At 44.9% G+C, this 144,179-nt stretch overlaps 1 long non-coding RNA gene across 1 annotated transcript; it reads right to left on the bottom strand.

Annotated features, from left to right (window-relative positions):
* Positions 1 to 80,708: 80,708 nt before the first annotated feature.
* LOC141264360 (uncharacterized) lies at positions 80,709 to 138,229 on the bottom strand. The gene is made up of 3 exons (XR_012319908.1): positions 138,159 to 138,229; positions 81,937 to 82,189; positions 80,709 to 80,785 (listed from the first exon to the last, which is right to left on the bottom strand). It is a non-coding gene; the product is annotated as an uncharacterized lncRNA (long non-coding RNA).
* Between the last annotated feature and the right edge of the window lie 5,950 nt (positions 138,230 to 144,179).

Below are 144,179 nucleotides of genomic sequence, written 5' to 3'. Positions count from 1 at the left end.
GGAGGCAGAAGCAGTGGAGGAACTTTGACATAAAGAGGATTGACGCACAACTCGTGGGGATGGCAAGACTTGGACAGCAGCCCCTTGTCCTGCTGTCACCATAGTTACCCAGTGCCCAGTCAGCGACATGTAACGCCCCTGTCCATGCCTACTCGTCCAAGTGTCTGTGGTGAAATGCACCCTGTCACACACAGAGTTTCTCAAAGAAGCGGTGATGTTGTGTGCGACATGCTGGTGGAGCGCAGGCACACCTTTCTTTGAGAAGTAGTGCCGACTGGGCATCTGGTACTGGGCACTGCGACGGACATAAGGTCTCGAAAATCCTCTGTGTCCACCAGGCGGAAAGGCAGCATTTCTGTAGCCAAGAACTTGCAGATGGTGAAATTCAACCTCTTAGCTTTCTCATGGCTAGGAGGAAATGGTCTTTTACTTGTCCACATCTGAGGGACCGAGGGCTGGCTATTGTGCTTAGACGGGGTTGATAAGGGTGTCCCCGGCAAACTGCCGGTCTGTGAGGAAGATGCAGGCGGACATGTTAGGTTGCCTTGATCCAAAGGTGGTGCTATCGATGTCGGACAGCGCTCAACACCAGCTGGTGTTACCACCTCCAAAGAAAATGATGACCTGCCAATCACGTTGGCTGTTGCGGGTAAAGAGGTGGCAGGTCTGCGCCCCAAAACAGGTGTGACTGCTGTCCCCCCAGTCACAGAGGATGAAGAGGCCTCGGATGCACAAGATATGGCAGACGGTGGTTGGCCCGGCCGGCTAGGCCGCATTGTAGCACACTGAGCTTCCCACTTCAACTTATGCTTCATGTCCATGTGCCGGTTCATGCATAAAGTACTCAAATTATGTATTTTTTGGCCTCTACTTAGCTTTTGCTGACAAATGTTACAGATAACACGAGTTGGGTCATCTTTATCGATCTGAAAAAATGCCCAGGCTATGCAAGGCTTAGCACCCATGCGACCTGAAGAGCCACCACGACTTGTGGTGAGAGGCAGAGTTGTGTTTGAGGATGCAGTTGTTGACGTGCTTCCAGTACTACGTCTCTGTCCAGGAAGGCGCAACCTGACCTCGTCGTCACTAGCATCTTCCTCCACCTCCTCTGCTGACCTCATCTCTTGGCTGACTGTGGGTTGACAGTAAGTGGGATCTCCAACCTCATCATCATCACCCTGTGCGTTATCACACCCGTCGTCCTCAGAGCCAACCTGTTCCTGCCCTGACAAAAAACTAAAGTTGTCGCTCCAATCAGGTATTTGAGTCTTATCATCGTCTTCCTCATTGTCTCCACCAACAGGAGTTACAGTTTGGGAATGAGGGTCTACATTATGGTCAGAACCTTCTGCGTCTGGTCCTGGATCCGACTCATAAAGATTCTGGGCATCAGTGCAGATCATTTCCTCGTCTGGATTCACAGAAGCGCTGGAGTCGACCTCTGATTCCCAGGCTATAGTATGAGTAAACAGCTCTGCAGACTCAACCATCTGTTCTACCTCATACTCAGACGGGCAGCTGGAGATTTGGGAGCTGTGAGGAAGCAAGTGCGATTGGGGTGACACCTTTGAGGACTGGAGTATTTGTGATGTTGAAGTTGATGTGGAGGAGAGCCCACTTAAAGGAGCACTTGATATCCGTTGAAGCACCTGCTGTTTTTGTGCCTCATCTGGAATTTGTAGCGATTGGCGTGGCCGTAAGAAAGGGATCTTATCACATTGTCCGCTAAAAGAAGTAGACATTTTAGTTTGGCTGGAAGATGGTCTTTCTTCTGCAGATGTTACTGTTGCTTTAACACCTACCCCACGGACACAACCTTTTTTCCCCTTCCCAACACGCCTATTCCCCTTTCCACCAGCAGCAGGCCTTTTTCCACTCATTTTGGTGGTTAACTAATTAACAACTCTGGAGTTGTTTGCACAAAAAAACAATGGATGGGAACCGAGCAGAGCTGAGTGGCCAAACTGTGGTATTAGGCCAAAACTATTGGCTGGGTTAGATGCAGAAAAAAATTATATTCAATTTGCAACCTGATGGAGGTCAGTATAGATGGACTAATAGAGAAAGTCCCACACACTGCTAGAAGGCCAAATATTTTTTCAGAGCTAGATGCAGATAAAAATTATTTTTAATTTGCAACCTGATGGAGGTCAGTATAGATGGACTAATACAACAAGTCCCACACACAGCTAGAAGCCCAATATTTTTTCAGAGGTAGATGCAGAAAAAAATATATTCAGTTTGCAACCTGATGGAGGTCTGTATAGATGGATTAATAGAACAAGTCCCACACACAGCTAGAAGCCCAATATTTTTTCAGAGGTAGATGCAGAAAAAAATATATTCAGTTTGCAACCTGATGGAGGTCAGTATAGATGGACTAATACAACAAGTCCCACACACAGCTAGAAGCCCAATATTTTTTCAGAGGTAGATGCAGAAAAAAATATATTCAGTTTGCAACCTGATGGAGGTCTGTATAGATGGATTAATAGAACAAGTCCCACACACAGCTAGAAGCCCAATATTTTTTCAGAGGTAGATGCAGAAAAAAATATATTCAGTTTGCAACCTGATGGAGGTCAGTATAGATGGACTAATACAACAAGTCCCACACACAGCTAGAAGCCCAATATTTTTTCAGAGGTAGATGCAGAAAAAAATATATTCAGTTTGCAACCTGATGGAGGTCTGTATAGATGGATTAATAGAACAAGTCCCACACACAGCTAAAAGCCCAATATTTTTTCAGAGCTAGATGCAGAAAAAAATTATATTCAATTTGCAACCTGATGGAGGTCAGTATAGATGGACTAATAGAATGATGCTATGCCCAAAAGATTTTACTTCACTAGGTGCAGTAAAAAAATTGGTATTCTATACACAGGTGGTATATCTTGCAACACAGATAGGCTACTCCACTGACTAACACACTCTGCAATAGGCCAAAAAGGATTAGCTTTGCTAGATTCAGCCAAATGCTGTGAAAAAAACTTGCACAGCACTGGCACAGACCTGCCTGGCAAAAACTGATAGGAACTGATGTAACCTAGTCCTGAAAAGGACTCCAATTACAATTAGTCTTTACTCCCACAATCTATCTATTTAAGAGCACAGACCTGCCTGATAAAAGTCGTAGGAAATGCTGTAACCTAGTCCTTAAAAGGACTGCAATCACAACTATTCCCTACTCCCAAGCTATCTGTAGATTTGTGCGAAAATTGGCTTGAAATTAACAAGGTATAGCGCACACAGCAACAGCGGTGCCGTCTAACACGCAGCTGCAGCAATGAGAAAATGGTGGCGACGGGGAAAATGGCTTGGTCTTATAGGGCAAGGACATGTGACATACACTGCCAATGACACATGCCCTTGCTTGAGTGAAAAAATGCACTTCGCTCCGTGTGTGCGCTGCTGATAGGCTGACAGATTGCACCTCCCCACTGTAAATGCGGGAAAGAGAAAAAAAAATGGAAATCTTCATTGTTCCTGCAGAGATCCATCCCCTGCCCCTCCCCCCACCCCGCTGTACACTCAAACTGCGTATTAACATTAATTTTCATCATTACTGAGAAAAAATCCAGTTATGATTTTGGTGCACGAACAGTTATCGAACATAACCTCGAACAGCCGAATTTTTCTCAAATTGTTCGTGTTCGCCGAACGGCTCGAACACCGCCCAAAACAGCTCGAATTTGAGATTGGCGAACAGTTCGAGTAGAACAACGCTCATCTCTAGTATACACTTCCTGATTTTGGCTATTTGCTCTTGTCCTCCTCCTTCACCTCATTCTCCACCAACATATCACCAGGGTGACCGTGGTCCATGATGCAACACCCACATAATTTTTTTAAAGGGTGTTTATGATGCCCATGAAAAAATTTGTTTATACAGTATGTTCATGTATACCCCCCAGCGGTAAATATTTGTCAGCCCATACACTTAGTGCATGGGCATTACAAGTATAGGAGGCCTGCTCCTTTCTAATGGGAACATTTTTTAATGAGGCGCTCCTCCACGTCTCTTCCAAGGGGCATTGAAGTGCCTACAAATTTTTGGCAGCCCTTGCATTCACTGCATAGGCCAACACTATGGGAGACTCTCTCCTTTCTAATGGGAATTTGTTGTTACTATGGCCCTGCTCTGTGTGTCTTTAAATTCTTAGTGGGGTTTTTCCCAAATTTTGGCAGCCCTTGCAGTCACAGCATGGGCATTACCACTATAGGAGACCTGCTCCTTTATAATGGGAACATTTTTTTTTACTGAGACCCTCCTCTATGTCTCTTCAAAGGGGTATTGGGTTGCGTCCAAATTTTTGGCAGCCCTTGCAGTCACTGGATACGCCAAAACAGTATAGGAGACCCACTTGTTAATAATGGGATCAACAAAGCATAGCCGGCTGATGGCTCTCTAACAATAGCTACAGCTGGTCTTTTAAGAATAGTAAGGGCGTCTGATGTCCCTGTAAAAGTAGGCTTTATGACTTTCAGAGTACCTCCATCATAAATAAAAAAGGATGTGTCTGATGATGTGTCACACCCCACATTGCCAGATAAGGTTGTAAAATGTTAAAATGCATTTCCCGGTGAATGCATTTGTCTTAAAATAACGTAAAAAAAACAAAACAATAGGATCTTTCTTTAGTATAAAAAACAGCATCACCAATTTAACCTCAATGTAATCACATTATTCAGCTCATACACCTCCTCCTCCATCTCCGAAATTATCACATCAGTCACAAGCTGACAGCACTGCAGCACTGCCTTGACCAATCGGCAACAGGCTGTGCTGAAGATAACATGCTTAATGCTTAATTGACAAACCGCCCAGCGCTGCAGAGTTGTTGAAAGCTGTAACACAGCAGCCTGATCTGTGGCTCTCACCGCTGAACATACAGCCAGGCATGGTCGTGTGTGACAATGGGCGGAACCTGGTGACGGAGAAATGACAGCCGGAGTAGATACGGTTTCCCTCTATGCCAGCCCTTTCACCGAGCTAAAGAATATGGCTGTGGTGAAATACAACTCCCACTGAGAAGCTGTTTCAGATTGAAAAACATTGTGCCCACCAGAGGATTTGATTTTGAGGGCTAACCTTTCTCAAGAGTCCCATAGCAGCTGCAAAGTTAGCGCTATCATGAACTCTCCTGAGGTAGAAGCCAAGGCACACCAGAGGATTCTCTGGTGGGACCGTCCAACCCTGCCGAGAAGCAGTCCTGGCTAAGAAAAGTGTGTGGGAAGGTTCCCGGACACTCTATGGCTGCTTTTTTACTGAGGAGGAAACACACGCAAACACGGGGAGAACATACAAAGTCCTTGCAGATGTTCTCCTTGCTGGGATTTGAACCCAGGATCCCAGCGCTGTAAGACTTCAGTGCTAACCACTGATCCAATGTGCTGCCGTTCACCCTCTAATATATAACAGGCTGGAGAAACTTGCACCTCCTGCCACTCTATCTTCCGCTCCTTTGTGAGAAAATGTATTTGGGCAGCCACTCAGGCTACAAAATAAAATTCCTGAGAAGGAAATTGGGGATGGCTTCGCTACTGGTACTGGGGGCAGTGGTAATACCATGGCGTCGTACCATAGTTTGCTGGAAATATTCCAGGCTGGTAGGAGGAAAGCAAATTCCGACAGAATAGTACCAGCAGTAATGTTCAGGCCACATTTCAAGTGCAAGCAGCTTTAGAGGACTTCCTGGGAGAAATGACACACAGGGTAGATACGGTTTCCCTCTATGCCAGTCCTTTCACCGAGCTAAATACAACTCTCAGCCAAAAAAGTTGTGGACTGGCTCCGTACCGTCCCTGGCCACATTCACCTGTCCACGTGTTTGTGGTTAGGCAGTCCTTCCCAGTAAGTGCACTGGGAAGGACACGGGTAATGTTGTGGGACTTGTGGAAGGCGGAGGCGATTCCGGGAAATATAGTGGCGGTTGGGGAACCGAGTATGGACACCCGGCCGCCGCTGTCATGAGGTTGTGAAAAGCTTCCGCCTCCACGAGCCTAAAAGGCCACATTTCAAGTGCAAGCAGCTGTCAAAAATTTGGCAGTATAGTATTGCAGCCTGTGGGTGGGTGGGTGGCTGCATGCATACTTGCTCTTGCATTCCAAGGAATGGGGTAGGGACAACTGAACGCTGCAGTGGGACAAGGACGTGGACGGTGATTGTTGCAAGTCTGCAACAACAGGTACATGGCAGGAGGCATCTTCGCATGCGCCAAGAATCATTTATGATGGACACACTTTTAGGCAGTGACCTGGGAGTCAGAGATGCTTCCAGAGGTCTTCCCCATGCTGTTCCCATGTCTTTTCAGCACTGTATGCATGTGTCTGATGATGTGTCACACACCACATGGCCAGATAAGGTTGTAAAATGTTAAAATTACATTTCCTTGTGAATGCATTTGTCTTGGTTGAAAGCAATTCAAAAGTGCAAAAACGCATCAAAAACGCTACGTGTGAACATAGCCCAAGTTGTGGAGGAGTATTTTTGTTTTTGGTTATTTATTTTGCCTTATATACAAGTCATTACCCTGGAAAGGACGTTCCTTAACATATTTCCCAGGAAAATCCATTTTGGTTTTGTTTATGTATGTTTTATTGTGGGTCCGTAAAAGTGGTGTAATACTCTGACCACTTTGCTGACAGCAGTGATCTGGGAGTCAGAGATGCTTCCAGGGGTCTTCCCCATGCTGTTCCCATGTCATTTGAGCACTGTTTCCATTGATTTGGGCAATTTTTAGGCCCTCTGCAGACCGCCGGGGGGAGCCGCCTGAAAAATGCTCGAGTTTCCCATAGACTTACAATGGGCTCGTTGCTCAGGTCGAGCACCCGAGTATTCCAATTTGCTCGACCCGAGCAACGAGTACACGAGCATTTTAGTGCTCGCTCATCATTAATGCTGACTAGTGTTGAGCGATACCTTCCGATATCGGGAAATATCGGATCGGACCGATACCCAAAAAATATCGGAAATAGCCGATTCCGATACCGGAAACCAATGCAAGTCAATGGGACACAAATATCGTAATAAAAATAAACCCTTTATTTCCTTGTACGTTAATTCTACATGAAGGAAAACAACTAAGAATAATGTAGAATGTATTACATGAAAAGCCGGCAATTCATCAGCGGCATACACCGGTACCCGACAATTTAGAACAGAAAGAATAGAACATCACACATAGATTAGATAGATAGAAACATGTCAGTCAGATATATATGAAGTACAGTGACAGTGTTGCTTACTGTACTTGTCATTTAGTGTAAAGGGTTTATTAAAAAAAATAATAGTGTTTTCATGCACCATCTCTTTAAAAAAGCCGGCCAGCAATTCAGCATCGGTACCCGACAATTTATAACAGAAAGAATAGAGAATCACACATAGATTAGATAGATAGAAACATGTCAGTCACATATATAAGAAGTACAGTGATAGTGTTGATTACTGTCCTTGTCATTTAGTGCTAAAATAAAGGATTTATTAAAAAAAAAATTGGCGTGGGGCTCACCTTAATTTTAGTCTCTAGCGGAGGTTAAGCAGACGCCTGGGGAAGATGTTTGAAGCCTGGGAAGAGGGTAATACCCACGGAGCTTCCCAAGCTAGTAATATCAGCCACCAGCTGAATACCTAGCCTTTACTAGCTATTAAAATGGGGGACCCCCCAAAAAAATGACGTGGGGTCCCCCTTATTTTAATAGCTAGCAAAGGCTAGGCAGACAGCTGGGGGCTGATATTAATAGCCCAGGAAGGGGGCCATGAATATTGGCCCCCTCCCAGGCTAGAAACACCAGTCGTCAGCCGCCCCAGAAATGGCGCATCCATAGGATGCGCCAATTCTGGCACTTAGCCACGCTGTTCCCACTGCCCTGTAGCGGTGGCAGTGGGGTAATAGGGCTGGGGTTGATGTCAGCTTATAATTATTATTGTTTTTCTTGAAGCTCATCAAGAGAATGCCAAGAGTGTGCAAAGCAGTCATCAAAGCAAAAGGTGGCTACTTTGAAGAACCTAGAATATAAGACTTATTTTCAGTTGTTTCACACTTTTTTGTTAAGTATATAATTCCATATGTTTTAATTCATAGTTTTGATGCCTTCAGTGTGAATGTACAATTTTCATAGTCATGAAAATACAGAAAAATCATTAAATGAGAAGGTGTGTCCAAACTTTTGGTCAGTACTGTATGTGTAAATCTGCACGGACCAAAAAGATCTAGATAAATTGATGTAATATATAATCCAAAATGAGATTATAACTCCTTTATTTTACTCAAAAAATGGCTGGAGATTAGTATAAAAGGCTATCGGTCATTTTTGACCGAACAGTACAAATGTAAAAAAAAACGTGGAGCAAAAAGTAAACAAAAAAAAATACCCATAGTAAGAACCCCTCAAATGAGGAAAAGTCAATTAACCACAAGTTTCAGAACCGCATAATGAATATTTTAAAAAATATCAAATTTCAAATTCGGTAATTTTTGACCGAACAGAACAGCAGGGTTAAAGAGGTTACAACTATCTGCTTGCTCTACAAGGAGTCAGCTCAGAGTAGTCACAGACCATTCCTGCCGGTGATTCAGCTGCTCCATGTCAACAGAACAGCTCTTCTTCCGAGCTGCTCTGTCGACGGGGTGTGACGGCTGGGGTCATACTGTTGACAGCCGGCTTACTAAAGTTAAGCAGCAGGGAGCTGGCTGACAATGGGCCTGAGATTGAGAGTCACGCCCAGTAAACTGAACAGAGTGGAAAAGAAGGTGCAGTTTTGTTGGATGTGACATCAGCAGAAGCGGCTGAATTGCCGGCAGAAGCAGTCTGGTACAACAGGTAGGTAGTTAGCTAGTACCTGCACATTAAAAAAAAATGACTACAGATATGACCCTGCTATTTGATTGATTTCCCATCTATCTACTGGGCAGTACCCTGTTCTGATGAAGGCCGTATAAGGCCGAAACGTCATTTAATTCTGAAGAATTATGTAATTAAATAAAATCCTTGAATTTTCACTATTTTTGGAGGGCCAGGTTTCTGTAGTCATTTACAATTGGAGTGGAATCCTATCTGAGCACCCAATAGAATAGGAGTGCCACGTAGCCTTTTTTTCATTAAGAAAGAAAGTCCCAGGTAACACCTTTAACCCCTTTAAAGCCCATGACGTACTAATACGCGTCTGTGCCCTGGGCTTTAAGAGCCTGACCCGTATTAGTACGTCATCGGGATCGCGCGCGCACACAGGCTGTGCGGGCGCGATCGCCGCCGGGTGTCAGCTGATTGTCACAGCTGACACCCGGTACTATGTGCAGGGAGCGGTCCCGCACCACTCCCGGCACATTAACCCCCGCAATGCTGCGATCAAAGTCGATCGCAGCATTGCGGTGGTGAGGGGAGGTGATCGGTATACTCACCTCCTCTTCCAGCCTCCAGCGCTGTCTGCCGCGGCTTCCTGGGTGTTGCCATGACGACCCGATGTCGTCATGACAACATCCGGGTCACCAGGCAGCAGGAACATTGTCTGGTCATGCGCAGTGCAGACCAAACAATGTTCTCACTGTGCAGCGCTGACTGCCTGCATGGCACAGGGATGGTGCTCCATCCCTATGCTATGCAGGCGATCAGAATAAAAAAAGTGAAAGTCCCAGAGTGGGACAAAGTAAAAAAGTGTAAAAACTCCCAGAAAGTGAAAAATAAAAAAATTGTAAAAATATTTAAAAAAAAAAAAAATTAAATAATCCACCAAAAATAAAAATATAATGTACCCATCAATAAAAATTATTATGAAAAAAGAAAAAAAAACAATAAAAGTACACATATTTAGTATCGCCGAGTCCGTAACGACTTGGCCTATAAAACTGTTCCACTAGTTAACCCCTTCAGTGAACACGGTAAAAACAAAAAACAAAAAACAATGCTTTATCATCATACTGCCAAACAAAAAATGGAATAACACGCAATCAAAAAGACGAATATAAATAAAAATGGTACCGCTGAAAACGTCATCTTGTCCTGCAAAAAAACAAGCCGCCATACAGCTCCATCATCCTAAAAATCAAAAAGTTATAGCTCTCAGAATAAAGCGATGCAAAAAAATTATTTTTTCTATAAAATATCTTTTATTGTGTAAAAGCGCCAAAACATAGAAAAACGATATAAATGTGGTACCGCTGTAAACGTACTGACCCGAAGAATAAAGCTGCCTCATCACTTTTACCACATGCGGAACAGAATAAAAAAAAAAAAAAAAAAAACAATTCCTGAATTGGTTGTTTTTGTTTATTCTGCCTCCCAAAAATCAGAATAGAAAGTGATCAAAAAATGTCACGTGCCTCAAAATGGCACCAATAAAAACGTCAACTCATCCCGCAAAAAACAAGCCATCACATGACATGACTGCCAAAATATGGAAAAATTATAGCTCTCAAAATATGGCGATGCAAAAACTAGATTTTACAAAAAATGCGTCTTTTAGTGTGTGACAGCTGTCAATCATAAAAACCCCATATGATTCTGGTATCGCTGTAATCGCACCGACCCGAAGAATAAAGTCGTCTAATCACTTATACCGCACGAGGAACGGTGTAAAAAATAAACTCTCGGGTTAGGGTTGTGCTAGGGTTAGGGTTGTGCTAGGGTTAGGGTTGGGCTAGCGTTAGGGCTGGGGTTGGGGTTAGGGTTGTGATGGGGTTGGTATTTTTTTCAAAAGTAAGAAAAAAAATGACGATATGGTGACTAGTGTTGAGAGCAAGTGCTCACTACTTGAGTTTGCATCGGGTGCTCTGATATGCATTGACTATCGTGGCTATTTGAGTGACATGCTCGAGTCTCCACCCCATATGCTTCGCGGCCAAAAAAACTTTGCGGGGATTGCCTGCCATACACGAGCGATCCCCGCATGTCTTTTTTTGGGTGTCTAATAACCGTGAAACATGCGGGGCAGGGACTCGAGCATGTCACTCGAGCACACGCAGTACATGGTGCATACCTGAGTACCCGATGCAAACTCAAGTAGCGAGCACTTGCGCCCAAGACTAATGACAACTTATTTAATATGATGACCTAATGTTATCAAATTCTGTGTCGCACCTCTGGGTTCAAAATGTTCACTATACCCCTTGATAAAATCCTTGAGGGGTCTAGTTTCCAAAATGGGGTCACTTGTGGGTGTTTCCACTGTTTAGGCACACAGGGGCCCTCCAAACGCGACATGGTGTCCGCTAACAAATTGAATAGAAAATCGGCTCAAATTGTTAGCGGACACGGTGTTGCATTTGGAGAGCCCCTGTGTGCCTAAACATTAGAGCTCCCCCACAAGTGACCCCATTTTGGAAACTAGACCCCCAAGGCACCTATCTAGATGCATAGTGAGCACTTGGAACCCCCAGGTGCTTCACAAATTGAGTCGTAAAAATTAAAAAGTGGGAAAAAAAATACTTTTTCATTTTTAAGAATCAATTTGTGAAGCACCTGGGGGTTCCAAGTGCTCACTATGCATCTAGATAGGTGCCTTGGGGGTCTAGTTTCCAAAATGGGGTCACTTGTGGGGGAGCTCCAATGTTTAGACACACAGGGGCTCTCCAAACGCGACATGGTTCCAATTTGTTAGCGGACACCATGTCACGTTTGGAGAGCCCCTGTGTGCCTAAACATTGGAGCTCCCCCACAAGTGACCCCATTTTGGAAACTAAACCCCCCAAGGCACCTATCTAGATGTATAGTGAGCACTTGGAACCCCCAGGTGCTTCGCAAATTAATCCGTAAAAATAAAAAAGTGGTTTTTTTTTCCACTTTTTCATTTTTACGAATCAATTTGTGAAGCACCTGGGGGTTCCAAGTGCTCACTATGCATCTAGATAGGTGCCTTGGGGGGTCTAGTTTCTAAAATGGGCTCACTTGTGGGGGAGCTACAATGTTTAGGCGCACAGGGGCTCTCCAAACGCAACATGGTGTCCGCTAACAATTTGAGCCGATTTTCCAATTTGTTAGCGGACACCATGTCGCGTTTGGAGAGCCCCTGTGTGCCCAAACATTGGAGCTCCCCCACAAGTGACCCTATTTTGGAAACCAGACCCCCCAAGGCACCTATCTAGATGCATAGTGAGCACTTGGAACCCCCAGGTGCTTCACAAATTAATCCGTAAAAATAAAAAAGTGTTTTTTTTTTCCACTTTTTCATTTTTACAAATCAATTTGTGAAGCACCTGGGGGTTCCAAGTGCTCACTATGCATCTAGATAGGTACCTTGGGGGGTCTAGTTTCTAAAATGGGGTCACTTGTGGGGGGTTTCCACTGTTTAGGCACATCAGGGGCTCTCCAAACGCAACATGGCATCCGCTAATTATTCAAGCAAATTTTACAATCGAAAATTCAAATGGCGCTCCTTCCCTTCCGAGCCCTGCCGTGTGCCCAAACAGTGTTTTTTCCCCACATATGGGGTATCTGCGTGCCCAGGGGAAATTGCACAACAAATTTTAGGGTCCATTTTTTCCTGTTACCCCTGCGAAAATAAAAAAAATTGGGTCTAAAGTAACATTTTTGTGAAAAAAGTTAAATGTTCATTTTTTTCTTCCACATTCCAAAAATTCCTGTGAAGCACCTCAAGGGTTAATAAAGTTCTTGAATGTGGTTTTGAGCACCTTGAGGGGTGCAGTTTTTAGAATGGTGTCACTTTTTGATATTTTCTGTCATAAAGACCTCTCAAAGTGACTTCAAATGTGATGTGGTCCCTAGAAAAATGGTTTTGTAAATTTTGTTGGAAAAATGAGAAATCGCTGGTCAACTTTTAACCCTTATAGCTCCATAACAAAAAAAATTTTGGTTCCAAAATTGTGCTGATGTAAAGTAAACATGTGGGAAATGTTATTTATTAACTATTTTGTGTGACATATCTCTCTGATTTAAGGGCATAAAAATTCAAAGTTTGAAAATTGCAAAATTTTCAAAATTTTCACCAAATTTCCATTTTTTTCACAAATAAACGCAAGTGATATCGAAGTAATTTTATCACAATCATGAAGTACAATATGTCACGAAAAACAGTCTCAGAATCAGGGGGATCCGTTGAAGCGTTCCAGAGTAATTACCTCATAAAGTGACAGTGGTCAGAATTGTAAAAATTGGCCTGGTCATTAACGTGCAAACCACCTTGGGTTGTAAAGGGGTTAATGATGCAGAATGTCTACTAACATGATTATTAACTCCCAATAAAGCACTGGAACCTGCCATCTGTCCGCAAACAATGTCCATGTGTCATTGTCTTCCAATATATATACTTTTATATATGTGTGTATTATTTCTGTATATTAAAGCACTATCCTATATATAAGGAAATGAACTATGACCAGTATTCTATGGCTATATGGCTTCCGCAATTAAACAGGAATTAATAATTAAAATCAAATTTAAAACTATTCTACATAAAAAAAAAATTATTTCTACATATAACTATAATTTTACTATTTGCAAAAAAAAGTATCCACTGTATATCATTAGTTTCTCCAGCTTACATTTTGTGTATGTTACCGATGAGCCAACTTCCTAGTGATGTACTGAAGGTCAGGAGAAGTCAATGACAAATCAGCTGTTCACCAATTATTTTACTTCAGATAAAAGAAACAAGAAACATTTCCCACTGACTTGTTGGCTTATACATAGAATTCCATTAATTGCTATTAGTGTTAAATGGATTGAAGCTTTTGGTTTGCTCTGTAGGAAGCCTGTTCCCAAGATGTTACATGATTTTTATTCAATGATATGTTCCATGGTATTGTACTATAGGTTCATGAGTCCCTTTATGAAAGAGCATTCTGAATGGAATATAATTGAATATAAAATGTAAATTCACGGCAGAAAATCTGGCTCATTCCTACCACTATGACACATCTCCCCACCATGACCCGTTTTAATGTTTTCTGTTACTATTCGAACAACGGTATTTTGATTCCATAAGTAATATAATACAAAAGACTTTTGCTTTGGGATGGGGTATATTAAGCATGATGTAGGTCTCGTAATAACAATACATGAAAAGTTGAGCTGTTATGAATTGATTTGGACATCCCATTCCATAGGCCATGACAGTATTCTGTGGTCGCCGGAATGGAAGGGGGAGAACTACATCTTCCCTGACAATGTCCATGGCTCATCTCTTGGTTAGCTAACATGGCACAACTTTACATGGACACTGCAACAATGACGTTGCACCGCGCAGGTAACCGGCGGTACTCACTCATATATTCCAATGGTCACAGACCACTGTCGTGGCTGATGGAATGGGAAGTGTGAATGTATTTACATGAACTCTAATGAAAAACATTCATGAGTGCTTAGGAAAATGAAATGATAAATATTTTGCTAATATCAGAGTATCTATTAACTTAACCCCAAAAATGTAATTAAGAAAACAATAGTTTTTTTAAATGTTACTTTGGCCCGAGTCACTAAAACAAGCCTCTTGCATGTCATACTGGATATAGGGTGCAATGGAGCAAGATACACCACATTCATTAAGAGACATGGATTCATGAACTTGGTGCATCTTTCAGCTACCATGCACGAGCCTAAGAAATGTATTTCATTCTGGGACTGGCGTACATTTCTACAAACACTATACAACAGCACTATGCAAATAATGAATACATGAATTCCAATATTGGTAAAAAAAATATTGCAAGATATTTAGTTTACTGTTTGATCAAAATTGTGTGAGCTGGTCACCAGCGACGAGGTGACCTCATTGGATGGGCACAACTCTAATGACTCACCACTGTATGGTTCTAACCATAGAGATCCATCTCAGCAATAATTAAAACCTGTCTAGTAAAGATGAGTGGATAAGGGTGCATAGCCCGGAGGACAGCCACCATGCACAATTCAAAAATATATGGACAAGGCCAGCACACCTATAGTATGAACCAGGGTTGGCTCCAGGTTTTTCTGGGCCCCGGGCGAAAGAGTCTCAGTGGGCCCCTTTAACACATACCACGATTCATGATGCACAGATACCGCAGAGAAATATATATATAGTATAATGCAAAGATTTCACTTCTTACATTACATGAGCAATATCTTTAGTAAATTCCACAATAGCTCAGAAACCAGCGAATCGCTCCACACAGTATACTGGCCCCCATAAAATGCTCCATACAGAATACTGACCCCCATATAACGCTCCATACGGAATACTGGCCCCCATATAACGCTGCATACGGAATACTGGCCCCCATATGACGCTCCATACAGAATACTGGCCCCCATATAACGCTCCATACAGAATACTGGCCCCCATAAAACGCTCCGTACAGGATACTGGCCCCCATATAACGCTCCATACAGGATACTGGCCCCCATATAATGCTCCATGCAGGCTGTTCCCCCCACATAAAGCCCTATGCAGGCTGTTCCCCCTTATAATGCCCCATGCAGGCTTGTTCCCCCCCTTATAATGCCCCATGCAGGATGTCACCCCCCATATAATGCCCCATGCGGGATGTCACTACTCCCCCCCCATATAATGCCCTATGCAGGATGTTCCTTTCCCCCCCATATAATTCCCCATGCAGGATGTCCCTTCCCCCCATATAATGCCCCATGCAGGATATCACTTCTCCCCCCCATATAATGCCCCATGCCGGATGTCACCCCCTATATAATGCCCCATGCAGGATGTCACTTCTCCCCCCCATATAATGCCCTATGCAGGATGTTCCTTTCCCCCCATATAATGGCCCATGCAGGATGTCACTCCCCCCATATAATGCCCCATGCAGGATATCACTTCTCCCCCCCATATAATGCCCTATGCAGGATGTCCCTTTCCCCCTCATATAACGCCCCATGCAGGATATAACTCCCTCTCTTTAAAATGCCCCATGCAGGATGTCACCCCCCCTCTTTATAATGCCCCATGCAGGATATCACCCCCCCTCTTTAAAATGCCCTATGCAGGATGTCACCCCCCCTCTTTATAATGCCCCATGCAGGATGTCACCCCCCTCTTTATAATACACCATGCAGGATGTCACCCCCCCTCTTTATAATGCTCCATGCAGGATATCACCCCCCTCTCTTTAAAATGCCCCATGCAGGATGTCACCCCCTCTCTTTATAATGCCCCATTCAGGATGTCACCCCCCCTCTTTATAATGCCCCAGGCAGGATGTCACCCCCCATATAATGCCCCATGCAGGATGTCACCCCCCCATATAATGCCCCAATCAGGATGTCACCCCCCCATATAATGCCCCATGCAGGATGTCAACCCCCATCTAATGCCCCATGCCTCCATACATTAAAAAAAAAAAAAATCAAATACTCACCTCACTCCTCCTCACCTGCTGCCGCTGCTCAGGTCCGGTTTCCAGCGTCGCCGGCGTCGTCCCGCTCTACGTTGCCTGTGATGGCTCAGGGGAGGGCGCGGTGGAAAGATGTCACCGCACCCTCTGACCTGAGACGTCACGGGAGCACACAGCAGGAAGACAGCAGATCTGTGGAGGCACGGGGAGAGGTAGGTATCCGGCCGCCGGGGCCCTGAGCAAGCGGGGGAGAAGGGCAGGCACTGGCACCGCTCTCCTCCGCCCACAGCCCAGCGGGGTGCCCGACCGCAAGTGGACCCCCCACCTGCTCAGGGCCCCGGCATTTGCCCGGGTGCGCAGGGTGCTGATGCCGGCCCTGGTATTAACCCTGTCACACCATGGCCATTTTCTGTTTGGCCATTTCATGTTATTTACATGTACTATTACTATTTACTTGCTGTAAGCTCATTTATGTTTTTTTGCATTTTTTTCTCTGGTTTTGTCTGTGAAATGCAGTGTGAACCTGCTCTTACACTTTGCACATATACCAGTTTATAGTCCAGCTCATTATTTGGCTTTGTAATAATCTCTTGTACTTTGTCTCCCCTTTATGAGCTTAGCATTTCATTTGTATAGCTTCTCATGGATGGGTAACTCAGTTGGGCCCTGTCCTGCTCTGCCCTTATTCACATTGAGGTCGTTTGATATATGGCAAGGTTTTAATCCTAGAGTCAGATTAGGACTGTCTCAGTGGGTACACCTCTTCGTCGTGGGAGCCCGCATCAAAGTCAGAGCTGGCATAAGACGTACCAAGGGGTTAAACTAATGCTGTGGCCAATGTACAAACACATATACAAACAGTATGCAACAGTACTCCGCTAATAGTGAATACATGAATTCTACAATGGCTACACATGCATGTAAAAAAAAAAAGTATTCTGTTTTTAGTTTTGATCAAAATTTGCAGAATCAATCTATTTTTTATTTATATTCTATGTGAATATATTTTTGTTAGAACTTACCCCACTTTAGTTGCATAAATTACGAATTTGTCTGCTGAACTCAGTCAAGATCCCTTCCTGCCCTGCTCTAAAATTATATGAAGCCAGGAGGGGGAAAGAGCTCTGCATCTAGCTCCTTCCTTGCCCTCTCCCCTCCCTTCTCCATTGAACTTATCTTCTCATATACTATTTATATATCAGATAAAAATTAAAAGGATGGTTACGCTTTTACAGTTTAAAGTTTAGATGGCAACTAGAGAAAATATTTTCCTTCTTGGGAGTCAAACCCCCACTGATATTAAACGGGTTATTCCCACAATTACTATGCCAGAGTTGGAACACATCAGAGCTATGCTGCAAGTCAGCAGAGAGAAATTACATTCACTGACCATGTTTGACCCGGAACAGTGGAACTACAGCTAGATGGATTGAATGGCAACCGGAGAAGCATCCTTAGGGGAGGTGATATGTGAAGATGTGGCAGATTTAACAATGAGTTATATTGGCACAACTAAACATGTACATTGACATTTTGGGAATGATCCTTAAGGACAGGTCATCAATAGGGATGAGTGTACCAGTGGAGGTTTGGTTTCTGGTACCCGACCGAACTTTAGTTAGCAGAACTTGACCCGAACTTGAACCAGAATCTAAACCCCATTTAAATCAATGGGGACCCAAACATTGTAGCTGGAAAAAAATCTCTCTATCTCTCATGTTTCGCCTCTCTAGCTTCTTCCTTCTTCTCTTAACATCCCAGGAAGAAGCTAGAGAGGCAAAACACGGGTCGGGACAGAGTGACAGATCAGACCTCCTACATTGCACTAGACCCACAGCAAAGAGCTAACCATTTATGTCCAGATAAAAAGTTCTCATACACCCACACGCAACAGGTTAATTGGTTTACTATAGATGGATATAATGTGGTGTGCAAACTGTGGAAGAATGGAATTATATAGGAAAAATTATAATTTTTGGCCCTGGCAATGCACTATGAATGAATACTTATAGTGATTTGCCTGTCTCTGGTTATACAAGTAAAATTATGTATGCAGGATTGGGATGTCCCCCTTGAGGTATCCTTGTTTTAAGTGATTTTTATTGCATATTTTATTAATTTTTCTAAATAAACTTTGGAACTTTTATTCAAGTCATAGATCGCTTCCATTTCTGGGATATCAAGTATCACAGACCTAATAGACTTGCATTTTTGGTCAATATATGATTTGCACCCTGCATCTTTAGTAATTATCCTTCTGTAATAGAAGCATCAGCATTCTCTTTTATCTTCCTGCTTTTGTTTCCTTCCAGCTTTTTTCCCCCTTCCATACCCATAGAGTTTTATAGCAGTAGGTTTAGGTTATGTGCATGTGTTTTTTATTTAGAACCCATCTCAAAAAGCACCAAATAAAATGCCAAAAAGAATGAATATATGCACTGGAATGTGAGAATGACTTACAATGCAGATGCTCCATCTTTTGTCACTTATTTTCATCACTTTAGTCTTCGAAAAGCATGAAGCAGTTAAAAAGAAGTGAACGGTCCATTCTTTAGGTGGCCGCGATGGACGCAGTCACTATTTTATATATGGAATTTTAAAAAAATGCATATTTGAAGGGTGCTTTCTCCCAACAGTAATTTTAAGATCTCTCCACAGGTGTTCAATGGGATTTAGATTCGGACTCATTGCTGGCCACTTCTGAACTCTCCAGCGCTTTGTTTCCATTCATTTCTGGGTGCTTCTTGAAGTATGTTTGGGGTCATTGTCCTGTTGGCCTAGGACGCAAACCCATCTTTCTGACACTGGGCACTACATTGCGACCCACAATCCTTTGGTACTCTTAAGATTTCATGATGCCTTGCACACAATCAAGGCACCCAGTGCCAGAGGCAGGAAAACAACCCCAAAACATCCACCATATTTGGCTGTAGGTACTGTGTTCTTTTCTTTGTAGGTCTCATTCCATTTTCGGTAAACAGTAGAATCATGTGGTTTACCAAGCAGCTCTATTTTGGTCTCATCTGTCCACAAGACTTTCTTCCAGAAAGATTTTGGCTAACTCACATACATTTTGGAAAACTGAAGTCTAGCTTTTTTATGTCTCTGTGACAGCAGTGGGGTCCTCCTGGGTCTAATGTCATAGCATTTCATTTGCATTTCATCTGCAGGACAGATTGAATTCCTTTGGAACTTGATTGGGGTTGTTTATCCACTTTCCGGACTGTCCTGTGTTGCAACCTTTCATCAATTTTTCACTGTCGTCCACATCCAGGGAGATTAGCTACAGTGCCATGAGTTGTAAACCTCTTGATTATGTTGTGCACTGTGGACAAAGGAATATCAAGATCTCTGGAGATGGGCTTATAACCTTGAAATTGTTGGTATTTTTTGACAATTTTGGTTCTCAAGTCCTCAGACATTTCTCTTCTCTTTCTGTTCTCCATGCTTAATGTGGTACACACAGACACAGAATGCAAAGATTGAGTCAACTTCTTTCCTTTTTTCTGGTTTCAAGTGTGATTTTCATATTGCCCATACCTGTTACTTGCCACAGTAAGATGATGCTTCAATCTACTCTGAAATAGAGACTTCCTGCAATGATCAAGTTATTTACAGCAGAGAATGCTTTAAGGAAAAGACAGTAAGTCTGAGATCTGTTTATGCAGAGGCAGGGAAGTATCTTTCTTGAGGAAGGAGTTTCCTAACAGAACACATTCACTCACATCACTGAAAGGCCATTCTAACCCCTCCAACTTAATAACGATCTGATGGTTTATGCTATCCAAGTCATGTATGATCTGTTCATAAAGGTAAAATCGCGATAAGAAATATGACAACAATATCTAATGTTTGAGATCTCCACGGGCAAAGATATCCTGTAAGTTGGGGATCTCATAAAATTCTGAAGGGCTGAGCACATCCCACAAACAGTCCCCATATGAGCTCATCAAGGGTAGGTATGTGGGCATAACCTTTTGGGTTTGGGTCATTGTTCATTCTGGAAGTCATAGTTCGCTGTGAGGGTGTCCAATTTTCCCAATAAGAGCGCTTTCCTCCACTAAGCTCTGAGGCATTTCCGTGACATCAGGTTGAGTAATCCTTTTTCGTTATTCCTTTTTTTTTATGTAATTGTATATATTGTATTGCTTTGTTCCCATTTTGTAACATCTTTGAATATTTTTGATAAACAGTGCCTACCTTTCTGGATTAAATATATAAAATTGTATAGCTCTGTTCCTCTTACTCTGTAAACCGCACCCCTGAAGTCATACGCTACCTATATTGGGTGTCCAATCGGCCTGTATAAACTATTGGTGGTGGCAGCTAGTAGTTCTTTTTGTTGTTGCAGAGCTGGAAGTGACCATACCGGTACACATACACACGTGGTCAAAATTGTTGGTACCCCTCGTTTAATGAAAGAAAACACACAATGGTCACAGAAATAACTTGAATCTGACAAAAGTAATAATAAATTAAAAATCTTTGAAAATGAACAAATGAAAATCAGACATTGCTTTTTAACCCTGCTTCCACATAATTTTTTAACAAATTAAACTCATGAAATAGGCCTGGACAGAAATGATGGTACCCCTGAAAATAATGTGACAAAAAGGACATGTTAAATCAAGTTGTGTCCACTAATTAGCATCACAGGTGTCTACAATCTTGTAATCAGTCAGTGGGCCTGTATATAGGGCTACAGATACTCACTGTGCTATTTGGTGACATGGTGTGTACCACACTCAACATGGACCAGAGGAAGCAAAGGAAAGAGCTGTCTCGGGAGATTAGAAAGAAAATTATAGACAAGCATGTTAAAGGTAAAGGTTATAATACCATCTCCAAGCAGCTTGATGTTCCTGTGACTACAGTTGCACATATTATTCAGAAATTTAAGATCCATGGGACTGTAGCCAACCTCCCTGGACGTGGCCGTGGGAGGAAAATTGATGACAAATCAAAGAGATGGATAATACGAATGGTAACAAAAGAGCCCAGGATATCTTCTAAAGAGATTAAAGGTGAACTTCAAGCTCAAGGAACATCAGTGTCAGATCGCACCATCCGTCGTTGTTTGATCCAAAGTGGACTTCATGGGAGACAACCAAGGAGAACACCATTGTTGAAAAAAAATCATAAAAAAGCCAGACTGGAATTTGCCAAACTACATGTTGACAAGCCACAAAACTTCTGGGAGAATGTCCTATGGACAGATGAGACAAAAATGGAAGTTTTTGGCAAGGCACAGATGGAAAAATGAAGCATATCAAGAAAAGAACACTGTCCCTACTGTGAAACATGGAGGAGGCTCTGTTATGTTCTGGGGCTGCTTTGCTGCATCTGGCACAGGGTGTCTTGAATCTATACAAGGTACAATGAAATCTCAAGACTATCAAGGGATTCTAGAGAGAAATGTGCTGCCCAGTGTCAGAAAGCTTTGTCTCAGTCGCAGGTCATGGGTCTTGCAACAGGATAATGACCCAAAACACACAGCTTAAAACACCCAAGAATGGCTAAGAGGAAAACATTGGACTATTCTGAAGTGGCCTTCTATGAGCCCTGACCTAAATCCTATTGAGCATCTTTGGAAAGAGCTGAAACATGCCATCTGAAAAAGGCAACTGTGGCGCCCCTGAGGGTTCAGTCGCCACAGGGGTACTGCACCTCAGATAGAGGTGTGGTATCTCCTCTTCCAGGTAAGGATGGAACATCACCCAGGACCCCACTTCACACTCAACGGAAGAAGATAGTCCCCATTGCCGCCGGGTACTGTGCGCCTTTCGCAAAAGACTGTCGTTACACACTCAATGTGGCACCCGCCCAAGAAGAACGGACACCATTATGTGCAAAAACAACAGCAACCAAAGACCTCCCATCGTGGGCCTGGCTCCCCAATGGCGCCAAAAGTGCCGACCGCCCCCTCCAGCAGAGATTGTCCGCATAGTATTGTCCGTCAAGACGGATGGGACGTCCCAAGGAGTGCCCGTCAGCCAGCGGCCCTGGAGTCGCCCCGAAAAGAGGAGGAGAAAGAGACCGCACCTTGCAGCAGAGATGGATGCAGCCAAGAGGAAGCTCTCTGTCGCTGGCCCACCAGCTGCTACCTCCCTCAATATGGAGGGAATCCACCTGACCGCGGAGGAGGCCGAGTTCCTCCGCGGTGAAACGCAGGACCTGACCCAGAGGGTCGAAGAGGCCCAACGATTGGCCGCTGCCAAGTGGAGAGAAGACGTGCTGCGGAGGATCAGGGCCGGCCGCCAGAGCTCGCCGCGCCTGACGATTGAGGCCCCAGCCCAGGCGGAGGAAGCCCAGGAGGCCCTGAGCAGCCCAAGTTCAGGTAAGGCTGAAACCCCTATCCCGGGCGCGGGACGCACCGAAGCCCTCCTAGACCTCTTGCCAGCACCCCTATCCCTGGGCGCCATTGTATGGGAGCAACTCCTGGCTCCGGAGGCCCAAGCCACCGCCACACCCGGAGGCCTGCTATGCCTCCTGACCCCCGATCCGGAAACGCCTGCACTTACCTGGGGGTCCACCTGCCCCAACCCGGACTGGTCCGCACCAGTAGAGGGCCCGCAGCAGTCCCCGCTATTGCCGCTCCCCGCACCTCCGGTCACCTGCCCGGCGGCAGAAGAGTATGCCTGGGACAACCAGGGGGGCGACCTGATGGGCTTCCCCCAGGGAGACCCGTTCTGAAGCGTGGAGGCGGGAGGAGTTCTGCCGCAAAGAGCTCCTCCAGCTCAACAAGGAGCGGCGAGGAAGGAGGATCCGCTGCGAGTGCCTGGAGGTGCGCACTAAGGCTGCCAAGTCGCAGGCCCGTCAGACGGAGGGCACCCGTCCAAGCCCCCGGGAAGAAGGCCTTATTGTGTGCTTCCACCAGGAGGCAGGATGGGGCTTCATTCGTAGCCCAGAGTTCAATCGGGACATCTTCGTTAACCGGCGGGACGTCGAGCCGCGACTGGAGCAGGGACACCCTGGCCGGAACCTCTACCCGGGTGATCTTGTATCTTACACCCGCCACCACGGGGAGCGTGGGTGGTATGCCCTGGATGTCCACAGGGTATTCAGAGAGGATGCCCCCACGCACCTACCTACAGAGGACTGGTCAGGCTCTGTTGGCAATAATGAGCCTTTTCCCCGGTGGGGATACCACTTTTAAGCAGCCCCGGAGGATGCACCTTCCTTTGTTTGAACTGTTATTTGTTTTTCAAGTTTTGTCGCACCCGGATCTTTTGAAATAGACATTTGTCCCTTCGGACGCTGAGTAGGAGACAGACTCACTTTGTAAATAGTTTGCACCTATTTAGGTGCCCCCTATTGGTTTTATGCAAAAACCACTTCTACTACTACCTCTGACCTCAGAAGTAAAACCTGTCTGGTGTGGCCCTACTGGAGGTCCAACTCAGGATCTCCATGCCCTGCAGCCACCCCAGGGCCTACGTTGAGGGTTTTGGACAGGTCCCTCATGCTGCTGAACTAACACTTTCTACCGTACTTTTTACAGTATTTTCTACATGCATAATGTCTCTTTAATGTTTTATATATTTATATTTTATATATCTTGCAACGTTAAATTGTCCAAACCTCCCATAAAGGGCAGATTGTTTTATTGTTTACAAAAGCATTTAAATTCTGAATGTCTGTACCAATATTTTACTCTATTGCAGCCAGCGGACATGCTGTGTTTCACCAGGGGGGAATGTGGCGCCCCTGAGGGTTCAGTCGCCACAGGGGTACTGCACCTCAGATAGAGGTGTGGTATCTCCTCTTCCAGGTAAGGATGGAACATCACCCAGGACCCCACTTCACACTCAACACTACACCACTCCTATCCTGTAGGGGGCCTAAATGCACCAGGGTGCTGCCCCGGTCCGGGATAGAGGAGATGGGGGGGAACCAAAGTTAGGGGGAACCTAGTAGTGGGTGAGGGTGGAGGAAACACTTAACAGTGCACTAATAGAATCATATATAACCAACGGCCATCTTAAGTTCAAGGTCTTTTGATTTTGGTCTTCTGTCAGGGTCCAGCAAGAGTCTGTAGCTGGCTGAAGATTCACGGTCCTCATTCTCAGGCCTTGAGGCGAGGAGCAGGTCAGAGTTAACCAGTGTCTCTGCCCAATCAGGGTCCCGTTCTAAGAAGGCCTTGGAGGGGAGCAGAGGAGATAGGCTCCACAGGCAAAAGGATTCCAGGGGGATACGGACGGAGCGGAGTCGCCACCTGTATTCTTCACTCTGGCCAAGCCAGAGGGATTCCTGCTGCAAAAGGGGTGACTGGCCCCCGATATCTGACTGTACTTCACGTCACTGTTGGAAAAGCCCGGCGGCTTAGTGGATCCCAGGGAGGGACACAAGCGGGAGGAGAAGGAGAGAAGAGAGGGAGAAGGAGAGGAGCACACCGACGGGGTCTTGATAGGTGCTCCTGATCTACCTGGGAAGTGCTGAACCCCCTTCCTGGTGGCCGCAGCATGCCACGAGAAGCAGAGAGAAGCTTTACAGCGGCTACTTCACTAAAGTGAGTAAAACCTGGATGACTTCATTTACCGTCTCCCCTTGGTTATTCCCGCGTGGCACTGCCCCCCACCATCCCTCCACTCACTTCATTCTGACACTGCCCTGAGGCCTACTCCGCCTGTGGTGAGTAGTTCCAACCAAGCTGCCAGAACATCAGCCTCAGAGGACTGTTGCAGCGCTGGTGGCCCCTTACCAGAAACCACAGGTGGCGTAGTCGAATAACCACTCATCAACAAGCCCATTATTTTCATGTGACAGCCCTGGGCACGGACCAGGTCACAACCACGACGACATCCCACACCGCCACCCAACATTGGCCCGGCTCCGGGTACCCCACTGCTCAGGGAGGGCATCACACAACCTTCAAACAAGAGACAACTGGAGCAGTTTGCTCATGAGGAGTGGGCCAGAATACCTGTCGAGAGGTGCAGAAGTCTCATTGACAGTTACAGGAATCGTTTGATTGCAGTGATTGCCTCTAAAGGTTGTTCAACAAAATATTAAGAGTACCATCATTTCTGTCCAGGCCTATTTCATGAGTTTATTTTTTTTTTTAAATCCGTGGAAGCAGGGTTGAAAACCAATGTCTGACTTTCATTTGTTCATTTTCATAGATTTTAATTTATTATTACTTTTGTCAGATTCAATTTATTTCTGTGACCATTGTGGGTTTTTCTTTCATTAAACGAGAGGTACCAACAATTCTGACCATGTGTTTATATTCCATGCATTGGAATTGGAGGTGTATTTGCAATATGCTCACTTTGAGTTCGCCATTAACAGGCCTGTGCATCTCTCCGTTGTCATCTGTGACAAAATGGTAACAGTGGTGGGATCTGCGTGACCCCCCCTACCCTCGGCTGTTATCCCTGACAGTGTGTAATTTCAATAATTTTCTGGAATGCAATCATCATTATATAGCACTATGTACTTTCAATTGCTCATTTTGCCCTCCTACCCAACTAATTCTCCTGTTTTCCATTAGGTTTATGACATATAGAAACAGGAAGTCCCGGGCAGGGGAGAGGAGGAGAGAGCAGCTAGGTCAGGAGTTGAAGAGGGGAGTGATTTCTGCAGGGAAAATAAATTTCCTATTTTTACATAAGCAGAGAAAAGATAAGAATTAGCTGAGTAGAAAGGCAATATGAGCAATTGTAAGTACACAGTGCTATATAATATGATGATTGCAAAGTATTAAGAGGATAAAAACATTGATGGGAGTGATTCTTTAAAAGGGGTTACTGGCTACATTGGTGCATCATTACACCAATACTTGCAAACGATACTTCATCCAATGACTTTTTACCCATACCCTATTGCATTCCATTTGTCTGAACAAGGTCATTTTATTGATCTAGGTATCAATTAATAATTTATTGATTATGATAAATAAACTTTAAATATCTTTGTCTTTGTACATACATGGGGTAGATACCAGCTTATCTTGGGTGGGGATTAGCTTAGATAAGAGACTTTGCTTAACAAAGAAATTTGCCGCAGCATGATGGACATGTGGCCTAATGCCTAGAAATTTTATGGTGGCTCTACCTATCTATTTATTATCTGCAGTACTGCATTTGAAAGCACTAAACAACAAAATTTGCAGAGATAAGTTATGAATGAAGAAAGCATTCATGGCAGTCTGACACACAGGGAGCACATAAGGATTGAGAATGTCTACAATCAGAGAAGACGCCATTAATAGGATATACAGTGGTGTTTGATAGTTTGTTAACCATTACCAATTTTCCAAATTTCTGCATTTCTGACCTAAAACGACATTAATTTTTCAGTTTCATTTTGGGCATGAAAAGTATTTACATAGATTTTTGAGGCTAACATGGTACCACAATATAATTTTTTATTGTATGGGCAGCACGGTGGCTCAGTGGTTAGCACTGCAGCCTTGCTGCACTGGGGTCCTGGGTTCAAATCCCACCAAGGACAACATCTGCAAGGAGTTTGCATGTTCTCCCTGTGTTTGCATGGGTTTCCTCCATGTTCTCCAGTTTCATCCCACACTCCAAAGACTTACTGATAGGGAATGTAGATTGTGAGCCCCGATGGGGACAGTGACAATATTGTCTGTGCAGCGCTGTGGAATTAATAAGTGAGTAAAATAAATAAATTGTACCTCATACTATATACAGCAATACAAACAAGCCCTCACACAGCTCATTAAACAGAATAATTTAAAAAAAGTTATGAGTCTTGAGAAATGGCGGCACAAACCTAATTTCTGATTGGTTTCACCGTAATCATACTGACCTGGAGAATCATAGGTAATTTTTACTGCACAATTAACACAGTAAATATAAAACTCACAAAACAATGACAGCATTCCATTTTTACCACAATTTTACCACAGTTAGAATTATTTTTCCATTTTCCCTTTCTCCATATGGTAAAATGAATGGTGTCATTTAAAACTACAACCTGTCCCACAAAAAAACAAGCCCTGATATGTCTGTCAGTGAAAAAATAAAAAAGTTATGGTTATTCGAAAAAGTAGAGGAAAAAATGAAAATGCAAAAATGAAAATTGGTTGCTTTCCTAAGGGGTCAACCATTCTTTTGGAGAATGACTTGTGTGGTTTGGGTCGTTAGCTTGCTAAAGGATCCATGTTCTCTTCAGATTTAGTTCATGGGCAGGTCTTCCTTTAAAATTTACTGGTATTTTTTAGAAATCATTGTTCACTCACTGATGGCAAGCGATCCGGGTCCAGATGCAGCATAACAGTCCCAAAACCTGATGCTACCGCCATCATGTTTCACAGATGGTAAAAGATTTTTTAAGGTGCAATGAAGTGCTTACTTTCTCCAAACATAATGCTTCTCATTTAAGCCAATAAACTCCTTATATCGTTCCACAAATCATTGTTCAAATACCCTTGTGGTTGTCCATGTGATCTTTAGCAAACTGCAGACTGTTAGCAATGTTCTTTTTAGAGAGCAGTAGCTTTCTCCTTGCACTTTTGCAATGTACACCATTGTTGTTCAGTGTCCTCCTGATAATGGACCCATGAAGATTAAAATTAGCTTATCTGAGTGAGGCCTGCAGTAGCTCAGAGATTACCTTTGGTTCCCTTGTAACCTTGTGGACTATTATATACTGTGTGCAGAATTATTAGGCCAATGAGTATTTTGATCACATGATACTTTTTATACATGTTGTCCTACTCCAAGCTGCATAGGCTTGAGAGCCAACTACCAATTAAGTAAATCTGGTGATGTGCATCTCTGTAATGAGGAGGGGTGTTGACTAATGACATCAACACCCTATATAAGGTGTGCTTAATTATTAGGCAACTTCCTTTCCTTTGGCATAATGGGTCAGAAGAGAGATTTGACGGGCTCTGAAAAGTCCAAAATTGTGAGATGTCTTGCAGAGGGATGCAGCAGTCTTGAAATTTCCAAACTTTTGAAGCGTGATCATTGAACAATCAAGCATTTCATGGCAAATAGCCAACAGGGTCGCAAGAGGCGTGTTGGCCAAAAAAGGCGCAAAATAACTGTCCATGAATTGAGGAAAATCAAGCGTGAAGCTGCCAAGATGCCATTCACCACCAGTTTTGCCATATTTCAGAGCTGCAACGTTACTGGAGTATAAAGATAGCACAAAGTGTGCGATACTCAGGGACATGGCCAAGGTAAGGAAGGCTGGAAAACGACCACCTTTGAACAAGAAACATAAGATAAAACGTCGTGAATGGGCCAAGAAATATCTTAAGACTGATTTTTCAAAGGTTTTCATTTTCTGATGAAATGAGAGTGACTCTTGATGGGCCAGATGGATGGGCCAGAGGCTGGATCAGTAAAGGGCAGAGAGCTCCACTCCGACTCAGACGCCAGCAAGGTGGAGGTGGAGTACTGGTATGGGCTGGTATTTTCAAAGATGAATTTGTGGGACCTTTTCGGGTTGAGGATGGAGTGAAGCTCAACTCCCAGACCTACTGCCAGTTTCAGGAAGACAACTTCTTTAAGCAGTGGTACAGGAAGAAGTCGGTATAGAAAAACATGATTTTCATGCAGGACAATGCTCCATCACATGCATCCAATTACTCCACAGTGTGGCTGGCCAGTAAAGGTCTAAAAGAAGAAAAAATAATGATATGGCCCTATTGTTCACCTGATCTGAACCCCATAGAGAACCTGTGGTCCATCATAAAATGTGAGATCTACAGGGAGGGAAAACAGTACACCTCTCGGAACAGTGTCTGGGAGGCTGTGGTGGCTGCTGCACGCAATGTTGATCGAAAACAGATCAAGCAACTGACAGAATCTATGGATGGAAGGCTGTTGAGTGTCATCATAAAGAAAGGTGGCTATATTGATCACTAATTTTTTTGGTTTTTGTTTTTGCATGTCAGAAATGTTTATTTCTAAATGTTGTGCACTGATATTGGTTTACCTGGTGAAAATAAACAAGTGAGATGGGATTATATTTGGTTTTCATTAAGTTGCCTAATAATTCTGCACAGTAATAGTTACCTGCACAAACAGATATCCTCCTAAGATAGCCAAATCTAAAAAAAAACCACTCCAACTTCCAAAAATATTAAGCTTGGATATTTATGAGTCTTTTGGGTTGATTGAGAACATAGTTGTTGATCAATAATAAAAATAATCCTCTAAAATACAACTTGCCTAATAATTCTGCACACAGTGTATGTTATATGCCTTACTCTTGGAGTGATCTTTGTTGGTCGACCACTCCTGGAGAGGGCAATATTGGCCTTGAACTTCCTCCATTTGTACACAATCTATCTGACTATGTATTGGTGTAATCCAAACTCTTGAGAGATGGTCTTGTAACCTATGTTAGTTTGATGAGCATCAACAACTCTCAGACTTTGACTGGTCACCCACTCACACCTGATTGTCATCCCATTGATTGAAAACACCAGACTGTAATTTCGCCTTCAAATTATCTGCAAATCCTAAAGGTTCACATACTTTTACCGCTCATAGACATGAGATATTGGATCATTTTCCTCATTTAAAAAAAATGACATTCATATAGATTTAAATCATTTGTTTGATTTAATTCTCTTTTTCTATTTAGGAAAATCTGTTGTAGTTTTAGGTCAGATTTATGCAGAAATATGCAAATTGCCTCTTCAGAGAAAAAGATGACTTGAACTTTATAGCGCCCCCTATTGGAAGCAGCAATCCTACAAGTCGCAATCAACCCTTTAACGAGTCGGGCAATATGACTTAGGATAAAAGCCAAATTAGAATCTCAATTTGCACACACGGTGTTTCGGGCTGTTGGCCCTCGTCAGTGCAAAGTATGAGAACTGATTTGGCTAGGTGAAAGGCTCTGGACTGAGGTCTAAGTGGTAACGTTTTTTCTTGTGGAGAGTGACATACCGGCTCTGGCATGTCAAGGTAAGGAGGCTTATTCGCCGTGCAATGCTCCTCTAGGAAATTTAGTATTCAAATTGCCGCTTCAGAAAAAAGAGAACTTGAACTCTATAGCGCCACCTATTGGAAGCAGCAATCCTACAAGTCGCAATCAACCCTTTAACGAGTCGTTCAATATGACTTAAGATAAAAGCCAAATCAGGATCTCAATTTGCAGACACACTGTTTCAGCTGTTGGCCCTCGTCAGTGCAAACTATGAGAGCTGATTTGGCTAGATGATGCAGGAATATGGAAACTTGAAAGGTTCACCGCTGTAATTGTTGTGTATTCTAACTGTGACCGTGCAGTCTCCAGTACAGCCTGTAACACAAAACTTATTTTAAATAAGTACTATACATCTTGGGGTAGTGTCTTTTAAGACATTGGTCCTTGATAACTAACATACCATTCCTAAATGGTTCTGTCAAAACTCAGTCCTAAGTTGATCTTTAGATTCTCCTAACTTATAATTGTAGTTTGCTACCTCTCTTAGGTTGCCTATCCCAGGTTTACAGCGTCTTCCTATTATATTTTCCATCAATGATTTTTTTGTGACTATTTTACTCTATTTCCTGAAAATACTATATAATACAGTTGTACTTTGCATCAATTTATATAAAATAATGCAATATGTAAGTGTGTCTCATGTTATGATCTAATAACTGCAGGGTATTTGCAAATCCATTGTGTTCAATGTCCAGCTCACATACAGTCATATGAAAAAGTTTGGGCACCCCTATTAATCTTAAGCTTAATGTTCTATAAAAATTGGTGTTTTTGCAACAGCTATTTCAGTTTGATATATGTAATAACTGTTGGATACAGTAATGTTTCTGCCTTGAAATGAGGTTCATTGTACTAACAGAAAATGTGCAATCTGCATTCAAACAAAATTTGACAGGTGCATAAGTATGGGCACCTCACCAGAAAAGTGACATTAATAGTTAGTAGATCCTCCTTTTGCAAAAATAACAGCCTCTAGTCGCTTCCTGTAGCTTTTAATGAGTTCCTGGATCCTGGATGAAGGTATTTTTGACCATTCCTCTTTACAAAACAATTTCAGTCCAGTTAAGTTTGATGGTCGCCGAGCATGGACAGCCCTCTTCAAATGATCCCACAGATGTTCAATGATATTCAGGTCTGGGGACTGGGATGGCCATTCCAGAACATTGTAGTTGTTCCTCTGCATGAATGCCTGAGTAGATTTGGAGCGGTGTTTTGGATCATTGTCTTGCTCAAAGATCCATCCACTTTGTAACTTCATATTTATCACTGATTCTTGAACACTATTGTCAAGAATCTGCTGATACTGAGTGGAATCCATGAGTCCCTCAACTTTAACAAGATTCCCAGTGCCAGCATTGACCACACAGCCCCAAAGCATGATGGAACCTACACCAAATTTTACTGTGGGTAGCAAGTGTTTTTCTTGGAATGCTGTGTTTTTTTGCCACCATGCATAACGCCTTTTTGTATGACCAAATAACTCAATCTTGATTTCATCAGTCCACAGGACCTTCTTCCAAAAAGAAATTGGCTTCTCCAAATGTGCTTTTGCATACCTCAGCCAACTCTGTTTGTGGCGTGCTTGCAGAAACGGCTTCTTTCGCATCACTCTCCCATACAGCTTCTCCTTGTGCAAAGTGCCTTGTATAGTTGACCGATGCACAGTGACACCATCTGCAGCAAGTTGATGCTGCAGCTCTCTGGAGGTGGTCTGAGGATTGTCCTTGACTGATCTCACCATTCTTCTTCTCTGCCTTTCTGATGTTTTTCTTGGCCTGCCACTTCTGGCCTTAACAAGAACTGTCCCTGTGTTCTTCCATTTCCTTACTATGTTCCTCACAGTGGAAACTGACAGGTTAAATCTCTGAGACAGCTTTTTGTATGCTTCCCCTGAACAACTATGTTGAATAATCTTTGTTTTCAGATCATTTGACAGTTGTTTTGAGGAGCACATGATGCCACTCTTCAGAGGAGATTCAAACAGGAGAACAACTTGCAAGTGGCCACTTTAAGTAGCTTTTCTCATGATTGCATACACCTGGCTATAAAGTTCAAAACTCCATGAGGTTACAAAACCAAAAAAAGTGCTTTAGTAAGTCAGTAAAAAGTAGGTAGGAGTATTTAAAACAAGAAAATGATAAGGGTGCCCATACTTATGCACCTTTCAAATTTTGTTTGAATGCAGATTGCACATTTTCTGTTAGTACAATAAACCTCATTTCAAGGCAGAAACGTTACTGTGTCCAACAGTTATTACATATATCAAACTGAAATAGCTGTTGCAAAAACACCAATTTTTATAAAACATTAAGCTTAAGATTAATAGGGGTGCCCAAACTTTTTCATATGACTGTATCGTTAAAATGCAAAAGAAGATCAATCTTGAAGAATTCCATTTTCCAGTGGCTAGGCTACTGTTGTAGTAACCATGTAATACATAGTAACACATAAACGGTAGCAGCCATTTATCTTACACAAGACTATCACTTAGCAGCTTTTTATCTTTCGGTATAACATAAGCACTTAGATACTCAGCCAGTAAAGTAATGACTCGGCACATTACAGATTTTACAATTAAAAACCAGAATCATATATTTCTTAAAACTTCACATGATAAGGTGCCCTGTGTGTGTGGGAGGGGGTATTCTCTTTCCATTAGCACACATTTGGTATGCTGTGTGATATAATTGACAACAATAGCCTCTGGTAAGTGTAATGCGATAAGCTACACTGTATATCTATAGAGCACATGCCTTATTCATGTACAAGACCGTATTATTACTATCTGAACAATTCTGCACAAATACATGTATCTCATCAATTAGGGTCACAATTAGAGAGAAAATGCCCTTTAAACTTACAGTTTTATCATACAGGTTAGTAGGAGCAATGTTATGGTAGTTTGCATTAAATAAATTTACTATTTCTGTTGTGCCAATATTTCAGCATTAGTTGCTCCAAAATTCTAGACCATTTTAGACCCGTTAATAATTTGCAACAAAAAGAAAAAGATGTTAACATCTTGCTAGACACTTTGTAACAGTGTCTACAAAACATGCCTGAAGCTATAAGGTGCACCAGATTTATATTGGTATGCTACCCCAGATGTGGTAAAAATTAGGATATTGAGTACAAGATAACCGAAATGGAAAAGTCAGCTCACATGCGTCAATCCTGCTTGCTCCAGAAATGTCCTATGCACGGATAAGCTTGGAGTAGCACAAGTCCTATGAACCATTGAGCAGCAAAAAAAAACAACATCCGGATCACATCGCAGGATAAAACTTCTTTTTATTGAAACATCTTAAAACTATGGTAGTAACTACAAGTACAAAAAAAAATAAAAACTGGAAAGGCGTTTCAAACGTATTTTACTCTAAAAACATTTTAGCTTTTCACTCACTGAAGCAAAATGGAATTCGTCAACCTGTATTTCTACACATGCATTCTGAAAATAAACCAGCAGGTGTCACTAAATGGTGAACAGATGCCTATGAATCACAGAGCTGAGTCGTATGTGTGTATATATATATTTATATCATTTGTATAAAATATATACATACCCATACTATATGTACTGTAGTATAGAATTTTTTTATGCTAAATGATAGATTGATAAATTTACAGAAAGTCATTATGATCAATATTGTAGACTCGAAAGGCAACTTAATATCTCAATGCCAGCTAATTTCTCATGAAATCAACAAGCTTTCATTACTATTATAGTAATACAGGACTGCTCTGTTGACATTTCCCCTATATTTAGGAGGTAAAGATAAGGAGTATCTCCCAACATGTAAAGCACCACTCTTGCGGTTTTTTTATTGCAGCACTGGAGCGGTGCTACTAATCTAAATTCCCTGACCCTAGTCTTATGCTTATGAGCCGCCGTCTTCAGCTGTTCCAGCCGCTATAATCCTGCGGTGCCATCTTGTGATCGCAACTTCTGACTGACCGGAAGTCAGATGTAACAATCGGAAGTTCTCAATGCAATTTTATGAGAGCCAGAACGAGGATCTCATGAACTTGCATTGAAAAGTGACCTTCGGCTCGCTCCAGCAAACACTGGAGCGATCTGGCAGGTCACAACCTGCTGGAGACCGATGAGAATTGTGCAGATAAAAGATGAAGACAGCAGCTGGTAAGTATAGTACTAGGTCAGGGATTTTACATTAGCAGCACCACTCCAGTCCTGCAATAAAAAAAACGCTGGAGTGGTGCTTGGAAAGCATCAATGTATGCCATTACATATACTATCTAGACAGTGACATATACCAACCAAATATACCAATTGTTTTTGCAATTTGTAGCAGTTTTTGTAATGTGTAGCTCTGTAGCACACTCTGCTTTTCCATACAATGAGATAAAATTATACCAAATACATATTGGCCTGGTATATACAGAATTATAGTCTTTGTATACACATGTAGAATTGGATGGTTAGTGGTAGTGATTAGTGTTGAGCGATACCTTCCGATATCGGGAAATATCGGATCGGATTGGATCGGACCGATACCGAAAAAGTATCGGATATCGCCGATTCCGATACCGGAAACCAATGCAAGTCAATGGGACAGAAATATCGGAATGAAAATAAACCCTTTCTTTCCTTGTAGGTTAATTCTACATGAAGGAAAACAACTAAGAATAATGTAGAATGTATTGGGGGAGGTGGGGGAGACAATAAAGGCATAGAGGTTTAGCCCAATCAAACGGAATAGCAGGAATTAATATTTTTTTTAAGACGTTCTGAGTTACGGAAATATTGACTATGTTAAGTATTTTTATATTTTGTCAGATATTTATGTTTCACTACTTCCATGCTCTTCACCTTCTTTTTTACTTCTCCCACACTTTCTCCTTCATCATCCTCAGCATCTTTTTCATCCTCTTCTTCTTCACCTTCTTCATCTTCTTCTTCTTCACCTTCTTTGTATTATTCTTTTTTTTTACATTCTTCATATTCTACTTCTTCATCTTCTTCATATTCTTCTTCTTCATCATATTCTTATTTGTGACAGGCATTCCTGTAGTTGTTATCTATAAAAGGTTGGACATTACACCTTTCGTTCTGCCCGTCACAAAAGATTTACAACAGGATTTGTCCGCGTTCAGTTTGGCCTGCAGCAGCAGGTCTTTTTCAGGGGCACCACGAGGAGGAACGGACTCACCCCCATACACTGTTTAGTCATCTTCTGCTTATAATTTAGATATTATCTTTTGCTCTGATTTTTAGTCTTATGCTTAATGTTCTTCCGCTTTTTGTTCTGCAGCTTCTTGTATTTCTGCTTCTTGGTTTTCTGTCTCTTGTTCTTCTGTATCTTGGTGCTTGTCTTCTCTTCTTTGTCCTCTTGGTCAACTTCTTCAGGGTCATCTTCTTGGTCTTCTTCGGGGTGGTCTTCAGGGTCGTCGTCTTTGGGGGTCCTCGTCTTCGGGGTCCTCGTCTTCTTCGGGTTGGTCTTCTGGGTCCTCGTCTTCTGGGTCCTAGTCTTCTTCGGGGTGGTCTTCAGGGTCCTCGTCTTCTTCGGGGTGGTCTTCAGGGTCCTCGTCTTCTTCGGGGTGGTCTTCAGGGTCCTCGTTTTCTTCGGGGTGGTATTCAGGGTCCTCGTCTTCAGGGTCGTTGTCTTCGGGGTCCTCGGCTTCTTAGGGTTGGTCTTCAGGGTCCTCGTCTTCAGGGTCCTCGTCAGGGAGATCCAGAGTGATTACCAAGAACCATTTCAAAAAGCTTGAACTTGGAAATGTAGCAGAAGGTACAAGAAAGCTGAGGAACTACCGAGAACCAGCTGACGGTACTGGAACCTGGATGGGTAGCAGAAGGTACAAGAGCCAATGGAACTGCCGAAGACCAGCTGACGGTACTGGAACTCGGTTACTAAGCAGGAGGTACCTGTGCCAGAAAGCACTACCAAGGACCAGCAGACGTTGGTGGAACTTGGATACCGAGAAGGAGGCACCTAATCCAAAGGCACTGCCGAGAACCAGCTGACGGTACTGGAACCCGGAAGGGTAGCAGAAGGTACCCATGTAAAAAAAGTTCAAGGCCGCGAGCCGGCCGCAGTTACCAAAACCCACAGTCCTACAGGGGGTGCTTGTCCTATTGGCACTATGGAACCAGCCTTCATTGCCTGATCCCGCAGCCCACATAGGAGTCACCTAAACTGCAGGCACCATAAAGTCGGCTAACCCGACCGCAACACGACAGGACAACGCATTGGAGGCAAAGTGACGTTGACACTACCCGGAAACAGCTGGCGTGCTGGAACCAGGCTGGGCAGGAGGGAGTACCCGTGCCAAAGTCACTGCCGAGAACCAGCTGACGGTACTGGAACCCGGATGGGTAGTAGAAGGTACAAGAGCAAATGGAACTACCGAGGACCAGCTGACGGTACTGGAACCCGGATGGGTAGCAGAAGGTACAAGAGCCAATGGAACTGCCGAAGACCAGCTGACGGTACTGGAACTCGGTTACTAAGCAGGAGGTACCTGTGCCAGAAAGCACTACCAAGGACCAGCAGACGTTGGTGGAACTTGGATACCGAGAAGGAGAAACCTAATCCAAAGGCACTGCCGAGAACCAGCTGACGGTACTGGAACCCGGATGGGTAGCAGAAGGTACCCATGTAAAAAAAAGTTCAAGGCCGCGAGCCGGCCGCAGTTACCAAAACCCACAGTCCTACAGGGGGTGCTTGTCCTATAGGCACTATGGAACCAGCCTTCATTGCCAGATCCCGCAGACCACATAGGAGTCACCTAAACTGCTGGCACCATAGAGTCGGCTAACCCGACCGCAACACGACAGGACAACGCATTGGAGGCAAAGTGACGTTGACACTACCCGGAAACAGCTGGCGTGCTGGAACCAGGCTGGGCAGGAGGGAGTACCCGTGCCAAAGTCACTGCCGAGAACCAACTGACGGTACTGGAACCCGGATGGGTAGTAGAAGGTACAAGAGCAAATGGAACTACCGAGGACCAGCTGACGGTACTGGAACCCGGATGGGTAGCAGAAGGTACTAGAGCCAATGGAACTGCCGAAGACCAGCTGACGGTACTGGAACTCGGTTACTAAGCAGGAGGTACCTGTGCCAGAAAGCACTACCAAGGACCAGCAGACGTTGGTGGAACTTGGATACCGAGAAGGAGGCACCTAATCCAAAGGCACTGCTGAGAACCAGCTGACGGTACTGGAACCCGGATGAGTAGCAGAAGGTACCCATGTAAAAAAAAGTTCAAGGCTGCGAGCCAGCCGCAGTTACCAAAACCCACAGTCCTACAGGGGGTGCTTGTCCTATTGGCACTATGGAACCAGCCTTCATTGCCAGATCCCGCAGCCCACATAGGAGTCACCTAAACTGCAGGCACCATAGAGTCGGCTAACCCAACCGCAACACGACAGGACAACGCATTGGAGGCAAAGTGACATTGACACTACCCGGAAACAGCTGGCATGCTGGAACCAGGCTGGGCAGGAGGGAGTACCCGTGCCAAAGTCACTGCCGAGAACCAGCTGACGGTACTGGAACCTGGATGGGTAGTAGAAGGTACAAGAGCAAATTGAACTACCGAGGACCAGCTGACGGTACTGGAACCTGGATGGGTAGCAGAAGGTACAAGAGCCAATGGAACTGCCGAAGACCAGCTGACGGTACTGGAACTCGGTTACTAAGCAGGAGGTACCTGTGCCAGAAAGCACTACCAAGAACCAGCAGACGTTGGTGGAACTTGGATACCGAGAAGGAGGCACCTAATCCAAAGGCACTGCCGAGAACCAGCTGACGGTACTGGAACCCGGACGGGTAGTAGAAGGTACAAGAGCAAATGGAACTACCGAGAACCAGCTGGCGGTGCTGGAACCCAGGGTAAATACTAAAAACAGAGTGGAGCCAGAGGTGTAATTGGAGCAAGTTTTAAATCAGTAGTACAGTGGATGTGGACAAAGCAGGAGAATTTGCCGGACACACAGCAGGGGAACAGCTGACGTTACTGAACCCCAATAACACTGGAGCAAGCGTTGACTGTGCAGACGGCACTTCTGAGCAGCAACTAGCGGTATTGGAGCCCAGGGTAAATACTAAAAACAGAGGAGCCAGAGGTGTATTTGGAGGAGGTTTTAAATCAGTAGTACAGTGGATGTGGACAGAGCAGGAGAAATTGCCGTCCGCACAGCAGGGGAACAGCTGACGTTACTGAACCCCAATGAAACGGCAGCAAGTGTTGACAGTGCAGACGGCACTTCCGAGCACCAACTGGCGGTGTTGGAGCTCAGGGATAATACTGAAAACAGAGGAGCCAGAGGTGTAATTGGAGCAACTTTAAAATCTGTAGTAGTGAGAATGTGGACAGAGCAGGAGAAATTGCCGTCCGCACAGCAGGGGAACAGCTGACGTTACTGAACCCCAATGACATGGCAGCAAGTGTTGACTGTGCAGACGGCACTTCAAAGCGCCAATTGGCGGTGTTGGAGCTCTGGGATAATACTGAAAACAGAGGAGCCAGAGGTGTAATTGGAGCAACTTTAAAATCTGTAGTAGTGAGAATGTGGACAGAGCAGGAGAAATTGCCGTCCGCACAGCCGGGGAACAGCTGACGTTACTGAACCCCAATGACACGGCAGCAAGTGTTGACTGTGCAGATGGCACTTCCGAGCACCAACTGGCGGTGTTGGAGCTCAGGGATAATACTGAAAACAGAGGAGCCAGAGGTGTAATTGGAGCAACTTTAAAATCTGTAGCAGTGAGAATGTGGACAGAGCAGGAGAAATTGCCGTCCGCACAGCAGGGGAACAGCTGACGTTACTGAACCCCAATGACATGGCAGCAAGTGTTGACTGTGCAGACGGCACTTCCGAGCGCCAACTGGCGGTGTTGGAGCTCTGGGATAATACTGAAAACAGAGGAGCCAGAGGTGTAATTGGAGCAACTTTAAAATCTGTAGTAGTGAAAATGTGGACAGAGCAGGAGAAATTGCCGTCCGCACAGCCAGGGAACAGCTGACGTTACTGAACCCCAATGACACGGCAGCAAGTGTTGACTGTGCAGACGGCACTTCTGAGCGCCAACTGGCGGTGTTGGAGCTCAGGGATTACAGTTCAGGTGGTAGAAACATGAACAGAACAGGAGACCTGGATACTTTTGCCAACAATTATTTATTCTGGAAGAGGACTGGCAAATTCATGAGAGATCCAGGCCTTGTTCATTTTGAGAAAAGTACGCCGGTCAACGTTATCGGAGGATAGTCGCATGCGACGGTCTGTTAGTACACCACCTGCGGCACTAAAGACGCGTTCCGATAATACACTAGCAGCAGGGCAAGCTAGCACCTCCAATGCATACTGACTTAGCTCTGGCCATGTATCTAGCTTACAGACCCAAAACTTGAAGGGAGAAGAGCCGTCTGGGAGTACACTAAGAGGGCAAGACATGTAGTCTGTCACCATCTGACGGAAACGTTGCCTCCTGCTGACTGGAGCCGTCTGTGATGGTGTAGACATTTGTGGCGGCGGGGACACAAAACTTTGCCACATTTCGGCCATACTGGTCTTGCCTTGTGCTGAGGCGCTGCTTCTGCTCCCTCTTTGTGCAGAGCTTCCTCCACTGCCTCGACGCACTGAGCTGCTTTGTAAAGCACTAGCAGCACTGCTCTCGGTTGGAATGGAGAACATGATGGAATGCACCAGTGCGTCTTGGTACTCCCGCATTTTATGCTCCCGGTTCAACGGTGTTATGAGGCTTTGTAAGTTGTCCCGGTAGCGAGGATCTAGGAGGGTGGACACCCAATAATCAGCCGTGTTGAGAATGTGGGCGATGCGGCGGTCGTTTCTCAGGCACTGCAGCATGAAATCAACCATGTGCTGCAGACTGCCAACTGGCCAAGAAACGCTGTCCCCTGCTTGAGGCGTGATCTCTGCCTGCTCTGCATCACCCCACCCTCGCTCTAGATACTGACTACTAGAGCATTGTGTACCTCCCTCCTCTGGACAGATGTCTTCCTCATCCATTGACTCCTCCTCATCCTCCTCACAAAGTGTCCCCTGCCTAGGCCTTTGTGAGGAACCACGTTGCGCAGACTGTAGAGAAGCAGATGGCATTTGTGACTCCTCATCCTCCACCTCTTCCAAAACCTCGTCCCTTAGTGCTTGCAGTGTTTTTTCAAGCAGGCAGATAAGGGGGATAGTCATGCTGACTAGTGCATCATCTGCACTCGCCATCCGCGTGGAATAATCGAAGGCACGCAAAACGTGGCAAATGTCCTTCATAGAGGCCCACTCAGTGGTGGTGAAGTGTGAACGGCGCGCACTGCGACTTGTTTGCGCCTGCTGCAGCTGGTACTCCATTACTGCTGCCTGCTGCTCACACAACCTCTCCAACATATGTAACGTTGAATTCCACCTGGTGGGTAGGTCACATATGATGCGATGTTCCGGAAGACGTAATCGGCGCTGCAGAGCTGCAATGCGTGATCTTGCATTGCTGGAACGCCGCAAGTGAGCGCACTCTATGCGGACCTTGTGAAGCAGTGCATCAAGATCCAGATAGTCCCTCAAAAAACTCTGCACGACCAAGTTGAGCACATGTGCCAGACATGGGATGTGAGTGAGCTTGCCTAGGCCCAGAGCTGCCACCAGATTTCGGCCATTGTCACACACTACCATGCCTGGCTGGAGATTCGCTGGCACAAACCACACGTCGCTCTGCTGCTTGATGGCATTCCAGAGCTCCTGCGCTGTGTGGCTTCGATTCCCCAAAGAAATTAATTTTAATACGGCCTGTTGACGTTTGGCCACGGCTGTGCTCATATCGGTCACCATAACAGGTAACCGTTCACGGGTCGATGTGGAGGTAGACCGTGACGGCTCCTGCAGCGCTGATTCAGAGGAACTGGAGTATGAGGAGGAGTCAATGTGTACAGACTGGATTCCTGCAATCCATGGAGTTGGCAGAACACGTACAGCGCCACTCTCAAGATCTGTACCCGGCTCCACAACATTTACCCAATGGGCAGTGAGGGAAAGGTATCGTCCCTGTCCATGCTTACTGGTCCACGCATCGGTGGTCAGGTGGACCTTGCTACTGACGGCGTTTTGTAGCGCATGTTTAATTTTTCCCTCCACATGATGTTGCAGGGCAGGGACGGCTTGCCTGCTGAAATAAAATCGGCTGGGCACGTTGTATTGTGGGACTGCCAATGCCATAAAGTTACGGAATGTGTCAGTCTCCACCAGCCTGAATGATAGCATTTCAAGGGCCAGTAGTTTAGCAATGCCAGCATTCAGAGCCTGTGCTCGGGGGTGGTTTGCCGAGTATGGGCGCCTTTTGTCCCATGCCTGTGCTAACGATGGCTGTAGACTGGCCTGGGAGTGTGAGGATGACTGGGAAAGTGGTGCTGTGGGTGGAATTACACTGTGTCTCTGTACAACAGTGCCAGAGATTCTTCCATGGCGATCCTGTGAGGAAGCCGAACCAGCTGTGTGTGAGCTGGAGGAAGAGGCTACAACACGAGCTGAAGAGGTGGTAGGTGGCGCTGTAGGTTGGCCTAGGTCTTCAGTGTGTTTTTGTAATTCCACCACGTGCTTGGTCCGCACATGTTTCCACATATTTGTGGTATTGAGGTTGCTGACACTTTTCCCTCTTTTCACCTTCTGATTACACAGCTTGCATTTGACAAAGCAAATGTCATCTGCAACTGTGTCAAAAAAGGACCAGGCACTGCAAGTCTTGGGAGCCCCCGCTTTGGATTTTGGAAGTGCCATGCTCCTAATGGGTGTCGAAGTGGAGGCTACAGGCAACCAAGTCTGCCCCCTCCCACTCCCTCCTTTTTGGGCTGTTCGGGGAATCTCTTCCTCAGAGCTGCTCCCACCACCTTCCTGTCCCTCACGCCATGATGGGTCAAGGACCTCATCATCTACACCACCCTCTTCAAACAACTGCTTCTCCTGGGTAGTCTCGACAGCACAGTACGCACCAGAAAGTGGCACCTGAGTCTCATCATCAGATGCGTACTGAGGTGTGCTGCTGACCATAGGCACTGGCCCACCCGCCTCTTCAGATTCAGAGAGACAAAACGGTTGCGCATCACTGCATACTACCTCTTCTTCAAATTCTCGAATTCTGCTTGGCTGGCCCCCTCTTTCCAAGCCAAGAGATTCAGAGAACAGAAGTAGAGATGGCTCCTGTCCAGGGCTCTCTGACTGCCTGGGCAATTTGGCAGGTGGTGAAGAGACAGATGGGTGCTCTTCAGTGCTCAGGACCTGAGAGGATCTGGAACTAATTGAAGTCGATGCGTTAGCTGCCATCCATCCGACAACGGCTTCAATTTGGTCCTCCCGCAGCAGTGGGGTACGGCTAGCTCCTACAAAGCTGCGCATAAAGGACTGTTCCCTGGTAAAACTGGGGGATGCTGAGTCACTGGTGCCCGCAGCAGGCACAGAATCCCCATGTCCTCTCCCTGCAGGCACAGAATCCTCACGTCCTCTCCCTGCAGAAACTCCACGCCCACGCCCACGACCACATGCCTTACTCCATGCCTTCTTCATCTTGGTAGACTGATAAAGATAGGCAGAAAAGTACTAAGGGCTTAGTGTGCTTATTCCTGAACAGCTGGTAACAGGTATAAGAAACACTAATTTTATAAAGTGTGGACTAGACTTTAATATGAGCTAATGTGGCCTACACAACTGTAAAGTGGAGTGTTTGGTGAACTTTATTTAGTTTTTTTTTGTCACAAAAAGACACTGGATGTGCCTAAAGATGTAATAACGATAGTATCACAAACTTTTTGTAGCTATTACAATGTAGGAAGGTAACCTACAATGCAATAGATGAGGCTGCAAAAAATAGGCTAATACTAATCTGGCTGGGGCTGCAGGGCCCAATGCTGCACAAAGGCTCCTCTAACTACTCCTATATAGTGTGTTTGGAACCAATTTAGCTGAATACGGATGGAACCACCACACTAATAGGAGAAATCAGGAAAAATTATGAATTGGCAAAAAAGGACAATGTATGAGGCAGTGACACACACTGAGTGCACTACAACCAGACGTGGTTGAAGCACACACTACAGGGTGAGCTGCACTCACACACCAGACCTTGCAGACAGCGGTGAACAGTACAGATGCAGAGCACTGTGCACTAGCGCTGCAAGACCAAAAAAATTTCTCTATCTACTCCTATATAGTGTGTTTGGAACCAATTTAGCTGAATACGGATGGAACCACCACACTAATAGGAGATATCAGGAAAAATTATGAATTGGCAAAAAAGGACAATGTATGAGGCAGTGACACACACTGAGTGCACTACAACCAGACGTGTTTGAAGCACACACTATAGGGTGAGCTGCACTCACACACCAGACCTTGCAGACAGCGGTGAACAGTACAGATGCAGAGCACTGTGCACTAGCGCTGCAAGACCAAAAAAATTTCTCTATCTACTCCTATATAGTGTGTTTGGAACCAATTTAGCTGAATACGGATGGAACCACAACACTAATAGGAGATATCAGGAAAAATTATGAATTGGCAAAAAAGGACAATGTATGAGGCAGTGACACACACTGAGTGCACTACAACCAGACGTGGTTGAAGCACACACTACAGGGTGAGCTGCACTCACACACCAGACCTTGCAGACAGCGGTGAACAGTACAGATGCAGAGCACTGTGCACTAGCGCAGCAAGACCAAAAAAATTTCTCTATCTACTCCTATATAGTGTGTTTGGAACAAATTTAGCTGAATACGGATGGAACCACCACACTAATAGGAGATATCAGGAAAAATTATGAATTGGCAAAAAAGGACAATGTATGAGGCAGTGACACACACTGAGTGCACTACAACCAGACGTGGCTGAAGCACACACTACAGGGTGAGCTGCACTCACACACAGAGACCTTGCAGAAAGCGGTGAACAGCACAGAGAACTGTGCACTAGCACTGCAAGGCACAGCGATTTATAAAATAGCTTGGGTAAAGCAGAATAGACCAAATAGGTAGCTAAAACTGTCCCTCAGAACAACAGCATCCTATCCCTAACTGAATTCACAGCAGAGTGAGCTCAAAATGGCGGCGGCGGCTTTTATAGTGCATCATGACATCATTTCAGCAGCCAATCACAGCCATGCCATTAGTTAAGATGCCTACATGCCTAACAGGATGTGCCCACACTTCTTAGGATCCTCATTGGCTGAATAAAATGAAAATGGCTCATTGCATTATGGGAACTTCCGATTCCGGTATACGATATTGCAAAAGTATCGGAATTAAGTATCGGCATTCCGATACCGCGAATATCGGCCGATACCCGATATTTCAGTATCGGAATGCTCAACACTAGTAGTGATGCTAATATGAAGGTGTGTCTGAGCGAGAATGATCAATCATCAGTCAGACCTAAAGCTCAAGTGTAGTTTGATTATGGAAAAGGACATTGAATCACAGACAAGTACAGGTCATACTCAAAAGCTCTGCAATGTATCAAAATCAAAACAATTCTTCTAAAAGAGTGGGACAAAATTCCTTCACAATGATGTAAGAGATGCAAGTTATCACACACAAGTAATTGCTGTTATGACACAGCCAGTTATTGGTGGCAATTATTTTTCATATTGATGAGAAAGATTTTGAAAAAATCTTTTTCTTCAATAAACAAAACAATCATTAAAACTTAATTTAGTGTTTATTTGTTTGAAAAACAGGAATTGAAGCTTGAGGGAGGTAGTTTACATATTTCCGGTGCATTCTGGGAAGAGTGAAGAGTTGCCGTGAGCCTGAAGATTTTTGGGTGCAGCTGGATCGAGCTGCTTGAAGGAAAACGTCAAACCGCTTGCTGGTTCAACAACAATTAATTTTGCTCAACATGGAGAAGGAGATTACCCATATGGTGTTCTGTAATGTGTGCTATATATTTACAGACTTGCCAGAGGAAAAGACAAACTTTATGTGCCAGATATGCAAGCTTGTTACTCTGTTAAAGAAGATGCAAAGTCTTCAGGAGAGAATAGCTACACTGAAGCTCATCAAAGAAGATTTCCTTGACATAACAGAAGAATCTCTTCAGAATGTTGTAAAAGAAGAACTTTTCAGTGATCCTGCAGCAGCTAATGACAGAGTAAAAATAACTATTCAGAATGTTCAAAGAGAACTACCTTTCAATGCACCTGCAGAAGAAGAGAAATGGAAGCATGTGACCCAAAGAATCAGGAGGATGTGGAGGCAGTCAGCACCCATGCCACTGAAGAACCGCTACTAGGCTCTCACGCAGGACAACTTCGAAGATGTACATAAAAAAGTGCTTTGCCCACAAAGAGTGCTTCAGTAAGTAATCAGAAGCCTCTTGAAGGGAGAAAAAGAAGTGCTGTGGTGAAGAAGAAAAGGAGAGTGGTAGTCGTGGGGGATTCCATACTGAGAGCAACATAAGCAGCTATCTGCAGACTGGATACCACCTTACAGGTGTCCAAATCAAAGATGTGTCTGATAGGGTATCAAGACTCTTCAGTGCCACAGACGACCACCTATGTCCACTAATACACGTAGGAACAAATGAAACAGAAAAAAAAGCACCTGGAAACTATATGCAGAGACTTTGAAGACCTAGGCTGGAAAGTCAAGGAACTGGAAGCGCAGTTCGTCTTCTCATCTATCTTCCCAGTGGATGGACATGGAACAAGGAGATCGAACAGGATTCTGCAGGTGAACAACTGGCTACATCAATGGTGCCGTCAGTAACATTTTGGGTTTCTTGACCATGGAGTGAATTACCTGTATGATGGACTTCTTGCTAGAGATGGGTTGCAGCTTACGAAAACAGGAAAACACATATTTGGTAGACACCTTGCTGCACTCATCAGGAAAGCTTTAAATTAGAGCAATATGGGATAAGAAATATATGGCCAGGAAAATGTATGCAGCTAACAAATTCTGTTGAGACCTCTGCTATTAGAAGTGGAAATAAAGAACAAAGACAACAAATTCTGAATTAAAATAGAGGAGCAAGAGAAACCAACAAATGCACAGAGCATGGGAAACAAGCAAGGAGAATTGGATCTGCTAACACAGGAAGAGAGAGATGATATCATAGGCATCACTGAAACTTGGTGGGATGATACGCATGATTGGAATACAAGAGGAGAGGAGGTGTTGCACTGCATGTTAGGAAAGTGAATATCTCCACAGAGATCCAAGCTTCAGAGAATGGTAGCTCTGCAGAAACTATTTGGGTAAGAATACAAGAAGAGAAGAACAGAGAGGACACTATTGTAGGTGTTTACTATAGACCACCTGGACAGACTGAAGATATGGATGAACTATTTTTACATCAGATGTCTTTTTCTCAAAAAGTACGACATAGTGACCATGGGGGATTTTAACTATCCAGATATTTGTTGGGAATCTCTCTCATGCAAAAGTAATGGGTGCAGAAAATTCTTATATTATTTGGCTGACAACTTTATCTTTCAAAAGGTAGTAGAGAGAACAATCTATCTGCTATTTTGGACCAAATTCTTACCAACAGGGAGGAAATGGTTGAGTAAGTAAAGATGACTGGGAATTTAGGAGGCTTTGATCATGCTATTCTCAAATTTTGGATTACAAGAGGAGGAAGACCTACGAGGACTCAGACTTTAAGGTTGGACTTCAGAAAGGCAGATTTTAATGGACTCAGAAAGAGGGTAAAAAAGGTCCAATGGCTGGATGTTCTAAATGTCCAAGAAGGATGGGAGATTTTGCTAAATGAAATTCTCACTGCACAATGAGTAACAATCACGAAAAGAAGGAAGAATTGGAAGTATTTAAAGAGACCAGGACAGATGAACACAGGACTTAAACACTTGCTAAAAAGGAAAATAGAAATGTATATCAAATGTAAAGGGGGGGACATATCTAAAGAAGAATATAATGCTGTCTGCAGGGAATGCAGGGTAAGCGTTAGAAGAGCTAAAGCCAGTAATGAAATGAGGCTTGCAAGGGAAACCAACAGCAATGAAAAAGGATCTGAGGGGGTATGTCAAGACAAAGCAAAAGAAAAGTGAAAGATGCTATAGGATTTTATTTTTACAGGATGAAAAGGGTGAAGTGGTCAAAAATGATGTTGAGAAGGCCAAACTTTTAAATTCCTATTTTGCATGTGTATTCTCTAAGAAAGCATATGTAACATAAGCTGATCTTCACTGAGCTATCAAAGGAATAAAATAATCCACACTACCTATAAACAGAGAGATGGTGAGGGAACACTTAGCTAATTTAAATGAATCAGGGGAATGCGGTAGATATAGTATAACTTCAGCAAAGCATTTCATAAAGTATCTCATACTGTCCTTATTGAAAAAAATGACCAAGTATGGTATTGACAAAGCTAGGTGGATTCATAACTGTCTCAGCCATCGTACTCAAAGAGTGGTAATAAATGGTTGCACAGCCAATTGCAAGAGTGTTTCAAGTGGGGTTCCACAAGGCTCTGTCTTGGCCTCAGTGTTGTTCATCATTTTAATAAATTATCTAGATAAGGGAACTGAAGGTAAATTAATCAAATTTTCAGACAATGCAAAGGTAGGAGAGATAGCCCACACTAGAAAAGATAGAGAAAGGATTCAGAATGATCTAGAGAAACTTAAAGAGGTTGTCCACTACTTTTACATTGATGCCCTATCCGACACAAGGCACCCCCACTGATCAGTTACTATTGGTACTTACTTCCAGAGCTTGTCTGTCTACTTATAGTGTCCATAGCTTGTTACTGCACATCTGCCTCCTATTCAATTCAATAGGATGCACATGTACAGTACCCTGTGGTGACCACCACAAGTAGACGGTCAAGCTCTTCAAGTAAGTACTTGCAGCAGGCAGCCGCCAGTGATAACAGCTGATTGGCCGTGTGCCAGGTATCTGACTCTGGCCGATCAGACATTGCTGCCCTTTTCTAAGGATAGGGCATCAATGTAAAAGTAGTGGACAACCTCTTTAAACAATGGGCAGTGGCTAATAGAATAGTATTTAACATGGAGAAATGCAAGACTCTACATCTTGGCAAGAAAACCGAAAACTAGATCTACAGACTGGGAGGAATAGAACTAAGCAACAGCACGTGTGAAAAAGACATGGGTATACAAATAGATCACAGACTACACATGAGTCAACAGTGTGATGCAACAGCAAAAAAGGCAAACACAGTTCTGGGATGTAATAAGAGAAACATGGAGTCTAGATCACGTGAAGCAATTATCATCCTCTACTCCACCTTGGTCAGAACTCATCTGAAATACTGTGTCCAGTTCTGGGCACCACATTTTAGAAACGGCATAAAAAACCTGGAGCAAGTTCAGAGAAGAGCTACCAGGACGGTGAGTGGACTGCAAACTATGTCCTAAGAGGAACAGTTAAAGGATCTGGGAATGTTTCACTTGCAAAAAAGAAGGCTAAGAGGAGACTTAATAGCTGTGTACAAATATCCGACGGGATGTCACAGTGTAGAGGGAACATCCTTATTCTCTCTTGCACATGGAAACAAGAGAAGCAATGGAATGAGACTGAAAGGGAGAAGATACAGATTAGATATTAGAAAAAACTTTGTGACAGTGAGGGTGATCGATGAGTGGAAGAGGCTGCCATGAGAGGTGGGGAGTTCTCCTTCAATGGAAGTCTTCAAGCAAAGACTGGACAGACATATGTCTGAGATAGTTTAATGAATCCTGCATTGAGAAGGGGGTTAGACACAATGACCCTGGAGGTCTCTTCCAGATGTCACATTCTATGATTCTATGATTGTAAGTGTGGTCTATTAAAGGGAACCGGCCATTGGATTCATGCTGCCCAAACCACGGGAAGAGTGAATCAGAGCAAGCAAAGTTTGAAAACTATGTGTCTCTATTGACTAGTCTGAGTATGTTGCCAGCAGTCTTTTCTTCGCCATAATCTCTTTAACTGATAGGTCTCTGCCTATGTACCCACCTAGGGAAAGATCTGTCAGTCATCTAGCGGAGTGTGGTGAGAAGCCGGCTTGGGACCACATACTTATATGTGTAAAATAAAGGTAACTTCACAGAGAGATGGAAGAGTCTGGGAATACAAACTCATGATGACCTTTGATGACACATTCACATAGATTTATAGATCTATGTCTTCTTACATCAGTTAAGGAATGTGATCCTCAGACCTCGTGGGGGCCTCACAAACCTAGCCCAGACCTAAATCAGAGGACAATAAAACGTTTACATTCCTTATCTATGAACTGCTCCAATATTTACTGCCATGACTGTTTTCTTCCTTTCCCATATTGATAGGTCCCGTTGTGTATAAATATGTGACTCTTCAGATTTTGTGTTATAAAATGCCTGATGAAGAGACGTGAGTAGTTTCAAATGCTTGCTATTTGTAACCATCCTTTCAGTCAACCACTGGGGACTCATATTTTAATATTTTTCACATTGAATGAATGAGACACACATTGAATTGAGACACACAGTCCTGACTGGCTTTTTGAATTCTTTTTACGTTTTAATGCTGCATTTAAATTAAAACATAAATGTTTGCAATCACACAGCTAGCATCTGATTCATGGCGCTCATGGCATGGACTAAGCAGCATGAATCAGATGACAGATTCCCTTTAAATCTAGCAGGATGGTCTGAAACAGTAAAATGTGACAAATTATCAAAGAAAAAAAAATAAATTTGTTAAAGGGCACACACTTTTTTAAAGTACAATACACGAATAAACAGTTTGCAATAATATCTATGACTCCTTGTTTTAAAGTTAATATATCATTAGGTTTTTGCTACCCCACCTGAGAACTGCATGATGGAGGGACAGATACCCTGAATCGAGCGATGTGACTGGGCTGCTTGCTGTGGTTTTGATAAAATCATAAGTTTTATCCGCTGCATATCTACCAGTTCTCTGAATGCTGAGCTCTGTAAAACCTGCCCACATCACTGATTGACAGCTTTCTGTGTACACTGTGCATAGGCAGAGCAGAGAGGGAACACTAGGGAATGTTTAATTGAATTGTATATTAGAAAAGAGGTTAGATTATTAAATTTAATAGTTAAACAAATAATATGAAATTCAGTGTTAGTTTCGGACAACCCCTTTAAGATTCAGTTGTGTGCATAGGTTAATTTTCATTATGCTTTATTTTATTTTGCGCTATGGTGCTGTAACTTCCAAAAAGTTCTTGTCTCCACATAAAATAAAATATGGAAAATAGAAAATGTCCAAACTTAAAGCAAACATTATTAAGACAATGCGCACCATTAAATTCTAAATGACTTTGTTGGCTTTTCTTAAATGTAAAACAGTCGTTGCTGTGCTATGAGTAAATTCTGTTTGCCAACGGAAAAAAAAACCTTTGTTTTGTTGGATATTTTTACACTATGTGTGGTCTATGGTTCTGAAGTCTAAGAGGCCTAGTTAGTTTAACGTAAATTTGTAAATGTACCTTACTTGGATTTCATCCAAGGCTATCTAGCAGAGCACACAACACTTTATAAAATGAAAACATATAGTATTCTTATGTTCCCTGGAGCATAAACTATTGACTTAAGGACAAAAAACACATAAAAAATAATTTATTTCACTGTGTGTAGTCTTTGAATTTATAGGGTACTGTATACAATAAGAAATTGACCAGTATCTCCATAATTGTCTGCAATATTTCTCCACTATACCTCACAAGTTCTAGCCTTCAAAAATATTTCAGCACCGACCTCAAGTGACCTATGCTGCACAAAGTTTCTGTAGACAAAACATGAGCTCTCTCTAAGGCAGAAGGCACCAGTATGGGAGCCTTATTGAACCCGTTCTACGCCCGGGTGGCGAGCATTTTAATTGGTATATGGTCTCCCATGCTGGTATGTGCTGCCCCCCTCCTGGTATTTGTGCTGTCCCCATCCTGGTATTTGTGCTGCCCCCATCCTGGTATTTGTGCTCCCCAATCCTGTCCCCCCATGCTGTTATGTGCTGCCCCCATCCTATCCTGGTATGCATTGCACCCCTCATCCCTATCCTGGAATGCATGGCACCCCTCATCCCCATCCTGGTATGCATGGCACCCATCATCCCCATCCTAGTATGCCTGTCACCCCTCATCCCCATCCTGATATGCATGGCACCCCTCATCCCCAATCCTGGTATGCATGGCACCCCTCATTCCAAATCCGGTATACATTGCACCCCTCATCCCAATCCTGGTATGCATGGCACTCCATCTCTCATCCTGGTATGCATGGCCCCCTCATCCCAAATTTGGCATGCATGGCACCCCTCATCCCAATCCTGGTATGTATGGCACCTCTCATCCCCCAATCCTGTTAGGTATGGTGTTCAATCCCTCATCCTGATATGCATGGCACCCCTCATCCCCAATCCTGGTATGCATGGCATCCAACCCCTCATCTTGGTATGCAAGGCTTCCTCATCCCCAAATACTGGTATGCATGGCACCCAATCCCTCATCCTGGTATGCAGGGCTTCTTCATCCCCAATCCTGGTATGCATGGCACCCCATCCCTCATCCTGGTATGTATGGTACCCCTCATCCCTATCCTGGTATGTATGGTACCCCTCATCCTGGTATGCATGGCACCTCATCCCTCAACCTGGTATGCATGGTACCCCACATCCCTATTCTGGTATGCATGGTACTCCTCATCCTGGTATACATGGCACCCCTCATCCCAATTCTGGTATGTATGGCACCCCTCATCCCCAAATCCTGGTATGTATGGCCTCCTCATCCCCCAATCCTGGTATGCATGGCACCCCATCCCTCATCCTGGTATGCATGGTACCCTGCATTCCTATCCTGGTATGCATGTTACCCCTCATCCCTATTCTAGTATGTACAGTATGGTACCCCTCATCCTGGAAGGCATGGCACCCCACATCCCTATTCTGGTATGTATGGTACCCCTCATTCTCATATACATGACACCCCTCATCCCAATTCTGGTATCTATGGCCTCCTCATTCCCCAATCCTGGTATGCATGGCACCCAATCCCTCATCCTGGTATGCATGGCTTCCTCATCCCCAATCCTGGTATGTATGGCCCCCTCATCCCTATCCTGGTATGCATGGCGCTCCTCATCTCCCAATCCTGGCATGCATGGCACCCCATCCCTAATCCTGGTATGCATGGCACCCCATCCCTTATCCTGGTATGCTTGGCACCCCTCATCCCTATTCTTGTATGCATGGTACCCCTCATCCCTATTCTGGTATGGATGGTACCCCTCATCCTGGTATGCATGGCACCCCATCCCTCATCCTGGTTTGAATAGTACCCCGCATTCCTATCCTGGTATGCATGGTACCCCTCATCCATATTCTGGTATGCATGGTACCGCTCATCCCCAATGATGGTATGCATGTCACCCCTCACCCCCCAATCCTGGTATGCAGGGTTCCCTCACCCCCCAATCCTGGTGTGCATGGTCTCCTCACTCTCCAATCCTGGTATGCATGGTCCCCTCTCCCCCCAATCATGGTATGCATGGTACCCCCTCATCCCTATCCTGGCATGCATGGTCCCCTCACCCCCCAATCCTGGTATGTGTGGTACCCCTCATTCTGGTATGCATGCACCCCATTCCTCATCCTGGTATGCATGGTCCCCTCACCTCCCAATCCTGGTATGCATGGTCCCCCCCTCACACCCCAATCCTGGTATGCATGGTCCCCTCATCCCCCAATCCTGGTATGCATGGTACCCCTCATCCCCCAATCCTGGTATACATGGTACCCCTCACCCCCCAATCCTGTTATGAATAGTACCCCTCATCCCTATCCTGGTATGCATGGTTCCCTCACCCCCCCAATTCTGGTATGCATGGCACCTCTCACCCCCCAATCCTGGTATGCATGGCACCCCTCATCACCCAATCCTGGCATATATGGCCCCCTCATCCCCCAATCCTGGTACATATAGCACCCCTCATCCCCCAATCCTGGTATGCATGGTACCCCTCATCCCCCAATCCTGGTATGCATGGCACCCCTCATCCCTCAATCATGGTATGCATGGCACCCCTCATCCCCCAATCCTGGTATATATGGCCCCCTCACTCCCCAATCCTGGTATGTATGGCACCCCTCATCCCTATCATGCTGCACACATACAAAAAAATAAACACTTATACTCGCCTTTCTTCCCTGTGCTCCAGTGTTGCTGCGTCCTGTCCTGCCGGAGGCCGGGGGAGGAGTGTGGCACCGGAGTACGCGCGTGCCCATACCTCGCTGTCCGGTGCCATTTTTCTGAAGTCACACTGCAAATGTGTCTTCAGTAAAATGGCGCCAGATAGCGCTATGCGAATGAGCCAATTCAAACGCCTTCACTCCTGCCCCGGTCTCCGGCAATGAGAGGCGCCGCGGCAACACTCCTACCCGTCAGGTAAGTATGTAAGTATGGCGCCGGAGATCGCGGTATGCGTTCAAAAAAAGACACTGGATTTGAGTTTATATTACGCTGTTATCATTCAGTGGCGTTGAGAAGTCTGGCCCAATCCAGCTAATATTCATTTTTATAAGAGTCAGCCTGTCAGCATTTTCAGTTGACAGGTGGATGCGCTTATCAGTTATAATTCCACCAGCGGCACTAAAAACCGGCTCTGATAAAACGCTAGCGGCAGGGCAGGCCAGGACCTCCAAGGCGTAGAGAGCCAGTTCATTCCACGTGTCCAGCTTGGATACCCAATAATTATAAGACACAGAGGAATCATGGAGGATGTTGGTACGGTCAGCAGAGTACTCCCTCACCATCTTCCCAAACTTTGCACTCCTTGTGAGAGTACCCCGCGCCTCAGGGCCTGTGCGATGGGAGGGGTTAAGAAAATTCTCCCAAAACTTTGACAGTGCTTCCCTGCCTCTGCTAGATTGGAGTTGTGTTTCTCTCGGCTGTACTCCTTGGTTGTCCAACGAACTGTGACGTCTGCCGCCAGCGTTTCCAGATGGAAATTTTTTAATAGTTCTGCAACAAGGGCCTTCTGGTACTGCCCCATTTTTGTAGACCTGTCCGCCTCAGGAATAAGAGATATAAAGTTATCCTTGTAGTGTGGGTCTAGAAGTGTCACCAACCAGTAATGACTGTCACCCAAAATTTTGAGAACGTGAGGGTCACGGGAAAGGCAGCGTAACATAAACTCAGCCATGCGTGCCAGACTGCTAACAGGCAAAACTTCCTTGTCTTCACCAAGAGGACGACTGACCATGCTCTTCTCCTCCTCCTCCTCCTCCCTGTCCTCAGGCCATCCACGCTGAACAGACGGTATGACAGTTGTGCAGGTAGTACCGTCTATAGCGCATGAAACTAGCAGGCTGTTCTTCCTCCTCCTCCTCCTCTTCCTCATTGTCACTCAATCAACGTTGGGATGAGATGAGGCTGGTTTTTTGCTCCATCTCATCGTGCTCCGCCTGCAATGCATCCTCTTTGATTGTGAGCAGAGAGCGTTTCAGAAGACAGAGAAGCGAGATGGTGATGCTAATTATGGCGTCATCGCCGCTCACCATCTTGGTGGAGTCCTCAAAGTTTTGGAGGATGGTACAGATGTCTGAAATCCATGTCCACTCCTGAGGTCTTATGTGTGGAGTCGGAACTGAATACCGATGGGCTTGTTGATGCTGGTACTCAACAATTGCCCTCTTCTGCTCACAAATCCTTCCCAACACCTGCAGTGTAGAGTTCCAACATGTGGGGACATCACACACCAGTCGATGAGCCGGAAGCTGCAAACGCTGCTAAAGCACGGCAAGGGCGGCGGAAGCTGTAGCTGACTTTCTAAAATGGGAACACAGGCAGCGTACTTTGACAAGCAGATGCGGCAGCTCCGGGTAGCTTTTGAGAAACCGCTGAACGATGAGGTTAAGCACATGGGCCAGGCATGGTACGTGAGTGAGCTCGCCTCGCCTCAGAGCCGCCACCAGGTTCCAGCCATTGTCACACACGACCATGCCTGGCTGTAGGTTCAGTGGTGTGAGCCACAGATCTGCTTGCTCTTTCAGAGCTGTCCACAACTCTTCAGCATTGTGCGGTTTGTCACCTAAGCATATTAGTTTCAGCACAGCCTGTTGCCGCTTGGCCAAGGCAGTGCTGTAGTGCTTCCAGCTTGGGACTGATGTGGTCATTTCGGAGATGGAGGCTGAAGAGGAGGAGGAGGCTGAAGAGGATGAGGTGCAGGAGCTGTAGACTGTGGGGGTAACCCTGATTGACCTGGCCCGCAATCCTCAGCGTCGGGAGGATGTGTTCCGTCCCAAGGTCCGACTGGGTCCCGGCTTCCACTATGTTAACCCAGTGTGCCGTCAGCGAGATGTACAGTCCCTGCCCACAAGCACTTGTCCACGTGTCCGTGGTTAGGTGGACTTTCCCTGTAACTGCACTGTTGAGTGCACGGCTAATATTGTGGGACACGTGCTTGTGTAGTGGGGGGACGGCACACCGGGAGAAATATTGGCAGCTGGGGACCGAGTACCGAGGGACGGCCACCGCCATCAGGTTGCGGAAAGCTTCTGTCTCCATGAGCCTAAAAGGCAACATTTCAAGCGCAAGCAGTCGCAAAATGTGGGAATTTAGTAGTGTGGCCTGTGGGGCGTTAGCTGCGTATTTGCGCTTGCGTTACAAGGACTGGGGTATGGACAACTAAACGCTGCACTGGGACAAGGACGTGCTTGCTGATGGTGCTAGTTGAGAGTGTGCAACGACAGGTGCAGGGCGGGAGGCATCTTCGCATGCACTATGGACAGGGGATTGGCTTGCACGCACAGCAGTGGAAGAAGCAGTGGTGTCACCCGTAGACACTGTTCCTGGACCCTGGGGTTCGGCAAGCAAAGTCGGGTGCTTTGCTGCCATGTGCCTGATCATGCTGGTGGTGGTCAGGCTGGTAGTTTTGCTACCTTAGTGATGCTGGCCTGACAGGTGGTGCAAATGACCTTTTTGGGGTTATCGGCAGAGTCTTTAAAAAACAACCAGACTCGGGAAGACCTAACACTTGTACTGGCAATTTCCGTCATGTTGGTGTTAGGGGGAACGGTTGTCCCACACTGCTTATTCCTGCCTGTTGGGGTGCTCTGCCTCCCTCCCCCTGTGTGCTGCTATCCTTGCTCTGCATGTCCTCCAGCCAGGTTGAGTCAGTTATTATATCATCCACCACCTCGTCTTCCACTTCCGCACCCTGGTCCTCCTCCTGACTTTCTGGCAATTGTGTCTCATCATCGCCCACCTCTTGTGACACTTTCCCATCGTCACCTTCGTATGACCGTGGCTGCTCAAATATTTGGGCATCGCTACATGCGATCTCCTCTTGTACCGCTTCAAGTGGACCAGGCGAGAGGCCCGAATCTATAAATGCAAAAGTGAACAGCTCTTCGGAGTGTCCAAGTGAGGGATCAGTTGTATCGGTGCACTCGGCATGATGGGAGGAAGGAGGATCAGGGTGAGGAATGTGCAGTTCAGACTCACGGCTACTGAGACTTGACCACGTGGAAAACAGGGTGATTGTGATGGCTAAGTGACTGGAAGCATTATCTATTATCCAACCATTAACATTTTCACACTGCTCTGTGTTCAATAGTGGTGTTCTGCGGTCCCCTATTAATTGGGACAGGAAGGTCGAGCAAGAAGATGTGGGTGTTTGTTGTGGCACAATTTCAGCTTGCCCACGGCCTCGGCCACTGGCATCACCATCACGTCCAGTTCCCCGTCCCTTGCCACGTGCCTTGCTCATTTTAAATGGAGGACATATCTTCCACACTCACTACAAATGGCTGAATTTGGAGCGAACTTATATGTGATCCGTGTGACAGACAAACCACAGTTTTAAATAGCTGGCCTGTAGGTTACTATTTTGAACAGTGCCGACCACGTGTCAATAAGTTCACTGACACACTACAACAAAATTTAAATGGAGGCCAGAAATGGCAAGATTTTCAGCACAATTATATATGATCCGTGTGACGGACAACCCACAGTTTTAAATAACTGGCCTGTAGGTAACTATTTTTAACAGCAAACTGTTGTCAATAGCTTCACTGACACACTGAAACAAAATTTTAATGGATGCCAGAAATGGCAGAATTTTCAGCGCAATTATATGTGATCCGTGTGATGGACAAACCACAGTTTTAAGTAGCTGGCCTGTAGGTAACTAATTTTAACAGCGCCGACCTCATGTCAATAAGTTCACTGACACACTGCAACAAAATTTCATTGGAGGCCAGAAATGGCAATATTTTCAGCGCAATTATATGTGATCCATGTGACGGACAAACCACAGTTTTAAATAGCTGGATTTTTTATTTTTTTCAATTCTTTATTTTTAATTTTGCAATAAAGAAGAAATACTATGCAACACAGAGACACATATCGGTTCCGTTAGTAAAGAAGACAAAATCACTGCGTTACACAGTCTTAATACAGTAGATTTAACAATTTTCTCTTAACAAGCAGAGAAATAATAAACAGTTCAAAACAATTCAAAACAAAACATTCCCAATTACAGGAGAGTATCAATAAAGCATTAGTTCATTCCTAGAATTTAAGCAATTCTTGAAATATACCGATGTTAAGTATACATTAGAGAAATTTGCCATATCCGTCCCTTATCAAACCAGTGCCCACAGGGCAGCATACCCTCAAGTCTCCTTGCCAAATTTGGCAATATATGTGAAGGGTTACACAACACTTAACGGTGATTTGATACTCAGCTGACCACTGTGGCGCCCCCCAGACACTCAGGGACTAAGATGCGATGCCCCCCGTATATTGAATCCACGGGGCCCAGATCTTCCTAAACTTCTCATGTGTCAGGGAGTCCCAACTCATCAGTTCCTCCAACCTGAAAAGGTCTCTCATTTTACATTTCCATTCATCCAAAGTTGGTGGGGTTCGCTGCTTCCACTTAAAGGCTATCAGTTGTTTCGCAGCCCCTAACATCAGTGGGGCCAACTCATGCTTTTTAGGGTGGAAGTTGTTTGTGGGAAGGGACAAAAGCACCTCTACTGCCGTCAAATCTGAAACAATTACTTTGAGAGAACGCATAACCCCCAAAACCTCAGACCAAAACTGTCGAAGGACCAGGCAGTACCCGAAGACATGGGACAAAGTACCTCGCGACCCCTCACACCTCCAGCATTGAGGAGAGCTAGTTAGCCCCAAATGATAAAGTTTATCTGGTGTGTAGTACCATCGCGAGAGCAATTTGTATGCCATTTCCTGGGACACCACACATCGTGAAAAACCATGTGAATTGAGGCATATCATTTGTTTATCTTTTGGGGAGAGGTGGATATTCAGTTCAGATTCCCAAGAGTGTAAGAATAACGGTGGGGCATTGTCTACCATGTTCGCAAGATTAGAGTAAAGTTTAGAAACAATTTTCAGAACAAGATGATTGACTTTTGTTAGAATCTCAAGCCAAAGCCATTTGGTGTGGGGTTGAGGTAATCCTGTGATCAAGTTCATATAATGGGCAACATGTAGGTGTTGTAGAAAATTGAGAGGGCGTTTCCCCGCCGCCAGTGGCCAACCGTTAACACACAGAATTTTCCCCTGAAGTAAATGTGAAATGGGTTTAAGTGGTAAGGAGGACCATAGATCGTAAGGGTCTGTAAAATCCGGAGAGAAGAGATAGGGGAGAAGTCCTATTGGTATTTTATCTAGAAAATTACAAGTTGGGGCTTGGATTGGAACCAGTGCACGTCTGGTTTGTAGAGTAGCTAGGAGAATATCTCCCAGTCCCTCTTTAGGAAGGGGGCAGTCTGTCCATAAGTATTTCAATGCATGTTTTCCCAGAAGTTGCATTTCAATGTGCGAGTCATGACCCTTTTCCGCCCATCTTATTAATTTTAACCAATTTGCCAGAAGAATGGCTTGATGATAAAAAGCTAGGTTAGGTAAACCCACGCCTTCCCCACATTTTGAGCGCATCAAGAGTTTCAAAGGTAATCTGGCTTTTTTGTATTTCCAAACAAATTTGGCTATTAATTGATTGAGAGAGCGTACGAAAGAAATGGGGAGTTGAATTGAGATCATATTCATCACATAGAAAATCTTGGGGAAAACATAGGATTTAAACACGTTAACTCTACCGAGCCAGGACAGAAGAGGAGTATTATAGGAGCGTAGGAGAGTTTCAGTTTGTCCTATCAGAGGGGAGAAATTATGTTTGAAAAGCGTACTGGGATCATCCGTTATATATATCCCAAGATATTTAAGTTTGTGTTGTTGCCATTTAAAAGGGGCAAGGCTCTTCAAGATTTGTACATCTTTTTCGGTAGCCGATATATTCAGTGCTTCCGATTTATCTAGGTTAATCTTAAAGTTGGAGAGTTCTCCAAATAAGGAGAAAAGCTCCAAAATCTTTGGGACTGCCATTTTTGGGTTGGATAAGAGGAGCAAGAGGTCATCCGCGAAGGCAGCAGCCTTCAACTCTAAATGGTTGATCTTCAAACCCTCAATCCCAGGCTGTTGTCTGATTGCTTGGAAAAATAGCTGGATTTTTAGCGCTGTAATAAGGAAAGGACCTGGCTGTATTCTGCAGTGCCAACAAGCAAATGGCGCAGATAAACGGTGTTCTCTTTTAAGCAAATAATCAGGATTAAGATAAAAAAAAAATATTCCTGGCCCCTGATACCTGGGCCTATTTCTACAAATATCTGTAAAAGCACCAGCAGACAGAACTGGAATGGACCCTCTTGCTATATGCACTGCAGTCTGCTATATACGCTGCCTGCCTAGCACTGATATCTCTGCAGTCCTCAGAAGAACTGTTAGTTGAGATGGATATGTGTCTCTAATATAGTCTGGCATACCTACACTAACTAGAAACAAGCAAAACTCCCTAGCTTAGCAGCACCTCTCCCTACACTGTCTGATTCTGGAGTGACTGTGACGAGCATGGCGGCACCAGGTCTGATATAGACCTGATGACGCTGTGCGGCCAGCCAATCACTGTAATGCCACAACCAACATGGCTGCGGCATTACAGTGTGTGACAGACAATCCATTCATGTTCATTGGCTCTCATGCAGGGAGGGGACCCGAGCTCCCGCCGAGCAACCCGGAAATACTCGCCGAGCTTGTCGAGCACCGTGATGTTCGGGCGAGTACTGAGTAGTGGCGAGCATGTTCGCTCATCACTAGCTATTATGTGTGCCCCCTCCTCCTCCCCACAAGTCATGAAGTGCATTGAATCCTGTCAAGGGTTTTGTGATATGTATTGTATTTGATTAATGAGAAATTAGAGCCCTTATCCAAATTTATGCACATGAAATTATGCACACTTTGATATAAACCCTCTACAGCATTGTAATTAAGTAACCTGCATAAAAAAAGTAAACCTTTTGTTGTCCCTTATTCTTAGGTCGGGGTCAGACGAGCATATGAAAAAATGATCCGATTTTCATCCGGAATACTCTGACAATTGTAATTTATATTGTCATCCATATTCCATTTGTGTCCGTATGTTATGTCTGTGTGCCATCTGTATGACCTGGGTATTTACACATTAACATTTTAAAATGTACATGATCAAATACAGTTTTTAGGTGATTAATGGCAATGTATCACGTATAAATTAGCTGCTATATAGATGATTTGTATTTGATCCAATTTTTTGTGCATCTTTAGACTTATATAGGCGAGTCTCATCTGAGATGTAGAAGAGAATAGTGCATGTTGCAATTTTTTTCTCATGGACACTTGGTCTGTGTGAAAAAATTGCATACAGCAGCCGATTGAATTACATTGGCCAGTGCGCTATCTGATATTTCCTCAGCACATCTTCGAAATACACTCACCTGAACAAGCCCTTAAGCATATTTATTACAGTAGAAGCAGCTACCCTCGGCACGGCGTGACTCTTGACGAGTTTTGACCATCTTGGTCTGGTCGACCTGCATAGGCTCGGGTGAGTGCGCCTGGGGATTCTGGAAGGTAGGAGCAAGGCGAGGAAACCTCCTCTCACGTGTGACCTCTTTGGTATGCTCCTGGAACCGGATGTCAATCCGGGTGGCAAGTGTTATTAAGTCGTCGAGAGTGGTAGGAATGTCCCGACCGGCAAGTTCATCTTTAATCCGGCCAGATAGACCTTCCCAGAAGACGGACACCAGGGCGTCGTTATCCCAGGCAAGCTCAGAAGCCAGGGTACAGAATCGTATGGCATATTGGCCCACGGTGAGACTCCCTTGACGGAGGCGTAGCAGAGATGAGGCGGATGAGGTCTTTTGTCCTGGTTCGTCAAAGACTGGCAGGTTGAACACCAGGGGGTCTCCTCTCTCCCATAGAGGATTTAGCCAAGCCAGCACCTCCCCAGTGAGATGGGACATGATGAAGGCCACTTTGGCTCGGTCGGTGGAAAACTGGTGTGCCAAAAGTTCGAAGTGCAGGGTGCACTGGTTAATGAAGCCCCGTGCCTGACCGGGATCTCCACCAAAACGAGGCGGGGTGGAAAGGCGGGGACCGGGAAGGGATGCCATGGTATTGATGGGCAGCGGCGCTGCCGGAGTAGTAGTTGTGCGAGTGGAAGCAGCTCCCGACGAGGCAGTTAGTGTGTCCAGGTGGGAGTGAACACTACGCAGGTGGCCCAAGATGGAGTCCTGTTGGGACCTCTGACGGGAAAGTTCATGACATAGGTCCGAGAGCGAGGGAGCTTGGGTGCCACCGGGTTCCATGGCCCGAGCAAACTGTAACGGGTCTGGGAGGTGGAACCTCTGAGCTACTATACAAAGGGGCAGTCCTTGTAAGGAAGCGGGTGGCTCCCAGGGAAGACGGGCAGGTAGTCACGGCAAGTGACAGGAACAGTCTCTGGGTAGAGGGGCAGGAGGTCACGGCTAGTGACGGGAACAGTCTCTTGACAGGTGGGTGGTCACGGCAAGTGACAGCAGGGTAAGAGTCTCTAGACAGGCAGGTGGTCACAGCAAGTGACAGCAGGGTAAGAGTCTCTAGACAGGCAGGTGGTCACGGCAAGTGACGGCAGAGCCTCCAGGTAGGCTAGCAGGCGGGTAGCAGGTGAGCGCTCCCAGGTGAGCGGGTAAGAGTCTCTCGGTGGCTGGCAGGTGGTCACGGCAAGTGACGGCAGAGCCTCCAGGTAGGCTAGCTGGCGGGTAGTAGGTGAGCGCTCCCAGGTGAGCGGGTAAGAGTCTCTCGGCTGGCTGGCAGGTGGTCTCAGGCAGGTATCAGGCAGGTATCAGGCAAGTATCAGGCAGGTATCAGGCAGGTGCTTCCTGATCCGCAGGCGGACTGGTCCATAGACAGACTGGCGGAAGCAGGCAGACAGACTGTCGGACCGCAGGAATGCAAGCAGGTAGACAGAGCTGGAAAGCAGACTGGCAACGGGACCTGAGGGCTGAAGCAGAGGTGAAAGGCTTTGCAACAACTTTGCTCGGGCACCTCCATTTTGGAGGAGGTGCCTTATATATGGGAGCTCCACCGGCAATTGGCCGGGGACTCCTTAGGATGGCGCGCGCGGCCCCTTTAAGAGAGAGTGAGCGCGCCCTAAGCACAGTGCCCGGGAAGCGGCGAGCGCTGCCAGCAGCGCGGGAAGAGGACGCCGAGGACGGAGCAGGGAGGTGAGAGGAACGGCGTCTCTGCCTAGCAGGAGGCAGGGACGCCGACGCTACACCCAGACACTCAGCCCCCCTACCGCCCCCCTTTCCTTGACAATACAATAATGTAACTGTTACAACTGGATGGGTGAGGATCGGTCACAGCTTTATTAACTGTTTATACTCATTCCATTAGAAAGGCATTTTATTTCTAAAATAATTCAGCTTGTTGCAGCATGCCCTGTGTCTCCAGTCTCCACAATGACAAGTTGGCCAACAAGTGTAGCTCTCCAACATGTCCTTTCTATTTCCAGGCCACGGAGGATCCTGCGTACTCGTATGCAGGACTCTGACCCCCATCCATCACTCTTAACGCTTGTTCCACTCCATCCTGGAGTCCTGACAGGAATATGTCCAGTCCAATATCCATTAAGTGAACACCGTCGGGCCGTATGAGGCCTGCTTTATCTCCTTCCAGTTGTCTGTGTTGTATCACTACACCGCCTCTGTCTCTTCTAAATTTTGCCATCCGAATATTTATTACCCGCCTTGTCCGTTTGATGGCCATGATGTCTCGCGCACCTTGCCATACTGCTATCGGCACAATCTCTGACCATACTATAGTTAGTTTTGTGAAAAATTCTCTGAAGCGCTCAGTGTCCAGTTTCATTATTGCCATTAGTTATGCGCTCTTGTGATGACCTAGGTCGTTTCCCTCGGCCTGTATAACTAAGATGACCTGACCTCTTGCCTCGCTCCCTACCTTGATTACCTCCATTAGTACCTGTGGCCATAGCAGGCCTCTAATACCTCTCCAGTTGAAATATGTGTTATGAAACTCTAAGTTCCTCCCGCCTGGGCTGACTTTCGCCCTTTTTTCTGCCCAATATATACAGTTATATCAAAAAGTTTGGGCACTCCTATTAATCTTAAGATTAATGTTTTCTTAAAATTGGTGTTTTTGCAACAGCTATTTCAGTTTGATATATGTAATAACTGTTGGGCACAGTAATGTTTCTGCCTTGAAATGAGGTTTATTGTACTAACAGAAAATGTGCAATCTGCGTTCAAACAAAATTTGACAGGTGCATAAGTATGGGCACCCTTATCATTTTCTTGTTTTAAATAAAGCGTTAGCAGCAGCGTTAGACCCCTCAGCATCGTGGCTAGCGCGGACCCATACATTGTGTTTTAGGCACAGGAATGCTAGCCAGCGTAGTAGGCCTAGCACTGGGAGAGACGATGATGCCATCGCTAGGCTGGTGTTTTTTGTTATGAAGCGTATATTTTTGTTAGCCAGGCGCGCGCCCCATATTTCTATTGCTACCACGATTGGGAAGAAAAATTATTTTCTGGGCTAGATGCAGCTAAAAATTATTATTAATTTCAAAGCTGGTGGAGCTTGGTATAGATGGCCTAATACAATGAGTACCACACACTGCTACTATGCCCAAAATTATTTTACAGGCAAGATGCAGCTAAAAATTATTATTAATTTGAAAGCTGGTGGAGCTTAGTATAGATGGCCTAATAGAATGAGTACCACACACTGCTACTATGCCCAAAATTATTTTACAGGCAAGATGCAGCTAAAAATTATTAGTAATTTGAAAGGCGGTGGAGCTTAGTATAGATGGCCTAATAGAATGAGTACCACACACTGCTAATATGCCCAAAATTATTTTACAGGCAAGATGCAGCTAAAAATTATTAGTAATTTGAAAGCTGGTGGAGCTTAGTATAGATGGCCTAATAGAATGAGTACCACACACTGCTACTATGCCCAAAACTATTTTACAGGCAAGTTGCAGCTAAAAATTATTAGTAATTTGAAAGCTGGTGGAGCTTAGTATAGATGGCCTAATAGAATGAGTACCACACACTGCTAATATGCCCAAAATTATTTTCCGGGCAACATGCAGCTAAAAATTATTATTAATTTGAAAGCTGGTGGAGCTTGGTATAGATGGCCTAATAGAATGAGTACCACACACTGCTACTATGCCCAAAATTATTTTACAGGCAAGATGCAGCTAAATATTATTAGTAATTTGAAAGCTGGTGGAGCTTAGTATAGATGGCCTAATACAATGAGTACCACACACTGCTAATATGCCCAAAATTATTTTACAGGCAAGATTCAGCTAAAAATTATTAGTAATTTGAAAGCTGGTGGAGCTTAGTATAGATGGCCTAATAGAATGAGTACCACACACTGCTAATATGCCCAAAATTATTTTACAGGCAAGATGCAGCTAAAAATTATTAATAATTTTGAAGCTGGTGGGGCTTAGTATTGATGGCCTAATAGAATGAGTACCACACACTGCTACTATGCCCAAAATTATTTTACAGGCAAGATGCAGCTAAAAATTGTTAGTAATTTGAAAGCTGGTGGAGCTTAGTATAGATGGCCTAATGGAATGAGTACCACACACCACTGCTAATATGCCCAAAATTATTTTAGAGGCAAGATGCAGCTAAAAATTATTTATTTGAAAGCAGGTGGAGCTTAGTATAGATGGCCTAATAGAATGAGTACCACACACTGCTACTATGCCCAAAATTATTTTACAGGCAAGATGCAGCTAAAAATTGTTAGTAATTTGAAAGCTGGTGGAGATTAGTATAGATGGCCTAATAGAATGAGTTCCACACACTGCTAATATGCCGAAAATTATTTTAGAGGCAAGATACAGCTAAAAATTATTATTAATTTGAAAGCATGTGGAGCTTAGTATAGATGGCCTAATAGAATGAGTACCACACACTGCTACTATGCCCAAAATTATTTTACAGGCAAGATGCAGCTAAAAATTATTAGTAATTTGAAAGCTGGTGGAGCTTAGTATAGATGGCCTAATAGAATGAATACCACACACTGCTAATATGGCCAAAATTATTTTACAGGCAAGATGCAGCTAAAAATTATTAGTAATTTGAAAGCTGGTGGAGCTTAGTAAAGATGGCCTAATAGAATGAGTACCACACACTGCTAATATGCCCAAAATTATTTTAGAGGCAAGGTGCAGCTAAAAATTATTATTAATTTGAAAGCTGGTGGAGCTTAGTATAGATGGCCTAATAGAATGAGTACCACACACTGCTAATATGCCCAAAATTATTTTACAGTCAAGATGCAGCTAAAAATTATTAGTAATTTGAAATCTGGTGGAGCTTAGTATAGATGGCCTAATAGAATGAGTACCACACACTGCTAATATGCCCAAAATTATTTTTCAGGCAAGATGCAGCTAAAAATTATTAGTAATTTGAAAGCTGGTGGAGCTTAGTATAGATGGCCTAATAGAATGAGCACCACACACTGCTAATATGCCCCAAATTATTTTACAGGCAAGATTCAGCTAAAAATTATTAGTAATTTGAAAGCTGGTGGAGCTTAGTATAGATGGCCTAATAGAACCACACTCTGCTAATATGCCCAAAAGGTTTTACTTGGCTAGGTGCAGTAAAAAATTTGTATTACATACACAGGTGGTGTAGCTTGCAACACAGATAGGCTACTCCACTGACTAACACACACTGCTAATTAGTGTTGAGCCACCCCCGTAGTGTTCGGGTTCGGTTCGGTTCGTCGAACACCGGGATGTTCGAGGAACTGTTCGTCGAACTGTTCGTCGAACACCTTAGAACACCGTCGAACACCGTCAAAACCAATGGCAGGCAAACAAAAACACATAGAAACACATAGAAAACACCTTCAAAGGTGTCCAAAAGCTGACAAACTGCTCAGAAGACGCTCTCTTTTAAAAAGCCGGCCGGCAATTCAGCAGCGGCATACACCGGTACCCGACAATTTAGACAAGAAGGAATAGAGCATCACACATAGATTAGATAGATAGAAACATGTCAGTCACACATATAAGAAGCACAGTGACAGTGTTGCTTACTGTACTTGTCATTTAGTGTAAAGGATTTATTAAAAAAAATAATAGTGTTTTCATGCACCGTCTCTTTAAAAAAGCCGGCCGGCAATTCAGCATCTGTACCCGACAATTTATAACAGAAAGAATAGAGTATCACACATAGATAGATATAAACATGCCAATCACATATATAATAAGTACAGTGACAGTGTTGGTTACTGTACTTGTCATTTAGTGTAAAGGATTTATTTAAAAAAATAATAGTGTTTTCATGCACCGTCTTTTTAAAAAAGCCGGCCGGCAATTCAGCATCTGTACCCGACAATTTATAACAGAAAGAATAGAGCATCACACATAGATAAATATAAACATGCCAATCACATATATATTAAGTACAGTGACAGTGTTGGTTACTGTACTTGTCATTTAGTGTAAAGGATTTATTTAAAAAAATAATAGTGTTTTCATGCACCGTCTCTTTAAAAAAGCCGGCCGGCAATTCAGCCTCGGTACCCGACAATTTAGAACAGAAAGATAGAGCATCACACATAGATTAGATAGATAGAAACATGTCAGTCACATATATAAGAAGTACAGTGATCACTGTACTTGTCATTTAGTGTTAAAATAAAGGATTTATTAAAAAAAAAATTGGCGTGGGGTTCCCCGTAATTTTAGTCTCTAGCGGAGGTTAAGCAGACGGCTGGGGCAGATGTTTGAAGCCTGGGAAGGGGGTAATACCCACGGAGCTTCCCAGGCTACTAATATCAGCCCCCAGCTTAATACCTAGCCTTTACTAGCTATTAAAATGGGGGACCCCCCCCAAAAAATGACGTGGGGTCCCCCCTATTTAAATAGCTAGCAAAGACTAAGCAGACAGCTGGGGGCTGATATTAATAGCCCAGGAAGGGTGCCATGAATATTGGCCCCCTCCCAGGCTAGAAACACCAGCCGTCAGCCGCCCCAGAAATGGCGCATCCATAGGATGCGCCAAATCTGGCACTTAGCCTTGCTCTTCCCACTGCCCTGTAGCGGTGGCAGTGGGGTAATAGGGCTGGGGTTGATGTCAGCTTATAATGCCAGCTGACATCAAGCCCAGGTTAGTAATGGAGAGGCGTCTATAAGACACCCCCATTACTAACCCCATAGTCAAAGTTAAAAGAAAACACAAACACCCAGAATAAAGTCCTTTAATTGAAATAAACACACAATTCTTTATTGTTCTAAATTAAACCATACTTACCATCACGCCCATTCCAGCTGAAGCCAACGATCTCCTGCCATAAAAGTAAAATAATAAAGCAACATCATCCTTACCTTTCCATGGTTCCCAGGACGGCTCCAGCTCTGCTACATCGAGATGACAGGCTGGACCGCAGCAGAACGCTGCCATCCAGCCTGTCATCCCGCAGACACTGAGAAGCGCAGGCTTGCTTGCGCTCCTCAGTGTCTGGCTGTGACGGCATAAAGATGGGCCGAGGTCATGTCCAATGAGCTCGGCTCACCTCATGCACGTCACTGACAGCGTGGGAGAATTCTCACGCTGAAGCGCTGAGTGCAGGAGAATTTTCCCACGCTGTCAGTGACGTGCATGAGGCTGATATTTAAATTTGGCGCACAAATCGGTGATTGGTCGCGGGCAGCGTCCGCGACCAATCAGCACAATAGTGTTTAACTTTGGCGGCAAGATCAGTGATTGGTCGCGGTCAAGACGGCGACCAATCACCGATTTGTGCGGCACATTTAAATAGCGGCCGCGACCAATTGGATGTCAGCGCCGCTCCCCGGTCCTCCCTTCACGCCCTAGCCGCATGGATGTCAGCGGCGCTGCCTGTGCGGATACTTCCGCTGCGAGAACCCGGGACATGAGCAGGCGCTCGGAGCAGAAGTATCCCGACCCGCAGCGCCGCTCCCCGGTTCTCCCTTCACACCCTAGCCGCTGATGTCCCCACAGTATCCGCATGGTGTTACAAAGGTCCGGACATTTGTGTTAAAAATCGCTGATTGGTCGCTGGCGCTGCCCGCGACCAATCACCGATTTGGGCGCCAAATTTAAATATCGGCCGCGACCAATCACCCATCTTGGCTCCACATTTAAACACCGCTGTGCTGATTGGTCGCCGACGCTGGGCGCGACCAATCAGCACAGTGGTGTTTAAATGTGGAGCCAAGATCGGTGATTGGTTGCGGCCGATATTTAAATTTGTCGCCCAAATCGGTGATTGGTCGCGGGCAGCGCCAGCGACCAATCAGCGATTTTTAACACAAATGTCCGGATCTTTGTAACACCATGCGGATACTGTGGGGAGATCAGCGGCTAGGGTGTGAAGGGAGGACCGGGGAGCGGAGCTGCGGGTCGGGATACATCTGCTGCGAGCAGTCGCTCATCTCCCGGCTTCTCGCAGCGGAAGTATCCGACCAGGCAGCGGCGCTCCCCGGTCCTCACCAATGCGATTCGCTGATTGGTCGCGCTCTCCGCACGCGACCAATCAGTGATCTTGGCGCTAAAGTTAAACACCGCTCTGCTGATTGGTCGCGGAAACTGCCCGCGACCAATCACCGATTTGGGCGCCACATTTAAATAGCGGCCGCGACCAATCAGTGAGATTGGCACCAAATTTAAACCCCGCTCTGCTAATTGGTCGCGGATGCCCGCCGCGACTAATCAGCATTATTGGCGCCAAATTTAAACACCGCTCTGCTGATTGATCGCGGTCGCCGTCTGCAACCAATCAGCAGTATTGGCGCCAAATTTAAACCCTGCTCGGCTGATTGGTCACGGTTGCCGGCCGTGACCAATCAGCAGTATTGGCACCAAATTTAAACCCCGCTCTGCTGATGGGTCATGATTGCCAGCCGCGACCAATCAGCGATTTTGGAGCCAAATTGAAACACCGCTCTGCTGATTGGTCGCGGCCGGCGATTGCGACCAATCAGCATTATTGGCGCCAAATTTAAACCCCGCTCTGCTGATTGGTCGCGACCGCCGGCCGCGACTAATCAACATTGTTGCCGCCAAATTTAAACACCGCCCTGCTGAATGGTCGCGGTCGTGACCAATCACCGTTATTGTCGCCAAATTTAAACACCGCTTTGCTGATTGGTCGCAACCGCAACCAATCAGCATTATTGGCGCAAAATTTAAACACCGCTTTGCTGATTTGTCGCGACCGCGACCAATCAGCATTATTGGCGCAAAATTTAAACCCCGCTCTGCTGATTAGTCGCAACCGCCGGCCGTGACCAATCAGCGATATAGTCTCCAAATTTCAACACCGCTTTGCTGATTGGTCGCGGTTGCTGGCCGCGACCAGTGAGCGATTTTGGTGCCAAATTTAAACACCGCTCTGCTGATTGCGCCGGGTCAGCCGCATACATATTCTAGAATACCCGATGCGTTAGAATCGGGCCACCATCTAGTTTCATGAAATAATTAAAAAAAAAATTGACGTGGGGCTTCGCACTATATTTGTGTCCAGCCAGGTACAGCAGGCAGGAACGGACTGCCCCCAACCACCAGCTGCCTATTTGTACCTGGTTGGACACAACAATATAAGGAAGCCCTTTTTTTCTTAATTATTTCATGAATTTCATGAAATAATTTAAAAAAAAAAAACGTGGGGCTTCGCCCTATTTTTGTGTCCAGCCAGGTACAACTAGGCAGCTGGGGGCTGGAATCTGCAGCGCAGGGAGGCCCAAGCTTTCTGGGTCCCCCCCGCTGCAAATTGCAGTCCGCAGCCACCCCGGAAAATGGCGCGTTCATAGAAGCGCCATCTTCTGGCGCTGTACCCAACTCATCCAGGGCCCTGGTGCGGTGGCTCACTGGGTAATAAAGGGGTTTGGGCCAGCTTGGCATTATCAGCTGGCCCTAAGCCCGAAATTCATGGGGTCACGCCAATATTAGACATGACCGCCATGAATTTCTAGTAAAGTATTTAAAAAAAACACAACACCCAGAATAAAGTCCTTTAATTGAAATAAACACACAATTCTTTATTGTTCTAAATTAAACCATACTTACCGTCACGCCCATTCCAGCTGAAGCCAATGTCTTCTGCAATAAAAGTAAAATAATAAAGCAACCTCATCCTTACCTTTCCATGGTTCCCATGACAGCTTCAGCTCTGCTACATCGAGATGACAGGCTGGACCGCAGCAGAACGCTGCCATCCAGCCTGTCATCCCGCAGACACTGAGAAGGGCAGGCATGCTTGCGCTCCTCAGTGTCTCGCTGTGACGGCATAAAGATGAGCCGAGGTCATGTCCAATGATCTCAGCTCACCTCATGCACGTCACTGACAGCGTGGGAAAATTCTCCTGCACTCAGCGCTACAGCGTGAGAATTCTCCCACGCTGTCAGTGACGTGCATGAGGTGAGCTGAGTTCATTGGACATGACCTCGTCTCATCTTTATGCCGTCACAGCGAGACACTGAGGAGCGCAAGCATGCCTGCGCTTCTCAGTGTCCGCGGCATGGCAAGCTGGATGGCAGCGTTCTGCTGCGGTCCAGCCTGTCATCTCGATGTAGCAGAGCTGAAGCTGTCGTGGGAACCATGGAAAGGTAAGGATGATGTTGCTTTATTATTTTACTTTTATTGCAGGAGATCGTTGGCTTCAGCTGGAATGGGCGTGGTGGTAAGTATGGTTTAATTTAGAACAATAAAGGAATGTGTGTTTATTTCAATTAAAGGACTTTATTCTGGGTGTTTGTGTTTTCTTTTAACTTTGACTATGGGGTTAGTAATGGGGGTGTCTTATAGACGCCTCTCCATTACTAACCTGGGCTTGATGTCAGCTGGCATTATAAGCTGACATCAACCCCAGCCCTATTACCCCACTGCCACCGCTACAGGGCAGTGGGAAGAGCGAGGCTAAGTGCCAGAATTAGCGCATCCTATGGATGCGCCAGTTCTGGGGCGGCTGGTGTTTCTAGCCTGGGAGGGGGCCAATATTCATGGCACCCTTCCTGGGCTATTAATATCAGCCCCCAGCTGTCTGCCTAGCCTTTGCTAGCTATTAAAATAGGGGGGACCCCACGTCATTTTTTTGGGGGGGGGTCCCCCATTTTAATAGCTAGTAAATGCTAGGTATTCAGCTGGGGGCTGATATTAGTAGCCTGGGAAGCTCCATGGGTATTACCCTCTTACCAGGCTTCAAACATCTGCCCCAGCCGTCTGCTTAACCTCCGCTAGAGCCTAAAATTATGGGGACCCCCACGCCAATTTTTTTTTTAATAAATCCTTTATTTTAACACTAAATGACAAGTACAGTAAGCAACACTGTCACTGTACTTCATATATATGTGACTGACATGTTTCTATCTATCTAATTTATGTGTGATGCTCTATTCCTTCTATTCTAAATTGTCGGGTACCGCTGCTGAATTGCCGGCCGGCTTTTTTAAAGAGACAGTGCATGAAAACACTATTATTTTTTTTAATAAATCCTTTACACTAAATGACAAGTACAGTAAGCAACACTGTCACTGTACTTCTTATATATGTGACTGACATGTTTCTATCTATCTAATCTATGTGTGATGCTCTATTCCTTCTATTCTAAATTGTCGGGTACCGCTGCTGAATTGCCGGCCGGCTTTTTTAAAGAGACGGTGCATGAAAACACTATTATTTTTTTTGATAAATCCTTTACACTAAATGACAAGTACAGTAAGCAACACTGTCACTGTACTTCATATATATGTGACTGACATGTTTCTATCTATCTAATCTATATGTGATGCTCTATTCTTTCTGTTCTAAATTGTCGGGTACCGGTCTATGCCGCTGCTGAATTGCCGCTTTTCATGTTTCACTGTTGGCACTGTTCCCATCAATTTGGGAAATCACTGTAATGCCACAACCACCATGGCTGTGGCATTACAGTGAGTGGCAGGCAATCCCTGCATGATTGGTGCTCAAAATAGAGCCAGACATGCAGGACACGCTTTTGGTGCACGAACAGTTATCGAACATAACCTCGAACAGCCGAATTTTTTGCAAATCGTTCGGGTTCGTCGAACAACTCGAACACCGCCCAAAACAGCTCGAATTTGAGATTGGCGAACAGTTCTAGTCGAACACCGCTCATCTCTACTGCTAATATGCCCAAAAGGTTTTACTTGGCTAGGTGCAGTAAAAAATTTGTATTACATACACAGGTGGTGTAGCTTGCAACACAGATAGGCTACTCCACTGACTAACATACACTGCAAGAGGCCCAAAAGGATTTGCTTAGCTAGATTTAGCCAAATGCTGTGAAAAACACTTGCACAGCACTAAAACAGACCTGCCTGGCAAAAAGTGATAGGAACTAATGTAACCTAGCCCTCAAAAGGGCTGGAATTACAACTAGTCACTACTCCCAACCTATCTGTCTATTTAAGAGCACAGACCTGCCTGCTAAAAGTGTTAGGAACTGCTGTAACCTAGCCCTCAAAAGGGCTGCAATTAGAACTAGTCCCTACTCCCTAAACCTTTCTGTCTATTTAAGAGAAAATTCGCTTGCAATTCACAGTTACACAATATAGCGCTAACAGCAGCAGCAGTGCCGTCTAACACTCAGCTGCAGCAGTGAGAAAATGGTGGCGACGGGGAAAATGGCTGGGTCTTATAGGGCAAGGACATGTGACATACACTGCCAATGACACATGCCCTTGCTTGTGTGAAAAAAAGCACTTCGCTCCGTGTGTGCGCTGCTGATAGGCTGACAGATTGCACCTCCCCACTGTAAATGCGGGAAAGAGAAAAAAAAATGGAGATCTTCATTATTTCTGCAGAGATCCATCCCCTGCCCCTCCCCCCACCCCGCTGTACACTCAAACTGTGTATTAACATTGATTATCAGCATTACTGTGAAAAAATCCAGTTACGATTTTGGTGCACGAACAGTTATCGAACATAACCTCGAACAGCCGGATTTTTTTCAAATCGTTCAGATTCGTCGAACGGCTCGAACACCGCCCAAAACAGCTCGAATTTGAAATTGGCGAACAGTTCGATTCGAACAACGCTCATCTCTAGTGCTCATGCAAAGCAGACATGAGGAAGATGTTAATTATTAAATTATTAAAGGGGTTTTCCAACAAACAAAAGTTGACTTTAATCAATAGATCTTGGAAGAATAATAAGTTCCACAACTGGATGTGTTTAAATAAAATGCTCCTGTGCTGAGATAATCTTATACATGTTCCCCTGTGTAATGGCTGTGTCTGACCGTGTACAGAACATGGTCTGATCATACCACATCTCCTGGACAGGGGAGGAAGCAAAAGAGTATACAGACATTACAGCATGGGATCACAGCTGATTCTGTCTTTGAAGTAAAACATTGTTTAAAAACAGGCAGTGAAATGTCTTACCTCAGAAAAAGAAGCATCTGTTATCCCATGCTCTAATGTCTGTATACTTTTGCAACCTCCCCTGCCCAGGAGATGTGGTATGATCAGACCGTGTTCCGTACAACAACATTTGACTGCAACATTTGATGCCAATTTTGATAGCAATCTTACATTATTTGAATTTCATTTCCTCTGTCTGTTGCTTGGCTGGAGAACAGAATGAGTTAACTGAGAATATGTCAGTGAGATCGTTCTGACAGGATAGCTTTTTAACTCTTATTTTCTTTCTCAGCTAATCCAACAGTTTTTTTTCTCATACGTAACAAAAAATGCACCAATTTTAATCTTCATCTGTTTTTTGTTGTTGTGTCTTTTTTACCATAAGTTTATAATTTGTTCTTCTTGCATGATAAAAAAAAGTAATTGAGATTTCCCAAGCTTCTCCTAGCTGTGATGCTGAGTCACCTCTCATGCGCAAACAGTGAGTCTGGGAAGTCAAAAGTCAAGGAGTATGAGGTCAAGAGCCAGGAGTGTATGCCATAAAAAGAGGAAATAGACAAAGATGTAGTCAGGTCACAGTTCAGAGTCAAAATTCCAAAGTCAGAAAAAGGGGTACTACAAGCGTATAGTCAAAAGGAAAATCCAAGGTCCGACAACAAAGATCTAAATATTAGAGTTCAGAGCACGGAGAAAACACACCACTGGGCTACAAGCTACGACTGACAGTGATCTGGACTGACAGCTTAGCTAAGTAGCACCTCCCAGTCTCAGATTGGACGGCAGACCTGACCATCAAAATACCGACAGCTCAGAACACCCCTGCACTAGATTGGACGATTGAGCTGTCATATCAAAATACTGACTGCTCAGCACGACCCTGATTCCATAGGGCAGCAAACCTGTCACTCATTGCGTCCAAGACACATTGAGCTGAGGAATCATGACAGCAACCCCTCTCCTAGGGGGGCCACTGGACCCCCAGGTTTGCCAGGAAACCCAAGATGAAAGGCCCTGACCAAACGATCAGTCTTCACAGAATGAGCCAGAACCCAGGATCTCTCCTCAGGTCCGTATTCCCTCCAATGAACAAGATATTGGAGAGAATTTCAGACCCACTGAGAATTCACGATCCTCTGCACATCATATTCTAAACCTCCATCGACAAGAATTGGAGGAGGTGGGGATGAGACAGACAACTCCAAGGGGACAAATCTTTTAACAGGAATCTGTGGAACACATTAGGGACATGAAGAGACTGAGGAAGTTTTAATCTAAAGGCAACTAGATTGACTACCTCCAGAATCTCGTACGGGCCAATAAACTTTGGACCCAACTTTGCCGACGGCACTTTAATTTTAATATTTTTAGATGACAACCAAACCTTATCACCTACTTTAAAGACAGGACCCATTTTCTATTGGCCTTCCATTTTTGACGAATCTGAGTGGCCCCAATATTCTTTTGAACCTCCCTCCAGACATCCCCAAGTCTTTGCATGACAACCTCCACCCCAAGACATTCAGAACTAATCCTAGAATATTCTCCAAAATGGGAATGAAAACCATAATTACAGACAAACGGCAAGGTTCCAGTAGACTGGTTAACCCGACTGTTAAAAGCAAACTCAGCGTGAAGTAAGAATAAGGACCAGTCTTCCTGCTGTACCGCCACAAAGCACCTTAAAATTTGTTCCAAAGATTGATTTGTATTCTCAGTCTGACCATTGGTTTTAGTGTGGTAGGCAGAGGAACATGAAAAGTTAATCCCCAGTTTACTACAAAAAGCTCACCAGAATGTAGAGACAAATTGCACTCCCCTATCAGATACAATGTAAAGAGGGATACCTTGTAACCTTACAATATGAGAAATAAACAACCTGGAGAGTGTCTCTGCATTAGGTAATCTTTACAAAGGAACAAAAAGAGCCTATTTGCTGAATTAGTCAACCACCACACACAGTTTTCCCACCAAACTGAGGCAAATCCATGATGACATCCATGGACAGATGAGTCTATGATCTTACTGGAATTGGCAATGGAGTCAATGTCCCGGCCAGCCAGTTATGGCTGACTTCAGCGCATGCACAAACTTCATAAGCACATAAAAATCTTTGATTTCATTATTCATACCCCGCCACCAAAAAAATCTAGCAATGCCTTTCTGCATAGCTATGACCCCAGGATGACCACTCAAGATGGAATCATGAAACTCCTGTAACAGATGCAATCTTACATACACAGGTACAAATAATTTGGACCCTGAAGTAGCGGAAGGAGCCAAAGACTGGACTTTATGGATCTCCGCTTCCAACTCCGAGGATAATATGGAAACCACTATACCCTGAGGAAGAATGGAGCATGGAGGCTCTGGAGGGGAAACTGAATCAAGACTCTGAGATAATGAATCAGCTTTCACATTCTTGGACCCCAGCCTGAATGTGATAGAGAAATTAAACCTAAAGAAAAACAAGGACCATCTGGCCTGTGTGGGGGTTAATCGTTTAGCTTACTCAATGACTCAATGTAAGTTAGATTCTTGTGATCAGTGACCACAGTAACTTGATGAACAGCCCTCTCCAAAAAATGCCTCCATTCCTCAAAGGCCAATTTAACAGCAAGTAACTCATAATTTCTTTCAGCAGATGAAAATTTTCTTGAAAAAAAAGCACATGGTCAGAGTTTTGGACTCTGCGGTAAAACGGCCCTAGCCCGACCTCCAAAGCAAACACCTTCACATTAAAAGGGTCTTGGAGATTGGGTTCAATGAGAACAGGAGCAGACATGAAATACTCTTTTAATCTTTCAAAAGCCCTAATATCATCCATCGACCACACCTTGAGATCCGTTCCCTTCTGTGTAAGGTCAGTAAGAGGTTTAGCAATCAAAGAAAAACCACTGATCAATTTTCTATAATAGTTGGAGAATCAAAAAAAACGTTGCAATGCTTTAAGGTCACGAGGTTGAACCCAATCAATTTTGGCATGCATCTTTCCAGTGTCTATCTTAAACCCTTCTGCTGATAAAATAAACCCCAGGAATGACATTTCCTGAAAAGAAAAAACACACTGAACGCAGGAATCGTGACACTAGCATAATTCAGTAAAAAATGGGCAACACATGGATGGAATATTTTTTGCGAACATATTCATTTGAATGGGCAACGTTAGTCTCCTAACAAGACCAAACTCAGGCATGCCTTTATTTTTTTGCAGACCATCAATCATAAATGAGGAGAGCTGAGTTCACAAAAAGAAAGGAAAGAGTCATAAACAGTCCACTCAGAACTTGGTCACTGATGGATTCTCAATTAACTTATCCACCACATTCGGATCCTTCAGACGGAACTTGAAAACCCATCTCTTCAAGAAAGCTTACAGCCTGCAATGACCCCGCTGCCTCCTCACCACTACTGGAGCTGCCGCCTCACCAATACTGGAGCTGCAGCAATCCCCCAACCTACTGTCTCCTTCCCCGTTCCTGTAGAATGTAAGCCCACAAGGGCATGGCCCTCTTTCCTTTGTACCAATCTATCATTATTAGTTTGTTTACTGTAAGTGATATCTGTATTTGGTATGTAACCCCTTCTTATGTACAGCACCATGGAATCAATGGCGCTATATAAATGAATAATAATAATAATAACTTATTCTGCAGCCAGTAATGTACGATTCAACATAGAGGCTCTAGAAGGCAAACCGTGCAAAATTTTTAATGAAACTAAATTGCAATAATTATTTTTAGCCAAAAAATACATGCATTTAAGTAAAAAAAATTGCCCCAAAGGTGTCCAACATCTTGAAGTTAGATTCTTCCATTGCATACTGTTTTAATAGCTCTCTATTACTGCTTGCACTACATAGTCAAAGGTGTAGGGATAAATTATGCAAACTTTACCACCTGGAAAATCTGAGTTTGGCAAATGCCCTACTGCATTATACCATAATTAACTGTGTATGTAAGTAAGGAGCGTGGGTTTCCTGGATCTGCTGCATGGAAATCTTAATTTTAATACCTATATTGGTATTCTAGAGAATTATGTCCTTTCAACTTTGCTGTAACATTTTAGAAAAACTCCTTTTTTTGTTTAACCATAACAGTGCCACTTTACGCAAAATGTGGTCTATAAGAATTGTTTGAAGTTAATCTAGAGGCATTTGACTGGTCTGCAAGAGACATAGATTCAAGCACATGAAAAAATATTTCAAGGACTGCTATATATTTGGTAACTGGGAAGCAAACTTATTATCTGCAAAGCCTCATTAATGGACTTGGCTAAATGGATAAAAGTCCCTGAAGTTTTCTTGCTCAATATAAGGGCGCAGTCAGATGGCAGTATAAATGGCACTATATTGCTCGGACTGGCTACGGCTCTCCCAACCTGAGCGTGACTGCTTTATGTATTTCTATGCAGCTGTCATGCTTGGGTTGGGAGAGCCGTAGCTAGTCCTGAGCCATGCGCTCCAATTTACACAGCCGCCTGACTGCACCCTAATGAAAGTCTGTTCTACAGGAATGGTGGTGTTGTAGCAGAAGGGGCAGTGTAACTCCATATTGACACCGATATAGCTGCATTAAGAAGTCTATAATTGTGATGCCCCACTCATCTCTTCATATTATATGTTTGCAGATCCATTGTAAGTATATCTGTTCTTGTAATACTGTTGTGCTCAGAGATTTTAAACCCAATTGATGCTGGGAAGTTACGATAAAGAGCATTCATCAATATACTTTGTTTTCCCTGAACTCCTCCGATGGTTTGGGAGTACCGCACCTAGTAAAATATTAACATGAAGCTCAATTGGCCTGAGTTTAATTTGTGCTACACACTCATTGCCATGTTAGGTTTCAATGGAGTCTAAATTTGATCCTGATTTTAATTTAAACTGCTCATATGATCTGTCTCTGCTTCTCTGCCTGCTATTTAATTAACCCTAATTAATAATTATCAGGAGACCGCAAGAGGGTTATCACGTATTTTTGCTTCCAGCTCACAATCTCAGAACATGTGGAAGGTGAGTATTTTGGCCCCTTTCACTTGGTGTTGGTATCTTGTGGTGGTAGATAGGAGAATGGCGTGCACACAGCTGTAGGGCAAGGAGCAGGTGGAAGGGGGTAGAGGAGTACTGGATCAGTAAGTAGAGGAAATTTCACCACACACTCAAAAGTTCAATGCAATTACTTTTAATTCTTTCTCAAAACAAGTCCAAGTGGAGGACAAGGTAGAAGTACATGTGATAGAAGCGACTTTCGACCCGCTCCCGGGCCTTGTTCCCATCGTTGCTCTAGGGGGAAGGGGGAACAAAAATGCACACACATAGACGATATATACTAAGATTTACAATATTTACAATATGTACAAATAACAGATTCCCGGCAGGAGAAGATTATTTTAACAAAAATGTAATACATATATTGAGGTAACATCAAACACTGCATTGTATATGGCAGCTACTTGTGATTAGAAAATAGAAATTGGGCGAACAGCTGAGTAGAATGGCATAGAAAAACTTTATTGTATAAATATTAAAAGACAGTACATCACTTTAGTAACAATGACATATAGATAGGACAAGCGGACATATAATCCCTCATATTGCATATAGATAGGTCTAAACAGAAGGTTCACCCCAAGGGTCAGGACATGGTGCTAAAATTAAGACAGGGAGAGGGACATGTAGTTAAAATAATTAGGAATCACTCCCATGTGGGTTGTATACTCCCAAAAGTCCCAAAAATCATGTTGCACCAGACTCACCCGGATAGAGAGGGACCCCAGACCTGCAAAAGGTGGTGCAGGGATAGGACGCAGGGTTAGAAAAAGCCTCGACGCGCATTTCGGCGGTGTTAGGACCTGGCTTTCTCAAGAGGCATTTGTGATTAGAAAATGTAGTATGTCAATATATATCTCTTTTTTTTATTCTCTTCAGAACCTTAGTGGAAGCGGTGTCCATTGACAATAAACTGCGGCAAATTCTGCAAAAATGTAAGATAAACCACATTCAATAAATGAATCTATGTAAATCAAGGCTGAGACCCCTGAAAGGATAGGTGAGATACAGAGGGGACTGAGGCAAAATAAGGTGTACCTGGGTGAAGATAGAAGGTCCAAATGACATTTGAAGGTCCCAGAAGGGATGAGTATAAGGCAGATTCCTGGGAGGTAAAAACGGCATGAGTGGTCAGTGGGATGGATGTGTAATAAAAGGGTATGCTTCTCATAATAGATTACCTTGGTAGCAATGGGCACTGCTGCGCCTCCTGTGTGCGTATCTCGTGGGTATGTGGCTATTGGTGGGACTCTTATGCAATGTGGGCCGGAAGTTTGAGGGCATTGGGGGCAGGTGCCTAGTGCCGGCCGTGTCATGTAATTGAGGAGCGGTACCGGCAACAGAGTGGGACTGCATGACGTGCGCATCAAGGGGCCGTGGTATCCTAGCAGTATGGGGGTAGGAGGAGCTAGCCATGACAGTGATGTGCTGAAGATCAGTTGCCATAAGACCCAGGGATATCTATGAAGTTTGTCACTATTGACCTTGGCGATTTAGGTTTGGATGAGGGGAAGTAGAGAAAAGGACTGGGGGTGGAAGATAGTGGAAAGGATGTGAAAGGAGTATGGTACACATAGGGATGGAGTGGAGGGGTTTGTAGACACGAAGGGTGTGACAAGGAGAAAACAAACACAAGTGAAAAGAGGTACAGGGAGAGAAAGGGGAGATATAGGTATGGGGAGAAAGGAACTTACCATAGGTATGCCACCAATGGGGGAATCTGGGAAAGGGAAGAGCGTGATGCGTTTCTAGTTGTCTGCCTGATTTAACGGTTCTGTAAAGGAAAATAATTTATTTATTATTCTGGGAATAAAGTAAACATGAAGAATTAAAGAAATGATAAAAAAAATAAAACTCGTCTTTTTCATTCTTTATGTCAAAAGATCAAGCTCTCGATTAAGGCCCAGAGGGGCCAGGGTTTGGAGTTTGCGAATTCAGTAGGCGTCTCTCTGCTTGAGTAGTGCAATATGGTTGCTCCTTCTATGTGGTTTGGGGACCTGCTTTAGGATTTAGAACTGCAGTTGCGACACGGTGTGTCAGGCTGCGGAGAAATGGGAAGGAAAGGGTAGCCAAGTTTTGCCACATTGAATTGTTGACTTATGCCTGGCTATCGAGTCCCTAAGGTGTTGTATTGTCTCTCCCACATAAAAAAGTCCACAAGGGCACTTGATGACATAGACTACAAAATTGGATTTGCATGCGTAGTATCCCTTGATCGGGATGGAGAGCCCCATTCTTGTGGTGGTCATTAATGCTGTGATGCTGCCCCTGTGGGGGTGGTGTGGCCTGGAGTCATGCGGGCTTTGCCTTGCAGCATTGGTGCTGTCGGGCAGGGTTCCCCAACTCCAGTCCTCAAGGACCACCAACAGATCATGTTTTCAGGATTTCCTTAGTATTGCACAGATGATGGAATTAATTGCATCACCTGCACAGGCAATATCATCTGGGCAATACTAAGGAAATCCTGAAAACATGATCTGTTGGTGGTCCTTGAGGACTGGAGTTGGGGAACCCTGCTGTAGGGCACCGAGTTGTTCCCCTTTAGGGGAGGCTGTATCTTTTAGGTTAGAGACCTGCTGATAGATTTACTGTGATGTGGCAGTGGCCTTCATACAGTCTGATCAGAATGCACATTTAAGAACCTTGTGTTCATTTTTGTATATTTTTGCTTAGCCACAATAGATCAATGTATGATTTCTGGGTGTGCGGTCCATGTATTTCTTCTACTGTAAAGTTAGGAAATTAATGAGCAGAAATTTGACACTATACCTAACTTGAGATATCTATTCACTGTTGTTTCAGCAAACTGCATAAATCTATGCTACAAATGAATAAAAGAAACATTGTATTATATTTATCAGAGAAATATACTTCTTTCTCCACTTATGAGATACGTCTTCCTGTCCTCCTATCTTCTGAACTCACCTTCTAACTGGGAAAAACTGCTCACGTCAGTCATGATCAAAGCAAGGCGAAATGCCAGCACAGTGATGTTTCAGGTTACCGATCCTATTAAACTTTATTGAGAATTGTCGTGAGAGGAGAATTTAGGAGCACTCAGCAAAGTGAGAGATCAGGCAGATGGTGCTGTATATGTTTTTTTCACTTCAGTGCTGGATTCACAGATACACCGCTCAGAACTGCTGTTTAATGTCCTTCCTGCTGATGCTTATGTCATCTAAAGAAAAATAAGACATCATAGCAGTTAGTCTCTACCCACTAGGTCAGAGACAATGAAAAACAAGAGATAGAGACTACTGAGGTGGAAACAGGTGAAAAATGCAGGATACAAATAATAAAATGACCAGTAGCGGTGTTATTTCTCATGTACACACAAAGGACAACGCATCCTGGCAGGTTATCTGAAACAGCTAATGCACTTTAAAGGTTAGTTCATACATGTTGAGCACACTAAATAAAAATATCTTTGGACCCATATGGCGGATTTACAAAGAATAACAAACCGTATGGCGAGATAAAAAGAAAGCCCAAACTAACCACTTTTGACCCAGTGACACGTCTTTTTTAATGTCTGCCATGTTCTATTATTTGTTGAACTGAGGCTTACATTTTAAATCATTGTTACCTTTGCTGTTCTTAGTCTTAGAACAATCTAGTTTCTTGGTTAGTAACAAGTTTATGTAACAGTAAGGCCAAGTTACACTATAGCATTTCTTGATTCAACATCACTCTCAAGTGTGCCAAAATAGTACAGATTTCATCTGTCTGAGAGCAAGTGAGGATTTGGACTAACATACCCAGATTTAGTTCCAAGTTATAATTACACACGCTTTTTACTCCAAAATCTGATTTAATGGCAGTAAGGAGCACCGAATCCGTTCCTGCCCGGAGAGGTCGGGAAACGCCTGTGTCTAGGATCACTCAGAGAGGTCGTCCTAGACAAGAATAAACCCTCTCCATCTCTGATGCTGTCGGTCTCTATCATCTGCGGGGAGAACCGTTACTTTGAACTAGCTCAACTTGATTCTGGAGCTGCCGGAAATCTCATTTCTCAGTCCCTGGTAGAGAAATACCGCATTCCCACCAAACCTCTGGTCGAACCCTTATCTGTCGCCTCCGTGGACGGGGGTCTCTTACCGCATCCCATCCAACTTATCACCGAACCCATAACTCTGCAGGTGGGAATGCTGCACTCTGAGAGCATCTTCTTTCATGTTCTACCTGGACTCTCTCATGCCCTTTTGCTTGGCCTACCTTGGCTCCAGAGACATGCACCCGTGCTTGATTGGCAGACCGGAGAAGTCCTTCGCTGGGGACAGGACTGCCATAAGACTTGTTTAGTTCCCGTTCGTCCTGCCCGTCCTTCTCCTCCCCCAGCCAATCTACCCGGCCTGCCGGTACCCTATTGGTCTTGTGCTGATGTCTTTAATAAAAAGGAAGCAGAGACATTACCTCCTCATAGACCATACAATTGCCCTATCGACTTGGTACCTGGCGCTACTCCGCCCCGAGGGCGTATCTACCCTTTGTCCGCTGCTGAGACCCGGTCCATGTCTGAATATATCGAGGAGAACCTGGCCCGGGGATTTATCTGGAAATTTACCTCCCCGGCGGGAGCAGGCATCTTCTTCGTTAAAAAGAAGGACGGCTCACTCCGTCCCTGCATAAACTATAGAGACCTTAACCAGATCACGGTGAAGAATAAATACCCCCTTCCTCTCATTCCTGAATTATTTGACCGTCTGAGGGGTGCTAGAATCTTCACCAAGCTGGATCTCCGTGGGGCCTATAACCTGGTTCGCATCCGTCAGGGGGATGAATGGAAGACGGCATTCAACACCCGGGACGGCCACTATGAATACCTCGTAATGCCCTTCGGTCTCTGTAATGCTCCCGCTGTCTTTCAAGAGTTGGTCAATGATATCTTCCGTGACCTTCTCTACTCCTGCGTGGTGGTATACCTGGACGACATCTTGGTCTTCTCTCCGGATCTCCCCACACACCGGAGGGACTTTCTTCAGGTCCTGCTCAGGCTGAGGCAAAACCACCTCTACGCAAAATTTGAGAAGTATCTCTTTGAGCAGACCTCGCTTCCATTTCTGGGCTACATCATCTCTCAGACCGGTCTACGAATGGATCCTGAGAAACTTTCTACCATCCAGAAGTGGCCCCGACCGGAGGGGTTGAAGGCTATCCAGCGGTTCCTGGGCTTCGCCAACTACTACCGCCTCTTCATTCCGCACTTCTCTTCCCGGACTGCCCCTATCTCTGCACTCACCCGTAAGGGCGCTAATCCCAAAGAATGGCCGCCCGAGGCAGATGAGGCCTTCCTGTCTTTAAAACAAGCTTTCTCCACCGCTCCTGTGCTGCACCGTCCGGACAGCAACAAACAATTCTTCTTAGAAGTAGACGCTTCCTCCTCCGGAGCCGGAGCGGTGCTCACCCAAAAGTCGTCATCCGGAAGAATGGTAACCTGCGGCTTCTTCTCCAAACTCTTCTCCTCATCTGAGCGCAATTATTCTATAGGAGACCGAGAATTGTTAGCCATTAAGTTGGCACTGGAGGAGTGGCGTTACCTGCTCGAGAGGGCTCTTCACCCGGTAATAATCTACACGGATCACAAAAACTTGGCTTACCTCCAGAGTGCCCAAAGACTTAACCCGCGCCAAGCCCGGTGGTCCTTGTTCTTCGCCTGCTTTGATTTCATTCTTCATTTTCGCCCAGCAGACAAAAATATCAAAGCTGATGCCTTGTCCCGATCCTTTTTGTTCTCAGATCTAGAGGAGGAGCCAAAGCACATCATCGACCCCGCCAAGGTAATGCTGGTGGCTCCCGTGGATCTAAATCGTCTTCCACCCGGTAAGACGTTCGTAATAGTACCTGATCGTGAGAAAGTCCTACACCAGGGACATTCATCTAAGCTAGCTGGCCATACTGGCCAGAAAAAGACCCTCCTGCTTATTACCCGGCACTACTGGTGGCCTACCCTGCACAAGGACGTAATAGACTTTGTCTCAGCCTGTGTGTCCTGCGCCCGCAACAAGGTTCCTAGACATCTGCCAGCCGGCCACCTTCTGCCTCTTCCCATACCTGATGCCCCGTGGCAGCATATAGCCATGGACTTTATAACGGATCTCCCTGTCTCTGCTGGTTGCACGGTCATTTGGGTGGTCGCTGAAAGCTTCTCTAAGATGGCTCACTTCATCCCCCTGCCGGGCCTTCCGTCTGCATCTGAATTGGCTAAAGACTTTATCCATCATATTTTCCGTCTTCATGGTCTCCCTCTCCACATCGTATCCGACCGAGGAGTTCAGTTCACCTCTCGCTTCTGGAGAGCCATGTGTAAACTGCTGGGGGTCACCTTGGACTTCTCCTCTGCTTATCACCCACAGTCCAATGGTCAAGTAGAGCGGATCAACCAAACTTTAACCAGTTACCTCCGGCACTTTGTTAATGCCCACCATTCCGACTGGGTGGATCTCTTACCGTGGGCCGAATTTTCCTATAATAATCACGAGAGCGAGTCTTCCTCCAAATCCCTGTTTTTTATTGTCTACGGTCAACATCCTCGGATCCCGCTTCCCGTCTCCGCCTCGGTGGATAATCCGGCCGCGGAATCTCTTGTTAGCGAATTCTCCTCCATTTGGGAGAGTACCAGATCCGCACTTCTTCAGTGCTCCGAGCAGATGAAGAAACAGGCAGACAAAAGACGTCTGGATCCGCCCCAATTCCGTCCTGGAGATAAAGTCTGGCTCTCGTCCAAATATGTCCGGCTCAAGATTCCTTCCTACAAGTTAGGGCCTCGGTTCATCGGCCCACTGGAAGTTATCAAACAAATCAACCCGGTGGCCTATAAATTGAAACTCCCGGCCAACTTGCGGATCCCTAACTCCTTTCATGTATCTCTCCTCAAACCTGTGGTACTTAACTCTTTTTCCAAGTCTACAGGTACGCCTCCTGCTCCGGTTTCCGCTGAAAACGAGTTTGAGGTAGAGAGCATTCTGGCCACCAAAAGGGTAAGAGGAAAGACCTTTTTTCTAGTGGATTGGAAGGGGTTTGGTCCTGAGGAGAGAACGTGGGAGCCCCGGGAGAACATCCATGCCCTGCTCATCCTTGATAAATTTCTCTCCGGCCTAAAAAAGGGGGGGTCTAAAGGGGGGGTACTGTAGTAGCGTCGGCGTCCCTGCCTCCTGCTAGGCAGAGACGCCGTTCCTCTCACCTCCCTGCTCCGTCCTCTGCGTCCTCTTCCCGCGCTGCTGGCAGCGCTCGCCGCTTCCCGGGCACTGTGCTTAGGGCGCGTGCGCGCTCCCTCTCTCTTAAAGGGCCCGCGCGCGCCATCCTAAGGAGTCCCCGGCCAATTGCCGGTGGAGCTCCCATATATAAGGCACCTCCTCCAAAATGGAGGTGCCCGAGCAAAGTTGTTGCAAAGTCTTTCACCTCTGGTTCAGCCCTCAGGTCCCGTTGCCAGTCTTCTTTCCAGCTCTGTCTACCTGCTTGCATTCCTGCGGTCCGACAGTCTGTCTACCTGCTTCCGCCAGTCTGTCTATGGACCAGTCCGCCTGTGGATCAGGAAGCACCTGCCTGATACCTGCCTGATACTTGCCTGATACCTGCCTGAGACCACCTGCCAGCCAGCCGAGAGACTCTTACCCGCTCACCTGGGGGCGCTCACCTGCTACCCGCCTGCTAGCCTACCTGGAGGCTCTGCCGTCACTTGCCGTGACCACCTGCCTGTCTAGAGACTCTTACCCTGCTGTCACTTGCCGTGACCACCTGCCTGTCTAGAGACTCTTACCCTGCTGTCACTTGCCGTGACCACCCGCCTGTTAAGAGACTGTTCCCGTCACTTGCCGTGACCTCCTGCCCCTCTACCCAGAGACTGTTCCTGTCACTTGCCGTGAATACCTGCCAGCCTTCCCTGGGAGCCACCCGCTTCCTTACAAGGACTGCCCCTTTGTATAGTAGCTCAGAGGTTCCACCTCCCAGACCCTTTACACTGGGTTTGGTTGGGGGTCCCCACAGTCTGCCTAGGCTAGATGCAGTTAAAATTTCTTATTAGATACACAGGCAGTGCAGCTTGCTTCGCAGCTGGGCTACTACGCCCAAAGTATTGCCTAGGCAAGATGCAGTTAAAAATTCTACGCTGACTAGCAGACACTGAAGCTTTCGAGCAGACCTCTGACTAAACAGCTCTTCAGACTCAACCATCTGTGTTACCCCAAGCCATAGTGTATGTAGTTTCTTACGGTTAAAAGGGGGGGGGGGAGCGACCCAACCCACCTGGAATTGACGATGCCAACGTCACGTAAAACACAGCAAGGGGACTCCAAAAAGAGTCTCCATTTTTTCCAAAAATTGTGGCACAGACACCACTTAAGTGGCATCAATTGCCCCAGAGTTGCTTAAAACGGTTGGTGAGGTGATTTTACCAAATCCTCAAGCTTTTAGTCTCCCCAGGATGATACAGGGGTAGAAAAGTCCTTGCGGATCCATGATTTGTTCATCTTTATGAATGTGAGTCTGTCTACATTCTCAGTGGACAGCCGCGTGTGCTTATCTGTCAGCACACCACCCGCAGCGCTGAACACACGTTCAGAGAGAACGCTGGCTGCAGGGCATGACAAGATCTCCAAGGCGTGAGTGGCGAGCTCCGGTCATTTTTCCAGATTGGAATCCCAAAATGAGCAAGGGTCCAGTGACACAGTCATGGCTTCGATGTTCACTTGGAGATACTCCTGTACCATCCTAGGCGTTGACTATGTGTCAGACTTCTTGTCTCCTGTGGCCTTGCAAAGGATGGTCTAAAAAAGTGGTAAAACAATTCCACAAAATTGCTGTTACCAGCAGATACTGTGTTACTGTTACGGTTTGAGTGATGAAGACTCGACAGTCCCACGGTTGGCAAGTTAGAACTGTGAGATTCACTACGTGCACCACTGGTGTTTTGTGGAAAAGCACATGTAAAATTCTGCAACAGCCTCTACTGATACTCCTGCATGCGTGAATCCCTTTCTATGGCAGGAATTGTTTTGGCAAATTTACTTTTGTACCGGGGATCTAAGAGTGAGGCAACCCAGTAGTCGGGATTACTTCGAATTCTGACAATCCGAGGGTCATGTTGCAGGTAGTGCAGCAAGAAGGCACTCATGTGTCTTGCGCATCCAGGAGGACCAAGTCCTTGTGGTGTTGGTAGCGAGGTAAGAATCATGCTTCCTTCCTCTGCCCTCTCCCCCCAACCTCGCACAACAGAAATGTGATCAAGGTCTCCCTCATCTGATGAGTCTTCCATGCCCATCGCCAGTTCGTCCTCCACTTCTTCCTCGGCTCCTGCACCTTCCTCAACAGTTTGGCTGCTACCATGCGCCCTGGTTAATCCCTCTGCCCCACCCTCCCATGCCTGCCGCCTTGGTGCTGACGACCGTCTGGACCTTGGAGATGTTATCCCTTCCGCATACGACTCCTCCTCTACTTCCTCCACCTCCTCTTGTCCCACCACCTGACTCTAAATTCTGTTTAATGTGTGCTCCAGCATGTAAATCACCGGAATAGTCATGCTGATAATGGCATCGTCAGCAATAAACATCTTCGTCGCCATTTCAAAACTGTGCAGAAGGGTGTGTGATGCCCCTGAGGGTTCAGTCGCCACAGAGGTACTGCATCTCACCCAGAGGTGTGGTATCTCACCCTGCATCCAACACATACCTGCAGTGGGGGTAGGGCGAGATTGCTCCTAAGGGAGAGCACAGTCCCAGGTCCCTAGCTGGTGGGAGGGTCCTATGTAGTGGGTGTGGGTGGAGAAAGCAGCTTAGGGGAGCACATGATAGGGAGAGTATTAATAGGAAGCCATCTTATAAAGAGCAAGCCAGTCAGAGGAGGAGAAGTAAAAAAAACAAAACCTACAAAAGACAAAAGACAAAAATATATCTCATACCCTACCATCATTATATATAAATGTAAAGCAAAGTTGCATAATAAATATAGGGTACTTAGTGAACTATTTTTGATCAAAAAAAGTATGCAAGCCGTCCCACCAGCGGCAAGGTGACCCTAAATTGTGACGGTACCTATACTGCCTATATTAAAAACCTTACTGTATATCAAAGTTGAAGTAATGCATATAAAAGGGTAGACAAATAGGACCGGGTCCCAACTCCAGACCACCCAGGCCCGTGGTAAGCTACATATATACCAGTCAGCTCAACAAAGGGGATGCCACACCCTTAAATTGCACAGAATGCAAACAAGACAAAAAAACAGGCAATGTGAACTGAGGTCTAAGATGGTAGACATGCAAGAAATAGGAGCATGTTCACACTAGCAAAAAAGAAACAAAACCTACAAAAGACAAAAGACAAAAATATATCTCATACCCTACCATCATTATATATAAATGTAAAGCAAAGTTGCATAATAAATATAGGGTACTTAGTGAACTATTTTTGATCAAAAAAAGTATACAAGCCGTCCCACCAGCGGCAAGGTGACCCTAAATTGGGACGGTACCTATACTGCCTATATTAAAAACCTTACTGTATATCAAAGTTGAAGTAATGCATATAAAAGGGTAGACAAATAGGACCGGGTCCCAACTCCAGACCACCCAGGCCCGTGGTAAGCTACATATATACCAGTCAGCTCAACAAAGGGGATGCCACACCCTTAAATTGCACAGAATGCAAACAAGACAAAAAACCAGGCAATGTGAACTGAGGTCTAAGATGGTAGACATGCAAGAAATAGGAGCATGTTCACACTAGCAAAAAAGAAACAAAACCTACAAAAGACAAAAGACAAAAATATATCTCATACCCTACCATCATTATATATAAATGTAAAGCAAAGTTGCATAATAAATATAGGGTACTTAGTGTACTATTTTTGATCAAAAAAAGTATACAAGCCGTCCCACCAGCGGCAAGGTGACCCTAAATTGGGACGGTACCTATACTGCCTATATTAAAAACCTTACTGTATATCAAAGTTGAAGTAATGCATATAAAAGGGTAGACAAATAGGACAGGGTCCCAACTCCAGACCACCCAGGCCCGTGGTAAGCTACATATATACCAGTCAGCTCAACAAAGGGGATGCCACACCCTTAAATTGCACAGAATGCAAACAAGACAAAAAACCAGGCAATGTGAACTGAGGTCTAAGATGGTAAATAGTTCACTAAGTACCCTATATTTATTATGCAACTTTGCTTTACATTTATATATAATGATGGTAGGGTATGAGATATATTTTTGTCTTTTGTCTTTTGTAGGTTTTGTTTCTTTTTTGCTAGTGTGAACATGCTCCTATTTCTTGCATGTCTACCATCTTAGACCTCAGTTCACATTGCCTGGTTTTTTGTCTTGTTTGCATTCTGTGCAATTTAAGGGTGTGGCATCCCCTTTGTTGAGCTGACTGGTATATATGTAGCTTACCACGGGCCTGGGTGGTCTGGAGTTGGGACCCGGTCCTATTTGTCTACCCTTTTATATGCATTACTTCAACTTTGATATACAGTAAGGTTTTTAATATAGGCAGTATAGGTACCGTCCCAATTTAGGGTCACCTTGCCGCTGGTGGGACGGCTTGTATACTTTTTTTGATCAAAAATAGTTCACTAAGTACCCTATATTTATTATGCAACTTTGCTTTACATTTATATATAATGATGGTAGGGTATGAGATATATTTTTGTCTTTTGTCTTTTGTAGGTTTTGTTTCTTTTTTGCTAGTGTGAACATGCTCCTATTTCTTGCATGTCTACCATCTTAGACCTCAGTTCACATTGCCTGTTTTTTTGTCTTGTTTGCATTCTGTGCAATTTAAGGGTGTGGCATCCCCTTTGTTGAGCTGACTGGTATATATGTAGCTTACCACGGGCCTGGGTGGTCTGGAGTTGGGACCCGGTCCTATTTGTCTACCCTTTTATATGCATTACTTCAACTTTGATATACAGTAAGGTTTTAAATATAGGCAGTATAGGTACCGTCCCAATTTAGGGTCACCTTGCCGCTGGTGGGACGGCTTGTATACTTTTTTTGATCAAAAATAGTACACTAAGTACCCTATATTTATTATGCAACTTTGCTTTACATTTATATATAATGATGGTAGGGTATGAGATATATTTTTGTCTTTTGTCTTTTGTAGGTTTTGTTTCTTTTTTGCTAGTGTGAACATGCTCCTATTTCTTGCATGTCTACCATCTTAGACCTCAGTTCACATTGCCTGGTTTTTTGTCTTGTTTGCATTCTGTGCAATTTAAGGGTGTGGCATCCCCTTTGTTGAGCTGACTGGTATATATGTAGCTTACCACGGGCCTGGGTGGTCTGGAGTTGGGACCCGGTCCTATTTGTCTACCCTTTTATATGCATTACTTCAACTTTGATATACAGTAAGGTTTTTAATATAGGCAGTATAGGTACCGTCCCAATTTAGGGTCACCTTGCCGCTGGTGGGACGGCTTGTATACTTTTTTTGATCAAAAATAGTTCACTAAGTACCCTATATTTATTATGCAACTTTGCTTTACATTTATATATAATGATGGTAGGGTATGAGATATATTTTTGTCTTTTGTCTTTTGTAGGTTTTGTTTCTTTTTTGCTAGTGTGAACATGCTCCTATTTCTTGCATGTCTACCATCTTAGACCTCAGTTCACATTGCCTGTTTTTTTGTCTTGTTTGCATTCTGTGCAATTTAAGGGTGTGGCATCCCCTTTGTTGAGCTGACTGGTATATATGTAACTTACCACGGGCCTGGGTGGTCTGGAGTTGGGACCCGGTCCTATTTGTCTACCCTTTTATATGCATTACTTCAACTTTGATATACAGTAAGGTTTTTAATATAGGCAGTATAGGTACCGTCCCAATTTAGGGTCACCTTGCCGCTGGTGGGACGGCTTGTATACTTTTTTTGATCAAAAATAGTTCACTAAGTACCCTATATTTATTATGCAACTTTGCTTTACATTTATATATAATGATGGTAGGGTATGAGATATATTTTTGTCTTTTGTCTTTTGTAGGTTTTGTTTCTTTTTTGCTAGTGTGAACATGCTCCTATTTCTTGCATGTCTACCATCTTAGACCTCAGTTCACATTGCCTGGTTTTTTGTCTTGTTTGCATTCTGTGCAATTTAAGGGTGTGGCATCCCCTTTGTTGAGCTGACTGGTATATATGTAGCTTACCACGGGCCTGGGTGGTCTGGAGTTGGGACCCGGTCCTATTTGTCTACCCTTTTATATGCATTACTTCAACTTTGATATACAGTAAGGTTTTTAATATAGGCAGTATAGGTACCGTCCCAATTTAGGGTCACCTTGCCGCTGGTGGGACGGCTTGTATACTTTTTTTGATCAAAAATAGTTCACTAAGTACCCTATATTTATTATGCAACTTTGCTTTACATTTATATATAATGATGGTAGGGTATGAGATATATTTTTGTCTTTTGTCTTTTGTAGGTTTTGTTTCTTTTTTGCTAGTGTGAACATGCTCCTATTTCTTGCATGTCTACCATCTTAGACCTCAGTTCACATTGCCTGGTTTTTTGTCTTGTTTGCATTCTGTGCAATTTAAGGGTGTGGCATCCCCTTTGTTGAGCTGACTGGTATATATGTAGCTTACCACGGGCCTGGGTGGTCTGGAGTTGGGACCCGGTCCTATTTGTCTACCCTTTTATATGCATTACTTCAACTTTGATATACAGTAAGGTTTTTAATATAGGCAGTATAGGTACCGTCCCAATTTAGGGTCACCTTGCCGCTGGTGGGACGGCTTGTATACTTTTTTTGATCAAAAATAGTTCACTAAGTACCCTATATTTATTATGCAACTTTGCTTTACATTTATATATAATGATGGTAGGGTATGAGATATATTTTTGTCTTTTGTCTTTTGTAGGTTTTGTTTCTTTTTTGCTAGTGTGAACATGCTCCTATTTCTTGCATGTCTACCATCTTAGACCTCAGTTCACATTGCCTGGTTTTTTGTCTTGTTTGCATTCTGTGCAATTTAAGGGTGTGGCATCCCCTTTGTTGAGCTGACTGGTATATATGTAACTTACCACGGGCCTGGGTGGTCTGGAGTTGGGACCCGGTCCTATTTGTCTACCCTTTTATATGCATTACTTCAACTTTGATATACAGTAAGGTTTTTAATATAGGCAGTATAGGTACCGTCCCAATTTAGGGTCACCTTGCCGCTGGTGGGACGGCTTGTATACTTTTTTTGATCAAAAATAGTTCACTAAGTACCCTATATTTATTATGCAACTTTGCTTTACATTTATATATAATGATGGTAGGGTATGAGATATATTTTTGTCTTTTGTCTTTTGTAGGTTTTGTTTCTTTTTTGCTAGTGTGAACATGCTCCTATTTCTTGCATGTCTACCATCTTAGACCTCAGTTCACATTGCCTGGTTTTTTGTCTTGTTTGCATTCTGTGCAATTTAAGGGTGTGGCATCCCCTTTGTTGAGCTGACTGGTATATATGTAGCTTACCACGGGCCTGGGTGGTCTGGAGTTGGGACCCGGTCCTATTTGTCTACCCTTTTATATGCATTACTTCAACTTTGATATACAGTAAGGTTTTTAATATAGGCAGTATAGGTACCGTCCCAATTTAGGGTCACCTTGCCGCTGGTGGGACGGCTTGTATACTTTTTTTGATCAAAAATAGTTCACTAAGTACCCTATATTTATTATGCAACTTTGCTTTACATTTATATATAATGATGGTAGGGTATGAGATATATTTTTGTCTTTTGTCTTTTGTAGGTTTTGTTTCTTTTTTGCTAGTGTGAACATGCTCCTATTTCTTGCATGTCTACCATCTTAGACCTCAGTTCACATTGCCTGGTTTTTTGTCTTGTTTGCATTCTGTGCAATTTAAGGGTGTGGCATCCCCTTTGTTGAGCTGACTGGTATATATGTAGCTTACCACGGGCCTGGGTGGTCTGGAGTTGGGACCCGGTCCTATTTGTCTACCCTTTTATATGCATTACTTCAACTTTGATATACAGTAAGGTTTTTAATATAGGCAGTATAGGTACCGTCCCAATTTAGGGTCACCTTGCCGCTGGTGGGATGGCTTGTATACTTTTTTTGATCAAAAATAGTACACTAAGTACCCTATATTTATTATGCAACTTTGCTTTACATTTATATATAATGATGGTAGGGTATGAGATATATTTTTGTCTTTTGTCTTTTGTAGGTTTTGTTTCTTTTTTGCTAGTGTGAACATGCTCCTATTTCTTGCATGTCTACCATCTTAGACCTCAGTTCACATTGCCTGGTTTTTTGTCTTGTTTGCATTCTGTGCAATTTAAGGGTGTGGCATCCCCTTTGTTGAGCTGACTGGTATATATGTAGCTTACCACGGGCCTGGGTGGTCTGGAGTTGGGACCCGGTCCTATTTGTCTACCCTTTTATATGCATTACTTCAACTTTGATATACAGTAAGGTTTTTAATATAGGCAGTATAGGTACCGTCCCAATTTAGGGTCACCTTGCCGCTGGTGGGACGGCTTGTATACTTTTTTTGATCAAAAATAGTTCACTAAGTACCCTATATTTATTATGCAACTTTGCTTTACATTTATATATAATGATGGTAGGGTATGAGATATATTTTTGTCTTTTGTCTTTTGTAGGTTTTGTTTCTTTTTTGCTAGTGTGAACATGCTCCTATTTCTTGCATGTCTACCATCTTAGACCTCAGTTCACATTGCCTGGTTTTTTGTCTTGTTTGCATTCTGTGCAATTTAAGGGTGTGGCATCCCCTTTGTTGAGCTGACTGGTATATATGTAACTTACCACGGGCCTGGGTGGTCTGGAGTTGGGACCCGGTCCTATTTGTCTACCCTTTTATATGCATTACTTCAACTTTGATATACAGTAAGGTTTTTAATATAGGCAGTATAGGTACCGTCCCAATTTAGGGTCACCTTGCCGCTGGTGGGACGGCTTGTATACTTTTTTTGATCAAAAATAGTTCACTAAGTACCCTATATTTATTATGCAACTTTGCTTTACATTTATATATAATGATGGTAGGGTATGAGATATATTTTTGTCTTTTGTCTTTTGTAGGTTTTGTTTCTTTTTTGCTAGTGTGAACATGCTCCTATTTCTTGCATGTCTACCATCTTAGACCTCAGTTCACATTGCCTGGTTTTTTGTCTTGTTTGCATTCTGTGCAATTTAAGGGTGTGGCATCCCCTTTGTTGAGCTGACTGGTATATATGTAACTTACCACGGGCCTGGGTGGTCTGGAGTTGGGACCCGGTCCTATTTGTCTACCCTTTTATATGCATTACTTCAACTTTGATATACAGTAAGGTTTTTAATATAGGCAGTATAGGTACCGTCCCAATTTAGGGTCACCTTGCCGCTGGTGGGACGGCTTGTATACTTTTTTTGATCAAAAATAGTTCACTAAGTACCCTATATTTATTATGCAACTTTGCTTTACATTTATATATAATGATGGTAGGGTATGAGATATATTTTTGTCTTTTGTCTTTTGTAGGTTTTGTTTCTTTTTTGCTAGTGTGAACATGCTCCTATTTCTTGCATGTCTACCATCTTAGACCTCAGTTCACATTGCCTGGTTTTTTGTCTTGTTTGCATTCTGTGCAATTTAAGGGTGTGGCATCCCCTTTGTTGAGCTGACTGGTATATATGTAGCTTACCACGGGCCTGGGTGGTCTGGAGTTGGGACCCGGTCCTATTTGTCTACCCTTTTATATGCATTACTTCAACTTTGATATACAGTAAGGTTTTAATATAGGCAGTATAGGTACCGTCCCAATTTAGGGTCACCTTGCCGCTGGTGGGACGGCTTGTATACTTTTTTGATCAAAAATAGTTCACTAAGTACCCTATATTTATTATGCAACTTTGCTTTACATCTATATATAATGATGGTAGGGTATGAGATATATTTTTGTCTTTTGTCTTTTGTAGGTTTTGTTTCTTTTTTGCTAGTGTGAACATGCTCCTATTTCTTGCATGTCTACCATCTTAGACCTCAGTTCACATTGCCTGGTTTTTTGTCTTGTTTGCATTCTGTGCAATTTAAGGGTGTGGCATCCCCTTTGTTGAGCTGACTGGTATATATGTAGCTTACCACGGGCCTGGGTGGTCTGGAGTTGGGACCCGGTCCTATTTGTCTACCCTTTTATATGCATTACTTCAACTTTGATATACAGTAAGGTTTTTAATATAGGCAGTATAGGTACCGTCCCAATTTAGGGTCACCTTGCCGCTGGTGGGACGGCTTGTATACTTTTTTTGATCAAAAATAGTACACTAAGTACCCTATATTTATTATGCAACTTTGCTTTACATTTATATATAATGATGGTAGGGTATGAGATATATTTTTGTCTTTTGTCTTTTGTAGGTTTTGTTTCTTTTTTGCTAGTGTGAACATGCTCCTATTTCTTGCATGTCTACCATCTTAGACCTCAGTTCACATTGCCTGGTTTTTTGTCTTGTTTGCATTCTGTGCAATTTAAGGGTGTGGCATCCCCTTTGTTGAGCTGACTGGTATATATGTAGCTTACCACGGGCCTGGGTGGTCTGGAGTTGGGACCCGGTCCTATTTGTCTACCCTTTTATATGCATTACTTCAACTTTGATATACAGTAAGGTTTTTAATATAGGCAGTATAGGTACCGTCCCAATTTAGGGTCACCTTGCCGCTGGTGGGATGGCTTGTATACTTTTTTTGATCAAAAATAGTACACTAAGTACCCTATATTTATTATGCAACTTTGCTTTACATTTATATATAATGATGGTAGGGTATGAGATATATTTTTGTCTTTTGTCTTTTGTAGGTTTTGTTTCTTTTTTGCTAGTGTGAACATGCTCCTATTTCTTGCATGTCTACCATCTTAGACCTCAGTTCACATTGCCTGGTTTTTTGTCTTGTTTGCATTCTGTGCAATTTAAGGGTGTGGCATCCCCTTTGTTGAGCTGACTGGTATATATGTAGCTTACCACGGGCCTGGGTGGTCTGGAGTTGGGACCCGGTCCTATTTGTCTACCCTTTTATATGCATTACTTCAACTTTGATATACAGTAAGGTTTTTAATATAGGCAGTATAGGTACCGTCCCAATTTAGGGTCACCTTGCCGCTGGTGGGACGGCTTGTATACTTTTTTTGATCAAAATAGTACACTAAGTACCCTATATTTATTATGCAACTTTGCTTTACATTTATATATAATGATGGTAGGGTATGAGATATATTTTTGTCTTTTGTCTTTTGTAGGTTTTGTTTCTTTTTTTGCTAGTGTGAACATGCTCCTATTTCTTGCATGTCTACCATCTTAGACCTCAGTTCACATTGCCTGGTTTTTTGTCTTGTTTGCATTCTGTGCAATTTAAGGGTGTGGCATCCCCTTTGTTGAGCTGACTGGTATATATGTAGCTTACCACGGGCCTGGGTGGTCTGGAGTTGGGACCCGGTCCTATTTGTCTACCCTTTTATATGCATTACTTCAACTTTGATATACAGTAAGGTTTTTAATATAGGCAGTATAGGTACCGTCCCAATTTAGGGTCACCTTGCCGCTGGTGGGACGGCTTGTATACTTTTTTGATCAAAAATAGTTCACTAAGTACCCTATATTTATTATGCAACTTTGCTTTACATTTATATATAATGATGGTAGGGTATGAGATATATTTTTGTCTTTTGTCTTTTGTAGGTTTTGTTTCTTTTTTGCTAGTGTGAACATGCTCCTATTTCTTGCATGTCTACCATCTTAGACCTCAGTTCACATTGCCTGGTTTTTTGTCTTGTTTGCATTCTGTGCAATTTAAGGGTGTGGCATCCCCTTTGTTGAGCTGACTGGTATATATGTAGCTTACCACGGGCCTGGGTGGTCTGGAGTTGGGACCCGGTCCCATTTGTCTACCCTTTTATATGCATTACTTCAACTTTGATATACAGTAAGGTTTTTAATATAGGCAGTATAGGTACCGTCCCAATTTAGGGTCACCTTGCCGCTGGTGGGACGGCTTGTATACTTTTTTTGATCAAAAATAGTTCACTAAGTACCCTATATTTATTATGCAACTTTGCTTTACATTTATATATAATGATGGTAGGGTATGAGATATATTTTTGTCTTTTGTCTTTTGTAGGTTTTGTTTCTTTTTTGCTAGTGTGAACATGCTCCTATTTCTTGCATGTCTACCATCTTAGACCTCAGTTCACATTGCCTGGTTTTTTGTCTTGTTTGCATTCTGTGCAATTTAAGGGTGTGGCATCCCCTTTGTTGAGCTGACTGGTATATATGTAGCTTACCACGGGCCTGGGTGGTCTGGAGTTGGGACCCGGTCCTATTTGTCTACCCTTTTATATGCATTACTTCAACTTTGATATACAGTAAGGTTTTTAATATAGGCAGTATAGGTACCGTCCCAATTTAGGGTCACCTTGCCGCTGGTGGGACGGCTTGTATACTTTTTTTGATCAAAAATAGTACACTAAGTACCCTATATTTATTATGCAACTTTGCTTTACATTTATATATAATGATGGTAGGGTATGAGATATATTTTTGTCTTTTGTCTTTTGTAGGTTTTGTTTCTTTTTTGCTAGTGTGAACATGCTCCTATTTCTTGCATGTCTACCATCTTAGACCTCAGTTCACATTGCCTGGTTTTTTGTCTTGTTTGCATTCTGTGCAATTTAAGGGTGTGGCATCCCCTTTGTTGAGCTGACTGGTATATATGTAGCTTACCACGGGCCTGGGTGGTCTGGAGTTGGGACCCGGTCCTATTTGTCTACCCTTTTATATGCATTACTTCAACTTTGATATACAGTAAGGTTTTTAATATAGGCAGTATAGGTACCGTCCCAATTTAGGGTCACCTTGCCGCTGGTGGGACGGCTTGTATACTTTTTTTGATCAAAAATAGTTCACTAAGTACCCTATATTTATTATGCAACTTTGCTTTACATTTATATATAATGATGGTAGGGTATGAGATATATTTTTGTCTTTTGTCTTTTGTAGGTTTTGTTTCTTTTTTGCTAGTGTGAACATGCTCCTATTTCTTGCATGTCTACCATCTTAGACCTCAGTTCACATTGCCTGGTTTTTTGTCTTGTTTGCATTCTGTGCAATTTAAGGGTGTGGCATCCCCTTTGTTGAGCTGACTGGTATATATGTAGCTTACCACGGGCCTGGGTGGTCTGGAGTTGGGACCCGGTCCTATTTGTCTACCCTTTTATATGCATTACTTCAACTTTGATATACAGTAAGGTTTTTAATATAGGCAGTATAGGTACCGTCCCAATTTAGGGTCACCTTGCCGCTGGTGGGACGGCTTGTATACTTTTTTTGATCAAAAATAGTACACTAAGTACCCTATATTTATTATGCAACTTTGCTTTACATTTATATATAATGATGGTAGGGTATGAGATATATTTTTGTCTTTTGTCTTTTGTAGGTTTTGTTTCTTTTTTGCTAGTGTGAACATGCTCCTATTTCTTGCATGTCTACCATCTTAGACCTCAGTTCACATTGCCTGGTTTTTTGTCTTGTTTGCATTCTGTGCAATTTAAGGGTGTGGCATCCCCTTTGTTGAGCTGACTGGTATATATGTAGCTTACCACGGGCCTGGGTGGTCTGGAGTTGGGACCCGGTCCTATTTGTCTACCCTTTTATATGCATTACTTCAACTTTGATATACAGTAAGGTTTTTAATATAGGCAGTATAGGTACCGTCCCAATTTAGGGTCACCTTGCCGCTGGTGGGACGGCTTGTATACTTTTTTTGATCAAAAATAGTTCACTAAGTACCCTATATTTATTATGCAACTTTGCTTTACATTTATATATAATGATGGTAGGGTATGAGATATATTTTTGTCTTTTGTCTTTTGTAGGTTTTGTTTCTTTTTTGCTAGTGTGAACATGCTCCTATTTCTTGCATGTCTACCATCTTAGACCTCAGTTCACATTGCCTGGTTTTTTGTCTTGTTTGCATTCTGTGCAATTTAAGGGTGTGGCATCCCCTTTGTTGAGCTGACTGGTATATATGTAACTTACCACGGGCCTGGGTGGTCTGGAGTTGGGACCCGGTCCTATTTGTCTACCCTTTTATATGCATTACTTCAACTTTGATATACAGTAAGGTTTTTAATATAGGCAGTATAGGTACCGTCCCAATTTAGGGTCACCTTGCCGCTGGTGGGACGGCTTGTATACTTTTTTTGATCAAAAATAGTTCACTAAGTACCCTATATTTATTATGCAACTTTGCTTTACATTTATATATAATGATGGTAGGGTATGAGATATATTTTTGTCTTTTGTCTTTTGTAGGTTTTGTTTCTTTTTTGCTAGTGTGAACATGCTCCTATTTCTTGCATGTCTACCATCTTAGACCTCAGTTCACATTGCCTGGTTTTTTGTCTTGTTTGCATTCTGTGCAATTTAAGGGTGTGGCATCCCCTTTGTTGAGCTGACTGGTATATATGTAGCTTACCACGGGCCTGGGTGGTCTGGAGTTGGGACCCGGTCCTATTTGTCTACCCTTTTATATGCATTACTTCAACTTTGATATACAGTAAGGTTTTTAATATAGGCAGTATAGGTACCGTCCCAATTTAGGGTCACCTTGCCGCTGGTGGGACGGCTTGTATACTTTTTTTGATCAAAAATAGTTCACTAAGTACCCTATATTTATTATGCAACTTTGCTTTACATTTATATATAATGATGGTAGGGTATGAGATATATTTTTGTCTTTTGTCTTTTGTAGGTTTTGTTTCTTTTTTGCTAGTGTGAACATGCTCCTATTTCTTGCATGTCTACCATCTTAGACCTCAGTTCACATTGCCTGGTTTTTTGTCTTGTTTGCATTCTGTGCAATTTAAGGGTGTGGCATCCCCTTTGTTGAGCTGACTGGTATATATGTAGCTTACCACGGGCCTGGGTGGTCTGGAGTTGGGACCCGGTCCTATTTGTCTACCCTTTTATATGCATTACTTCAACTTTGATATACAGTAAGGTTTTTAATATAGGCAGTATAGGTACCGTCCCAATTTAGGGTCACCTTGCCGCTGGTGGGACGGCTTGTATACTTTTTTTGATCAAAAATAGTTCACTAAGTACCCTATATTTATTATGCAACTTTGCTTTACATTTATATATAATGATGGTAGGGTATGAGATATATTTTTGTCTTTTGTCTTTTGTAGGTTTTGTTTCTTTTTTGCTAGTGTGAACATGCTCCTATTTCTTGCATGTCTACCATCTTAGACCTCAGTTCACATTGCCTGGTTTTTTGTAGAGGAGGAGAAGTGACAGGAGCAGAGGCTCTGCATGAGCTCTGCTCCGGAGGCGGGCCTAGCCTGAGAGGCCCAGGACTGAAGGAGAGAAGAGAGGAGTGGGAGCAGGAAGGCTCAAGGAGCCAAAGGGACCCTAGGGGTACGGGCCGTGCAGAAGGCCACCCGTACGCCCGCTGCTACCAGGAGGTAGAGGGGTCAGGCCAGATAAGGGGAACCGGTCCCTCAACTAGCGGAGAAACAGCAAGGCTCAACTAGAAACCGGAGGCTGCAGCATTTCATGTACTGCAGGCCAAAGTCCACACCAGTCTCACTAAGAAGGTAGCCACATAGGACCCAGGGGTCGGAACACACGTCGCTCGCCAAGGCCCGAGGATACCGGATAGAAGTGTCACTGGGTGTGAGGTGCAGGGAGAAGGCCAGAGAAAGGACTCACAGAAGGGGGTCCTGCTAAGTACTCCGGAGCTATCTGGGGGTGGACTGAGCCTCTCACTGAGTACGCACAGCACGACGGGGGAGATTGCTCTGGTACCTGTAATCTGGACTGCAACAACTGTGAGTAAAGATCTTGGGACTGCATCACAGCGACTCTGTGTTCAATACTGACTCCCTGCACTACAACCACCATCATCCACCCACACTGCCCTGAAGCTACACTCTTCCTGTGGGGAGTAATAATACCATTGCTGCAAAACCACAAGCTTCAGAGGACTGTTCTGCAGCGGCAGCCCCTTTGGCCGCACTCCACAGGTGGCGTAGTCGGACATTATAAACCCCATATATACAAATTACCCTTGGATTGACCGCCCTGGGTCAAGGACCGGGTCACCGTCACAGTGACTACAACCCCCAGCGTCTACCGGCCCGGCTTCGGGTACCCCACGGCCCAGGGGGCACGTCAACTTCATAGGTCCCTGATCTGAGACCACGCCTGTAGCGTGATTTGCCCCACCTCTGGATCTCGTTGGCCCAGGCTATACGTCAGAACGTATTGCACCAGGGCTTATCGGTGCTGCCACAGTCGCTGCAACATGTGCTGAGTTGAATTCCACCGTGTCGGCACATCGCATTTCAGCCGGTGAACTGGCAGGCCCAACGACTTCTGTAGAAATGTAAGTTGTTGAGCTGTGGGATGCGAACGGCGGAAGTGAGCACACAGCGACCGTGCCCTCTGCAGAAGGCCATCTAGTCCAGGATAGTGGGCTAAAAATTGCTGGACAACCAGGTTCAACACGTGAGCCATACAAGGCACATGTGTGACATTGCCCCGGCGAAGGGCAGCACCCAGGTTTGCAGCATTGTCGCACACGGCCTTCCCTGGTTGCAGGTCCTGTGGAGACAACCATTCATGAAACTGGGTCTCCAGAGCTGACCACAACTCCTCAGCTGTATGACTCATATTTCCCAGACATTTCAAAGTAAACACCGCCTGATGCCATTGAGCCCTGCTGCCAGCATAGTAAGGAGGTGTGCAGGATTCCTTCTGTGCAGTTAGAAAGCGGATGGCATTACCAGACAGGCTTTGGGTGCAGGTGGAGGACCGAGAGTAGGTTGAGGAGGCAGAAGCAGTGGAGGAACTTCTAGATAAAGAGGATTGACGCACAACTCGTGGGGACGGCAAGACTTGGACAGCAGCCCCTTGTCCTGCTGTCACCATAGTTACCCAGTGCCCAGTCAGCGACATGTAACGCCCCTGTCCATGCCTACTCGTCCATGTGTCTGTGGTGAAATGCACCCTGTCACACACAGAGTTTCTCAAAGAAGCGGTGATGTTGTGTGCGACATGCTGATGGAGCGCAGGCACACCTTTCTTTGAGAAGTAGTGCCGACTGGGTATCTGGTACAGGGGCACTGCGACGGACATAAGGTTTCGAAAATCCTCTGTGTCCACCAGGCGGAAAGGCAGCATTTCTGTAGCCAAGAGCTTGCAGATGGTGAAATTCAACCTCTTAGCTTTGTCATTGCTAGGAGCAAATGGTCTTTTACTTGTCCACATCTAAGGGACCGAGGGCTGGCTGTTGTGCTTAGACGGGGTTGAGTAGGGTGTCCCCGGCAAACTGCCAGTCTGTGAGGAAGATGCAGGTGGAAAAGTTAGGTTGCCTTGATCCAAAGGTGGTGCTCTCGATGTCGGAGAGCGCTCAACACCAGCTGGTGTTTCCACTTCCAAATGAAATGATGACCTGCCAATCACACTGGCTGTTGCGGGTAAAGAGGTGGCAGGTCTGCGTCCAAAAACATGTGTGACTGCTGTCCCCCCAGTCACAGAGGATGAAGAGGCCGCGGATGCACAAGATGGGGCACACGGTGGTTGGCCCGGCCCGCTAGGCCGCATTGTAGCACTGTAAGCTTCCCACTGCAACTTATGCTTCATATCCATGTGACGGTTCATGCATGAAGTACTCAAACCATGGATTTTTTGGCCTCTACTTAGCTTTTGGTGACAAATATTACAAATAACACGAGTTGGGTCATCCTTATCGATCTGAAAAAATGCCCAGGCTATGAAAGGCTTAGAGCCCATGCGACCTGAAGAGCCACCACGACTTGTGGTCAGAGGCAGAGTTGTGGTTGAGGATGCAGTTGTTGACGTGCTTCCAGTACTCCGTCTCTGTCCAGGAAGGCGCAACCTAACCTCGTTGTCAATAGCATCTGTGACGCCCAGCTGCGCTTGGTATCACAGATCCTAGAAGAGTGCATTGATGGAATCCTCCACAAGAGGCCCCCATAAACATTCACACATCTCCACCTTCCACCTCAGACCAGCAGAGGGAGCCCGTTAGGGATATAAATAGGGAAGGTGGAGCTAGGCAGTTCAGTTCCTCTGAAGAGTTCCTGCAGTAGAGAAGCCTAAGAGAGGTTAGTCTGCAGTGGAGCTCAGTCTAGTCTAGAGAACTCAGTTAATAGTTCAGCAGTGGAGCATAAGGTGTGCCGGCGCCATAAGATCAGTGAAGCGTGGCAAGCAGCCGTTAGTGTGTATAGCCTAGTGAGGGCCCGAGTAGGCCAAAGGCGAGTGGAGAGTTAGTACATAGGGGGCAGAGGAGCTTAACCAGCTCACCCCAAAGCACTTACCGGACACCGGATCCGAGCTTACCGGGATCTCTATGACCCAGTAAGGCATAACCGGAATCCCTGGAGAACTGCAAGTCCCAGGATCGCTAAGGTGCTGATACGTAACAGAGCCAGGAGACGCTTAGGCCCCGCATACTGGGAGCGTGAACTCCAAGACAAGGCCCTACCACAAGGTCAGCCAGCGCAGGACAGAGACAAAGTTAGGCCTAGCTCCAGGCAGGTCAGAAACTTACTACGCAGAGGCAAGAAACAGGAGGCCCTACACCCGCTCATTGGGGAGGATCCTGATATGCACCCTTCACCCTACAGTGCTCCGGGATGTGCCTGAATTTCCACCAGTAAAAGGTACTGAAGTGACTACCGTGTCCGTTCCCGTTCTTGCTCTGACCCAGCTGGGTCTCGCCTGTCCTGCATTCCCCCTGCATACGCTGCCCTGAGGCCTAGCTCCACCTGTGGGGACCTATACCATCGAGCTGCCTTATCACCGGCCTAAGTGGACTGCTGCAGCGCTGGTGCTTCTCACCAGATACCACAGGTGGCGTCACAAACTCTTATAAAATTAACAATTATCCACCCTTTTAACCCCTTAACAACATTTGACGTACTAATACGCGTCTGTGCCCTGGGACTTAAGAGCCAGACCCGTATTAGTACGTCATGGCGATCGCGCGCGCACACAGGCTGTGCGGGCGCGATCGCCACCGGGTGTCAGCTGATTGTCACAGCTGACACCCGATACTATGTGCAGGGAGCGGTCCTGCAACGCTCCCAGCACATTATCCCCCGCGATTCTGCGATCGAAGTCGATCGCAGCATTGCGGGGGCAAGGGGAGGTGATCGCAGATGCTCACCTCCTCTTCCGGCTTCCAGCGCTGTCTGACGTGGCTTCTCGGGTGTTGCCATGACGACCCGATGTCGTCATGACAACATCCTGGTCACCAGACAGCAGGAAAATTGTTTGGACATGCACAGTGCATCTCCAAACAATCCTCTCCCTGTCCAGCGCTAACAGCCTGCATGGCACAGGGATGGTGCTGCATTCCTGTGCCATGCAGGCGATCAGAGAAAAAAAAGTGAAAGTCCCATAGTGGGACAAAGTAATAAAGTATATAAACTTTCAGAAAGTGAAAAAAAAAAAATTGCAAAAATATAAAAAAAAAAAAATAAAAAAATAAAAAATAATCCACCAAAAATAAAAATATAATGTACCCATCAATAAATATTATTATAAAAAAAATAAAAAAAACAATAAAAGTACACATATTTGGTATCGCCGCATCCAGAACAACCTGACCTATAAAACTGACCCACTAGTTAACCCCTTCAGTGAACACAGTGAAAAAAAAAAACGAAGCAAAAAACAATGCTTTATCACCATACCGCCAAGCAAAAAATGGAATAACACGCAATCAAAAAGACAACTATAAATAAAAATGGTACCGCTGAAAACGTCATCTCGTCCCGCAAAAAACAAGCTGACATACAGCTCCATCAGCCGAAAAATAAAAAAGTTATAGCTCTCAGAATAAAGCTATGCTAAAAAATAATTTTTTCTATAAAATTGCTTTTATTATGTAAAAGTGCAAAACATAGAAAAACGATATAAATGTGGTACCGCTGTAAATGTACTGACCCGAAGAATAAAGCTACCTTATCAATTTTACCACACGCGGAACAGAATAAAAAAAAATAAAAAATTCCTGAATTGTTGGTTTTTGTTTATTCTGCCTCCAAAAAATCGGAATAGAAAGCGATCAAAAAATGTCACGTGCCTGAAAATGGCACCAATAACAACGTCAACTCATCCCGCAAAAAACGAGCCATCACATGACTGTCTGCCAAAATCTGGAAAAATTATAGCTCTCAAAATATGGCGATGCAAAAACTAGATTTTACAAAAAATGCGTCTTTTAGTGTGTGACAGCTGTCAGTCATAAAAACCCCATATGATTCTGGTATTGCTGTAATCACACCGACCCGAAGAATAAAGTCGTCTAATCACTTATACCGCACAAGGAACGGCGTCAAAAATAAACTCTCGGGTTAGGGTTGGGCTAGGGTTAGGGCTAGGGTTAGGGCTGGGTTTGGGGTTAGGGTTGTGATGGAGTTGGGATTTGTTTCAAAAGTAAGAAAAAAAGATGACGATATGGTGACTAGTGTTGAGCGCAAGTGCTCGCTACTTGAGTTTGCATCGGGTGCTCTGGTATGCATTGAGTATCGTGGGTATTTGAGTGACATGCTCGAGTTTCTGCCCCATATGCTTCGCGGCCAAAAAAACTTTACGGGGATTGCCTGCCATGCACGAGCGATCCCCGCATGTTTTTTTTGGGCATGTCACTCGAGCACACGCAGTACATGGTGCATACCTGAGTCCCCGATGCAAACTCAAGTAGCGAGCACTTGCACTCAAGACTAATGATATGATGACCTAATTTTATCAAATTCTGTGTCGTACCTCTGGGTTCAAAATGTTCACTATACACCTTAATAAAATCCTTGAGGGGTATAGTTTCCAAAATGGGGTCACTTGTGGGGGAGCTCCACTGTTTAGGCACATCACGGGCTCTCCAAACGCGACATGGTGTCCACTAACAAATTGAATGGAAAATCGGCTCAAATTGTTAGCGGACGCCATGTTGCGTTTGGAGAGTCCCGGTGTGCCCAAACATTGGAGATCCCCCACAAGTGACCCCATTTTGGAAACTAGACCCCCAAGGCACCTATCTAGATGCATAGTGAGCACTTGGAACCCCCAGGTGCTTCACAAATTGATTCATAAAAGTGAAAAACTGTTTTTTTTTTCACTTTTTCATTTTTATGAATCAATTTGTGAAGCACCTGGGGGTTCCAAGTGCTCACTATGCATCTAGATAGGTGCCTTGGGGGGTCTAGTTTCCAAAATGGGGTCACTTGTGGGGGAGCTCCAATGTTTGGGCACACAGATGCTCTCCAAACGCAACATGGTGTCCGCTAACAATTTGAGCCGACAACTTGTTAGTGGACACCATGTTGCATTTGGAGAATCCCTGTGTGCCCAAACATTGGAGCTCCCCCACAAGTGACCCCACCAGCGGACAGGCACCAGTATTGGGAGAGGGGGGCTGGCCGTCAGAGTCCACCGCGGCTCTGGCACAAACCCGGCGACACGGAGGTCGCACAGGCAGGAACGGACAGGCCGCGTCGGCTTCGCACTCCAGCGTAGTCCCTCTGCCCGCTCGCGCCCATAACCTCAAAGGGATGCGCAAGCGGCTTTTCTTCCCAGGGCTGTTCCCCACCCAGCAGGAACGTGGGGAGCTCAGGTCAGCCTTCCACTGTACTCCCTTACCTCCTGCTCCCTCTTTCCTTCTTCCGTTCTCCATCTAACCCCTCGGCTCTGTGGTGTCCGCTCTCTCTCCAGCTCTCTCCTTCTCACAGGTGGACTACCGCGTGTATTCACACTGTGGTGAATCTTTTGGGCCCAGGCATAAGAAGTTGTCGAGGTAATGGATAATATGTTCCCCCTTAGAAACGTCCATTACAACCCATTCGAGGAAGCAACTAAACGCCTCAAATAGTGAGCAGGATCTGGACCACCCCATGGGCAAACAGCGATCTACAAGTATGCTCCTTCCCAGAAGAAGCCCAATAGGTGGACACTATTCGGAGGCACAGGTAGTAAGTAACCGGAACACCGCATCAATGTCTGTTTTGGCCGTTAGGGTGACCCTTCCCAACTTCTTGATCCGCCTGATTGCCTTGTCAAAGGATATACAGTATATACTACTGTACTTGGTTCCGCGTCGATGTTGTCGTTTACTGATTTGCCCCTTGGATATGACAAATGGTGGATTAGTCCGAATATATTGGGTTCCGTTTTTGGCACAACTCACAACGGGGAAACCACTACGTCTTATAAGGAAAGTGTTCTGAATGGAACCGCCATTCTGCCTAAAGATATTTCTTTTTTTAATTTTCTTGTCACGACGTCTGGGTGTTGGTAGGCTGATTTTAGATTTTTACTCCAGCCTTTCTTGATTTTAGAAGGGCATGACATGCCTATATCTGTGTCTCCCCCTCCTTTTACTCCTCCACCTCTTTTCTTTTCGCATGACTATATGTACTTGTCACTTTTCCATGTGTTAGTTGTGTCTTCTGAGCAGTTTGTCAGCTTTTGGACACCTTTGAAGGTGTTTTCTATGTGTTTCTATGTGTTTTTGTTTGCCTGCCATTGGTTTTAACGGTGTTCGAAGGTGTTCGACGAACAGTTCGACGAACCGAACCGAACCCGAACACTACGGGGGTGGCTTAACACTAATGAGCACGATTTGTAAAATGTTCTTTTATTTTGTAATGAAGTTAAAAGGTTTAAAAATTTAGCAGCAATGTTTCATTTTTTCTAAGACCTATTCAGATTTGGATTGATTTTGGCGGTCTATATATTTAAAATCCCCAAAAGTGATACCATTTTATAAACAAGGAGAAGGAGAAGGAGAGCTTGATTCCAGCAATGTGTCACTTACTGGGCTGCTTAGTGTAGTTTATATAAAATCAATATTTTATCAGCATTAAAGCACTAGAGGACTAGTAAACCTGCTGCCATGTAGTCCTCCATGTTCATTATCTGTGTATAACTCCTTCCCCATCACTGATGATTGTCAGCTTTTTGCCTATGCACAGTGTACACAGAAAGCTGGCAATCAGAGGTGTGAGCGGGCTATACAAAGATCGCATTCAGAGAACTGGTAGATCTGCAGCAGATAAAATATTGATTTTATCAAAAGCACACCAAGCAGCAGTAAGTGCTACATCGCTGGAATCAGGTTCTCTGTCCCTATATCTTGCTCAGATGGGATAACAAAAACCTGGTTATAGATTCCCTTTAAATAATTCACAACCAAAAAGAGATCTGTCACCAGATTTTAAAGAACCATCTGCATACATTGCTAAATATATGTTTTACTACTGATGATGCTGGTGTACTTTCTTAGAAAATCCATATCAGAATAGCTGTATAATCCATTTTGAAAGTTTAAAAGTCTTCTTTGCCCACTATTTAATATTCTATGCTGCTATTATTGTAAAGTCTAGTGACAAATCCACTTTAGCAATGGACTTTCTCTTTTGTTTGCACTATTGTCATGCAATATGTGAATTTTTTATGGAGCGGCTCTGCTTTGCAGATGCTCATAATAGATCTATTTATCTTGGTTAAGGGTGTTGTCCAGGTTTGGCACAAAAGTCTGCAGTTACTTTATGTGACTGCAGACTAGTAAATCCTAACATTGCACATAGCGCGCGCTCTTAGGAATCTCCAGTGCTGGGAGCGGGCAATCATATGACCGCACGTAAGCGATATTCATACTAACGGCCACATTACGGACCAGACATGCACGGCCTTGTTCAATGCAAGTGTATTGAGCGAGGCTGTCTACGTTTAGTCAGAATGTGGCTGGAAATATGCGCATCACATACTTGTGATCACATGACTGCACGGTCTTGCCGGAAAATCCTCGCAGTGTGCGCTATGTGCAGTATGAGGATTCACAAGTTTTCAGTTACATAGGGCACCCAATGATCCTTTTGCACTGTCCTAAGTTGCTGTTATATAGAAAAAAGCTGATATCAAACTAAGTGGAAAAGTTAAGCTAGATTGACTGTAATGGCAAGCGGCTGCTCAATAATGTAGTACTGCATAAAAGTTTTTATATTTAAAATAGTAATAAAGTAATAAAAGAGTATTTTGTAGATTTGAGAGAGAGATTCTTGGAATCTATCCTCCCGATTTACTCCATTCTGAGATGGTAACAAATATGGCACAAAAGACACAGGATGAACTGAAGACCTAAAATAGCAAGTTTCCTTCTAGACTGCAATAGGAAATAAAAATAAATTTTAAGGACGTAAAAAAGAACTTTATATTAAGGAATTTTCATGTCCGTGCATGATATTAGCCAACCACACTTCCACAGTATATATTCTGCACAGTAAGTTATCTGTTATTTGCTTTAGCAAACACATTCCTACAGAGACGGATCTAAAGGTTTTATGTGGCTTGAGCCTTTAGCATTGCTTTTTCCTGTGCTTCTTCCAAATATAATAACAAGTACTTAAAAACAGCCAAGAATAAAGATTTTTTTAACAGATACTTGTAGATGACTTTAGTGTAATGTATTGCAAGTAGCTCCTCAAATCATGCGTTTCATTTACAATTGGCTCCTCATAGCAATCGCAACACTATGTATATAGTTCTATAAAAAGGATATGCCACGTTTAGGATAGCCCCTAATGGTATCTGTCACCTAAAACATGAATCCAGGCATTGGAATATGTGAATACACTCAATACCGTTTCCATGGCTGCATTTGGAGTTCATAATGCCATAGTAATATATATTAATAATACATAATGCTTTTATTGCTCCTACAACTTTTAGGGTATAAGCCTTTTAAGGGTATATACCTTTTAAGGGTATATGCCTTTTAGACACTGGCTTACCCACCGAGTTTTTCAAGCAAAAGATGCTTGAGAAAAATGCCTGTGGTGTTTTTCCTGGAGCATCTTTTTGGATGTCTTTTGTGTTGTTTATTGAAGCTGCTTCGCCACTGGAATATTTTTTTTTCTTATATGTTTTTTTTTTTTCTTGCATGAAATAGAGAGAGGATTCCAAGCGGAAGCTGCCTGAAGAATGGTTAGATTACTTTGTTTAACCATTTTCCAGCACATGAACAGAAAGACTTTTTTTTTCACTGCAGTGCATGTTTCATTCTTTTTAGTGTTTTTCAGGTATGTTACAGAGTGTACCCTCCTAAAAAGGCTAGTGATGAGCGAGTATGTTCTGTTAACCTTTTTGGCGAGCAAGCTCGGGTGCTCACCGAGTATCTTCAGTGTGCTCGGGTGATATGTTTTCATCACTCTGTGCTCATGATTTGTGACTGTTTCACAGCTTTAATACATGTGAAGAATGCCTAAGAAACAGGCATTTGACGCACCCAGGGGATGGGGACAACTCCGCGCCCGGGCCTTGCTGTTGCCTGACCTTGGGGGATGTCGCAGTGGTCGGCTCCCGGGCCCATACCCTGGAGTCACTCTTAAAAAGAAGGGGGGAAGTTATATGGGATAGGGAATGTTCGTGACGCCACCCGTGGTGTCTGGTGAGGATCACCAGCGCTGCGACAGTCCTCTGAGGTCGGTGTTCAGGCAGCTTAGTTGGTGCGGCTCCCCACAGGTGGAGCGGGCCTCAGGGCAGCGTAAGTGTAGGGATGCAGGACAGAGGGGACCCAGCCAGGTCAGAGGAAGGATAGAAGAATAGGCACGCACACCGGAGTTCACTTCAGTACCTTTACTGGTGGTGTTTCAGGCACGATCCAGGGCACTTTAGTGTGAAGGGTGCATATCAGGACTCTCCCCAGTGAGCGGGTGTGGGGCCTCCTGTTCCTTGCCTTTCTTTGATAAGTTTCTGACCTGCCTGGAGCTAGGCCTAACTTGGTCTCTGTCTTGCACCGGCTGACCTGGTGGTAGGGCCTTCTATTGGAGATCACACTCCCTGGTCTCTTGGGCCTCCGTGACTCCTGACCCTGGTATAACAGTCAGCTTTTGGTGTTCCTGGGACATATAGTTCACCAGGGGTTCCGGTTGTTTCTGCTGGGCCTAAGGAATCCCTGCAGACGCAGACCCGGTGTCCGGTAAATGGTTTTGGGGTGAGTGGGTAAAGCTTCTCTGCCCCCTATGTTACTCTCTTTCCACTAGCCTTCGGCCACGCTCGGGGCCCTTGGTAGGCTTCACACGGGCAGTAGGCCTCACTACTCTTCACCGCTCTTTTGGCGTCGGCACGCCTTAAGTTCACTAACCTGAGCTCACTGAGTCTGGGCTGGACTGACAACCTCTCTGGCTACAGCAGACTGACTGACTGCCTAGCTCCACCTTCCCTATTTATACCCCTAACGGGCTCCCTATGCTATGAGGGCCTCTTGTGGAGGAATCCGTCCATGCACCCCTCTGGGATCTGTGGCACCAATGCGCAGCAGGGCGCCACATTCCCCCCTAGCAAAGCTCAGTACTCCCGGACTGAAGTAATTTTTATAACAATAACTCTTCCCTTTATGGGAGGCACTTTGTTTAAACGTTGCATACAAAACATTAGAGATAATAAATTGATATGTACAATACAATAAGCAACCTCAGAATTCAAGTCTCTTCCGGTGAGGTCCCCAAACAGGGTGTCCATCTCACAGGTTAAAGTACTTGGTAGCTTGAGGGACCTGTCCAAAGCAAACCCTCCACGTAGGCCCTGGAGTGGCTGCAGGGCATGGTGATCCTGAGTTGGACCTCCGTTTGTGCCACACCAGACAGGGTTTTGTTCTGAGGTCACCTAAAGGGGCACTCCAGGGAGTGCAATTATTTACAGCAAACAGTTTTTGGGCTGCACACAGTCCTCAGCCACAAAGTTCTATATGTACCCTTACGGGTAACTAGAGGCAACCAAGGGAGGTGTCCATATCACTTAAATTGTCCATTATAAGGCAAAACACAAGTTAAGAAATTCATACATGAAAATACACAATATAATACCCCAAGGACAACTATTTACACTATCAGAGTTTCCTTCTTTATTCTCTGCATCTGACAGGGGTCTGACCTCGTGTGCTACGTGTCGATCTGAGTAGTACGGGAGTGTGGATGGTAGCTGTGTCTGCACCGTCTGTTACCCTGTCAGTTCTACGTGTGGGTAGATTGTAAAACTGCCTTAACCGCTCTATGGGACTGGCAAGTGTGCCATTGGCTGGGCCTTCTTGCTCTGCTCCAACCGGGGATCCTTCTTCCGGGGATTCTTCTTGAGCAGGCTCTTCTGAAGCACTTACAGGTTCTACTTGCTGTGGAGGGTCTTCTGGCTGTTGAAAGAAGTGGATCACAGGTATTATTACTGCTCCTCCTAGTTGAGGCCAATCTGCCGGGAAATCTCCTAAGTCAGTATGGAGTACTGCTTCTTTAGGCTCCTCCGGTATGGTGAGAGGCACTTCTTCTTGGGGCTTTAGCAGGTCTGGACACAACTTCAGATGGTCTCTAGATACCGTTGCAGTCGTTCTTCCTCCGTCTCTACTAATTAGGCAAGTCTTCCTATTATCGAATCTTGAATTTAACACAGTGTAGGGTTCTCTCGCCCACTGGTCATCAAGTTTGTGGTTTCTCCTTTTCCTCTTTAACACCACTTCTCCTGGTGTGAAGGGTTCTGCAGCCACACTTTTATTGTAGTGGGTTTCCTGCTTGTCCCTTACCCGAGTGAGACTGTCTTCGACACAGGCCTGTACTCTTCTGTACTGCTCCTGTCTGGTTGTGTCCCAATCCTCAGAGGACATATCTGCTTCTGGTTCTGCTACGCCAAGCTCCAGGTCCATGGGCAACTTCCCGGGTCTGGCTCGCATGAGAAATGCTGGAGTACAATTGTTAGAACCTTGCTGTTAGGTTTTTTTTCCTTTGCTGGTCACATGACCTTGTTGGCCTATTTAATCCTGCTCCGCCCTTCTGGCTTTGCTGGACTTCATTGTATATCTACTTTCTAGCTAGCCTGTGCTCTGTATCTAGCTCTGTTAGTTTGCTTGGTCTACGGACCTCTATGTTCTATCTATTTTGTTTGTTCGTCTGTCTGCTACTATTTCTGTTAGGAGGTGTCCCATATTCCTCCCAGTCCTTAGTACTTGTAGGGATTCCCTCCTCACATCTATAGGTCTCCGTACAGACTAGATTAGGACTTTAGCAGGTCTGATCGCAGGATCAGGTTCCCTGTTACATCGTAGGGATTCAGCTGAGTCTTATAGTAGAGACAGATCTCCTCTCTTTCCTTAGCTTTGGTAGCAGAACATAACAGTAAGTCCAGCCTGCAAATTCTCTAAGGAAAGATTTTTTTTTTTTTTTTTTTTGTTCCATCATGGTATCAGTTCAGGATTTGGCTCATCGCCTGCAGGGACTCTCTCTGGAAGTGGCCGAGCTCCGTCAGCACGTGAGTAACTGTCCTGGAGCACATTTCTTGGAGCCTAAGGTATGTTTGCCGGATTTATTTTTTGGTGAACATCGAGAATTTTTTTCATTTAAAAATGCTTGCTTATTGTATTTTCGTTTGAGACCCAAGTCCTCTGGGGATGAATCCCAGCGCGTAGGGTTCATAATGTCACTTTTGCGCAAAGAGCCTCAGGAGTGGGCCTTTTCTTTGCAACCTAGTGATACATGCTTCAGATCAGTGGATAGTTTTTTTTCTGCTTTAGGACTATTATATGATGATCCTGACCATGTGGCATCAGCTGAGACTGAGTTGAGACGTTTAAAACAAGGATCAGGTAATGTCGAAAAATATTGTACTCATTTTCGTCGTTGGTCTACTCAAACAGGGTGGAACGATTCTGCTCTGAAAAGTCTATTTCTTGCTGGGCTCAGTGAAAGGGTTAAAGACCTGCTAATTGCTTATCCTACACCTGAGGATTTGCAACAGGCTATGCAATTAGCTATACGGGTGGATAGAAGACTGCGTGCTAGGGTTAATGAGAGCAAATCCTCTGCTATGTCAGTTTCTGGTTATGATAATGTGTGTACTAACAGTGGTGAACCGATGGAGATTGGATCGGTGGCACCTCGCTCTCAAGAAAAAGACCGTCGTTTTTCAGAAGGCTTGTGTTTCTATTGCGGAAAATCTGGTCATTTGATTAAAGGCTGTGAGCTTCGTATGAAGAAAGAAAAAAAAATGGTCAGTCACGCCCGTATTGCCTGTTTAAATTCCAAGGGTATATTTTTAGCTGCTTCCACGATTGCTCAGGAAAAATTAATGGAATTTCGGGTGTTTGTTGATTGCGGGTCTACACTGAATGTAATTGATGGGGGATTCGTGGAAAAACTCAATTTAAAACCCGAACCTTTATCATCCCCCATTGCTGTGGTTTCTGTGGATGGTTCCCCTTTGAAGAATATTACTCTCAAGGTCAGTGAATTTCCTCTCACTATTAATGGTGTTCACCATGAGAAATTGGATTTGGTAGTGTTGAATAACTTGCCTTCTCCAGTAATATTGGGTTTGCCCTGGTTAAAATTTCACAATCCTGTACTGGATTGGTCTACCAGTGAAATTAAATCCTGGAGCCATAAATGTTATGACAAGTGTTGTAACGGGCGTATTGCAGCTTTGGATAGGGAAGAATTGCCTGTTCCTATTCAGGATTTTTGGAGAGTTTTTTCTGAGAAGGAATCGCAGGTTTTGCCTCCCCATAGAGACTATGATTGTTCTATTGAATTTGTCCCTGGAGCGACTCTTCCTAAAAGTCGTTTATTTAACCTTACCATTCCTGAGAGGAAGGCTTTGGAGGAATACATACAGACAAGTTTGGCCGCCGGTCACATTAGGCCCTCTAAGTCTCCTGTGGCGGTTGGATTTTTTTTTGTAAAAAAAAAGGACGGCGGTTTACGTCCTTGTCTGGATTTTCGTGAGATTAACAAAATTACGGTACGCAATCCTTACCCACTGCCATTGATTCCTGATCTGTTTAACCAGTTATTGGGGGCCAAGTGGTTCTCTAAAATTGACCTTAAGGGGGCATACAATCTGTTGCGCATGAAGGAGGGTGATGAATGGAAGACTGCTTTTAACACTCCTGTGGGTCATTTTGAGAATCTGGTTATGCCTTTTGGTCTTACTAATGCTCCTGCATTTTTTCAGAATCTGATTAATGACATCCTGAGACCTTTGATCGGTAAAAATGTGGTTGTGTATTTGGATGACATTTTGATTTATTCGCCGGATCTGGAGTCTCATTGGCGGAGCGTACGTGAGGTATTACAGTTATTAATGGACAATTCGCTTTTTGCTAAGCTGGAGAAATGTGAGTTCGCTGTACAGAGAATTAGTTTTTTGGGCTACATTATCTCCAGCGAAGGTTTTGAGATGGATCCGGTTAAGGTTCAGGCTGTGCAGGAATGGCCTAGGCCTATTGGTTTGAAATCGATACAGAGGTTTTTGGGTTTCGCCAATTACTACAGAAAATTCATAAAAAATTTTTCTAGTATTGTCAAACCTCTGACCGATCTCACCAGGAAAGGTGCTGATGCGGTTCAGTGGTCTTCTGAGGCCATTGAAGCTTTTGTGTATCTCAAGGAGAGGTTCACCTCTGCTCCCATCCTTATGCAGCCTGATGTTACTAGGCCGTTTTTGGTTGAGGTTGATGCTTCCTCTGTGGGGGTTGGCGCAGTATTGTCTCAGGATAACGGGGATGGATTACATCCCTGTGCCTTTTTTTCAAAAAATTTTTCGGAGACTGAACTGAATTACGATATTGGTAATCGGGAATTATTGGCTATTAAACTCGCATTTGAACACTGGCGCCACTTCTTGGAAGGTGCGGAATTTCCCGTTCAGGTTCTTACGGATCATAAAAATCTGATATATCTTGATGCTGCCAAGCGCCTGAATGCCCGTCAGGCTAGGTGGGCACTGTTTTTCTCGCGGTTTAATTTCTCCGTTACTTACATCCCTGGTACTAAGAATGTTAAGGCGGATGCCTTGTCTCGCAGTTTTTCTCCCATAGTCGGTGCTGAGAAAGAGGAAAACATTTTACAAGAAGGTGTTGTGATAGCTGCTTTAGACTCCGTTTTGGAAGATGAGATTCTTAAAGCTCAGGAGAATGCCCCATCTAACACTCCTCATGGGAGGTTGTTTGTGCCTGGGACCTTTAGGAGAGATTTGTTTGTTGAGTGTCACGAATCTCGGTTGGCAGGTCATCCCGGAATCTCTGAGACCAAGAGACTGGTGGGTCGCAGTTTTTGGTGGCCTGGATGGCAGAAGGAAGTCATTAAGTGGGTGCGCCAATGTACTATATGTGCTAGATCTAAGTCCTCACATACTCCTGCTGCGGGGTTGCTTTGTCCTTTGGAGGTCCCCAGTGCTCCTTGGACACATTTGGCTATGGACTTTATAACTGACCTTCCCTCCTCTGAGGGTTTTACTGTCATCTGGGTGGTCGTGGACCGTTTTAGCAAGATGTGTTACTTGGTTCCCTTCGTCAAACTGCCCTGCGCTAAAACTCTCGCTAAGGCCTTTGTCAAGGAAATTGTCAGACTTCATGGCGTTCCTACTGACATTGTTTCTGATAGGGGTCCTCAGTTCGTGGCTCGTTTTTGGCGTGCCTTTTGTGACAGGTTGGGAATTCATTTGTCGTTTTCGTCCGGATATCATCCTGAATCTAATGGCCAGACAGAAAGGAAAAACCAGGATGTTGAGCAGTTCTTGCATTGTTTTGTGGCAGACAATCAAGAGGGGTGGTCTGAGTTTCTGCCACTTGCCGAATTTGCTCTGAACAATCATACATCTTCTTCTGCTGGTTGTTCGCCTTTTTTTTGTTGTTCTGGGAGACATCCGTCGTTTGGGTCGTTCTCCAAGTTGGGATCTGCCGTTCCTGAGGAGGAGAATTTTTCCGGTGATTTGGAAAGAGTTTGGACGGATGTGCGTGGTAATCTTCAGGAGGCCAACAGAAAATCTAAAGACTACTTTGATAGGAAACGACAGGAGGTTTTGTTCGCTGTTGGTGACATGGTTTGGTTGTCCTCTAGGAATCTGCGGTTGAGGATTCCTTCTAAGAAATTGGGTCCCAAGTTTGTAGGGCCCTTTAAGGTGCTTCAGGTTGTCAACCAATCTGCTGTTAGGTTGGAGGTTCCTACCTCCTGGAGAATTAATCCGGTCTTTCATGTCTCTCTGTTAAAAAAAGCTGTTGTGTCGGATGGTGACGCCTCTGCCTCTGTTCCTCCGGTGGTGGAGGACGGGGAATATGAAATTTCTCGCATCCTTGACTCTAGACGGTATAGAGGTAGTTTGCAGTATCTTGTCGCCTGGAAAGGTTTCGGACCCGAGGATAACTCTTGGGTGAGGTCAGATGATGTTTCCGCGTCCAGACTTATCAGAGCGTTTCACAGGAGATTTCCTGATAAGCCTGGTCCTAGGGGATCCGGAGGATCCTCTTAGAAGGGGGGGTACTGTTAGAACCTTGCTGTTAGGTTTTTTTTCCTTTGCTGGTCACATGACCTTGTTGGCCTATTTAATCCTGCTCCGCCCTTCTGGCTTTGCTGGACTTCATTGTATATCTACTTTCTAGCTAGCCTGTGCTCTGTATCTAGCTCTGTTAGTTTGCTTGGTCTACGGACCTCTATGTTCTATCTATTTTGTTTGTTCGTCTGTCTGCTACTATTTCTGTTAGGAGGTGTCCCATATTCCTCCCAGTCCTTAGTACTTGTAGGGATTCCCTCCTCACATCTATAGGTCTCCGTACAGACTAGATTAGGATTTTAGCAGGTCTGATCGCAGGATCAGGTTCCCTGTTACATCGTAGGGATTCAGCTGAGTCTTATAGTAGGGACAGATCTCCTCTCTTTCCTTAGCTTTGGTAGCAGAACATAACAACAATTGGTGGAACTCACAGGTATGAGGTTGAACAGATCTACCAGGTCAGGTAGTAGGTCTGGCCACTGATTTCTCTCCTCTAGTGGTAAGGTCTTCAGCAGGTCGATGACAATGTTATTCATCTTTTCACAGAGACCGTTGGTTTGGGGGTGGTACGGTGTAGTCCGGATCTTTTTACACCCGTAGAGATGGCAGAACTCCTTGAACAATTCGGCTTCAAAGACTGAGCCTTGATCTGTCAGCACCTGCTCCGGGTATCCATGGGGCCTGCAGAAGTACGCCTGAAACATCTTCGCCACAGTTTCTGCCGTCAGGTCCTTGACGGGGGCGACCACCAGGAACCGGGAGTAGTGGTCAGGGCATAGGAATATCCTGACCTGCTGGGTGACAGATTGACATGACCCAGGGCCACAATCTCCAAGGGACAAGTCATCTTGATGGGTTGCAGGGGTGCCTTCTGGCTGCTGTTGTCTTTTCTTCTGAGGCTACAGGGTCCACAATTCCGGCACCATCTCTCAATGGAACTGCACATTCCTACCCAATAAAACCGACACTTCAGCAGGGTTTCTAGCTTCTTCCAGCCAAAGTGTCCCGCCTGATCGTGGCAGGCTTCCAACACCATCTGGATGTCTGTCTTGGGCACCACTATCTGCCATACCATCTCATGGGTTTTGGGGTTGACGTACCTCCGGCACAGCTTCTCTCTATAGATGAGCAGCCGGCTTCTCTCATTCCACAGCTGCTTGGCTTGTAGAGACGCGTCCTTCTCCAGGGAGGAACCTTCCTGGATTATCAGCTCTTTGATACGGCTGACAACCGGGTCGCTGTCCTGGGTCTCCTTCCAGCTGTAGTGAGGCAGGGGGTTTAACGTCTTACCGCGATGTCTCCTGGAGGCTCGTTGCTCATGGACCACTCCATTACGGTGGAAGGCAGGTAGCTCAATCTCCTCCAAGTCATCCACTTCTTCTTCAGTGTCCGACTGGTGAGGCATCCTGGACAGGGCATCGGCGTTGGCGTTCTTGCGGCCCGCCCGGTACTTAATAGTGAATTGGTAATTTGACAGCCGAGCCATCCATCGTTGTTCCATGGCTCCTAGCTTGGCTGTTTCCAGATGAGCCAAGGGGTTGTTATCAGTGAAGGCAGTGAACTTCCTGGAGGCTAGGTAGTGCCTGAACCGCTCCGTGATGGCCCAGACCAGGGCCAGGAACTCCAACTTGAAGCTGCTATAGTTCTCTGGGTTCCTCTCGGCCGGGCGGAGCTTCCTGCTTGCATAGGCAATCACCTTTTCTCGGCCATTCTGCTTCTGACTCAGTACAGCTCCCAATCCTTCGTTGCTGGCATCAGTGTACAGCAGGAACGGTTGGCTGTAGTCAGGGTAGGCTAGGATCTCTTCGCCGGTCAGGATACCCTTCATCTCCTCGAAGGATTCAGCTTGCTCTTTACCCCACTGGAATGGGGGGCTTCTGCCTCTCCCAGACTGTCCTACCAGGAGATCTTGCAAAGGCGCCGCTTTCTTGGTATAGTCCTTCACAAACCTCCGGTAATACCCGACTAGTCCCAGGAACTGACGTACCTCCCTGAGGCTCTTCGGCTCCGGCCACTTCTGGATGGCAGTGACCTTCTCCGGGTCTGGTGCTACTCCCTCTGGACTTACAATGTGCCCCAGGTACTGTACCTTTCACTTGAGCAGGTGGCACTTTGAGGGCTTCAGCTTCATCCCATACTGGGACAGCGACTCAAATACCTCTGCCAGGTGCTTCAAGTGGTCCTCATACGTTTTGGAGTACACTATCACGTCGTCCAGGTATAGTAGTACAGTCTCGAAGTTGCGGTGTCCCATGCAGCACTCCATCAATCTCTGGAACGTTCCGGGGGCGTTGCAGAGTCCAAACGGCATACTATTGAACTCACAGAGTCCCATCGGGGTGGTGAAGGCCGTCTTCTCCCGATCCTCCTCAACAACAGCTACTTGCCAGTACCCACTAGTGAGGTCAAGGGTGGAGAAGTAATTTGCAGACTTTAAGGCAGCCAGGGATTCCTCTATACGTGGAAAAGGGTATGCATCTTTATGTGTAATGCGATTTACTTGTCTGTAATCTACACACATTCTCATTCTTCCATCCTTTTTCCTGACTAGGACCAGGGGAGCTGCCCAGGGACTACAACTATCCCTTACTACCCCTGCCTTCTTCATGTCGTGCAACATCTCCTTCGCCTTCCGGTAGTGTGCTGGTGGTATAGGCCTGTAACGTTCTTTGATGGGTGGATGGTCACCTGTGGGGATATGGTGTTGAACCCCCTTAATCCTCCCAAAGTCAAGTGGGTGCTTACTGAATACCTGTGCGTATTCCTGAACCACCCGGTGTACACCCTGCTTCTGATGGGCAGGAGTGCAGTCTGTCCCAACATGGAGCTGTTGTCACCAATCCTCCACCTGGGTTGCCGGGTCATTATCCTCTTATTCGTATAGTGAGGTTAAGGACTCCGCCGTGTGTATGGAGTTATTATTTACTGTGTACAATTTGGCAACAGTGGCATAGCGTGGTAATCTAACCTCGTTCTCCCCATAGTTTAGGAGGCCTACGGGCACCCTCCCATTGCGTACATCCACTACCCCTCTGGCAGTCAAGAGTGTAGGTCTATGCTCTGAGCTAAGGGGCTCTACTACCGCCTGGTAGCTCCGTCCTTTGAGACCTATTGCGCTCTACACCAAATCAGCATCTCACTCATCGCGGGAATCACAATGGGTACCGGGTCTGCCACCCGTACATTACCAATTTCACTGCCTGTTAGCTTTACCTGTTGCTGGTACATAAGGGCTCGGATCTCTTTCTGGAGCGCCCTCCTCTGCCCTGGTCTGGCAGTGTCAGCTATCTGTTGGAGCAAGAACACCACCAAACAGTTACTAACAATATTTGTGCCAAGTACCACATACAAGTCTGTATCATCAGGATTAGTCTCTACTACAATTAGTCCCTGGTCCTTCAGTTCCACTCTTCCCACCTTTACTGCCACATCCTTAACCCCGACTAGGTTAAGGGGGAGGCCGTTTGAGGCATACACGGAAAGATCTGGATCTGGTGGGTGAAGTTCGTCTATGGACCAGAACCTTTTGTAGAGGACATCAGGCATGATGGTTACCTGAGATCCTGTGTCCAGCAGAGCGGGTGTCGTGATGCCGTCCAGCACGATGGACAGGAAAGGTCTTCCTCCCACGAACCTGCGGTACCAGTTTGATGGGCCAGAGGGGTCTACTCCTGGGTGTCGGCCCTCGGCCCCAGGGTTTGCTCGTTTAAAGGACAGCTCCGGACGGCATGACCTGGCTTGTGGCAGCGGTGGCAGACAGGTTCCTTCGGCGGGCGGCGTTGGTCACTAGTCCTCCCAGGGGGTGGCGTTGTCCTCCTCCTTCTCATCCAGGGGACATCCTCAGGGCTGTTGGCTAGCAGGATCCTTCCTTCCTCCTCGGGCTCCGTCCGCAGCTGCAGGGCACTCAGTACAGTGGTCAGGGTTTTGCTCAACTGACGCACTTCAGAGAGCAGGCTGTCCAGCTCACTAGGGGACGTTGCTTGCACCTTGGCTTCAGCAGCCACCGGGGAAAAGGTGGACGCTGCAGGCACTGGGGTGGCCCCACCCTGCTAACATTGGATAGCAGTTCTTTCCAGGGGCTGCAGTCCTTTTATAGCCATGTCCTTAAGGGTGTCGCACAGTCCTGCTCTCCTCTTGAGACCTCAGTCCCTGGATAAACTGTTCCTTCAGCATTTTATTTTCATTATCAATGCTGGTTGGACTAACCTGTTTCAGAGCTCACAGGGCCCCTTGTAAACGCCAGGCATAGTCCCGAACACTGTCCTCCGGTTGCTGAGAGCAGTTGTAGAACCTCATCCGGAGGTCTGTCTCAGTACCATTCTCAAAGACAGTCTGTAACTTTTTAAAGATTGCGGACACTGACTCCTGGTCTGCGGCCGACCAGGTTTCTACTTCTCGCTCCGCGGCACCAGTCAATTGTCCCAATACAACAGCGGCTCTTTGCTTGCCTGTCATAGAGTACATGTCCAGTATACCGCATATTTTCCTTTTGAATCCAGACAGGGTATCTGGTTTGCCGCTGTACTGGGGGAGCCACTTCGCTCCAGGGATGTACGGTAGGGCCATGGGTATGACAGGGGTTACAAGCCCTACTGGTGGAGCGGCTACTCCGGCCTGCTCGGCGCCGAGCGCGGGTTGATGATCAGGGCGGTTAACCGGTACTCCGGCGTTGTGCTGTTCTTCAGACATTCTGGCGCCCCCCTAGCAAACCGTGGCCTACCTTCTTTTCTTCCGGTAGGCCGCAGCTCCGCAGGTGACGGTCTTCCTTCAGGACCTTGCGTCGCTTGCGTCCTATGTCAGAGCGTTCACCGGTGCTCCTTCCAGGACCTGGCGCTTCCTGGTTTGACGTCGAGGCGTGGGGCGTGTACGGGGCTTCGCGCGCTTCAGCGGGTACGTCTCTCAGTTTACCGCGGTTACGCCCTTCTTCCCGCTCGGCGGCACAACAATGGCGGCGATCTTCGCCACAGTTAAATACACAGTTCTGATTAAAGGCGCACAGTACCCGGTGGCAACGGGCACAACACTCCGTAGTTGCAGCGGGCACAGAATCCTGTTCGTGACGCCAGGAAGAGATGACGCACCCAGGGGATGGGGACGACTCGGCACCCGGGCCTTGTTGTTGCGTGACCTTGGGGGATGTCGTGGTGGTCAGCTCCCGGGCCCGTACCCTGGAGTCACTCTTAAAAAGAAGGGGGGAAGTTATATGGGATAGGGAATGTTCGTGACGCCACCCGTGGTGTCTGGTAAGGATCACCAGCGCTGCGACAGTCCTCTGAGGCCGGTGTTCAGGCAGCTTAGTTGGTGCGGCTCCCCACTGGTGGAGCGGGGCTTCAGGGCAGCGTAAGTGTAGGGATGCAGGACAGAGGGGACCCAGCCGGGTCAGAGGAAGGATAGAAGAATAGGCACGCACACCGGAGTTCACTTCAGTACCTTTACTGGTGGTGTTTCAGGCACGATCCAGGGCACTTTAGGGTGAAGGGTGCATGTCAGGACTCTCCCCAGTGAGCGGGTGTGGGGCCTCCTGTTCCTTGCCTTTCTTTGATAAGTTTCTGACCTGCCTGGAGCTAGGCCTAACTTGGTCTCTGTCTTGCACCGGCTGACCTGGTGGTAGGGCCTTCTGTTGGAGATCACACTCCCTGGTTTCTTGGGCCTCCATGACTCCTGACCCTGGTATAGCAGTCAGCTTTTGGTGTTCCTGGGACATATAGTTTGCCAGGGGTACCGGTTGTTTCTGCTGGGCCTAAGGAATCCCTGCAGACGCGGACCCGGTGTCCGGTAAATGGTTTTGGGGTGAGCGGGTAAAGCTCCTCTGCCCCCTATGTTACTCTCTTTCCACTATCCTTCGGCCACGCTCGGGGCCTTTGCTAGGCTTCACACGGGCAGTAGGCCTCGCTACTCTTCACCGCTCTTTTGGCATCGGCACGCCTTAGGCTCACTAACCTGAGCTCACTGAGTCTGGGCTGGACTGACAACCTCTCTGGCTGCAGCAGACTGACTGACTGCCTAGCTCCACCTTCCCTATTTATATCCCTAACGGGCTCCCTCTGGTGGTCTGAGGTGGAAGGTGGAGGTGTGTGAATGCTATGAGGGCCTCTTGTGGAGGAATCGGTCAATGCACCCCTCTGGGATCTGTGGCACCAATGCGCAGCAGGGCGTCACACATTCCTCACATGTATTAAAGCTGTCAAACAGTCGCAAACCATGAGCACAGAGTGAGGAAAACATAACACCCGAGCACACTGAAGATACTCGGAAAACACCCGAGCATGCTTGTAAATCTCGAGTAATGAGTATGCTCGCTCATCACTAGCACTGACCATACAGATTAGTTACATTAGTAATTAAATCAAAGGCTATCCCAATAGCTGCATGAACATTTGCAAATGTCGCCAAGTCATAGGGATTTCTCAGCAAAATCCATGGCGGATTAGCCACACACAAATTCGCAATGGATTTCGGTGGAAAATTGTTGTGAAGTTTTACAAAAATCCACACACATTACATGTGGAATTAACTGCGGAGCTGCCACGAAAAGGAATAACTTACAAAAAAAACCTTACATGCTGCAGATTTGAATACCATATGTTGATTGATGAGTGTGAAAAATCTGAAACATGTAGACAAGATTTGTTAGATTTCATCTACTTTGCTTTTACTGTATAATGCTGCAGATTTGCTGAACCTTCTGCAATCACTTTAAAGGGAACCTGTTGTTAGATTGATTCTGCCCAAACCATGGGCAGCATGAATCAGGACCTGGCCCTGAGAGTCCAGCCAGGCATGTTTCACTGTGAAATGCTGCAATGTTTCAAGGAAAACATAGTTTGAAAAGTCCCCGTCTGATTTCTCCCCTCCCTGCTCCAGATAATGGACAGGTCTCTCCCTATGTACAGACGGGAAAGACCTGTTAATTAAATGGAGCAGAGCAGGCAGAAGCTGGGCAGGGTCTGCCTTGGACTAGACTCATCTCTACCTATAGTTCCTAGCTGGCTTTTCTAAATTTTTCCTGAAACACTGCAGCATTTTAGAGTAAAACACACATACCTGCAATCATGCAGCCAGGTCCTGATTCATGCTGCCCATTGTTTTGCATCTTCAGATTTTTCTTATCAATCTGGAAAACCCCTTTAAGACATACATTTAATTTCCTGACTTGTTAGTTCAATTTGTTGTCTTATAAGGGACTGACAAAACCCTGGTTGTATTACATTCTGTAAAATAAACAAGAGGTTATTAAAAGAGTGTAATCAAAACAGTTTTTTGTATAGATTTCATCCTAGAAAATGTATGTCCTCAACAGTAGTACACAGAAAAACATGCACCACTAATTAACTGACATCCTATTAATGGATAAAGTTTTTTTGCAATGAATGAAGGCTGCTTTCACACATCTGCTCTTTCTGTTGATATGATGTAGCTATTATTCTTTATTATGTAATTATCAAATTCATTTTGCATACTTACAATCAGACCTCTCTTAGTTTTGCAAGTTCAGAAAAGAAGAAGAGCTAAATCATAATATTAGGACAACCCAGCATTAGCATACCTGGAAATCAGGTAGCCATGGGGAAACTTGCATACAGAGTGATTTTTGGGTATGGTAACATGTTAAGTATTTGGGGCGTTTTTGTTGCGTTTTTTTTATGCACAGTTTTGTTACAAAAACAGAAGTACTTCTTAGTACCACCAAAGTAAATGAGCTTTCTGATTTTTTAATTATTCCTTGCAGATTTGAAGCGCTTTCAAACCTGCAGCATGTCAATTCTTTCAGAGCTTTTGAAGCGTTTTTCATCCATTCCAATGATTGGTAAAACTCGGAAGCAAATACGCATCAAAAATGCAAGTAAAAAATACATCAAAAACGCACATATTTTACACAGCGTTTTTCCTGCCAACACATTAGTATTTGCTGCAGATTTTTCTGCAACAAATCAAATACTGAATGTGTACAAATATCCTTAAACTGGTGGTTAGTCCAATCTACTTGCTTAATTGATCCTCCAGTATTGAAACTTAAAGGGAATCTATCACAAGGTTGTGGCTATGTAATCTGATTGCTGAAATCAGCGTCTCAGCCCCTACATCGTGCTGCTATGTGTCATTTGCTGGTCTGCATGCTGTTATTTCCATACAATCACTGTTTTCTCTGCTGCAGATCTACCAGTTCTCTAAATGTTGAGCTCTGTATAACCAGCCCACACCACTGATTGGCAGCTTTCTGTGTACCCTGTACATTGGGAGAAAGCTGCCAATCGGTGATGGGGGCGTGGTTACAGGGAGCTGTAGACTAGGAGGCACGAGACACCTAGTCCTGTAGTAATAATCTGCTGATGAAGCACTGATTTTATTAAAACAGCAATTCATAGCCCAGTAAAGTACATATTACTGGAATCAGGTTCTCAGCCCCTACACCATGTTGCACTCAGATTAGATAGTAAAAGCCTGCTGACAGATTCCCTTTAACTACTTGTCAAAGGCATTTTATAGCAGTGAATATAAAAGCCATTTGTTTTGCAGTCCACTGACGATCAAGTTATGAACCATCTCTTTAAATAAAAGCCTAAATTCTGTGTCTGCACTTGTCCGGTTCACCACTGGCATTTCAAGAACCTCAGCAAATTTTATCAAGTCATTAAGTATCCTCAAACACTTTCTTAGGTGACAATAGCCCATATGTCTTCAGTTAACTCTTCTGCTTTAATAATAAAAGAATTAGACGATTTGGCTTCTAGCTGCAACATCATCGCAAACCAGATTGCGTCTAGTAATGGTAATGCCTTTCAATATACCAAGGAGATATTTATTTTTGCCAAATGAAGCAGACATCACAAACATACATAAGGCTTTATAAACTGATCTGTCTACAGTAACAGGAGAAGGAGATTCAGAGAGATCTACGGTATTTTCACAGCAGCTTATAGTAAAGAACAACAGCAGATATAGGTATTTAAATCTCAGTGGATGGAAGCACAGACCTAAGCATTGTCAGCTCTCTTCCCCTTACATGTTTGTGTAGTCTGGCTCTGTGGTAACTGTGGAGATGGCAAGATGTTTGAAAATTCCTTACTATACTCTTGCTTGCGGTTTTATTAGGATATACAATACCTCCAGGAAAAAGAATTTAACAAAACAGATCAAATTCATGTTGTCTATGTTGTTCATTTAAAAAAATAATATAAATGGTCTACCCAAGAAACTATCCCCGTCTGTAAAAAATAATAATTATGTATCAAGTTTTATTACACACATACACTCCTCAGGAAAAATGCTTCAGCTACACTCATAAAAGGGTTTATAGTATACCTAATGACTTGTCTCAGCCATCTAATTTATTACATTGAAGTCAAACATGTTAAGAAGCACCCTACTTAAAAATATACAATTGGTGCCAAATAAATTTACAAGCAAAATTAATTAGGCAGTGTGTACCAACACCCGGGCACCAGCACGCACTTATTATCTAGCAATTATGTAGCAATGCATAAAAGTGGGTATTAGATAGCAATTACTTTATAGGAACTGTATGCAATAATTAACCATGGATAGTATGGCCAAATCATTGTATTCACAATTTACCTGAGCCTTATATGAAGCAATGTAAACCCTCGGAAAATTTTGTCTTAAAAATGTAATATAGATTTATATTAGTAGTCAAGCTCCCAAAGAGGGAAGCACTGAAATGCACATTGGGGCTAAGCCATCACAGGAATCTTGGATTGATTGTTTAGTATGGGTTTGTAATTTTTATTATATTTCTTGGATCATGTCTATAGACTACACATCAGTATTATTACATTTATACCTCTTTTTATTTTATATATATATATATATATATATATATATATATATATATATAAAAAGAAAGCGCAGCAGCACTCCATTATGGCCAAGATACATAAAGACAATAAAACCATTTAATTTAAACTGTGTTATTACTCAATAAGCTTTGCTTACAAAAAATGGAGGTTCTTAGCGCATAAATTGGCCAATTCATGTGTGCCCATCAACCGCTGCAAGGTGACCTCCCATCTGATGGGTACTACTCTGCCTACATGCCTCTCTTGGGCTACAAGCCTATAACTCTGGACAGAACATGTCACTTCTGGGCTAAAGCACCTACAATTTAAATGGGCTGGTAGAAGAGAATATACATCACCTGCTGGTTAAATGGGGGGAGTGCAAGGTCAAACAGGAGGCATTTAACCAGCAGGTGATGTATATTCTCTTCTACCAGCCCATTTAAATTGTAGGTGCTTTAGCCCAGAAGTGACATGTTCTGTCCAGAGTTATAGGCTTGTAGCCCAAGAGAGGCATGTAGGCAGAGTAGTACCCATCAGATGGGAGGTCACCTTGCAGCGGTTGATGGGCACACATGAATTGGCCAATTTATGCGCTAAGAACCTCCATTTTTTGTAAGTAAAGCTTATTGAGTAATAACACAGTTTAAATTAAATGGTTTTATTGTCTTTATGTATCTTGGCCATAATGGAGTGCTGCTGCGCTTTCTTTTTATATATCTTATGCAGTTTCTGCAGCTTGCACCTGTTCACATTTGGGATGTGCTGGTCAGTTTTTTTGACATATATATATATATATGTATATGTATACCTATTTAAATTTATCTTATAATTTTACCTCATCTTTAAGGGGTATTCTCGTATTATTAAATTGCTTTAGCAAAAGAGCATGAAAATAAGCAAATTTGCAACTGGCTTGCTTTTTCTATTTGTGTCATTTTCCTGCAATGAGAGCTTATGTAGCACCCCGAGGGCTCGGCTGCTACAGGGGTATTGCACCTCAGACCAGAGGTGTGATATTCCACTCCCGGGTAAGGATGGAGTGTGGACTAGGGCTCAGTAAGCTGCATGCACCACACACACCCCATTTCCGAGGAACAGCTCCCAGTTTGCATGGGACCCCACTGGCGAGAACCTCATGGGCTTCACCCAGGAGACCCGGGCAGAAGAAGCCCAGCGCCTGGAGTGCTGCCGTCAGCAGCTAGCCACCTATGAAAGAGAGCGGCGGCAGAGGCGCATCAGGGAGCAGCGACTCCAGGCCAGGAGCGCGGAGCAAAAGAGGAGGGCCCGACAAGACACCCACGCCATCCGCGGTCCCCGAGCCACTGGGACCGTAGTCAAGTTCCAGCTAGAGCATGGCTGGGGCTTCATCAGAGACCCGGAGGCTGACACCGACGTCTTCGTCACTAGAAGGGACGTTGAAAGCCACCTGCCAGAGGGACATCACGGACGTGACCTGTACCCCGGCGATGTGGTCACCTACACCCGGCACAAGGGCGCAAAGGGACTGTACGCCCTCCACGTTCACCGGCTCACGGAGGAGGAACTGCAGTACCGCCCAGACACGGAATACACTGAGGATCCGGACGGACCAGAAGATTACCCGGAAGAGCGAGAAGGACACCGTTACCAGTAAACGGTAAAATGGAACTGTATATAGTTACCCGTCAGGGTACAAGAACTGTTACTTGTGTGCCCCTTCCTAAATTACCAGGCTGAGGACTGTGAGCAGCCACTCCCTTATCCCCACTGGCCGAGGACTGAGAGCGGCCAATCCCTTGTAAATAGTTGCGCTTCTTAAAGCGCCCCCTACTGGTTTTATACAAAAACCGCAACGTCTACCTCAAGACGGATTAAATGGACTGTTGCACCTTTATCTGGTCGCAAGTTGCACAGCGGCCAGAGCTCAAGAATGTTCTACTTGAAAAAGTTTTATATTGAAAAGTTTTATATGCTGCTAGAATAATAATGCAAATGTTTTATGTGATGTTTTATATGCTAAAAGAGTTCCAGTGGCATTAGCAAGATGTTTTATGAAAAGGAGTACCAGTAACGTTAAAAAGAGAAGAATACCTCCCATAAAGGGATGAGTGAAAAGTTATTGTCTTATATACGAATGCATTCTAAAAACTTGTATGTTTAAATTGTCTTTGCTCTTTTCCAGCCCGAGGACGTGCTGTGATTTACCAGGGGGGAATGTAGCACCCCGAGGGCTCGGCTGCTACAGGGGTATTGCACCTCAGACCAGAGGTGTGATATTCCACTCCCGGGTAAGGATGGAGTGTGGACTAGGGCTCAGTAAGCTGCATGCACCACACACACCCCATTTCCGAGGAACAGCTCAGCGGTGCTCCCACTAGACAAGAGTGCAGGCACGACAGCATCTGTTCCTGGCTGGAGTGGGGAGGGGGTGGAATACCCAGTGGTGTAGGAGCAGATAGGGGTGGGTCTCTGGGCATAGGTAGGAGCCCATTGGTTGCTAGTCACCTGGGCTCGGGTGTCAGAAGGAGGTATATAAGGTGGGCACCATCTTAGAACAGAGTTCAGTCCAGTCCAACCAGTTCAGTGGAGACAGTCTGAGGAGAAGACGGGAAGCAGAGCCCCTGCATGGGCTCTGCTCTGCAGGCAGGCCTTGTCAGGAGGCTGGAGCCTGAGAGAGGGAGAGAGGAGAAGGAACGGAAAGGAAAGTAAGAAAGGAACTGGACCAGAGGAGAAAGGAAGCAAGGAACACAGAGAAAGGCCCAGAGACACGAAGGCAGAAGGAACCCCATATGCCCAGGAGATACAGGGTGAAGGGTTGGCAGAGCAGGGTACCGGAACCTGAATTGGTGGAGGCGACTAATCCTCAGCCAAAACCGGAGGTTGTGACCACATCTTGGTGCGACCCCTCACTACATCCACCAGAAAGGCATACCGTATAGGGTCAGAGAAACCGGAGAGAGGTTTCGCCAACAGAAGGCCCGAGGAAGCTGGACAAAGGTGGGTCCATGGTGGGGACGGCCAGTAGAAAGGAAGAGAGGGGAGCTCTGAACCACACTCTGGAATTGCCTGGGAGTTGACCGAGTCCCTTGCCTGGTGAACGCAGCACGGCTCAGGCGGTCCCTCATGTGCACAAGTGACCAGAATAACAACCGTGAGTAAAGCTTTGAAAACTGCAACTGCACGTCTCTGTGATTCCTCGCCGCACCAGCACCATAAGTACTGGGACACTCACACCATCACCACCATCATCCACATTAGCTGCCCTGAGGCAATACTCCTCCCGTGGGGAGTTATCCCATACTCGGCTGCGCAACCAACATCAGCCTCAGCGGTCGGCAGCGCAGCGGCGGTCCCCACTGACCGCAATCCACGGGTGGCGTAGTCGGACACTTATTACAACATTTAGACTGCCACTGGTTTGACCACCCTGGGCACGGACCGGGTCACCGCCACGGAGAACTACAACCCCCAGCGATCCGGCTCCGGGTATTCCCCCTGCACAGCACAGGCCCAGGGGGGCGCGTCACTTATATCTTACATAGTGTACATAGGAGATTGACCACCAGAGTCTGGCCGAAAATGAGCAGTAGCTACTTTTCAGGCTGACGAGTTAAATCCTAGGATACTAGTCAGCTCTCTGTAGCTCATTGATTGCTATAAAGCAGTTAACTGCTCACCTCTCTCCCCCTACCGTTCAGTTCCTGACCGAGCTGCTGTTATCAGTCCTACATAATCACAATCCCCCAGCATCTCTAGAGGAGTTCTCCCTAATCACAGCTCTCACTTGTGCTTGTTCAAAAGTTCTCTACATGTGAATTTAATTACAGCAGTATGGATTCAGAACAGTAACAGGCCATTAATGTGTCAGAACTGTCATTCATGGAGAAGGACCCACCCCTTTTCCTTCCCAGCCAACAGGAAGTAAAGAGACTGGAGAACTATGTGCTGCTCAAGACACAATTTGAGAATACTCCTTTAAATCTTCCATTATTTTTTTTTACTATTGTGCAGTTCATATTTTGCACATTTGGACATTAACTTTCTCTCTTTATGTATATATATAACATCCCTGGCGGCATGTCTGCATGGCTTCCCATCCCCCACCATGCAAGGACGCCAACTTGCCCACCAGTCCAGGCCTTGCAGTGTGTTCCTTATCCTCTGCTTGCTGAGCATGCTTCCTGGCTGCATGCTTAGGGCGGCTGCACCTGCACTTCCTGATTCTAAAAGGAGCAGTGCACGCATTCCTAATGTGTCCCCATCCTATTGCTGAGAGGCACTGAGGACTTAAGGCACCTCCACCCTTTGGGAGGTGCCTGAGCAACACATTCTTTCAGTTCAACTGCTGAGTTCCAGGTCCTGTCTTATTTCTAGTCTGTTTTCTGCCACCCTGGGGGATGAGTTCCCAGGTCTGAACCCTGAACCTGTTTGTACTTCTGTCTGAATTAGCACCTATTCCCGTACCAGTTTGTATCTATGTCTGATCTTTACCTTCTGTGTCTGTTCCAGTACCTTTCTCTTAACCTGCAGTGTCTGAACCTGTACCTATCTCCAATCTGTTGTCTCTGTGCTACATTTTTTGAGTTGCGCGTCTACCTGCTACTGCATAGTAAGTATCCTGTGTGAATCTGGCTCTCTGTCCTGTGACCCTGTCCTTGTATTGATCCTCTGTGTACTTGCTATTGTCCTGTGCTAAATAGACCCTGTCTGTTCCATGTGAACATAGCCCTGTCTCTCCTCTCCACACCTGCGGATTCCTCACCTGTCTGCACCTGCAGATTCCTCACCTGTCTGCGCCTGCGGTTTCCTCGCCTGTCCGCACCTGCGGTTTCCTCGCCTGTCTGTGCCTGCTGTTCTGTTCCTGAATTCCAGTCTGAACTGGGCCCTATCTGTTCCTGTATTCCTGTCGTACCTGCTAGTGACTCAGTTCAGACTGAACGGACAGGACCAGCTTCAGGAAGAACTAAGTCCTACCCAGCCTGTCTATCTGCCGTGTCCGTCTGCCTGTGTGTATACCAGCCATGCCCGCCAGCACCTACCCACCTACCTGCCTGTCTGTATACCAGCCGTGCCTGCCAGCAACTGCCTGTCTGTATACCAGCTGTGCCTGCCAACACCTACCTGCCTGTCTGTATAACAGACATGCCTCCCAGCACCTACCTGCCTGTCTGTATACCAGCTGTGCCCACCAGCACCTACCTGCCTGTCTGTATACCAGCCGTGCCTGCCAGCACCTGCCTGTCTGTATACCAGCCATGCCCACCAGCATCTACCTGCCTGTTTGCATATCAGTCGTGCCCGGCAGCACCTGCCTGCCTGGTCTGTATACCAGTCGTGCTCACCAGCACCTACCTGCCAGTCTGTATACTATCCATGCCCGCCTGTACCTGTCTGCCTGTGAATTAGGCGTACCAGTCAGTATCCCTGCTTCACCCACCAGCACTTGCTGTGCCTGCCAGTATCTCTGCCTACACCTGCCAGTGCTTAACTGTATATCAGCCGGACCTGCCCGCACCTGCCAGCACTTATCCTTATACCAGCTGGACCTGCCCGCACCTGGCAGTGCTTATATGCATACCAGCCGAACCTGCCAGTACCTGCATACGTCATTGAGGGTCAGCAGCCTTGTGTCTAAGGTCTGCTCTAGTGTAGCACTTGGTCCACCTCCCTCGTCCCTCCTTGGATCACAGAGTTTTCAAGCCGCCGTACATCCGAGGTCTGATTTGGTGAGGTCCCAAGTCACGCCCCTCCAGGCACTCCTCGGTCTCTTGCACAGGGCGACCACAATCCACACTCGTGCTAAACAGTCTGAGCGCGAGCGTAACAATATACATAATATATACTGTTTAGTGATGATCGAGTATGCCTCATTAACATGCAGAGGCTATCTAACAGCCGTGACACTGGCAGGTGAGGCGACAATGAATGAAATGCCGAGCACAACAAAATTATGGGCGAGCACCCGAGCGTGCTCACCAAAAGGGTTAATGAGGCATACTCAATCATCACTAACACTGTTATTTTCTAATTTAATTATATATTGTGACCTCACATTTATTCATGTTACTACTTCTTATATGATTATCGGATTTATTTGATCTATATGTACTTTATTTTTTTCTGATATTGGTCATAATAGCAAGGAAAAAAGGGGTTTAATTTCTGCCCTGCCACAAATACCAATGGATATTGCAGAGAACGAAGCGGAATCCAGGATAAAGGAAAGCAGTTTATTGTCGAAGCGTTTCTGTTACGCTCGCGCCCGGACTGACTGGTGTGAGCGTGATTAGTGATCCCACTGTACCATGAACCGAGGAGTGCCTGGAGGGGCGTAACTAAGTATCAACCCTGTCCACCCAATGTCGCACGGTGGCTCAGTCGACACCGTGAACCAGGGAGGAACCGAGCAGAGGGACCAGGTGCTACTCCAGGTCAGACCACGGTCACAGCTGTTGACCCACACCAGGGAATGCAGGAACAGACAGGTTAGCTGGTATGCAGACAGGTGGGTACTGGCAGGCACGGCTGGTATGACGGCAGGTGGGTACTTAGCAGGCACGGTTGGTATGTAGGCAGGTGGGTACTGGCAGGCGCGGCTTGTATGCAGGCAGGGGGGTGCTGACAGGCACGACTGGAATGCAGACAGGCAGATACTGGCAGGTATGAATGCAGGCTGGATAGGGACCAGTACAGACTGGGATACTGGAACAGAGCCCCAGGTGCGATGGACTAGCAGAGCAAAACCGCAGGAGCGGTGAGCAAGCAGAGTGGAGCAAAACCGCAGGTGCGGTGAACAAGCATAGCAGAGCAAAACCGCAGGAGCGGAGAACAAGCAGAGCGGAGCAAAACCGCAGGTGCGGAGAACAAGCAGAGCGGAGAAAAGCCGCAGGTTCGGAGAACAAGCAGAGCGGAGCAAAACCGCAGGTGCGGTGAACAAGCAGAGCGAAGCAAAACCGCAGGTGCGGTGAGCAAGCAGAGCGGAGCAAAACCGCAGGTGCGGTGAACAAGCAGAGCGGAGCAAAACCGCAGGTGCGGTGAACAAGCAGAGCGGAGCAAAACCGCAGGTGCGGTGAACAAGCAGAGCGGAGCAAAACTGCAGGTGCGGTGAACAAGCAGAGCGGAGCAAAACCGCAGGTGCGGTGAGCAAGCAGAGCGGAGCAACACCGCAGGTGCAGTGAACAAGCAGAGCGGAGCAAAACCGCAGGTGCGGTGAACAAGCAGAGCGGAGCAAAACCGCAGGTGCGGAGAAAAAGCAGAGCGGAGCAGAACCGCAGGTGTGGTAAACAAGCGAAGCAGAGCGGAACCGCCGGAGCGGTGAACAAGCAGAACAGAACAGAACCGCAGGTGCGGTAAACAAGCGGAACAGAGCGGAACCGCCGGAGCGGTGAACAAGCAGAGCAGAACAGAACCACAGGTGCGGTAAACAGCGGAACAGAGCGGAACCGCCGGAGCGGTGAACAAGCAGAGCAGAACAGAGCAGAAGGTGAAGGCAGACAGGACAGGGCTCTGTTCACATGGAACAGACTGGAAAATACAGGAAGATGGTTAGAACACAGGAGGTAGATACGGAGGCAGGGAAAGGAGACATGCAGAACCAGATACACACAAGGTACTTACAATGAAGTAGCGAGTGGACACAAAACTCACAAACAGAAGTACAGAGACAACGAGTTGGAGTTAGGTGCAGGTTCAGACACTGAGGCAAAGGGAAGGTACGGACATAGAGAGAAACAAGTAACGGGCTAAGACAATGTTCAGACAGGAACTAAACCGGGAACAAGATACAGGAACGAACCTGGGAACTCAGCCCCCAGGGTGGCGGAAACAGACTAGAAGTCAGAGATACAGGTAGTGGCCCTGGGTATTCGGCTCCCAGGGTGGCGGAAACAGACTAGAAGTCACAGGTACAGGAAAAGGCCCTGGGTACTCAGTCCCCAGGGTGGCGGACAGACTAGAGTCAGGACAGGACCTGGCACCTCAGTTGCAGAAGACAAACTGAGTGAAAGTGATGCTCAGGCACCTCCCACTGGGTGGAGGGGGTTTAAGTATCTAGTGACTCACAGCAATAGGCTGGGGACGCATTAGGACTGTGCACACAGTAGCTATAAGAAACAAGCAGAAAGCCGCGTCGACGCCCTAAGCAATCATACAAGAGACATGGACACAGCAGAAACTGAAACAAAGAGTGCAGCATGGACTGACAGGTAAGATTGCGGTCTTGCATGGTGGGAGGTGGTGCACCATGCAAGCAAGCCACCAGGGATGTTACAGTTTCAAAGTACAGAGTGGGCCATTTATATGGATACACCTAAATAAAATGGGAATGGTTGGTGATATCAACTTCCTGTTTGTGGCACTTTTCCAGATGGATGGTGACCATGGTGGCCATTTTAAAGTCGGCCATTTTGGATCCAACTTTATTTTTTTCAATGCGAAGAGGGTGACACATCAAACTTATTGAGAATTTCATAAGAAAAACAATGGTGTGCTTGGTTTTAACGTAACTTTATTCTTTCATGAGTTATTTACAAGTTTATGACCACTTATAAAATGTGTTCAAAGTACTGCCCATTGTGTTGGATTGTCAATGCAACCCTCTTCTCCCACTCTTGACACACCGATAGCAACACCTCAGAAGAAATGCTAGCACAGGCTTCCAGTATACGTTGTTTCAGATGCTGCACATCTCATTTCTTCACAGCATAGACAATTGCCTCAAGTTGGATCAAAAATGGCCGACTTCAAAATGGCCACCATGGTCACCACCCATCTGGAAAAGTTTCCCCCTTCCCATATACTAATGTGCCACAAACAGGAAGCTGATATCACCAACCATTCCCATTTCATTTAGGTGTACCTATATAAATGGCCCACCCTGTATAACAAACTTCTTCCTCAGGACAAACCACAAGTCTTGTGGTTTCTCATGGGGAAACCACAAGACTTGTGGTTTGTCCTGAGGAACAAGTTTGTTATACTTTGAAAATCGCCAACAATAAACCGCATTCCTTTATCCTGGATTCCGCTTAGTTCTCTGGAATATCCATTGGTATTCGTGGCAGCGCAGAAATTAAACCTCTTTTTTTTCCTTGCTATTGTATCGTGGACAGCTGTGTGGGTTCGCAGCAGCCATATCAAGCGCATTGTATGTTGTGGTTTCACAACCTGACCAGGTAACTAATTCCCTATACCCTCATATCCTAGCTACCCGTATAAGACACTATTGCGCCATTGTTTTTTCAGCTTTTCCACATTGATATTGGTCATGGTAATAATAGTTTATGCACTGTATGTTTTTCATCCATTTTAACCATATTTAACATCCATATTGTATCCACACATAATCCTCTTCTGAATCTATTGACATCACATTTCTTTGTGTTATATTATAACTTATTATTGTTAACTATGCATTTTGTGTAAATTAACATAATCTTGCTATGTCTCTCCATTGGTCCCTGTTGATGATGTTTTAACATCCACTATAGTTTTGTTTTTAATTACACTTTTTATAATGTCCAGATTAAATAAAGATAAATGATTACAGTTCAAATGCACAAATATTGAAAAATAACCATTTATAGATCATATTCGTAAGTTTCAGTCTGAACCTTTTAGTTCATCACTCGAGATTTTTCAATAATGGTATCACCTATTTTACTTTTATAATGTACATGGTATTAACATAACAAGGGGAAAGAAGTATGCATAGACAGGGAGCAACAGATAAATATTTACATAATTTTATTCACATAGATTGGACTAAGATTCAAAGTTTTAAAAACAATTAAAAAGCACAACGCTTAAATATGACAACAAACCACAACACAATATTATTGTAGCCAAACCTCAACTGAGATGTCACCAATAAATACAGCTATATATTCATATAGTACCCTTCCCATCAATATTGCATATCAATAATCAAGAGTTATAGTGCAAGCTGATACTCACAAAAGCGTGTAGAAAAATGCTTCAGGCTCAATTCACAGTAATGTGAATAAAGAGAAAATTTCAGCTCACCCCTGAGATGTAATCCCAGTCCGGCATGGAGCACGGCGTCCTCGCTGCTGCACAGCGTGTGGGTCAATGAGGAAGTGAAGATGGATCCAGCTCAACACAAGGGGCAATTAATTAAAATTCAACAATCTATATTGGCAAATCCTTTTAAAAACTTGTAGAAAAGACAAAAAAAATGGACATCTCAGATGACAAAGCATATACAGTGGTGGCCAAAAGTATTGGCACCCCTGCAATTCTGTCAGATAATATTCCGTTTCTTCCTGAAAATTATTGCAATCACAAATTCTTTGGTCTTATTATCTTCATTTAATTTGCTTGCAAGGAAAAAACAAATCATTGATCATTTCACACAAAACTCCAAAAATGGGCCAGACAAAAGTATTAGCACCCTCAGCCTAATACTTGGTTGCACAACCTTTAGCCAAAATAACTGCGAACAACCGCTTCCGTTAACCATCAATGAGTTTCTTACAATGCTCTGCTGGAATTGTAGACCATTCTTCTTTGGCAAACTGCTCCAGGTCCCTGATATTTGAAGGGTGCCTTCTCCAAACTGCCATTTTGAGATCTCTCCACAGGTGTTCTATGGGAGTCAGGTCTGGACTCATTGCTGGCCACCTTAGAAGTCTCCAGTGCTTTGTCTCAAACCATTTTATAGTGCTTTTGGAAGTGTGTTTTGGGTCATTGTCCTGCTGGAAGACCCATGACCTCTGAGGGAGACCCAGCTTTCTCACACTGGGCCTGACATTTTGCTGCAAAATTTGTTCGTAGTCTTCAGACTTCATAATGCCATGCACACGGTCAGGCAGTCCAGTGCCAGAGGCAGCAAAGCAACCCCAAAACATCAGGGAACTTCCGCCATGTTTGCCTGTAGGGACCGTGTTCTTTTCTTTGAATGCCTCTTTTTTTTCCCTGTACACTCTATGTTGATGCTTTTTCCCTAAAAACTCTACTTTTGTCTCATCTGACCAGAGAACATTCTTCCAAAACGTTTTAGGCTTTCTCAGGTAAGTTTTGGCAAACTCCAGCCTGGCTTTTTTATGTCTTGGGGTAAGAAGTGGGGTCTTCCTGGGTATCCTACCATATAGTCCCTTTTCATTCAGACGCCGACGGATAGTACGGGTTGACACTGTTGTACACTCGGACTGCAGGGCAGCTTGAACTTGTTTGGATGTTGGTCGAGGTTCTTTATCCACCATCCGCACAATCTTGCGTTGAAATCTCTCGTCAATTTTTCTTTTCCGGCCACATCTAGGGAGGTTAGCCACAGTGCCATGGGCTTTAAACTTCTTGATGACACTGCGCACGGAAGACACAGGAACATTCAGTTCTTTGGAGATGGACTTGTGGCCTTGAGATTGCTCATGCTTCCTCACAATTTGGTTTCTCAAGTCCTCAGACAGTTCTTTGGTCTTCTTTCTTTTCTCCATGCTCAATGTGGTACACACAAGGACACAGGATAGAGGTTGAGTCAACTTTAATCCATGCTAACTGGCTGCAAGTGTGATTTAGTTATTGCCAACCCTGTTAGGTGCCACAGGTAAGTTACAGGTGCTGTTAATTACACAAATTAGAGAAGCATCACATGATTTTTCAAACAGTGCCAATAGTTTTGTCCACCCCCTTTTTTAGGTTTGGTGTGGAATTATATCCAATTTGGCTTTAGGACAATTCTTTTTGTGTTTTTTCATTGAAGACAAATTAAATGAAGATAATAATACCAAAGAATTTGTGATTGCAATCATTTTCAGGAAGAAACTGAGTATTATCTGACAGAATTGCAGGGGTGCCAATACTTTTGGCCACCACTGTATTATGCGGTGGTGTGTATAAAAAATGCCATTTGGCATTTTTTATACACACCACCCCATAATATATGCTTCCGTCTGAGATGTCCATTTTTTGTCTTTTCTACAAGTTTTTAAAAGGATTTGCCAATAAAGATTGTTAAATTTTAATTAATAGCCCGGTGTGTTGAGCTGGATCCATCTTCACTTCCTCATAGGCACAATTCACACAGAATCACAAGAAAACACCAAATGGCGTCAGAGAGCTGGAAGAGGCTATTGTAATAATGCAATCAGGAGGTCACATAAAGAAGCTAGTGACCATTGATGACAGTGTAACAATATACACTAAGGAGGTTTAGAAAGACCGCAACCCCACGCGTATCACCACTACCAGGGTGGCTTCATCAGAGGAGAAAGTACCAGTTAGAAAGTTCGTCCAGTCATATATTTATAGGTCAATACGAGTTATCGCAACTCCTTGCAGCTATAGTAGGCTTTCTTAGGTCCAGCTGTCATGCTATTCAAGTGCATGCGCACAGGATCTGAATTCCAGGGCTCAGACTGACACCCGGAAGAGAAATCAAAGTGGTTCCGGGTCAGTCTGAGGAAGCACACAATACTGTGCATATCAGAGACCATTTGCAGCATGAGATAGTGTTCCACTCAAAACAATAGTAAAGAAATGGATTTATATCTTTTTAAGGGATATGTTGTGAATTTGATGAACTTTACAGTTAGTTGCTTTTAATTAGTGTTGAAACCAGCTAAAAATTGGGACCTTTGATACAGATTGTGTGCCTGTGTGTTTTGGCCAAAATATTAACCAATGCTTTTCATCTTGGCAGGATGAAATCAGGCCCTGTAATGTTGGAGGGGGAAAGTGGGTTGTCAGTACATACAGTTGTGCTCAAAAGTTTACATACCCCGGCAGAATTTTTCCTTTCTTGGCCTTGTTTCAGAGAATATGAATGATAACAAAAATACTTTTTCTCCAGTCATGGTTATTGGGTGGGTGAAGCCATTTATTGCCAAACTACTGTGTTTTCTCTTTTTAAATTGTAATGCCAACCAGAAACATCCAAATGACCCTGATCAAAAGTGCACATACCCTGGAGATTTTTGCCTGATAACACGCACAGAATTTGACACAAATGGGTTTGAATGGCTACTAAAAGTAACATCCTCACCTGTGACCTGTTTGCTTGTAATCAAGTGTGTGCATAAAAGGTGAGTGAGTTTCTGGGATCCAGACAGACTCTTGCATCTGTCATCCAGCCACTGATGTTTCTGAATAGTGAGTCATGGAGAAAGCAAAAGAATTGTCAACGGATCTAAGGGAAAAGGTAGTTGAACTGTATAACACAGGAAAGGGATACAAAAAAATATCCAAGGAATTGATAATGCCAGTCAGCAGCGTTCAAACTGTGATTAACAAATGGAAAATCAGGGGCTCTGTAAAAACCAAACCACGGTCAGGTAGACCAACAAAAATTTCAGCCACAACTGCCAGGAAAATTGTTCGGGATGCAAAGAAAAACCCACAAATAACATCAGCTGAAATTCAGGACTCTCTGAAAACTAGCGGTGTGGCCGTTTCAAGATGCACAATAAGGAGGCACTTGAAGAAAACTGGGCTGCATGGTCGAGTCGCCAGAAGAAAGCCATTACTGCACAAATGCCACAAAGTATCTCGCCTACAATACGCCAAACAGCACAGAGACAAGCCTCAAAACTTCTGGTACAAGGTAATTTGGAGTGATGAGACCAAAATTTTACTTTTTGGCCACAATCATAAACGTTACGTTTGGAGAGAGGTCAACAAAGCCTATCATGAAAGGAATACCATTCCTACAGTAAAGCACGGAGGTGGATCGCTGATTTTTTTGGGGATGTGTGAGCTACAAAGGCACAGGAAACTTGGTCAAAGTTGAAGGAAAGATGAATGCAGCACGTTATCAGCAAATACTGGAGGCAAATTTGCACTCATCAGCTCGGAAGCTGCGCATGGGACGTATTTGGATGTTCCAACATGACAACGGTCCAAAACACAAGGCCAAGTCGACCTATCATTGGCTACAGCAGAACAAAGTGAAGGTTCTGGAGTAGCCATCTCAGTCTCCTGACCTCAATATCATTGAGCCACTCTGGGGAGATCTCAAGCGCGCAGTTTATGCGAGACGGTCCAGGAATTTACAGGAACTGGAGGCTTTTTACCAAAAAGAATGGGCAGCTTTACCATCTGAGAAATTAAAGAACCTCATCCACAGCTACCAGCACCGATTGCGGGTGTCTAACCCCTGTGATGATGCTGTCAATAGTGACAGTGACATTGCAGGACATCGCAGAGGGAGTGAACTTCCTCTGTGCTGATGAACTCCATGGTGACCCCCGGTCCAAAGATGGCTGCGGGGTCCTTCAGGGCACAGCAGGAAGGTGGCCTGTGAGCGCCTGCTCAGAGAGCATTGCAGATTATTGATCAGCGATCAGGGCAGGGAAAATTTATGTCCCATAGTGGGACAATGTGAAACAGTAAAAAAAGTTTATAAAAATTATAAAAATATTTTATAAAAAATTCATACAAAAAAATCACAAGATAAAGAACAAAAAAAAAGAAAAAATATTAATCCAATAAAGACATTTATCTGTGTAAAAAAAAAATAAACAAAAAAAGTACAGTACGCATATTTGGTATCGCTGAGTCCAGAACGACCCGACCTATAAAACTGTCACACTAGTTAACCCCTTCAGTGAGCACCATAAAAAAATAAATGAACAACAAGGCAAAAAACTATGCTTAATCATCATACCGTCAAGCAAAAAATAGAATAAAACGCGATCAAAAAATATAATGTTAATAAAAATGGTATTGCTGAAAACGTCATCTTATCCCTCAAAAAACAAGCTGCCATACAGCTCCATCAGCAGAAAAATAAAAAAGTTACAGCTCTCAGAATAAAGCGATGCAAAAATAATTATTTTTTCTATAAAATAGTTTTTATTGAGCAAAAGCTCCAAAATATACAAAAATGATATAAATGTGGTATCGCTGTAATCATACTGAACCGAAGAATAAAGCTGCCTTATCAATTTTACCACACAGAGAACGGCATAAAAAATCCCCAAAAACAATTCCTGAATTGCTGTTTTTTGTTCATTCTGCTTCCCAAAAAACGGAATAGAAAGCGATCAAAAAATGTCTTGTGCCCGAAAATAGTACCAATAAACACGTCAACTCGTCCCACAAAAAAGAAGCCATCACATGACTCATGTCAGCAGAAATATGGAAAAATTATAGCTATCAAAATATGGCAATGCAAAAACATTTTTTTTTTTTTTTTTTACAATAAACTTTGTTTTTACAATAAAATGCGTCTTTTAGTGTGTGACAGATGCCAATCATAAAAACCTTGATATAAATCTGGTATCGCTATAATCACACCGATCCGAAGAATAAAGTCGCCTAATCACTTATACTGCATGTGGAACGGCGTCATGTAGTGATTAGAGTGCGCCTAATTTATGGGTTCATAACTCCAGAAGCACGAATTTAGCATAACGTATTGGTCACTACAACGTACTGGTAACTACAACATTTTGGTCACTGCAACTGCAGTTTTCAATCTTCACTTAGCAACATCCACTGCTGCTTGTTTCTGGAAAACACCCATGGAGTCAAAATCATCATTACACCTGTAGATAAATTCACAAAGGGGTATAATGTCCAAAATGGGGTCACTTGAGGGGGGATTCTGCTCTTTTAACACGTAGAGGCTCTGTATATGGAGTCCGCAAACTATTCTAGGAAAATTTGCGCTCCAGGAGGTAAAAAGTGCTCCGTCCCTCCCGAGTCTTGCCGTGTGGCTAAGCAGTACTGCACAGACATATATGGGGTATTTCTACATTCAGCAGAAATTGTGGGACAAATTTTGGTGACATTTTTACCCATTTCTCAGTGTGAAAATGTAAAATCTGGGGCTAAAACAAAATTTTGGTGGTAAAAATGTAATTATTTTTTCTTCACTGCCCAATGGTATAAAATACTGTGACACACCTGTGGTGTCAATATGATTCCCTAGATGAATTCATTGAGAGGTGTAGTTTGTGTAAGAGGTCACTTATGGGGGGGTTCAGCTGATCTGGCACCTCAGGGGCTCTACTATTGTGACATGGCACCCTCAAACCCGTCCAGCAAAATCTGAACTTCAATATGGCGCTTCTTCCCTTCTGAGCT

Source organism: Phyllobates terribilis, unplaced genomic scaffold, assembly GCF_046119375.1.
Source record: "Phyllobates terribilis strain yellow unplaced genomic scaffold, ASM4611937v1 Scaffold_4__5_contigs__length_816908805, whole genome shotgun sequence".
Lineage (NCBI taxonomy): Eukaryota > Metazoa > Chordata > Amphibia > Anura > Dendrobatidae > Phyllobates > Phyllobates terribilis.
This window is presented reverse-complemented; position numbering and strand designations above follow the sequence as displayed.